At 43.8% G+C, this 144,179-nt stretch overlaps 5 protein-coding genes across 6 annotated transcripts in view; 1 reads left to right on the top strand and 4 right to left on the bottom strand.

Annotated features, from left to right (window-relative positions):
• Positions 1-47,607: 47,607 nt before the first annotated feature.
• Positions 47,608-57,604, top strand: gps1 (G protein pathway suppressor 1). Its single transcript, XM_080723749.1, has 14 exons — positions 47,608-47,657; positions 49,089-49,181; positions 49,847-50,028; positions 50,588-50,752; positions 51,326-51,461; positions 52,068-52,145; positions 53,033-53,093; positions 53,393-53,478; positions 54,193-54,287; positions 54,397-54,502; positions 55,046-55,126; positions 55,917-56,054; positions 56,271-56,405; positions 57,400-57,604. The coding sequence occupies exons 1-14, from the start codon at positions 47,625-47,627 to the stop codon at positions 57,475-57,477; spliced, it is 1,467 nt and encodes a 488-aa protein (XP_080579875.1). The 5' UTR covers positions 47,608-47,624; the 3' UTR covers positions 57,478-57,604.
• Positions 57,605-63,756: 6,152 nt separating this feature from the next.
• On the bottom strand, positions 63,757-71,936 carry lin7b (lin-7 homolog B (C. elegans)). 2 transcript variants are annotated; one of them, XM_080724576.1, is made up of 7 exons: positions 71,629-71,668; positions 69,106-69,251; positions 68,663-68,781; positions 66,413-66,484; positions 66,014-66,223; positions 65,301-65,464; positions 63,757-64,576 (listed from the first exon to the last, which is right to left on the bottom strand). In XM_080724576.1, the coding sequence occupies exons 2-7, from the start codon at positions 69,221-69,223 to the stop codon at positions 64,555-64,557; spliced, it is 705 nt and encodes a 234-aa protein (XP_080580702.1). In that variant the 5' UTR covers positions 69,224-69,251; positions 71,629-71,668; the 3' UTR covers positions 63,757-64,554. The 2 variants fall into 2 exon arrangements, with proteins under 2 accessions (XP_080580702.1, XP_080580703.1); XM_080724577.1 differs by lacking the exon at positions 69,106-69,251 and having other exon boundaries at positions 71,629-71,936.
• A 529-nt stretch (positions 71,937-72,465) lies between these two features.
• snrnp70 (small nuclear ribonucleoprotein 70 (U1)) lies at positions 72,466-86,476 on the bottom strand. The gene is made up of 10 exons (XM_080723878.1): positions 86,286-86,476; positions 85,091-85,244; positions 84,227-84,289; positions 83,982-84,036; positions 83,837-83,901; positions 83,659-83,721; positions 83,482-83,563; positions 79,099-79,200; positions 77,608-77,707; positions 72,466-74,067 (listed from the first exon to the last, which is right to left on the bottom strand). The coding sequence occupies exons 2-10, from the start codon at positions 85,235-85,237 to the stop codon at positions 73,173-73,175; spliced, it is 1,572 nt and encodes a 523-aa protein (XP_080580004.1). The 5' UTR covers positions 85,238-85,244; positions 86,286-86,476; the 3' UTR covers positions 72,466-73,172.
• Positions 86,477-138,875: 52,399 nt separating this feature from the next.
• Positions 138,876-142,001, bottom strand: LOC308283003 (eukaryotic translation initiation factor 3 subunit A-like; the record flags this gene model as incomplete). Its single annotated transcript, XM_080723390.1, has 1 exon — positions 138,876-142,001. The coding sequence occupies one exon, from the start codon at positions 141,999-142,001 to the stop codon at positions 138,876-138,878; it is 3,126 nt and encodes a 1,041-aa protein (XP_080579516.1).
• Positions 142,002-142,723: 722 nt separating this feature from the next.
• Positions 142,724-144,179, bottom strand: part of ftcd (formimidoyltransferase cyclodeaminase) — a 15,101-nt gene continuing 13,645 nt past the window's right edge. The window contains exon 15 of the mRNA XM_080723750.1: positions 142,724-142,957. Within this exon, the coding sequence (XP_080579876.1) occupies positions 142,874-142,957 (84 nt within the window). The 3' untranslated portion in view covers positions 142,724-142,873. The remainder of the gene's footprint in view (positions 142,958-144,179) is intronic.

Here is a 144,179-nt window from a genome sequence, read left to right on the forward strand (position 1 = left end):
TTGTTTATCTATTATCAGCTGCATGTGGAAGGTTGGGAAGAAAAGATCGAACAAACAACAAAAGCCTCCAGTGTCTATTGGATTGGAACCGTCCAGGTCGATGGGAAGAGGGAAACTGTCAAACCATATTGTCGGTACCAGAAGTTGCATACTGCCTGGGACTAACCGAATTCCAGACAGAATTGTTTATCTATTATCAGCTGTGGAAGGTTGGGAAGAAAAGATTGAACAAACAACAAAAGCCTCCAGTGTCTATTCTCGTCATAAACAACTTTAGAGCTGTTTTCATCATTTGTTCTCTGGTGACAAGGCTGTGGACATTTGTACGAGTTGTTTTCTTGGCGGTGAGATTTCAATTAATTTCACTGTTTGGCTTGTTTCCGGTCTGTGTGATCTATTTTTATTTCTTCTCCCATTTGCATTCCGTTTTTTTTTTTCCAGCCAACTTTTTTTTTGGCACTAAATTGACAATGATGGAGGCGTGCCACCTGAGGTGACTGTGCCACCTGAGGTGACTGTAAGCTGCGTGATATGACATGCTCTTTCGGGATTTCCCCTCCCCCCTAGGGAAGGCGCTTGCGCCGCACAAAATCACAGAAACGTCATCACGTATGCTCCCGTGGAACAACCTCGTTGGACGAAGGGCATGCCACTCATGTTACTGGCCCGGTAGGCCGGGGCCGTATAAAACCCCAGTCCCCCCCCACCCCCCTCTTTCTGCGTTCTGCTCTTCACCAAATCTCTAACTTGCATCGCTCCTTAAACGAAGCCTAAACGTCCGGGAGATAATCAGCTCCGACGCCTTCGGACTGTGCCCATCGATTCTGTAAGTCACTTCACCTACGTTCCTGTTTTTACCTTATTTAGCGGTAAGAATTTTTTCTCCACTCTGAGTGTAGCTGCCTAGCATAGCCTAGCCTAGGCCTCTGCTAAGCTGACTAGCGTGCAAACTTTAGCTAACTAGCTACGATGAATTCTGGAGCTGCGCACCAGTGTGTACTCACCTTTTGCTGCTTCGAGGACTGCCCACGTTGCCTCGCTCCGTACGACTCCCACAAAAAAAAGAATGAAAAAGAAAGAATAGCCCGATCTGCAAGCTCCCCCCTGCGTGTTGCTTTGAGTACATAACAGCTAAGGAAATGCGCTATTTTAGCCATTTTAAAAAAGGGGGGAAAAGTGCCCTATTTACACATTAAAAACAACAAGTGCATATGTGTTTCGGTGCCTCTGATGCGTCCCGTAGCTAAATGTTTTCCCCACACACATGAATTAAATATTAACAACATATAACAACATTATTTATTATACGTGAAATGGCGTTTGAATCCATTTCAGGCCGCTTTGAAATGAAGGGAGAGCAAGGCCAAACAACCAGCTAAATATTGCTGTTTCAGCAGTTATAAGCAGCTTGTGTGGAGGAGGAGGTGCTACTGTACGTTGCAAAACCTAGTCTGAGTCTCCAAAATGGTGTCAATGCTAGGTCTCAGCAATCATTCTCTTTAGTCAAACGGCCTGATAATTTGTCCATTTATTCCATCTTCTATTGAAGTCAAGCTCCTTATTTCTAATTCTGAAAGTTATTCTCTCCATTTCCAATATTTCCTGAACTGTTTTAACCCGTTCCAACTTCCTAGTGATTTGTTTTAGACCTGCAATTTGAATAATTCTATATAAGTATTTATCTATTTCTTGACTTAGGTCTGGCGGTGCTTTTCCCAGAACAATGTTTGCAGGACTTTTTTAATTAAAAAATGTTCATGATATCTTTCATAATTAACTGCCAAAATAAATGTAGAACAGGACAAAAGAAGAAAATGTGGGAGTGATTTGTTGTTATCTCACCACATTTTCTCCAACATTCTGATTTATTAATTTTGGAGAGCGCGTTTGGTGTAATAAAAAAATCTAGTATATATTTTCCAATACAAATTCTCACCACAATTTAGAATTTGTTGTTTTATGAATTTATTAACATTTGTTTCCAATCTTAGATTGTTTGATCTCCTATTTCAGTGTTCCATTTTAATTGTATATTGTCATCCACATTATTGTTGTTCTGAAGAATGTTATACATTTTTGACAGGTTATTTTTATATGTCTAATGCTGCATTCACACTGAGAGAAGCCAAGCTAATGGTTTGCTTGGTAATTCAATGTATTCTCTATGCAAACCAGCTTTAAACAATTCCAAGCTTTTTTTCCAGCTTGGACATTTTAAAAGCTGGTTTGCATAGAGAATACATTGAATTACCAAGCAAACCATTAGCTTGGCTTTTCTGTATGTGAATGAGGCATTATGGTTTTTAATCATAAGAAATTAATAATTATTTCTTTGCTTGCGTTTTTAAAAATGTCCTTGTAAATATTTGTAAAAATGTCTTTGTGATATGTTATATTGAGATATGATTGGAATGATATTTGCACATTTAATTTATAAAGAATCTTTTTTATCAATATAGGATAACGTCTTTACTCTATCGATATTGGTATAGATTCTTTCTCGATCTCTATCCATTTTGCTTCTGCTTTGTCGTTTGACATGTCATTATTGTTTATTTTTGTGGCATTGAAATAGTTCTGTAAGTTCGGAACATCTAATCCTCCACATTCCTTTGTTTCATTTCATTTAATATATTTTATTATTATTATCATTTTTTTTGTAATTCCATATAAAGTTTGTTATTAAGCCATTCCACCGTTTGAAAGAAGTAATAGGAATTGTAATTGGTAATGTCTTAAATAGGAAGTGGAATTGTGGGAGAATCATCATTTTAATTGTATCTATTCTACAGAAGAGAGATTCTGGTATTGTTTTCCAAATATTCAATTGATGCTTAATCTTGTCTTCCAATACTAGTTGGCCTTGTACGAGGGGCAGAGGATTAAGCCTGGCTATGCGAGGGGACAGATTTTAGCATACATTTCATTATGTATCTGCGACACAGAAAGCTGTCTGGAGTGGAAATTCCAAATTCAGGTGTCTCTCTAGGTGTCTACAGTGCTGATAGGTTGACTGTTCAGCATGACTTCTCTCCCTGCTCATACAAACACTGTGTGTGTGTGTGTGTGTGTGTGTGTGTGTGTGTGTGTGTGTGTGTGTGTGTGTGTGTGTGTGTGTGTGTGTGTGTGTGTGTGTGTGTGTGTGTGTGTTCAGAATTGGCTATAGTTTGTTTGTGACAACTGTGTGTGTGTAACTGGAATGCAGACTTGCAGAGGTGGCTTGTAAGTGTGTCTGTACTTGCAGGATCGAGGCACACCTAAAATTCCTCCAGGGCACAGTACAGCCACGAGGTGACAACAACAACGGAGAAAGGAGAGCAGAGGCTGTCATACCTGTGCCAGAATAAACAGTCTCATGCCATTAAAATCGTTTTAAACAACAGCGAATTCCCCGACCCCCCTCGTGTCCTGATAATTGTGAGGAAGTACAATTATACAGTATTATGCCGTGGGAGAGCACCAATATTACTGACCCACTTCCATCACTGCACTGGCTTTTTGATTTACCGCCCACAGAGCCAGTCAATCTCCATGACGTTACGCTTTTTACGCAGACTGAGGTGGGGACTGTACTGCGTTACCCAATAATAGTGCATGTGGCATGGACGGTGTGACATATGAGCATCTCAGGGCTTCGCAGTCAGAGGCTATAACATCTTTATTTAATGTCTGCTTGGAGAACAGGCGTGTCCCTGAATCATGGAAGGGCGCTCTCATTCACAGGATCTCAGACAATCTGTCAAGCTGGAGAGACATTTCAACATGGGTCTAGTGAATTCTTTGCAATTTTTGCACATACTTAATGTCATGGTAACAGCTCTTGAGGAATTCCATCTACCACAAGTTTATATTGACATTGTTAAAGATGTGTATACTACATGGTTCACACACAGTTATCTGTGTGTAAAAAGCTCACAGACCCCATCCCTCTCCAAGTAGGGGTTAAGACTGCCCATGATGGAGAGCTGTCAACTTTGTGTTGGCACTGAAACAGAGCCTAACGTGGCTCTATGCCCCCGCCGATGCTGTTTCCCCTAACCACGTTCAGGGGTATGCAGATGATGTTCAGGTAGACTCTCATCATGGAGCAGTAATAAAGAGCATGCTCTCCAAAACCGACTCCCTGGAGTGGTCAGGGTTAGGGGTGAAGGAATCAAAATGTGAACGGCATAGTGGGGGAAACTGCTGGTATCACTCTAGAACAGAAACAAAAACTGATTTCACGATCTGCAATAAACCCCTTAAAGTCTATTCACGCCACGAGACTTACACGTATTTGGGTCATAAGTTTAATGTGGCAGGAGAGTGGAAAGATCAGGTGGATGAATTAATGTCTGAGTACTCCAGCAGGCTTGATTTAATTCATACATCACCCTTGCCACTTTATCATGAAATTGGAGGCAGTCTGAGTAATAGCATTGGCCAAGGTACAAATCACATAGTGACAAAAAAAAGTCTAAAAGCTTATTTTACAAGATATGCTGTATTATGTCATGGGGACACAAATGTCACTGAATACTAGGACTGACCGAACACTAAAGACAAAAAAAAAATGAGCAAAGACTAGAACAATAACCTAAGTCTAAAAAGCAGAAAGGGAGATTTGATTTGAGTTAGGTGGGAAAGCGAGAAGTGAGGCGGGAGTGAGTGGGGTGGGGGCTGCAACTGAAAAAAGCCCTATCATCCCAGGTATTGAGGTATATGATTGTTTTGGTTGGAATTCCAATAGGTTGATACACCAGATCAACTCCAACTATCTCTCACATTCCCTCCCCAGTCAGAGTATGAATGAATGTAGAAGTATCAGCAGGATGTAATTTACAACTTAAAAAAATATTTCAAAGTTAAAATCTTCTCTCTCACACTGATCACACTGATCACCCTCCCCTGTGTCAATGTTGGCACTGTGTCTAAGGTTGCCTCTCCCTGTTCTATAGGGCTGATGGATTAATATTATTTAATATAATATTAATATAGTGTGTACCAATTTGTGTATAACGGTCAAATATCTTAATTCTTTGATTGTGCTGTTTGCCACCCTGTGTTCCAAAACAAACCCTGTTGTTTTAACTTTGTTGTTCCTACAGCCTTGACACTGTACAAGGGCCTGATACAGTATGTAACTGGCAAACCATCTTTAATCAACAATTCTGTTGTGTTCTGACCACTGATAAAGGTCAGGTCAGCCGATGAGGTGACCACGGTCACCTATTACATCATACTGTTAAAGTAACTATAAACCATGTCAACTGTCTATTAGGCAGAGATGCAACGATGAGTGTACTGTACTTGCTACAATTTGAACTCTGAACTATATTTTCAATATATCTAACAGAAAATTGGAATGACACTGGTGTGGACTCATTTTCTTGTGTGCGAGTACTTTACTATGGTCGGGGGAAAACTGTTTATCCATATGGAATATAATAACATTTCCATCAAGGGCTTCACTCGTCACTGCTACACACATGGCAGGTGCACCGTCATAAGCTTGTGCACTGCAACACACATTAGATCCCGAGTTGTGTGATCCCGAGTTGTGTGACAGCACCTGCAATGACAAAGCCCTGTATCTTCTATAGCGCAAGAAAAGACTCTCACACCCGTAACGTAGTGTTGATTTGCTAGATGATGCTTTTTTATACTTCTCATGAAAGGAAGGATGGTTATCATTTCATTCCGGGAGTAAAAATCAAATATAAATGACTGTTATGTCATGATGGCCACGTGGAGGGCAGTTTCCAATTTTTCTTTTTCTTTCTCTTATCCTCACTGTATTTTTTACTTCTTGTTTTATTGTATCCTAATGTTTTGTGTAAAGCACATTTAATTGCCTTCTTGTTCTCTCTATTGTTTACATGTCACATTCTCTCTCTAGGTCGTTAGATTATATCGCCAACTCCAACTCCATCCTCCACACGTATGGCTCGCCCCGCATCTCTCCTACACCTAGGGTAGGTGTTGGACAAGGACACACATCACCATCATCATCATCATAACCTTTATCTCAAGTACAATTGAGGGGCAAGCCTTCAATTATACTCAAAACTAAAATATTCAAAGAACTAAAACTATTTTCATGACATCTGTCTGCTATATGACTACTTACCCGTTTGAAGATATGTGTGTTAGTAAGGGAAAGTTAGCCGAGTATTAAACCAATCTGGGAACTAAATCTAAATCAATATCTTTCTTCACAAATGTGTTCATAAAGGTGTCTACTATCACCTCTGAACTTTCTCAATCACAACTCCCTTGGGGAACTTTGTGGGAACCAATCAAAGTCGGCTGTATCGGGATACCTGGGCCTGGGATTAAAGGGGATAAAATGAAAGAATTGCCAATATGAGCATATTATGGGGTGTGTAATTAGGGTATTTTTGGGCTGCTGAATCCATTCCAACCATTAGTTTTCAGTTTAAGTGGCTCCTTGGCCATAACATAGGCCTAATTGGCTAAGGCTTAGCCTAAAGCCTGGAGAGGATAATCCTCTCAGTATCTTAAAAGGGACGCAGAGCAGCGATATGGGTCTATAGGCCTTGGGGTCTTCAGCAGGTTTGTTAGGCTTCAGCAGGGCTATAACAGAAGCACAGCGCCAGATCTTAGGGAGCTTGGACCTCCAGAAGCAGGACGAGAGGAACGCACAGAGCCAGGCAGATGTATTTGCACTCTGGTGGATCATGAACTCTGGGTGGATGCTATCGAGTCCTGGTGCTTCAGCCTGCTAATCGCCTCTCTGAGCTCAGCTGTTGAGAAGTCTCCCGAAAGGTTGGCATTGGCACTAGCAGCCCTGGAGAGCGAAGAAACCTCTCACTATGTCAGGCGGGCAAAGCTCTTGTCTGCTCCAGGGAACTGGCCATTCTTGAGGAGCTGGGACGCTATGGCATCTGCTGTCACTGGACAGGAGGGTGGTGTTGTTTTTCTCCCAGTCAGCTGGTTGATGGTCTGCCATGCTTTGCGGCTGGAGTGGGTAAAATCGACTGACTCAACGATTTCAGTCCATCTAGCTTTACGGGTGGCATCCAGCTTCTGGATAAGTGCAGATTCCGTAACATCCACCTCTTCCCTCGAGTTGGCCTGCTGGTGGTCGTGCAGGAGGTAGCAGCATTCTTCATCCCAACCCGGGATATAGCTCTATTTGAAGCCTCGTGGGATGGATTTCTTTGCTGCCCTCAAGAGGACATTGCAGTAGGCAGTGTATGCACCATCAGACCTTTCTTTTTTCTGTCTCTGCTGTGAATGACTGCCAGTTGGCCTTGGTCAAAAATGAAAATTGGGCTTCGTCACCGTCTGAATAATGCTAATGGTCAATGCCATGTGAAAGTTGGGATCAGTTGCTGAAGCGAGTGGATACTGTAGATAAGCGTGGACATGCAGTATGACTGAATGAGAGTGTGACTGACTGAGTGACTCTCTAAACCTAGGATGTGGAGCAGAGTGTGCCAAGGTTGGTCACAGGTTAAATGCCAAGAAAACTGAGGTGATCACTTATAAGTTATAACTCATGGGCCCTACTGTACCTATAACACTGTTACACTGTAACAGGATGGCCTGCTCTGAAAGTAATAGTGTTATTATACTGTAGGTGATCACCTCAGTTTTCTTGGCATTTTGCCCAAGACCAACCTTGGCACACTGCTATTCTTCTTCTTCTTCTTTGCATGGTCATAGCAGGGAGATGTCATCTGAATAGAAAAACCCAAATAAATAAAGAACCCGAAAAGAGTTGTTTCACTCCAAGTCTAAAAGTATTTTCTCAAAAAGAACAAGACTCACACAGAGTGGTTCGAAGATGATTATGATGATGATGATGATAATCATAATTTATTCGATTCAGAGAGAAAAGACTGTATAAAGGCAAATATAACTATTTATCTTGGATGGTTAAAACAAGGTTTCTCTAACAAACAACAACAAAGGAATGGCAGGGCATAATATCTCAGCATGATATCAGATGTTACAACGCATCACGTAGGCAGGGCCAATACATTCACCGGCCTTGCCCAATGAAAAGACAAAATACATAGTCGTATACATAAACAGCTGAATAGATGGTCTCCTGCATGGGTCCAGTAGGTTGTCAGCTTTCAAAACATTATTCTGGCCACTGTCAGCAACCCTTCTGTGTAAAAGTTTGTTATTTGACATGGCAAATATAATCTTTTCAATATCTTAAGGGTACCGCAATATAAATGTGACACTATACAAAATGGTAGATCAGAATCTAACGTGTTAATGATTATAAAAATAGATCTAACAATAACTGACACATGTATGTATGTTTATTTCACAGGATTCTGACCTTCCTGCTGTTGGCATCAGGTAAACACCATAAACACTGCATCACCATAACACATACACCATAACAGTATCCTACAAAGTTCATACAGTTCATATTAAGATCATAACAGTCTACAGCAGGGTTTCCCAAAGTGGGTGCCGTGATGCCAGTCCAGGGGTGCCTCAGAATAATCTGATAATTCATCAAGATCGCTACATGAATATCATGTCCCTGTGCTTAGTAAAACAGACCTGATTTGCACTGTACTTGACGAGTTCTTTATTCCATATACAGCCAACTCTCTTGGAGCTTGTAGATCGGCTATTTTTGGTGAACCTTCCCCCCCAGAATAGGGATGCTGGGGTTAAAGTGGTTAAACGTAAAATATAAAGCTATTTTCAGTCAGTTCTGATGGAAGCAGATATTTCTCTGTGACATAACCTACTGTATCTCAGGTGGAAAAATGTCCATATTTACGTTGCGTAATATGATGTCAGATTCAAAAGATTAACTCAGTTAAAGATTAAAGGAGGACTTTGCCACTTTTCAACCTATCTTCATATAATAGGTCCTCACTAATGTTCATGATAAAATATCACAATTTTTTTTCTACTCAGTTTGGGTCTCATAGGAGAGCTGTGGGTGGGTCAAATCCTTCCACCGGTGACATCATCAATGGGAAATGCAAGCTAATAGAAACTGCAGGCTTTCTATTCCTGAAAAGTTGCAATGTTAAAGTTTTTTTTTTTTTTTTTTTTTTTTTATTGTTTAAAAAAAATCTGTCAAACGCTGATGTCACAGGTGGAAGGATTTGACAGCTCTCCTAGACTGAGTAGAAAAATGTTGCTATTTTATTATGAACATTAGTGAGGACCTATTATATGAAGACAGGTTGAAAAGTGGTGAAGTCCTCCTTTAAGTGTAATTCAGGGGTGTGGTGGATGAAAACGTTTTTTTTTACAGGGGTGCCCTGAAGTCAAAAAAGTTAGAAAATCCCTGGTCTACAGTACATAATTATAGTTCATATTAAAATTAACATAACAGTCTGCAGTAAATAATAGAAATAGCATATCAGTTTCCAGTAAAATGGTAAATGGTGCATTTATATGGTGCCTTTATTCAAGGTGCTTTACAGAGATTGTGCATTCCATTCACCCATTCACACACACATTCATACACCGATGGTGGAGGAAACCATGCAAGGCACAAACCTGGCTTTCCTTCCTCTTGAAGATCAGAAGTCATTACACCTATTGTGCAGTTCACTCATAACTCCTTATCTGACATATTGTGTCTCGGGGAATACGTATATAAAACAAGACTAGAGTAAAAGGACAATCAGACCTTAATTTTACATAATTATTTAATATGCTAGTAATACTGTTAATATTGTTATTACTAGAATTATGGATTTATGGAATTTGGGAGAAATATGTTTGTTTGTTTTAATTCTTTTTGAATTACCGGTATGTATTATCGAGTGGAAACATGTTACATGAATTGGTTGAATACTTGGACATACTAATGATGTTTTACATGTTTTAAAAACAACTAAAGGGTAGATGTAATTAGCTTAGGTTTCAGTCTTTACCTTTTTTTTTAAGTGTAGTCTATTGATAAAGCATGTGCATAATGAAAACCACAAGTTGCTGAGTTAGTTGCAGTGTTCATTTTGTTGACTGGGACTAAAGACTAAGTCGACTAAGATTTTGATATTTAGTTGACTAAGACTAGACTAGACTAAAACAATTTTAGAAGACTAAGACTAAATATCTGTTATTAAAAAGCACGACAGGTGCTCCTACTTTCAATTTCAGTTTTCAAAGCGATGGGTAACAGTTTCGCAAACAGGTAAATTTTCCATTTTGAATCCTACAGTAACGGGCTTCCTCCATGCGTACTTGGTGAGCCCATCCACGCCGGACCTGCGTATAGGACCCAGTTCAGGAGAGGAGATGGAGGACGTCTTCCTGGAGCCAGATAGAGTCAGGTCTGTTATGCTTTGGAGTCTCTCTGAATCGCCTTTGATTCATCTTATACAGGACTCTGATTCACGGTGTGTCAGCCATAAGATGGCCTCTATGGTTGATTTGACCGAGGGTCTCTGGGTTCATTCAAAGCATTGTTTCACTGCTTAACCTTATGTTTCATGCAGCCTAACTTTTTATTTTGTATTATTCTCTCAATCAAGTCTTATCTTTTTTTTTTGGTTGGTACCATCAATGTTTGTGTGTTCCAGGCCCAGTGCAGAGGCATCAGTGGATCCTGTGGTGTCCCAGAGGGACGTTGAGGAGACACGCCTCCCCTCCACCAGCCAGGAGCCTTCTTCCACCTTTGCACTTGGTACAGTGGAACCTCTCGTCCATTCAGCTCCAGTTATACGGCCCCTGGCTTTGTGATTTGATAGCATTAAGTATTACCACTCTACAACTACAGTAGAATCCCACCAAAGAGTTTGCATAGCTTTGAGAAAAAAATTGTGCTATTTTATTATGAACATTAGTGAGGACCTATTATATGAAGACAGGTTGAAAAGTGGTGAAGTCCTCCTTTAAGTGTAATTCAGGGGTGTGGTGGATGAAAACGTTTTTTTACAGGGGTGCCCTGAAGTCAAAAAAGTTAGAAAATCCCTGGTCTACAGTACATAATTATAGTTCATATTAAAATTAACATAACAGTCTGCAGTAAATAATAGAAATATCATATCAGTTTCCAGTAAAATGGTAAATGGTGCATTTATATGGTGCCTTTATTCAAGGTGCTTTACAGAGATTGTGCATTCCATTCACCCATTCACACGTACATTCATACACCGATGGTGGAGGAAACCATGCAAGGCACAAACCTGGCTTTCCTTCCTCTTGAGGATCAGAAGTCATTACACCTATTGTGCAGTTCACTCATAATCTGACATATTGTGTCGAAATTTGGGGGAATACGTATAAAACAAGACTAGAGTAAAACAATCAGACCTTAGTGAAGAGTCTTAATTTTACATAATTATTTAATATGCTAGTAATACTGTTAATATTGTTATTACTAGAATTATGGATTTATGGAATTTGGGAGAAATAAATGTTTGTTTTAATCTTTTTGAATTATGTATTATCGAGTGGAAACATGTTACATGAATTGGTTGAATACTTTGACATACTAATGATGTTTTACATGTTTTAAAAACAACTAAAGGGTAGTAACGAGAGCACAGCGCAAGAGAGTGACACAGCAGTTGCCCCAGCTACAGCCACGTCAACGGGCCACAAACAGCAAATATGTCCCTGTGGTTGGAGGAAGGTTACATCCTATCGGGGGTTGAGAATTCACCAGGGAAAGATGAAGTGTTTGACAGAAGAGAGACAGAGGCCTCGCGTTGATTACTTTCTGCGAAAGGAATCAAATCAGTCGAATGAAGTACAGCAACTGGACGCAAACCATAGCTTGCAGTACATCAATACCACTGTTGTGGAGGAAGCAAACACAGAGGTGATAACAACAGAGGCAGAACCGACCCAACCTCCTAGACCTGCAGTCGAAAGGAGACTAGCAGGGCATAGATTGCATGTGAAGTGGCCTGGTGCCGTGGATAAGAAGCTCTGGGAAACTATCAATACTGATCTGACCCTGTCTCTTGAGCAACTTCGAGGGACAGTGGAAAAGAAGCTGGAGAGAATGGGGGATATCATATCAACGGTGGAAAAAAGCCTCTGGAGTGGAAAGGGAAGGCATAAATGCACTTCAAGGTGACATTAAAACACGACTGGCATCCCTCCGCCGAGCAGAGAACCTCCGGAAACGTAGAAGGAAGAAAGAACAAACTAGAACACGGTTCTATAAAGATCCCTTCAAGTTCCTTAAAAGTATCTTCACAAAGGAAAAAAGTGGAGCTTTAAAAACAACAAAGATAGACCTGGAAGATCATCTGAAAGCAACACATTCTGACCCAAGGCGGCATGAACATCTGACCATTCCTTAGTTCAGATATCCCACCAATTGACCCCCCTGAACATCACATGCCTTGCAGTCCTCCAACATGGAAAGAGGTGGAAAACACAGTGCGTCGGGCAAGAACGGCATCATCCCCGGGGCCAAATGGAGTCCCATACAAGGTTTATAAGTACGCACCAGATGTCCTGAGGTTTCTCTGGAGGCTCATGAGAACAGCATGGCAAAAGAAGATAATACCTAAAGTGTGGCGTAGGGCAGGTGGAGTCCTTATCCCAAAGGAGAAGGATGCAGTGAACATCAGCCAATTCCGTCCAATCTCCCTACTAAACGTTGAGGGCAAAATCTTCTTTAGTGTCATTGCTCGGAGGATGTCCGAGTATCTGCGAAGAAACGAGTACATTGACACATCTGTACAGAAGGCAGGAATATCGGGATTCTCAGGGTGCTCAGAACATTCCAGCATGATCTGGCACCAGATCCAAACGGCAAAGGTGGAGAGAAGGGACCTCCATGTAGTCTTTCTGGACCTTGCCAATGCCTTTGGCTCGGTGCCCCATGAACTCCTGTGGTCTGCCTTTGATTTCTTCTACATACCGGACACCATCACAGCCCTGGTTAAATCCTACTTCCAAGACATGCAGTTCTGCTTTACCACCTCTGACTTTACCACCTCTTGGCAGTGCCTGAAAGTAGGCATCATGGCGGGATGCACTATCTCACCTCTGGCATTCACGATGGCAATGGAGATCATCATCCGAGCCTCAAAATGGGTTGTAGGCGGACAGCGGGTTGACTCTGGTCAGCGCCTCCCTCCGCTCAGAGCTTACATGGACGACATTACAACGTTGACCACCACCGTCCCATGCACCAGGAGGCTGCTCGGAAAACTGGAAGAGAACATCAGTTGGGCCCGCATGAAGATCAAACCATCCAAGTCACGAAGCATGTCAATTGTGAAGGGAGTGCTCTCCGACCTGAAATTCTTCATCGGCGATGACCCAATCCCAACAGTGTCTGAGCAGCCTGTAAAAAGCCTTGGCAGGTGGTATGATTCAAGCCTGAAGGACAAAGACCAGGTGCAACAACTGCGCAAAGACATCAGCAGTGGCCTGCAGTCCATCGACAACACACAACTACCTGGAAAGTTAAAGGCCTGGTGCCTTCAGTTTGGCCTCCTACCCCGGATGTTGTGGCCCCTTGCAGTTTATGAGGTCCCAATTTCAACGTTGGAGAAGTTGGAAAGAGGAGTCACAGGCTACATCAAGAAATGGCTCGGAGTTCCACGATGCCTGACCACCATAGGCCTCTATGGAGATGGCATCCTCAAGCTCCCCCTCACCAGTCTCACAGAGGAGTTCAAGTGTGCAAAAACAAGACTCCAGATGACACTGAATGAATCCAGAGATTTAGTGGTGAGCAACAACGCACCGACCTTGGCAACCGGGCGCAAATGGACACCAGCCAAAGCAGTGGAGGAAGCAACAGCAGCCCTCAAACATGCTGACATTGTGGGCTATGTTCAGCAGGGACGAGGAGGTTTTGGGTTAACAGCTACTCGCCCTGCTTGGAGTAAGGCAGCAGCACCAGAACGGAGAAAGATGGTGGTGGAGGAAGTACGCCACCAGGAGGAGGCTGGAAGATGGGCCAAGGCAGTCTCTCTTGCAAAACAGGGCCAGTGGACACGATGGGACAGTGTGGAGAGGAGGAAGATCAGCTGGAAGGATATGTGGGCCATGGAAGCGAGGCAGTTGAGCTTTATCATAAGAGCTACATATGACGTTCTTCCAACACCAGTCAACCTTCACCAGTGGTTTGGTGAAGACCCGGGGTGTGCCCTTTGTTCAACTCCAGCCACCCTAAGACACATTCTATCAGGGTGCAAAACCAGTCTCGCCCAGGGACGTTACACATGGCGCCACAACCAAGTCCTAAAGATCCTTGCCTCCACCTTGGAGGACAAACGAGCTGCCACCAACTCCCTACCGCCACCAGCATCCAACCACCAACAGGCAACCACCTTTGTCCGTGAGGGGTCAAAGGTAACGAGGAGTGGCTTGACACCATCTGAGCGAGGCCAACTACGTTTGGCTTGCGACTGGAAGATGCTGGCTGATATTGGCCGACAACTTGTGTTTCCTCCAGAGATCGCTACAACCACCCTGAGACCTGACTTGGTGCTCTGGTCCCCTTCTCTAAAAAAGGTGTACATCATTGAGCTCACTGTACCCTGGGAGGACTCAGTGGATGAGGCTTACGAGCGGAAACACCTACGCTATGCAGAGCTCGCGGCTGAAGCACAACAGCGCGGCTGGAACACTGAAGTCCGCCCAGTGGAGGTGGGATGCAGAGGGTTTGTGGCAAGATCTACAACCAGGCTCTTTGCAGACCTGGGAATTAGAGGCCAAAGCCAGCGTTCAGCCATCAAAGCTGCATTGGAGGCAGCCGAATGCTGTATAGTCAGAGTTGGCCATGAGCGCACACAGGCTGAGGTAAGTAGGCAGGGTTTGAACCACTAACCGACCCCGACTCTTAAGCTTCGTACACACCGCCGGCGAATTGGCGAATAGCGAATTAGCGTATAATTCGCCTTTTGTTTAAAACCTTATAAAGTCAATGGAAGCATCCACACCAAACGCGAATTTAAAAAAAGCGAAAAGGCGTCTGTTTTTTATTCGCCCTTGTGTCGAATTTAGCGAACGTTCAAAGGCGAATTCCTCTCTCTCTCTGTATCAAAGTAAGCTCACTCTACCCTATTTCAAGAGAGAGAGAGAGAGAATGGTGGAGGGACCTTCACGTTACATTGAGGCCGAGGGGAACAGAGTTTTTCTCCTTTTCCGTGTCTCTCTCTGTGTGGCAGCGTGGCTGCTTCGAAAAAGTACTCGAATGTATTACTGGTTAAAGCATGGTATGTTTTAGGCTAATTTATAACTGCAAAAAGACTAATGTTTTAAAATAAATCGCTGGGTATTAAATACAAATGGATCCGAAGTGTAGTGGAGTAGAAGTAAAGTACTGGAAATTGGACACATCTACAAGTACAGGCTACTCAAGTAAATGTACTTTTAGTTACTTTCCACGAGCTGTTGCGGGGATCTGCCAGTATGCAGGGACACGGGCGGAGGAGGAACGGTGAACGCTCTGCTCCCCTTCCCCTCTCTCTCTCTCTCTCTGGCCAAATGCACTGCATGCAGACTCAGAGAGATGCGATATAATATGAAGAGCGCACTGTCTCGCAAATAGGGAGCGTGTGTACTATTTGTTTCCCTGGACCCTGTCTCCGTTCTACTCCCTCCTCTCTTCTCTTCTCCTTTCTCCTGCGCCAGAGGCAGATAATCACCCCCTCGTTTTAGGCGAATTAAGCGAATATCATACGCATATTCGCGTCGCTTTTTGGTGTGTATGGAAAAAGGCGAATTGCGAATTCTTCGCCTTTTTGGTTCGCTTATTCACGTCGCTTTCGCTAATTCGCCGGTCTGTACAGAGCTTAACCCTCACCCTAACCTTAACCTCCGTGGAGTGAGTCGCTAACCCTCTGGTTGAAATGATGGGCGTTCGCAAAAAAGAGATTTCCATAGGGCAACCTAACGAAGGGTGAAGGGAAGCGTTCTACTTCTTTCATGGTGAGGGACTGATTCTTGGGAAAGATTTGTTTCACTATTATTTGCCCCTGTTGCAAGCAATGCGACGTGACAGACAGACTGACGGACTGACAGACTGACGGACTGACGGACAGACAGCCGGTGGAGGTTTTTGATAGTAGCTGCTACCTGGCGGTCGCAATCAGAAAACCATAAACATGTTTTACAAAATGTTGTAAGTGTAGTGTAGGCTATTGATAAAGCATGTGCATAATGAAAACCACAAGTTGCTGAGTTAGTTGCAGTGTTCATTTTGTTGACTGAGACTAAAGACTAAGTCGACTAAGATTTTGATATTTGGTCGACTGATGCTTCGTACGCACACCGCCGGCGAATTGGCGAATAGCGAATTAGCGTATAATTCGCCTTTTGTTTAAAACCTTATAAAGTCAATGGAAGCATCCACACCAAACACGAATTTTAAAAAAGCGAAAAGGCGTCTGTTTTTTATTCGCCCTTGTGTCGAATTTAGCGAACATTCGCTGTTGAACTCCTCTCTCTCTCTGTATTAAATCAAGCTCACTCTATCCTACTTAAAGAGAGAGAGAGAGCATGGTCGAGGGACCTTCTCTTTGCATTGCTTTTCCGTGTCTCTCGTCTGTGTGGCTGCTTGGAAAAAAGTACTCGAATGTCTACTGGTAAAAGCATGGTTTATGTATGTTTTATTGTTAATTTATATCTGCAAAAAGACTAATGTTTTAAAATAAATCGCTGGGTATTAAATACAATAGGATCCGAAATTTAGTGGAGTAGAAGGAAAGTACTGGGAATTGGACTCAAGTACAAATACCTACAAGTACAGTCTACTCAAGTAAATGTACTTTTAATTACTTTACACCACTGCTGCTGCGAGCTGCCTGTCTGCGGGGGAACGGAGCGGAGGGGGAACGGTGAAAGTGTCTCTTCTGTGATGTGATGGGTTGTGTGCGCCGATGAAGACTTCTATTCTTCTTTTTCTTTTTACCATTTAATAGGCTAACAACCACGGCCAGGTCATCATCACTTGAGGATGTAGTTTCCATTGTTTTATTTGTTTCCCCGTCCGTTCTCCTCTCTCTCCTTTCTTCTCCTCTCTCCTCCTGTGGCTACAGGCAGATATCACCCCCTCGTATTTAGGCGAATTAAGCGAATATTAGCCCTGAATACACATGACCGTCCTGGTGCCGCCTCAACTTGAGGAGTAGTGGGCAATCGAGCCCTTAACGGTTTGAGCTAGGAACATCAGATTTCAAAAATAAAGTGCTTACCTAAGCCAACTTTGATAACAATTTGACGCCGCACAACGTTCATTACACGCCGCTACCGGATTGTTGAATAAAAAGCATTTTTGTCCGAAATTATTTTGCTTAACATAGGACTTCTGCCTCAAGTGGACAGTCGCGTCATCTCCGGTTGATCATTGTAGTGAACGGAGATGATGCGATGACGCGACTGTCCACTAGAGGCGGAAGTCCTATGTTAAGCAAAATAATTTCGGACAAAAATGCTTTTTATTCAACAATCCGGTAGCGGCGTGTAATGAACGTTGTGCGGCGTCAAATTGTTATCAAAGTTGGCTTAGGTAAGCACTTTATTTTTGAAATCTGACGTTCCTAGCTCAAACCGTTAAGGGCTCGATTGCCCACTACTCCTCAAGTTGAGGCGGCACCAGGACGGTCATGTATATATATTTCGTCCGCGCAGCGAAGTTTAGAGGCGGCGAGGCGAGCGGGCGCAGTCCCGTGAAAATCCCCGCGAGCGTGCTCGTTTGTGCATGCGTACGCGGGCGGTGAGAGATGGATTGTGTTCATCTTTGTGAACTACCGCGCAGCGTTTACTCAAAGAGCGAGTGTGTTAGTGTATCACCGCGGCGCGGTCCTCGCAGATCCAAGCGGGAGCCCCGGCGGCAACCGCTGTCCGTCTGTAGAGCGCCAAACACACTCGCTCAGTGAGTAAACGCCGCGCGGTATTTCATAAAGATGAACACAATCCATCTCTCACCACCTGCGTACGCATGCACAAACGAGCACGCTCGTGGGGATTTCACGGGACCGCGCCCGCTCGCCTCGCCGCCCCAAAACTTCGCTGCGCGGCTGAGAAAGACGCCCGCCTCCCATTGAAAATGAATTGCTAGGAGGCGGTGACCGCGGCTAGTGTGGAACCCCCTTAAGACTAAATATCTGTTATTAAAAAGCACGACAGGTGCTCCTACTTTCAATTTCAGTTTTCAAAGCGATGGGTAACAGTTTCGCAAACAGGTAAATTTTCCATTTTGAATCCTACAGTAACGGGCTTCCTCCATGCGGTGCCCTTGGTGAGCCCATCCACGCCGGACCTGCGTATAGGACCCAGTTCAGGAGAGGAGATGGAGGACGTCTTCCTGGAGCCAGATAGAGTCAGGTCTGTTATGCTTTGGAGTCTCTCTGAATCGCCTTTGATTCATCTTATACAGGACTCTGATTCACGGTGTGTCAGCCATAAGATGGCCTCTATGGTTGATTTGACCGAGGGTCTCTGGGTTCATTCAAAGCATTGTTTCACTGCTTAACCTTATGTTTCATGCAGCCTAACTTTTTATTTTGTATTATTCTCTCAATCAAGTCTTATCTTTTTTTTTTGGTTGGTACCATCAATGTTTGTGTGTTCCAGGCCCAGTGCAGAGGCATCAGTGGATCCTGTGGTGTCCCAGAGGGACGTTGAGGAGACACGCCTCCCCTCCACCAGCCAGGAGCCTTCTTCCACCTTTGCACTTGGTACAGTGGAACCTCTTGTCCATTCAGCTCCAGTTATACGGCCCCTGGCTTTGTGATTTGATAGCATTAAGTATTACCACTCTACAACTACAGTAGAATCCCACCAAAGAGTTTGCATAGCTTTGAGAAAGAGATTTTTGCTACCAAAACCACATTTGTTATTATAAATAGTTATATATAGTTCAGTATGTCTCCAACCAACTCAACAACTTATGGTTTTCATTATGCACATGCTTTATCGATACACTACACTTACAACATTTTGTAAAACATGTTTATGGTCTTCTGATGATCATCTTGTCTTTGTCTAGATACCAGCAGTGTTCCCTCGAAACCGTCAAGGCCTACAGCCAGCAGGCCTGCAGCCGGCAGACGCCGTGGTGGCCGTAAGAAGAGAGAAGGTAACACGCACTTTAGTTCTCCCATTGATCGATACTAATCACAAGTTGTCTGTATATTATATGAGAACTATTGCTTCCCTGTTGATTATACACATTCCAACCTCCACAAACTGTGAGTCAGTCAGTCAGTCAGTCCGTCCGTCTGTCTGTCACACCGATTAGGGGGTCTTACTGGTTATACACATTACAATAATGAGAACTATTGCATATATTGATCACATATACAGTATTACATTATTACAAACAATAACTATAGCTTCCATATGGATCATATTCATTGAAATGTGAGATCTTTATATCCCATATTGATCATACTAGAGGTTTGCACCTGCATCTCCCGTTTTATAGTAGCCTAAGATATTATGATGTCACGTGAAACTTGACCAATCATGGAAATTGGCCCATTTATTGTCTGGTTGGCCAAAATGTCATGTGAATCTCTACATCAATCCTCAAGCTTATCAGACATACAGTATGTGCGTTTATGTCCATTTGATTGGCTACGGGCATAGACGGCCCCTCTCGTGGCCCTTATATATGCCTCTGATTGGCTATGGGCCCATGGCATGAATACAGATACACATACACTGACAGACATACATTTCAAGGGGCAAAATCATTAAGGTTGAATGGACTTTATTGACAAGAATGGAAGCATACAATATGACAAGCAGCATAAACATATAAGCAATGTAGATGTAAGCAATTTATCATGAAAGGGAGTGGGTTGTTGTCTGATTTACCCACTGTTTCAGGGTTGTGCCACGAGCCGCAGGCGAGTGGCTAACAACCCTGAAACAGTGGGTAAATCAGACAACAACCCACGACCTTGAATGGTAAATTGCTTTTCTACCACTTTTCCCATAGCCTATACATGAAAGAAAACACATAGTTGTAACTTGCAAGGATCTTAAGTTACAATCATTATTGCCTATAAAACTTCCGCCACAACAACAAATAGTTCCACAAACAACATTTTCTAGTCACCACCAGATGGCGCCAACTCCATACTGATCCATGCTGAGGCTGATGTCTAGCTTACAGCTAAGCTAACGTCAGTTAGAAGCACCGTTTCGGCCGTAAATAGAGGCTGTTCGCTTCCAGAAAGGCATAGGTTCAGAGAAAAGGGGCTTTAAAGTTGGCGGATTGCATTGGATCCAAATAAATCGGCGACGATAGTACGTTCGCTAGTAAACATAGGACCGCCGCGACCGTCATTTGTTGGTTGGGGGAAGGTGTTCCGACTCCCTCCTGAAGTCCCCGGATGCGTTACATCGCGTATTGATCTCGGAAATGTGCCTCATTACCATGTACATCCGGGCATTTCACACAGATGAGTATTGTTGCCTCATTTACTACTGTTTTAAGCCAATCACAATCCAGTATTTGAACACGTGACTAGAAAAAGTGGTAGAAAAGCAGTATAATGAGCATCCTATAGCCTAAGCAGCAGCATGAATATAACATAAACTAGACTACATGCAGAACATTAAGATGGCCATGGATTCGGCCCTCGGATCATAGCGTCCACGATAAATGATTAAGCTATTATCGTGACTGAAGCTCTCCGCGGTCACATGATCCGAGACCCCCAGCAAGGGATAGCCTAATCCTGAGGTGGAAGTTGGGGAAGGAGGTGGGGCGCTGAGTTTAGCAACTGACACTATACAGGTTGGTACCCCTGTTATACTCTGAGTAGGGGGCGGAATATTTCAAGGGGCAAAATCATTAAGGTTGAATGGACTTTATTGACAAGAATGGAAGCATACAATATGACAAGCAGCATAAACATATAAGCAATGTAGATAAGCAGTATAATGAGCATCCTATAGCCTAAGCAGCAGCATGAATATAGCATAAACTAGACTACATGCGGAACATTAAGATGGCCATGGATTCGGCCCTCGGATCATAGTGCCGCGTCCACGATAAATTATTAAGCTATTATCGTGACTGAAGCTCTCCGCGGTCACATGATTCGAGACCCCCAAAGGAAGGACACGCGTCCTACCCCCCCAAAACACGCAACGCTCAGAATTCATGACCAATCCTAACCATCGGTGAAGATGATTTAGTTTCCGCGGTCCTAACAGCCTGAACACAGCTTTGTGAACAGAAGCGCATATAACTAAACTGACGACTATAGCATACATTACTATACACCCCAGTACTCAGAATACGGCTCCTTTAATAACCTGACTTGTGCAGCATCCTATTAATTTCATTAAACTCTCCCCCTTCCCAACACACCTTGCTTTTGCAAAAGAGAACACAATTATACGAAGGGCTCCGTCCCTCCGCGTGACGTTCTTTCTTTTAGCGATTACTGCTGAGCTGAAGCAATTAAAATACTGACTAACTCTAGAACTCTAGAGCGCTATTGTATACTAGAACGAGCAAGCAAGGAATACTCAGTAGTACCAAAAGTATTAAATATTAGCAGCTTGCCTAAAGCCAACCAATGATAAGAAAGGTAGCTCTAGTGTACTTTTAGCGGTGCTATAGTGGGCATGAGCAACTAGATATAACACTAATTAAAGACCTGTGAAGCGCAGCAGAGCAGCACGTAAAACACACAAATATCAGGTATACGCCGAAACAGAACAGCAAACTATACTGGTATAACCTTAAAGACACCTTGCCTTGTGTATTAAAATACATGTGAGAGGCAGCAATAAAACACACGACCGAAACAGAACCGCATAATGTAACCTTCTGAACCTGAGCGTCCTCCACGGGACGCGTATCTGATTGAGTACCTCGGCCCCATCAGTCCATTAACCACGGGGCTGCTTCATATCGTTCCCACGCCGCTTGACTGCTCCTCCGCCGCTGCACACGGAGGCCCCAGCCTGCTGAACCCGATGCAGTGGATGCCTGCTGCTGACGACAAGCTGAGGCCCGAGGGCGCCCGGAGCGCTGCCGCTGCTCCACGCCAGGAGCGCCGCCGCCGAAGCTGCTCCGCGCCGGGGGCGCCGCCGGCGAAGGTGCTCCTCGCCAGAGCGCCGCCGCCGAAGCTGCTCCGCGCCAGGAGCGCCGCAGCCGAAGCTGCTCCGCGCCAGGAGCGCCGCTGCCGAAACTACTCCGCTCTGCAGGGAATGCGGCGTGTAGAGAGATGGCGCGACGCCTTCACTCTGGCCCTGCTCCCTCAGTCTCGCGGCGAACCAGCGTGCGACATGGAACAGAGGGTCGTTGGGGCAGACATCGGGCGGACAGCCAGGTGTTTCAGCATGGAAATACAGAACGGAAAAGTGAGTTAGTTCTGCTGCAGAGTCTACTGACGCACACATAAGAAACTCTACAACCCACCTCTTGACTTTTAAAGTCAATCCATGCCAAAACGTGGCCCAACCGATATGCGTAAATTCCCCAGCTTAGAGCGACTGCACCCTGACGGAACCTAACAAGCAAATGCGCTGCTATTTACCTGCTAGAGTCTGGCTCCGCCGTGCTTCCAGGGCAGCCGTCGCTGGCGAGAGAACTGGCTCCCGCCGCTGGCGCTAGAACTGGCGTTCCTTGGCTCCTTCGCGGCATGACGGCGGTGTTGGTGTGCCGCTCCCCCCGGAAGACGAGCCTGTGCCCTACGCGCCTCCGTCGTGGGCTCGCGGGCCGCCGGGAAGTCAGAAAGGCTGGCGGGCCGGCTGGCCCAAGGCAGGAGCGGAAGCAGCTGCGGCCGTCGCAGCAATACCCTCCGCGGTGCCGACCGACTCCCGACTGGACTCCCAGCCGCACACAGCAGTAGACGAAGCTAGAAACATAACCTACATGACATGATTAGTGGAACCTGCAGCCAAAGCTGCCATGATAACCTGCTGTCATAGCCGTGGGCCTGCAGCCGCTCCGGCCTGAAGCTGAAATAATAAACAGGATGAATAGCAACCAGCATGTATTAGCTTTAGCATGAGCTGAAGGAAAACAGTACTGTAGCCAAGTGCAGCGGCTACGGAAACACCACTAGAACATACGGTGTGCCATGTGACCCAGTACTATAACCTTAGTTCAGGAGACGATCACTTGGGTTTAGGTATACTTTATTGACAAGAATGAAGGCAGAAGCAAGCATCGCACAGCATGGCATATTGAGCACCCTACTATAGAGACAGCATAATATCTAAGGCCTATATAAGCGCATCATATTGGCAGCCTACCTTAAGCGCTACTATAAGACAGCATAGAATCTATATCCTAAGTGAAGCATTGTTTGGCATGGGTTCTGCCTCGGGCCATTACTCGCTGACCCACGATCCCCATGTTGCCATGAGTATCGAGGGCATAATCTTATTACAGCGAGCTCTGGCCCGAGACCCCCCAAAACTACAAAACCTCCAAAACACGCCAAAAGCTCAGAATCCCATGCCAGCGCTAGCCAACTGCGAGGAAGGCAGCTCTGCTGTGACTCTAGCGATTAAGAATTATCATTAGTCTGCGGGGGCAAACTATGAACTGCCTGTCCTATTGCTATAGATGGCTATTAATACTGCTAAAGCAAAATAAGTAAGAATGTAGCCGCCTGCATGGCTTGCTATAAATACTACTAAGCAAAATAAGTAAGAGAATTAACGGCTTGCCAGAAACGCTATTAATCCTGCTAAAGCAAAATAATAAGTAAGAATATTAGCAGCTGGCAGACCGAACCAACGGTGAGGAAGGCGGTTCTGCTGACTATAGCGAAACTGAAATCTAACTGGAAGCCATACTAAACAGCCTAGTGACAAGCGGGAGCAGCAACACTGAAATATATATACAGACAGCAGAACCAGAAGCAGCGATGAGACCTTTAATTCATATAACTTCAGCACCAGACAGCTTGATATATCCTACCTAACTGACACCCCAGCAACCACCTAGCTTTGCGTGATTGAAATATTAAAGCGTAATATTTATCGTGGCCCGCAACCTATCAGGGGCGCGTGCCCCGAGTAACGCAACAGAAGCAGCAAATAAAACACGCAACCTATCAGGGGCGCGTGCCCCGAGTAACGCAGCAGAAGCAGCAAAATGAAACCCTATGGAACAACCCTGCTAATAGTGCCTGCAGCACTATTAGCATCAGCAGCAGAAGCGTTAACTGAAACGCGTCCAACTCCAGCTTGGAACCATTACGCTTCGGTCAGTCCTGTGTTGTGTGTGCTTGATAGCTTGGCGTGCAGGATCTTGAGTTAGCTGAGGGCACCAGAAGTGCTGGTGGTGTGGCTGCTCCGATCCGGAGAGAATGCAGAGTGAAGAGGGGCGGGCCGCAAATCTGGCAGCTCTCTCCGGGGGTCGTGTGACGAGGACGTCGGGCAGACAGCCCGGTGTTCAGCATGGACATGAAAGGACAGAAGGGAGAGTTAGTTCTGCGACTGACACTGGTGTACCTTCCCTGCTTAAACTGCGAGCTGCAATCTTCAGAGGCCATGTGCTAGTCGCATCTTAAGCCTGGCCTTGGTGACCGCATGTGCTTGCCGCAGAAATTACAATCTTAGCTTTAGCTGACCATAACAATGAAACCACGCCTAAGGTCGCTGACTTTTGGATCACAGAGAAATTTTCGCAGCCCACGGAGCGCTCTGCTGCAGAGTCTGCTGCTGCACATATGAGAATCTCCACGAGATACCCGTCTTGACCTTTAAAGGCAAGCTATGCAAGCCTAGAGAGCGGCTAAAGCCCAACATTCAGTACAAGTAAGACGCTGCTATGTAACTAAGGTTGCCTATTATTAGCAAGCTTAGAGAGCGGCTGAACGCTCACAGAATCGAACAAGCAAATGCGTTGCTATTTACCTGCTAGAGTGTGGCTCCTCAGGGCATCTGGGAAAGCTGCAGCTGGCGAGAGGAATGGAGTTCCCACCGCTGGTGCTGGAACTGCAGCTTCCCATGTTCCCTTGCGACCTGGCGGTGGCGACGACGGTCGCAGCCTGACAGCGCCTCCGGAAGATGGGCCGGCACCACAGGCTTCCAGCACGGCGCAGCGCTGGTTCATGCTCATGGTAGCAGCAGTAATAGCATTAACTGATGCTGTAGCAGGCGGGCAGGCAGCCGGACGGGAGGACCGACAGGCAGGTGGGAAGGCAGGCGGGCGGGAAGGCAGGCGGGCGGGAAGGCAGGCGGCGGGCTGGCGGTAGGCCACTTCCGTCTGCTGAATATGGCGCGTGCAGGCGGGCAGGCAGGCGGGTGGGCAGGCTGGCAGCTCATGGTAGCGGCAGAAGTAGCGGAAGCTGTAGTAGCGATGCCCTCTCCAGTGCTCACCGACTCCTGACTGGTCTCATGGAATTATACAGTAGTGGACAAAACTATAAAAATAAACATGTTAGCAGAAAAACACTCAGCCCATGGCATGCTGTAGCAGCCGCTATGCAGCGGCTCCATCAAGAAGCTGAAAGGACAGACATGATGTTAGCAGCAACATGTAGCAGCCGTGGCCCGAAGCTATAAAGAAAAACGCGATTTAGTTGAACATGTAGCAGCTTTAGCATAAAGCTGCCATGCTAACCTGATGCCGTGGCGGGGGCATGCCGCAGCTCCGGCCTGGAGCTGTAATGATAAATCTGTTAGCAGAAAACCTCAGCAGCTGCAGCGCCATGCTGCTATGGCGACCTGCTGTAGTAGCAGCTATGCAGCAGCTCCAGCATGAGCTGAAAGGATAGAAATTATGTTAGCATTTAGACATGTAGCAGCCGCAGCAAGAAGCTAAAAAGTAAAACACGATTAGTGGAACATGTAGCCGCTTTAGCATAAAGCTGCCATGATAACCTGATGACGTAGCCGTGGGCCTGCAGCCACTCCGGCTTGGAGCTGAAATAATAAACAGAATGTTAGCAACCAACAAGTATTAGCTTTGGCGTGAGCTGCAGCAACAGACGTGTAGCACTTTAGCCTGAGCTGAAAAGAAAGCATGGCGTTAGCAGCCTTTATCCTGGAGCTGCAATGGTGAACATGATGCAACAGTCCTGTGGCCGCTTTAATGTGATTGTAAAGATAAACAACTCGTCATTTTTCACTAGCAGTAGCCTTAGCTGTAATTATTAGCTCGAGTGCCGCAGCTACGGAAACACCACAAGGACATACAGTGCGATACGCAGTGACCCAGAACTATAACCTTAGATTGAAACAAATACGGCAGCTCGATAGAGGATAGTATCCAATGACTTCAACTTCAACGCTGCCACACTCGACGCCGCCCTGATGCCAACAGACACGCGGCAGTTTCTGGCCCGAGCTGCAAACATAAACAGATGTTAGCGTTTTCACCAGAGTAGCATCGGCAACCATCATCAGCTGCTATGCCAGCAGGCAGCCGCAGCTTGGGCAAAGCTAGCATTAACCGAGACCAGGCAAAATCCTCATGAACAGCAACGAAGCCTGTATGCTAAGCTTGTACAGTGGGCACAAGCGAAGCATAGACATTGATAATACATGCGCATCCCTGCCCTATTGAACTGCGCGTGCACATAAAATAATATAATAACGAAAAAGAATCGTAACGGACCAGGTGACATGGAGGTTAAATGCTAGAGAGCCACATTACCCATGTGCTCAGAATGCGCAGACCGTGCGCCACCCTTCGCTTTGTGACGTTACCCTCTGCTAACCTGTATGCTAGGTAGCTGCTGACCACGGACACACGCAACCCCCATGGAATAGGCAGCTTGAAGAGTCATTACGGAACGTTAGCAAACCTCTTTAGCTACATGAGTTCTGAGTTGTAAGCTAGCCGACCATCAACAGACAGCTCGTGGCTGCCTGGCTGGAATGAACGATGGCTCCTACCGTAGCAGAAGAGAATATTTAGCTGGAGCTACCGAGCACTTAGAGAAGACTACGATTCCCTGCATGCACTAGCGAGTTCAACTGGTGACGTCAGGACAGACAGGCACGACTGCGTTATAGTGATGGGCAATCCCGTTCATTTCAGTGATCGGATCATTTCGTTCACGTTCACGGTAAAGATCCGTTCAAAAGATTCGTTCAAATGATTCGTTCATAGCGCGATCGTCACGTGAAAAACACAATCGCGGGAGCGTTTTTATTACATCGCGAGTACTGCCGGCCGGGGCTTTTAGGGGGAGGGGCGGGGGTGTGAACGAAAGTGTGAACGACCCATTTCAGGGATTTGAACGAATCGTTCACGAGTCATGCTAATGATTCGAATCTTATGAACGAATCACTCATGAACGACACATCACTACTGCGTTAGCGGAAGCAAAACATTGTTTGCACGTAAACTGTGGCACCTATGAGCTTGCGGGTTTCCTCCTCTCAGGAGCCCACGCAGACAGACATCCTTTATAGGCTTCTCAAAGAGAGGCGATTACTGTATTTAATAATTCATCCCACGAGGGCTTCTACGCCACGGTAACTGGCAGCAGCCCTACTGTGGTCCAAGAAGCGACAGAAACCATTTAGCTGCTATGGTATAGCAACTAGCACCTCATAAGCAGCAGCTGTTAAGACGGCCAGACAGAGCAAAAAGAGGAAAACATACACATAACCCGAGGCGAGGCAGAAGCAATATAGGCCCCATACTAACTAGATTAAGCATGCTGCGAGCGAAGCTTGAATCGAAAGCTTCCTCCTGGCCTGACGTGACTAGTAATTCATACGACTCCTGCTACTAGCACGACGCCGAGGCTTGGCATGATAGAGAACTGCATTTCCCACACGCAGCGCTTAGTATTCGCTGCCGAACGTCATGCCGTAAATCACCGCTTGACGTGACTCGGCTAGCTCAGAGCTAGGTGAACGCTGCCGTTTACAGCCACCTGCAACCTACAAACTGAATCCTCCTAGCGTGATTCATTACTTGCTACGGGGCCATGTTTTCACGCGGGCCGCCGCTCTATGCCTTGACATGGCTAGCACATTGATTTACCAGCTAACAGCATCCTTACCGAAATAGCCGACTAGCAATAGCCACCAGCTAGCTCCAAGCTGACTGTACATTAAACCTGTTGTTCCGCACTAGCCGATACGGCCCGCGCCGTTGCAAAGTACTGACATTGTTATCGACAAACCCAACAACTGAGATTACTTTAACTCATGGTTGCCCAGTAAAGGCCCACCAGGGCACGAAATAAGTTAGCATTTAGCCCGTAGCCACAGCCAACTTCTATGATACTTGAGTTTACCTTTAGCAACTTTAGCAAGCCTGTAGCACCTTTGAAATAGCTTTAGCAACAAACACTGAAAGTACAGAAATCAGCTAGGCACCAGCAACGATAGCAAGAAATCTGAACCTTGAAACAGCAGTTTAGAATTCAGCGATTACCAGAATAACAATCTCAAACTTCCCATACAACCTGGCCAAGATCACAGCTTCTTGGTTTGGCAGCTAAGAACATGAATTAGGCGATAGTAAATAGCAGAAACAGCCAGAAATACTCAGCCAGTTAGGCACCCTCTCCGAGCGGTGGGCAGCAGCACAGCTACCTGCAGCAACAAGTGAGGCACCTGTGTGCATCCTGCAGCGCTGAGTTTAGCAACTGACACTATACAGGTTGGTACCCCTGTTATACTCTGAGTAGGGGGCGGAATATAAGACTCCGCCCACCTGGGGCGCGCCGCCAACCTCTGAGATCTCACCCCTTGAACTGGCTACGTCATTCTTCCTGCGCAATATAGATTTGACTCATTTATGTATGGCCCGTTGACCTACTCATGTATCAGCAGAGAGCGCCTTGTTATTTATACCAGGCCGCACCTGTTGATGGTGACGTCACCAAGAATGCTGGTCCCTCAGTGGCTGTTAATGGTGATGATGGTGACATGACCCTAAAGCATAGCCGTTTCATCAATGCATTAGGTGTGAAAATTGTACAAAACGTTTATTACGATTATTCATCATGTAGGTCCATTGAAGGTAGCATATAACGTGGCCATGCCCTGGAGATATCACATGATGCATTCTCGCCATTAGGAGGTCTTACTGGTAATAAGGAGATATTAAGATGTCACGTGAAGCATGACGATATTGTGATGTCACATTCCATGCCTCTGGGGATAATGTGATAATGTGATCCAAAAATGTTGTGAATCATCATGTCTATTGAAGGTAGGAAAGATAGCCTATAACGTGGCTATGCCTCTGGAGAATATTGTAGGAGAAAACGCAGTTGATTTTGACTGTTCCTGCGCTTGCCATCCCGGCACATCGAATTGGGGGACGAGAGATGAAGCAGGGACCCCTTAGCTGAGACTGAGATGAAGCAGGGACCCCTTAGCTGAGACTGAGATGAAGCAGGGACCCCTTAGCTGAGAGAGAGATCAAGCAGGGACCCCTTAGCTGAGAGAGATGAAGCAGGGACCCCCACTACATATTGTATAAAACTGTGTTGCAGATTTTAACGTTCATCAGTGTTGTTGTGTAAATGTACTTTATGTACTGTATTCATTTCTCATATGGCCCTCTTCTAGCGCCGCCATAAGGCAGATTCTTGCAAAACACATTTTTGGACACTGCTCCCACAGATTTTGCCCTAAAATCACACAAATCTGTACATAGTATGTCTACAGTCGTGTCATCAACATGGATCTGTCACATTTAGCGCCACCATCAGGCCGATTCTTTCAAACACATTTTTGGACACTGCTCCTATAGATTTTGCCCTAAAATTACGCGAAGCGGTACACAGTATGTCTAGAGTCATGTCATCAACATGGATCTGTCCCATTTAGCGCTACCATCAGGCCGATTCTTACATGCTACCTGACGGTCGCTTATCTCCTGATTTAGGGAGTCTTACTGGTGTAAATGTATGTACTGTATTCATGTTCAACATTAAGCCATGAATGAACTTTCTGACATTTAACCACTTAAAGTTTAGATCTACAAGATCACAACGCCTTGCAGCGGGAGGTGTTGTGAACTTGAAGATCTGCTATTTTTGGATAATCCTCAGAAAAGGGATAACAGGGTTCAACAGGTTGATGAAAAAAAATCCTCCTATCACATAATGATTTGGTAGCCCCCCTGTAGTAACTCCAGGGGTCCCAGATCCCCTGTTGAAGACACCTGCTATAGAGACATTAGTGTGTGTGTGTGTGTGTGTGTGCGTGTGTGTGTGTGTGTGTGTGTGTGTGTGTGTAGTATTTTCTATTTTTCAGGAGCCGATCAGGGTGTCTGAAGGCGAAGACATCCATCTGCCCTGTCTCTGCCGTGTTCCTCCATTAAATGTCTTCTTGCGGTTAAATATGACCAAGAACGTCTATGACATTATCGCCAACCAGTCTGCTCTTGGAAATCAAGATGAGCGCTTCAGGGGCAGAACTCGGTCATTCCCTGAGCTCTACGGTGAGAGGAACTTCTCTGTCGTTCTGGAGAACGCCAGGCTGGGTGATGCTGGAACCTATACCTGTGACTGCATCTCCAAAAGAGGTGCCTATCCAGCACTGAAGGCCATCGTCACAGGTGTGTGTGTGTGTGTGTGTGTGTGTGTGTGTGGCGCTCCATCAATGCCGCTTCAACGTTTGACGCGTCGCATACTGTACCTGCGTAATCCTTTGATTGGGTTGTTTTGCACCGCGTAAACATGTCGTGTACTTTGCCATTGAACCACAGTAGGTACATGTGTGTGTGTGTGTGTGTGTGTGTGTGTGTGTGTGTGTGTGTGTGTGTGTGTGTGTGTGTGTGTGTGTGTGTGTGTGTGTGTGTGTGTGTGAGACAGGTGTTTATCAAATAAACATCCAGACATTCACACTCACATGTGTTCTTAACACTGTCTCACTCTGTGCCGGCTGCTTAAAGGGCTGACAACGCAAATTAGCTTGATATCTTTAAATTGGGGCACAATACAGCCCCTCAAGGACCACCAGTGGTCCTTGCTAAATGATGGAAAATTTTAACTTGTTGGATCTTTTAACTTGTTGTTTAACTGGTTTCATTTCATTACATGAAGTCTACACAATCATAGGGCTAAAGTGTATCAATGTAATCAATTATAATCATTTACCGTATATCTGCAGTAACAAACGGTAACAAAAGTGTTCAAATAATTGTAGTGGAGTAAAAGTAAAAGAATTGGAAATCCTCAAGTAAAGTAAAGTACAAATACCTCAACATTTTCCAGGGATATTTTACTTTTAAAAATACTTTTGGTCATCTTATCGTCTAATCAGGCTTTTATGAACACCCTGTACAGATTTTAATTTGCTTGATTCAATATTTAGATATGATGAAAATGAACTGAATCATAATATCCTCCTAATACGTGAGCTGGCTGTGTTTTTCCGATAACCCTTTTCATTTATTTTTTATATTCTTTTTATTGTATTCAATGTTTTCCATCTTCCCAAAGAATTATTAAAAATAACTGAAAAAAGTTATCGAAAAAACACGGCCAGCTCACGTATTAGTAGGGTATTATGAGTGCAGGAGGAGGTCCTGATAACATTTACATCAAATATCTAAATATTGAATCAAGCTAATTTAAATCTGTTCAGGGTGTTCATAAAAGCCTGATTAGATGATAAAATTACCAAAAGTTTTTTTGAAAGTGAAATGTCCCTTAAGTAAATGTACTTACCATAGTTACTTAACATCTATATTGGCCTCACCTGGGACATTGGTGCCGTGCGCAATAACGCACAACTGCAGTGTGACTGTAGTGCATTCATTCAAATGGCCTTGTTTGACATAATAAATGTGGCACAACACATAGACCACCCATTTTCAACATAAAACTAATTTATTTATACTGTACATGTCAGGGCTTATGTGATGACATTATAAAAGGTTCCACACGTTTTGTACATCCAAGAATGGCAGAAGATAGAGGTTTATATAATCACATATTTTAACCAAAGAAAATCACTTACCCTATAGTCAAGCTTCAGTTGAATATGTATTGTGAAATACATTTAAAAAGTTATGGATTGTTACTAACTTGGCAAAATGGCAATCATGCAATGGTTCTATTCAGTTCAGTTACATTTCCAAAATATTGGAATTTTATTTTGCTTATTAGCAATACAAAACGTTTTTATATTCAGAAAAATTTCAGTAATGGTATTGTCTGCCTCTTGTTATTGTCAAGGTCGAATTTACCATATGTCGCTGCCTTGCTTTCATCAAGGCAAAAAAATTGCAGCATGTGACACACGTGGGAGCTTATGTTGCTCGGAATCACTTTCATTTTCAGGTTTAGTTTACAACAAACAGCAGTTTTTAATCTATGCATAAGGATTTAAAGGACAACTTTGTTTTTTTTAACAACAACAGTTCATATTTTAGATAGTCATTATAGAAAAGGAAATATGCATGCAAATGGCTAAATATGTATTTTTAGACACAATAAGCCCATTCTCAAGATGCCGCAATCTTTCATAGGCAGATGTGACTTATGGGGGATGTGTAAATATTAAAAAAGAAATTGCCGGCTTATTGTGTCTAAAAATACATATTTGGCCACTTGCACGCATGCCCCCACCCACTGAAATCAAAATACTAAAATCACTAAAACAATAGAAAGCAGTAAATGAAAACATTTCAACACTCATATTTTCTTTTCTCTAATTACAATCTAAAATATGAACCCTTGTTGTAAAAAAAAACAAAGTTGTCCTTTAAGGACATTATGCTTCGATTACAAGGACATTCACCACCTGCAGACATGGAGTACTCTGTTGACTCTGGAAATACCTTTAATCACACTCCTGTTAAACAGCAGGAGAAGGACAACCACAACGCCATGTCAGCTAATCATTATGCTCATTCATTAATCCGTGGTGTCGCCCGCTGACATACTCACAGCCTTTGCGATTCGCATTAAAGGAGTAGTTCACCCCAAAAAGATTTTTTTCTATTACTCACGCCATGGAGACTTGAGTTCAATCTTTTTTCTTTTCCTAAATCTTTTTTCATTCCTAAAATAACATTTTGATTACAATAAATGTACCCCCATTGGTTCCGGATGGGGACCCAAATGCATGTGGGTACATTTACTATAATCAAATTATTGTCTTAGGAATGTGACAAATACAAAAGAATATCCATGAATTCAAGTCTCCATGGCGTGAGTAATCTATAGAAAAAAAGGAATTTTGAGGGTGAACTACTCCTTTAATCGTTCAGCCTTAGCACGGAGCATGGTGTGGGCGAAGCGCCTCTCCTCCGTGACTGTCTTCCATACAGTCAGCACATGTCTCCAGTGAGGCTCAAACATCACCGCGCTAATCGCACGTCATCATGGGCGTGTGTGTGTGTGTCTCTCTCTCTCTCTCTCTCTCTCTCTCTCTCTCTCTCTCTCTCTCTCTCTCTCTCTCTCTCTCTCTCTCTCTCTCTCTCTCAGCAAGAGCTTGTAGATCTGTAGCACTGACGCCATTGTATGATTAATGACGCTTTCAGGCAGTCACCCCCCCCCCCCCCCAGTTCAGCACTGACCTTGTGGACAGCTTCTGTTTAATTTTAAAGTCATTATACATGACGTTTGATGCAGCGTGCGACATATAATCACACAACGTGTTCAGGTTCACACACTTGATGCAGCACATCGCTCATGCTTTCTGCGCAGAACGCAGGCACATGTAAAAAAAAAGAAAAAGAAAAAAGAAACACGGGTATACAACGCAAGATCATTAAAGTGGTATCGATGGAGCTTAATTGTGTGTGTGTGTGTGTGTGTGTGTGTGTGTGTGTGTGTGTGTGTGTGTGTGTGTGTGGGTGCCATGATTTTTTTCCCCTCTAAAACATGATTATCTACTATTATGATTATACTAGGAGGAAGATTTTTTCCAAAAAAGTGTACAGAAAGAGTTAAAATTATGTTTTTATGTGGCCACACCCACCAGTTCATTGGTATGTGTGGTTGTCATGGTGGGTGGTGAACCAGCTGAAGTTAGCCACACCCACATATTTTGGGTGAATGGTAATTAGGGGAGGGGTTGATTCTGTGATGTATTTGACCCCACAAGGTGGCAGCCTCCAGCTAAAACCCAAATAGAAAGGCAATACATAATTGCTCATAACAACCACACCAGGGGGTCTAATGAAGTACAGTCAACCTCCTAGACACATGAAAACCAGAAAAAGTACAAAACTATGGCACCGCCTCTTTAAGATTAATAACAACATTGCTTGCCAGTCATTTTGAATGTTAACCAAACTGTTTTGTAACCTACAGTCAAAAAGAAGACAGCACTGTTGAAACCACCTACTAAAGCATCACCACGTGGAGGAAGTGCAATGCCTTACTGTAATTTGATGTTGATTTCATGTTCTCTATTGTTGTCAGGCATGTGTTAGTTACCCTCACAAAGTAACCTTTTATCCCTGGAAAAAGTATGGACCCTATTCACAGCCCGCCCACGCATGCGCACTCAGCGAATTTCTCAGCAACTTCCTGGTGCTGACGTCAGCTTTGGAGGGTAAAATAACAGAAATAGCTGGACTTAAAGCCAACAAATCATTATTTCGAACGGTAAAGTAAATTATACCGCTTTGTGCCTTTTACCATCTTGTGTTCTTGATCATGCTAGCTTTTATTTTTATTAGTTTTGAGGTTTTGTTTTCAATTACAGTTTCGTTTTAATTCGTTTTTAAAGTGAAGTTGCTAGTTTCGTTTTGTTTAAATTTTTTGAAAATGCTTAGTTTTAGTTTAGTTTTTATTAGTTTTAGTGTTAGTTTTAGTCTTTTACGTAATATTGGTTATTTGTCAGGGGTGAGATTAAAAAAGCTCCAGAAAAGGTATTGTCTAATAAAGAAAATCAAATAAACATCATATTGATGAGAGTGGCAGGAATGTTGAGACATACAACTTCTCTCTTTGACCTCACCAACAACTGGTGTTTTTTATTTTTTATTTCCACAAAAGACGAAAACTAAGGAGATTTTCTCTATAATTTTAGTTTATTTTAGTTAGTTTTGTAAACACACAATACAGTTTCAGTTAGTTTTTGTTTTTTTAAAAAGCGTAGTTTTTATTTTTATTTCAGTTAACTAAAATGTTTTTCCATTCTAGTTTTCGTTTTTTAGTTAGTTTTCGTTTACTATAATAACCTTGCTTCTCACACATTTCATAGTTTCACAACCAATAAAAAGTGTACTTCAGTACTAAATTCTCATTTTCAACGATAAAAGGTTGCAGTGATTCGGTCAATTCATCAATTCATCTTATTCAACAATAAAAGGCCAAATTATATTACAGTGATTCAATTATTAATTTACTTTAAATAGCAACCAATCAATAAATCAATTCATTCATTGCAAACAAACAGTACGCCAAATTAAACAAAAGAACAAAGTAAAACCCAAAACCCAAAACAAAATACCAAACAAATACAATTAACTAGAAATACTGTTCCTTCGAAACAGTGTGGGCTCGATTCCAACCCAACAAATAGGATACCTTACAGTATTGTACTGTACCTTACTATACTGTACTGCACCTTACTGTACTGTACTGTACTGTACTGTACTGTACTGTACTGTACTGTACTGTACTGTAACTTACTGTACTCTACTGTACTGTACCTTACTGTACTTTACTGTACTCTACTGTAACTTACTGTACTTTACTGTACTCTACTGTACCTTACTGTACTGTACCTTACTGTACTGTACTTTACTGTACTCTACTGTACCTTACTGTACTGTACTATACTGTACTCTACTGTACCGTACTGTACCTTACTGTGCTGTACTCTACTGTACCTTACTATACTGTACTTTACTGTACTCTACTGTACTTTACTGTACTCCACTGTACCTTACTGTACTTTATTGTACTTTACTGTACTTTATTGTACTTTACTGTACTCTACTGTAATTTACTGTACTCTACTGTACCTTACTGTATTGTTTTGTACTTTACTGTACCTTACTGTACTTTACTGTACTCTACTGTACCTTACTGTACTGTACCTTACTGTACTTTACTGTACTCTACTGTACCTTACTGTACTGTACTGTACCTTACTGTACTATACTGTACTCTACTGTACCGTACTGTACCTTACTGTACTGTACTCTACTGTACCTTACTATACTGTACTTTACTGTACTCTACTGTACTTTACTGTACTCTACTGTACTTTACTGTACTCCACTGTACCTTACTGTACTTTATTGTACTTTACTGTACTTTATTGTGCTGTACTGTACCTTACTGTACTTTACTGTACTCTACTGAACCTTACTGTAATTTTACTGTACTCTACTGAACCTTACTGTACATATTCTATGTGTTCTAGAGGTGTATATTGAGTGCATATACTGTAGGTTAACAATCCCAGATCACATCTGTCCTCCACTATGTCTACAACCAAGGCGTTCTTCTATGTGGCCACTCCAGACTGAGGAGTGGAGCATGACTTTTATTGTGTTTGTGGATCTGATTTGAAAATGCATTGGTTGTGATATCTCCCTGAAAACCAACAACAACCACTAATACGGCTGATTGTCCCTGCGGGTTCTAGGATATATACTGTAAATCCCATTGCCCGGGATCCTAAAACCTTATTCTTTTTAAGTAAAATTTCTAAAACACTACAAAACATGTCTCAAAGACAAATACAAGCAAACGTCTCCACAGTAACACAGTAACAGTTGTTTGTGTGTGTGTGTGTGTGTGTGTGTGTGTGTGCGTGCGGGCGCACATTGTAGATCAACTTCATAGCAGTATTAAGTGGTCCATCTATGTTTTTTATTAATAATAAAATCTGCAAAGTAACAAGTAACTGAGGCTGTCAAATGCTGTATTTATAGTAGAGTATATGTAACAAAAATGGAAAGTAGAGTAAAAGTACCTCAAAATTGTACTGTAGGTACAAGTACTTGTATATACTAGAGTAAATGTACTTGGTTACTTTGCAGCACCACAGAACAGCCAATGACAGACAGGCCTTTAATCACAGCTGTCTCAATCAGTAGAGTGGAGAGGGACATTTATAGATATTTGTAGTTTTAACTCAGAATATATACATCACAAAGCTTAGATATTTGGATCAAATCAGAGAGCAGACCTGTGTGAACGCAATGATATAGATAGCATATCTGAAGTGTGAACACTGCAGCCACAGCGCCTTAACATAAACATGGGTCTATTATCCTTCTCTCCACTCTGTCCCCACTCACTAAACCCATTGGAAATGCATTGGGTGCTTAAAGTTAAACATTTTTATTTTTTTATATTTATACTACAAAACATTTCAAAACCAAAAATACAAGCACACTTGTCCTCAGTAAGCTGAACACATAAAAATTTGAATGGTGTTGAAAGGTGTAAGCGTTTAAGAGATGAAGCGCACCAAAGTTTTGAGGAGATACTGACTAGTATATAAATATAGAAATAAACTAGAAATACTGTTCCTTCGAAACAGTGTGGGCTCGATTCCAACCCAACAAATAGGATACTTTAAGGTACTGTAAGGTACAGTACCTTACAGTATTGTACTGTACCTTACTATACTGTACTGCACCTTACTGTACTGTACTGTACTGTACTGTACTGTACTGTACTGTACTGTAACTTACTGTACTTTACTGTACTCTACTGTACTGTACTGTACTTTACTGTATTCTACTGTAACTTACTGTACTTTACTGTACTCTACTGTACCTTACTGTACTGTACTCTACTGTACCTTACTGTACTGTACCTTACTGTACTATACTATACTGTACTCTACTGTACCGTACCGTACTGTACCTTACTGTACTGTACTCTACTGTACCTTACCATACTGTACTTTACTGTACTCTACTGTACTTTACTGTACTCCACTGTACCTTACTGTACTTTATTCTACTTTACTGTACTTTATTGTACTTTACTGTACTCTACTGTACCTTACTGTACTGTATTGTACTTTACTGTACCTTACTGTACTGTACTCTACTGTACCTTTCTGTACTGTACCTTTCTGTACCTTACTGTACTTTACTGTACTCTACTGAACCTTACTGTACTTTTACTGTACTCTACTGAACCTTACTGTACTGTACATATTCTATGTGTTCTAGATCTACATTTTTGATTCTGTGTTTGGGAACCAGCAACTGTCAAATGGACTCCAACTGTAGTGGAGTATATTGAGTGCATATACTGTAGGCTAACAATCCCAGATCACATCTGTCCTCCACTATGTCTATAACCAAGGCGTTCTTCTATGTGGCCACTCCAGACTGAGGAGTGGAGCATGGCTTTTATTGTGTTTGTGGATCTGACTTGGAAATGCATTGGTTTTGATATCTCCCTGACAACCAACAACAACCACTAATATGGCTGACTGTCCCTGCGGGCTCTAGGATATATGGCTATGGGATTTACATCCCATCGCCCGGACTTGATTCTTGATCACAGCTGTGTAATCAGTAGAGTGGAGAGGGACATTTATTTATAGTTTTAACTATAACTATAGTTTTATACATCACACAGCTTAGACATTTGGATCAAATCAGAGAGCAGACCTGTGTGAACGCAATGATATAGATAGCATATCTGAAGTGTGAACACTGCAGCCACAGCGCCTTAACATAAACATGGGTCTATTATCCTTCTCTCCACTCTGTCCCCACTCACTAAACCCATTGGAAATGCATTGGGTGCTTAAAGTTAAACATTTTTATTTTTTTATATTTATACTACAAAACATTTCAAAACCAAAAATACACGCACATGTGTCCTCAGTAAGCTGAACACATAAAAATTTGAATGGTGTTGAAAGGTGTAAGCGTTTAAGAGATGAAGCGCGCCAAAGTTTTGAGGAGATACTGACTGACTGATAGATAAATAAATAAATAATGAAGATAACATACGTGTGCTCGCCTTCCAGGCGAGCCCACAATAATGAAGATAACATACGTGTGCTCGCCTTCCAGGCGAGCCCACAATTAACTCCAAAGTAAACCAAACAATCAAACCAACACAGAATGAACCTCAACTATAAGGGTTCTGGAGCGGCAACAGGAAGTTTCAAGTTCCACTGAAAAGGAAGTATCAAAATAAAGACCCAGAAATAACAAAATAAGGAGAACAAAATAATCAAAGAAAATAACAAATAACTTCAAAATAAAGAAATAATTGAAGTTAAAAGGCAAGTGTCGCAGACACTTACATATTGATATGTTTCTTTAGTATTATGTATTACCGGCATGTGAAGAGATGTATAAGATATGTATAGACAGGTTTCTTGTTTACAAACATTGAGACTAAATGCACAGGTGACTGTATCATGTAATCAATTCCGTCCAATCCCCAAACCTGTTGTTTTGGGGAGCGCTGGTTTCAATGGCTAATTCTGGTACCGACCTGCGCACGCAGCTAGTTCTTATCACTGTAACGTGGACCAGAAACCCGTCCATATGTTTCTTTATTTTCTATGTCTATATTTAAAAGCCTATATCTGGCTGATGTGAAGAAAATGTCTTAAAACAAAGTAATGCACTTACATATTGTTTATCTACTTTAATATATATGCTCTTGTACTTAAATGCCTAATTTAATGCAAATGACTGTAATGCAAATGCTTAAAATGTTTGTAAAACATGAAATGATTGTAAAACCTGCAAATCTCAATAAAGTTTACTTAAAAAAGAAGAGATATAGGCCTACCGAGTTCTAATGAAGGTTTGAAGGAGAGAAGTGCTGCTATTATAGAAAAAGATGCACTTACAGTATGTCTCTGTTTATTCCAGTAGTATTATTGAGTCCAGTATATTGTATTACTGGTATGAGAAGAGATGTACTGAGTTTTAATGAAGGTTTGAAGGAGAGAATATAATAATAATAATAGTCAGTATTGGAATGAGTTTAAGTTTGCAAATAAGTACTGAAATATGCTTGTTCTGTGGATCTGTTTGGTGAAGGCTATGATTTGAATTGAACAAGACAACTGTTATTTTATGGGTATGAAGAATAGGGCCTTTCGTCAATATATAACATACTGTATAGGCCTATACAAATAATATACAGATCCTTCTTGAAAATGTTGAATATTGTGTTAAACTACATTTTCTTGAAACTTTTATATTTCTTAACACCTTCATATATTCTAGATAATGTACATTGGACATTCAGTGAATTATTCCAAACCTTTTTTTTTTGTTAAAACTGTTTAAAAAAGTCCATATTTCAAAATATTACAACATTAAATGAGACCACTCAAAACAAGGATTTATAATAGAGAAATGTCAACCTTCTGAAGTCAGAGTTGCTTGAAGTCCAGTGGAAAGTTTCCACAGTCAGTGATGATTTGGGGTGCTATGGTATCTGCATTCTGCAATGCTTTTTTCCACAATATTCAAATTTTTCGAGAAGGATCTGTATACTGTGCATCTGTGGACTAATAAATGAAATTGTTGGGAACTCTTGACTTTAACATGTTTCATTCAGGGGATCCTTCTCAAACCGTACACCTAAGGGAAAATGCAGGAAAATATTAACATGTTAATATGTGATTATTATGTGTAAAATGTGATTATTATAATTATAAAAGGAACAATAGCTTGTTAGAGAACAGTTCTCATTTAGGCATATATACAATATGCTAGATATTTATTTTAATCATGTTTTTACACACAGTATTTGACCCTTTGCGTGTACATAATACACACCCTAGTTAAGCAGAACAGTGGTTCTCAATTAAGGTCCTCCAGACAGCGGGGGCCCTTGTGGTCCTCCGGGTCCTCCTGGTCATCTTCTCCGTCGTCATGGGGACCCTCTACAGCATCTTCTGGCAGCTCATCTCCATATCTCACTGAGAAACTTTTGAGCATGTAGATTTGCTGTTCTCACTAGCTTGGGTCCTGGGCAAATGCCTAATCTCTTTTTGGTCTTGACCTGCAATGCCAAAAAGAAAAGGTAATTTTCCTCCTTAAAACTGTTTCTAAATGTATGAGATATACAGAAATTCCAATAATTTTGTTCTCAAATAAGGCTTAAGTTATTTTCATTACACAAATTGGTACCCCTCTTAGAGTGCTAACCCACTGGAATCACTACAGTACACCAACTCTTTAGTTGGTAAGGATAAGTTGGTAATTAAGCAGTACTGACTGCAGAGTGTACAGAACCAAATAAGCCTTCCAATAGAACATTCACAGACAGCAGTTGGTGACTTCACAAAGTCCTACATTTTGTAAACTGCATAGTCACAACAAAACAGTTCAGTTCAGTTTTATGCTTTCACTCACATAAGATCTGCAAGCATTCTTATTTATTAGGCTATATATTTGTTGATTTCAATTTTCAACTCCAGAGAAAGGAACCATGCTGTGACTGCCCTCATCTGTTTCCCCAAGGACATTTTGCAGTTTAGATAGCAGCCTAAGTTCAATGTAACAATTCCTCAAAAAATGTAATACTCATTAACACAGGACAGGAGATTCCACACTCAACTCTGACTTAACAATGAAGATTTGTAGGTGAACAGTAACCGACTCAAAATTGGGGTTTAGGGTTTTTATTAAAGTTAAGGGGTGGAGAAATGAAGAGCATGGGTGTGCAAATCAAAATAAACCACTTTATGCTTTAGTAGTACAACACAGCAACACACATCTCCTCCACATGCAGCTTGCAGGACATCTTTATCTGGGTCAAGAAGAGGATGTGTTGCAGTGCCTGTCTCCTTATGCACACTTTCCCTTCCTTTGCGTCCACATGTTTGGCCGTACATGAGCGACTTTACTCGTACAGGGAAAATCTCGCTTTTGCGAACGCCCATCATTTTGACAGGAGGGACTCACTCCACGGAGGTTAAGGTTAGGGTGAGGGACGGGCTAGAGTCAGGTGTCGAAAAGATGACATGTAGTAACAGCGACACGCTCCCACCCGTACATTAGGGCTCTCCCCTGAGATCCACCTCCTAACATGTAGGGGTGGTAGAGAGGAAAGAATGTTTGAATGCATGATTAAATAACGTTCCATGTTACAGTTTTAAATATGCTATAGACGGGTTTCTGGTCCACGTTACACTGATAAAACTAGATGCGTGCGCAGGGTCCGTACCAAAATTAGCCAATGAAACCAGCACTCCCCAAAACAACAGGTTTGGGGATTGGACGGAATTGATTATATGATACGCGTCTAGCGGATACCCAAGCTTGTACAAGTTCCTGTCCCCCCCGAGCCCGCTGTGATTGGCTGAACCGGAGGTAGGGAGCGCTCCATTGTAGTCACTTGGACCGCGCAGAGGAGGTGAATAGAATGCGTTTATCGTGGGATTGCCCAGGCCTTACGGCCTGGGCATAAATATAATGATTGCATTCACCACGGCTTCGTAACTCGCGCGGCGCTCCGCCGGCCGCGCGGCCCTGGCAAGGTCCGCTGGCCTTCGCGCCGCTTGCAATGTCGTGGACAATAACTGAATGTCGTGGACAATAACTGTGACATCTAACCATAAAACAAGCGCTCCCTTCCTAAACACGCTTGGTAATCTGCTAGACGCATATGGTACAGTCAGCTGTGCATTTATTCTCAATGTTTGTAAACAAGAAACCCGTCTATTATACAAGTATATAGAATATATAGGTCTATATATATATATATATATATATATATATATATGTACGGACGGATGGACATTTGCTCGTTTATAGTATGATATCATCTATCTATAAATGCGAGAAGTCTCTGCGTGCGTGTGTGTGTGTTTGTAATCCGCGTATCTTCGAGAACCGTTCGTCCCACCGGCTTCAGATTCGGCACGCGCGTTCCCCGCCGCGGCACGGAGTGCAGTGCCGGGTCTCGACCCGACCCGACGCGCGGTTTTCCCGAACCGGCGCGAAACGTTCGGAATCTCCTTATGCGGGGTTGATTGTTGACATCAGGCTGTTTCTGAGGAAATCGGCGAAAGCTCTGACTCATTGTGACATCACTTCATAAAAGGCTCTGACATCACGTACGCCACATGAGTCAACAAAAAATCTCTGTGAGTGTGTATGTATGTAGGTAATCCGCGTATCTCGAGAACCGTTCGTCCCTCTATCTATAAATGCGAGAAGTCTCTGCGTGCGTGTGTGTGTGTTTGTAATCCGCGCATCTCGAGAACCGTTCGTCCCACCGGCTTCAGATTCGGCACGCGCGTTCCCCGCCGCGGCACGGAGTGCAGTGCCGGGTCTCGACCCGACCCGACGCGCGGTTTTCCCGAACCGGCGCGAAACGTTCGGAATCTCCTTATGCGGGGTTGATTGTTGACATCAGGCTGTTTCTGAGGAAATCGGCGAAAGCTCTGACTCATTGTGACATCACTTCATAAAAGGCTCTGACATCACGTACGCCACATGAGTCAACACAAAAAATCTCTGTGAGTGTGTATGTATGTAGGTAATCCGCGTATCTCGAGAACCGTTCGTCCCACGGGCACGCGCGTTCTCCATATATGGGCATAAAATGAATGCCCCCATATGAGAACCGTTCGTCCCACGGGCACGCGCGTTCTCCATATATGGGCATAAAATGAATGCCCCCATATATGGGCATAAAATGGATAAAGGGACACAGACAGACAGATTCAGAGATCTCCATATATGGGCGTGAAATGGACGCAAATAGACAGATATCTCCATATATGGGCATATATGGGCATAAAATGGACCCAGAACTATATCTCCATATATGGGCATATATGGGCATAAAATGGACCCAGAACTATATGGACGCAAATGGCATATATGGGCATAAAATTTACGCAGAATCACAAAGATCTCCATATACGGGCATAAAGGGACACAGACAGACACACAGACAGACGGATACAGAGATCTCCATAAATGGGCATAAAATGGACGCAAATGGCATATGGGCATAAAATTTACGCAGAATCACAAAGATCTCCATATATACGGGCATAAAGGGACACAGACAGACAGATTCAGAGATCTCCATATATGGGCGTGAAATGGACGCAAATAGACAGATATCTCCATATATGGGCATATATGGGCATAAAATGGACCCAGAACTATATCTGCAGTGATCTCCATATATGGACATAAAATGGACGCTGACAGACAGACAGATAACAGATATCTCCATATATGGGCATAAATGGACACAGGCAAACAGATGGTCAAAACGGGTCCTATGACAACAGGTATAATGGGGTTTGCATTAAAGGGCGGGGCATTCATTCCCTATTTACATTGTTCCGAGTTGGCCAGGTCGCCGACTAGACGCTGGGCCGCCCGAAGGGCGGCCCAGCTTCTAGTACTATAAACGAGCAAATGTCCATCCATCCGTCCGTCCGTCCGTCCGTCCGTCCCATCCAGTGATGTCATCGATGACGTCATCAGTGATGACCTCATCGATGACGTCATCAGTGATGTCATCGATGATGTCATCAGTGATGTCATATAATATCCAGTGATGTCATCAGTGATGTCATCAGTAATGCCATCGTCATATAATAGTTAGAAACCCAGTGATGTCATCAGTGATGCCAACAGTGATGTCATCAGTGATGTCATATAATAGATGGAAAACCAGTGATGCCATCAGTGATGTCATCGATGATGTCATATAATGGTTATAAACCCAATGATGTCATACTATAAACGAGCAAATGTCCATCCGTCCGTCCGTCCGTCTGTCCGTCCCATCCAGTGATGTCATCGATGACGTCATCAGTGATGACCTCATCGATGACGTCATCAGTGATGTCATCGATGATGTCATCAGTGATGTCATATAATATCCAGTGATGTCATCAGTGATGTCATCAGTAATGCCATCGTCATATAATAGTTAGAAACCCAGTGATGTCATCAGTGATGTCAACAGTGATGTCATCAGTGATGTCATATAATAGATGGAAAACCAGTGATGCCATCAGTGATGTCATCGATGATGTCATATACTGGTTATAAACCCAATGATGTCATCAGTGATGTCATCAATGATGTCATATAATAGTTAGAAACCCAGTGATGTCATCAGTGATGTCATATAATAGTTAGAAAACCAGTGATGTCACCAGTGATGTCATCGATGATGTCAATAATGGTTATAACCCAATGATGTCATCAGTGATGTCATCAATGATGTCATATAATAGTTAAAAACCCAGTGATGTCATCAGTATCAGTCATATAATAGTTAGAAATAGTGTACAGTCAGTGATGTGATCAATGATGTCATCAGTGATGTCATTGATGATAGTGATGTCATATAATATCCAGTGATGTCACCCAGTGATATCATTAGTGATGTCATACTATAAACGAGGGAGGTAACATGTCATTAGGTCGAACACCCTTTGGATCGATCACCAAACTCTAACCCAAACCCTAATCCTAACCTCAGTAAAACTATGCCTAACTCTAACCCTAACCCTAAACCTGACCTCAGTAACCGTGACGCGGGTGATTATCTAACCTGCCGACGCTCGCGGGTGTTTATCTAACCTGCCGACGCTGTTCGACCCAACGGGAGTTCGACCTATGGGGCAGTGATGTCATCGATGATGTCATATAATGGTTATAAACCCAATGATGTCATCAGTGATGTCATTAATGATGTCATATAATAGTTAGAAACCCAGTGATGTCATCAGTGATGTCATCAGTGATGTCATATACCGTAATAGTTAGAAAACCAGTGAGGAAATGTCTCCGTCCGTCCCATCCAGTGATGTCATTGATGATGTCATCAGTGATGTCATCGATGATGTCATCAGTGACGTCATAACCAGTGATGCCATCAGCGATGTCATCGATGATGTCACTAATGGTTATAACCCAATGATGTCATCAGTGTTGTCATCAATTGAGTCATATAATAGTTAGAAAGCCAGTGATGTCATCAGTGATGTCATCAGTAATGTCATATAATGACAGAAATAGTTTACAGTCAGTGATGTGATCAATGATGTCATCAGTGATGTCATCGATGATAGTGATGTCATCAATGATGTCATATAATACTTAGAAACCCAGTGATGTCATTAGTGATGTCATACTATAAACGAGGAAGGTAACATTAGGTTGAACACCCTTTGGATCAACCACCAAACTCTAACCCAAACCCTAATCCTAACCTCAGTAAAACTATGCCTAACTCTAACCCTAACCCTAAACCTAACCTCAGTAAAACTATGCCTAACTCTAACCCTAACCCTAAACCTGACCTCAGTAACCGTGACGCGGATGATTATCTAACCTGCCGACGCTCGCGGGTGTTTATCTAACCTGCCGACGCTGTTCGACCCAGCGGGAGTTCGACCTATGGGGCAGTCCCCACAAGGAAATGTCATCCAGTGATGTCATTGATGATGTCATCAGTGATGTCATCGATGATGTCATCAGTGATGTCATATAATAGTTAGAAATCCAGGGATGTCATCAATGATATCATCAGTGATGTCAACAGTGATGTCATATAATAGATGGAAAACCAGTGATGCCATCAGTGATGTCATGAATGATGTCATATAATGGTTATAACCCAATGATGTCATCAGTGATGTCATCAATGATGTCATAATAGTTAGAAACCCAGTGATGTCATATAATAGTTAGAAAACCAGTGATTTCATCAGTGATGTAATTAGTGAGGAGGGAAGAGAGGAGGAGGAGGAGGAGGAGGAGGAAAGGAAGAAGTAGAGGAGGGGACTGGGGACCCCCAGGACATCCGGTCTGTGGTGGTGTTCAGCATTAGGCCACTGGAGGATATGAATGAAATCACCTCACACATACTGGAGGTTATGCAAACACACATGGCTCTAAGCAAACTATAAAGATGGTGAAAAACTAAAGTCCAGGAGCATCTCCTGCTTCCAAGAAAGGGGAGATGATGATGTATCCGGTGATGGAAAAATATTAAACTTCAGGAGCATCTCCTCCTCCCAAGAAGGGGCACACCAAGGAAGAGATGGGGAAGAAGAGGGAGGTTGAAGAGAAGAAGGGGAAGAGCAGATAATTGATTAACCCTAACCCTTGATTGAACTCTTGATTGGTGAAACAATGCATGACATTTTAGCCAACCTATTTTTTTATTTTTTTATATTAACTATTTCAAAGGGTAATTATAATCTCAAAATGTTTTGAATCTGCGCAATAAGTGTCATTCGGATTCCAAACAATATGTGTCCCCATCAATTATGAATTAGTGTTATGAGGATTAATGTCTAAAAGCCTATGAGTAGCTACGTTATTCCTACGGTGCTTCCCTGTCATCTATGGCAGTGGTTCTCAACCTTTTCAGGCTGTGACCCCCAAAATAATCATATTTTAACTGGGGACCCCCACCCTGACGAGCACTAAGAGTTGAGGGATTACATTTGGCATAACACGGTTCTATTGTGAAAATAGCGTTGTGAGATCGGCTGCATTTTCAAGATTTCTGCCTCTAATATTTGACAATTTGGCCAGTGTTTAATTTTCCATTTTGAGGTATTAAAAAGTCCTTAAATTGTCACTTTAGAAATGTGCAGATACCCTCTATACACTTAAACTTGATGTTGGTTTGTTTACTGTTGTTGAGTGAGAAAACACTGTTGCACATTAAGTTAATCATCTGGGGACCCCCCTAAATAATTTGGGGACCCCCCTGGGGGTCCCGACCCACAGGTTGAGAACCACTGATCTATGGTGCTACAAAAAATCCCAACATTATTTTGTCAACCTGAAGATTTCATTTGAAATCGCCCACCGGAAGGTATCAGGTGTCTGTTTGACGCGCACCGGATGTTATCGTGGTTGAGAACAGAGAGCTGCAGAGATGCCTCTTCCCGTGCAAGTCTTCAACTTTCAGGTATTAAAGTTGACTTATTCACCGGGTTAAAATGTACACACGTCGGAATCACACAATGATCTAAAGTGGTCGTTGCTCAGTGTTCATGTAGATCGAATTTCAACCGCCCGATCCTTCATAATTCAACGGTTTCAAGTTCAACCTAGCCATGGTAAACTCAACTCAACTGGTAGCCAGTAGCTAGTTAAGCTAACTGTTAGCCAAAAATAAACACACCATGTCATGAACAGCTCCGGTTTGTTTCACACTATGGCTTTAAAATGAATCTTTAAGGTTGGCTTTTATGTGTCTGTCTGGCTGTCTGCTTACCTTGTATCTTGTATTACTGCTCATAATTAAGCAAGTCACTCTACGTGATTGGTTTGCTAGCGTAGCTAGCAGTAGTAGCTGCTGTCATTTAAGCTGGCTAGCGAGCATTGCCAACCTTTAATAGTTGTTTGGATTCACTCATTCTGCTCATTCAAAGTGAGCTGTCATTCATGATGTGCGTTTTTCGAGCCGCTAATCAAGAGATGCAGTACTATGAGAGGTGATGGAGTTGAATGGAGGTGGGTGGAGGAGATAGTTTCCCAGGCAGTGGGTCGGTACCCATTTGTGGGTCACTAACCATTTTTTTATGTGTCACGACCATAGAGTTAATAAATAAAGGTCACGACACAAGTAAAAATCCAATTTCCTTTTCTTAAAAAAATGTTAATATACATTTCATGAATGTTTCCCTCCCCAAAAAAACATTTTATTTTTAGGGAGAAAAGAATGTGGATTTTATACATTTTCGAACAAAGAAATAAACACATCTAAGAGTGAAAATAGCCCATCTACAAGCTCTCAGCGTGGCGTGAAGACTGCAGAGACGCGTTGTGAGCTTGTAGATCAGCTATTTTCATTCGTTTGGGTCCTGGGCGAATGTCTAATTGCTCTTTTGGGACACGGGCTAAAACACTGGTGTAGGAGATAATAAGGCACCTGCAGCTGATAATAATGGAGGAGTTCGGGAATCGGGATGATACAGTACCAGCAGATCTTATGAGAAACAACAGCATCATCACGTCTCAAAACAAGCCCAATACAGGGTGTACTGCTTGTGCTCCACTAGGTATTGCAAAAAAAAGATGACAGATTTACAAACGTGTCACCTCGCAAAGCCTTCCGTTTTTTTTGGGCACCACAGACAATCTGACAACCAGCTCTCTCTTATGCAGCAAGCAAAGATGTTGGTATGATTAGATAGATCGGACGGTTTGGCTGTTTAATTGTCACAGCACAATTACTGAATTCGGTGCACTGACTCTGAGCGAGGAATGTCAGCCCCAGGGCCGCCCCTAAGTAACAAGAAATCTTGTGAAATAAAATATCGCCAACCAATCATCAAGGACGATGATACACGAAAGAAGAAGAAGAGTTCATCTTTGCCTGTTTTCTTTTTTCCAGGGGGCCGTGGAGCCAATGCAGATTGATGTGGACCCTCATGATGACCAACAGAATGCTCCAGACACCAACTATGTCGTAGACAACCCAACGCTGGTATACAGTTTAATACATAAATCAATGCCACTTTTCACTGACAAAGGAATTATTGCAACCTATAATATAATGCATATCTAGACTCAGTATTGCAACTGAGAGAAAGGGAAATGTCAGAACCATAGTGGCCTCACTGTAAATTAGATTACATTTTAAAAGTATCAACTGATACAGTTGATAGTGAAATTCTTTTTTCCCCCCCTTTCCTTGTGTTTACCCATCCAAATGTCTGTTGTGAAGGGTTTTCAAGTAGAGGTGGATTAGAATCCATATATTTGTATGATTGTTCTACTGGCCTAATGGCAGTTATTTGAGATGATCACTGTTATTTTTGCATAATCGTTTCCATGTTCAAACATGTTCATACATGTTCAAACATTTTCCAAAAATAGCGGAAATAGCAGTGTTGTAAGCATGTATAAAAGCATAATATTTACTGTCAGTTATTTCTTTGTATATTTAAGTTATTTGTCATATGTACCCTGTGCGATTTGTGATTATGAAGCCTAAAATCCAAGCAGAAATTACATTTGTATTCATTATTTTCCCATGTTCAAAACCAAAAAAAAAAACAATTTAGTCTTTAGTTGCAATTATTTGTGTGACACTTAAACCATCAAATTAAATTTGTAATGGTGACAGCCCTACTCCCTCTTTGCATATAGGACCTGGAGCAGTATGCGTCCAGCTACAGCGGCCTGATGAGGATTGAGAGGCTCCAGTTCATAGCTCAACACTGTCCCCAGCTCCGCGTCGAGGCTCTCAAGATGGCGCTCACCTTCGTCCAGAGGACCTTCAACGTGGACGCGTATGAGGAGATTCATCGCAAGCTCTCAGAGGCCACACGGTACGTCCGTCCACACAGGCTGTGTGTGGCTGGGATCATGATGATAAAAACATTGTGAAAACATCAAATAGAGGTGACGTCTTTGAAGCAGGCTCTATTTTGGGCTTGGTGATCATGGTTAGGTACTGGCTGTATAATGAAACATGCTGTCCCTCCTGTCCCCACATGATTTTCAGCGGTCCCCAGATGACAATTTAAAGGCTTTTAAGAGCTTTTTTAATACCTAAAACAAACTAGTAATAGTATTGTATAGTATAGTATACCGGTAGTATAGTATAGTCAAACATTGTCCAATTTGTCAAATAATATCAGAATATATCAGGTTTTGAAAATAGCTGATCTGTGAGCTTGTAGATTGGCTATTTTCACAATATTTATCTGTGGAACTGAGTCAAATTAAATTGAATGCCTCAACTCTTACATTCCAACAAGAGCTTATCAGGGTGTGGGAGTCCCCAGTTAAAATATGCTTATTTTGGGGGGTCATGGCCTAAAGAAAGGTTGAGATATATGTAGTGTCAGAGTCCTGTAAAAACATCCAGTGTGTGTTGTCCTACAGTGAGGTCCAGGGTGTACCAGACGCAGTGCCCGAAGGAGCAGTGGACCCTCCGCCTCTGGACACAGCCTGGGCCGAGTCTACCCGGAAGAAAGCCCTGCTCAAACTGGAGAAACTAGACACCGACCTCAAGAACTACAAAGGAAACTCCATCAAGGAGAGCATCAGGTACACTTGACTCGGGCAGCGTTTCATTTTACAAACCTAAACTCCCTCTTTTGTCTCTTCCAAAAGAGAATTTTAATGGGGTAGGTTTCATGTTGTAATTGAATCTATTAAAAACAAGAAGGGTCGCTCACAACAACTCACTTTAAAGGCTCCAATTTTCTTCGCAGTTTAAGTTGCTTGAAAAAGACTGCGAGGTCGAGACGGTGTATATTGCTGCTGTGCTGGTGGCTGTGAATAAAAGTGGAGCTTTTAAAGTGATTTGCGCGCCCCCTTCTTGTTTTTCACGATTCTGTTGACCTACCTTCAAGTGGCGCTGTTGTGCAGCCTAAGGCACCGCTCTCTCCCACTGCGTGGGGTCTATTCCCATGGCGTATCCCACATGGCGTTGGCACGCAAAATTGCATGTGTAATTACAGTTTAAGGCACATTTACCTCCACATTTAAAAGGACGTTATTTACTGAACTAGTAGACTTGTATAATAAGTCAAAAAGAAGAGAAGAAAAAACATAATTTTATCAAATGTATTTTCCTTCCACTTGTAAAAGCATACTCTCTGTGCTCTTATTTCCCAGGCGAGGACATGACGACTTGGGGGATCATTATCTAGACTGCGGTGACCTCAGCAACGCTCTCAAGTGTTACTCCAGAGCCAGAGACTACTGTACCAGTGCCAAGCATGTCATTAACATGTGTCTTAATGTTATCAAGGTACGTGTATATATAGAACACCACATGACTGACACCGAGTTTCTCCTGTTTAGACCAAAACTGGGAGGGGATGGCAGCATGGTGATTGGGATCAGTGGTTCTCAACATTCTTTGGCTCAGGGCACCCCTGTAAATGGCCTTTTCATCCACAGCACCCCTGAATCACATTGTCACGTTACAGTACCATACATTTATGTCAAATATGTAAATCTTTACCCCTGAGATGCAGTATGTCACAAGGAAAACTTGAGAGAATATCTGATTCCATTCGGACAGATCGAAAATAACTTTTATACTTGCTGTTTAACTATCTAAACCCTAGCATCCCTATTCTGGGAGGAACATTCACCAAAAATAGCCGATCTACAAGCTCACAATGCATCACAGCACATGACGCGTTGTGAGACTGTAGATCTGCTATTTTTGGTGATGAAACTTGGTGTACTGTTGGCTGAAAACGATGGCACTAAGTGCAGTGCAACTCAAGTCCGTTTTTAAAAATGGTTCTGGAGTGATATCAATAAATTCCAAATACTATCAAAGTATTCTGAGATAACCCTGGACTGGCATCACGGCACCCACTGACTTGTGGTGTCTCTTCTCCAGGTCAGCGTTTACCTCCAGAACTGGTCCCATGTACTGAGCTACGTTAGCAAGGCTGAGTCTACCCCGGAAATAGCAGAGGTGAGCTAAGCACCATGGTGTGCCCTTTTTTGGTCGTCAGGATTTTAATGGACCACGTCAATTTTAACCATATTAAATCTAGCGTCCTTATTCTGGACATGTCGTAATAGGTGAAAATAGGTGAACAGAGTGTCTGACCTGAGACTGGGAGTTCGGGGGTTCAAACCCCTGCCAAGTCATACCCTGCTTGGCACTCAGCATCAAGGGTTGGATTGGGGGGTTGGTCCCTGTGACATGCTAGTGTCATGTCCAGGATGTGACTTTTAAATAAAGTTTATTTAGTTTTGTTGTTTTATTTACCCATTTTGTGCCAAGAGAAACAAATTAATATTCATTATAAATAACTGTTCATAATCTACAGCTTGGTAGGCTGCAGATAACCAACACACCAACATAGCCAACGCAAAATTGATGCTTATCAACAACTGATAAGTATCGGCTACTGCCATTGGCCAATATTTGCTTTATTTGCTGATAACGGCAAATCTCGTCCGATGCTGATATATCAGTGCATTCGTACTCATGACTTTTGGGCCACTTGGCTCGGGAGTAAGGCTATTTACTTACTTACAAGCTCACAGCGCACCACTTGTAGATCGTCTATTTTCCCTGCTGTGAACTTGTTAGATTGGCTATTTTCGCTATTTGATGTGCAAAGAAATATAGGGTTTAAGTTGACAGATTCTTCAATGTGTTAAATGATTTCCTCAGACATAAGCATAACTGGTGTCTATTCACACACATCTTTGACCTTTGTTTTTGTTAGCAAGACTGCATGTATTTGCAGATGTACAATAATGCAGTAAGGATTAATTTAGCTATGAAACACTTTGTCTCAATAGAGTAAATGTGTTTTGCTGAGTATGCTTTTTTGTGTTTTGTTCCAGCAAAGAGGAGAAAGAGATAGTCAAAACCAATCGGTTCTCACCAAATTAAAATGTGCTGCAGGTAAAGGAAAACTTAACTTTTAACAGCATTTGATAGTTTCTTGAGGTTCTAAAACCCTAAGACGTGCATGGTTCAATATAATTTCACTTATGGAACTAGCCTTTGGAATATTAACTTGTATTGAGTTTGTCCACGGTTCAGGTAAATGTTTGAGAAGGTAAACTCTGTGTATGTTAACTTTGTATAGTGATCACTTAATATGAATGTGAAAGTTATTGTAAATGTTCTGTTCATCTACAACGGATTGGTTTCAAGTGGATATTTGACCCTGTTGTCTTTGTGTGCACTGGATGCTATAGGCCTGGCAGAGCTAGCGTCTCAGAAGTACAAAGCAGCCGCCAAGTGCTTCCTACTAGCCTCTTTCGACCACTGTGATTTTCCAGAGGTTAGTTAACATGGAATATAACACAATACCTGATGAATTTAGTTTCTACAGGCCTACTGTATCTAGGGCTGTCACGATTATGACATTTTACATGACGATTATTTGTCACTCAAATAATTGCGATTAACGATTTAATTGTGTTTTTGTCAGTTTGGCTTTTAGGCTTTGAAGTTGCACATGGTAGATATGACACATAACCTAAATATACAAAGAAATTACTAACATATTTGACAACTTTATGCTTAAAAAATAACATTGATAGTGGAAATAGCCGATCTACAAGCTCACAACGTGTCGACACGTGAGCTTGTAGATCTGCTATTTCCACTATTTTTTACTTTTTTAAAATCTATGAACATTTTTCAACATGGAAACGATTATGAAAAATAATCACGATTTAAAAAAAAATCACGATTAGACGATTATGTAATAATTGTGACAGCCCTAACTGTATCAACATTGCTTATTTGATCAAGTTAGCAACTGCATTCTAGATCACTAAACGCTATTTGTGTCCATGTTGTAGAAACCTTTTTAGATTAAACTTTTACAATGGTATGCCAGTTTTAGCCAACACAAAGGGTGGCTAAGTCTTCAGGCTCAAGTATTGAGGTTAACATGATTGCCATCAACTACTTCCAGAGCAGGCCTGTCACAAGAATTGACTTTCTATTTGCTGGTAATGCATTTCGTTTATGTGCTTGTGCCTTCCAGCTTCTGTCTCCCAGTAACGTAGCCGTGTACGGAGGTTTCTGTGCACTGGCAACATTTGACAGACAGGAGCTCCAACGAAATGTCATTTCCAGCAGGTACTTGTGCACTTCATTCACTCGCAACCGATGTTGGCCGTCTCATGATTCTGCAACATTAATGTGTTTTTTGTTATGTTTTGTCTTTGCCTCGCTCTCTCCTATCCAGCACCTTTAAGTTATTTCTAGAGTTAGAGCCACAAGTGCGTGACATCATCTTTACGTTCTACGAATCCAAGTACGCCTCTTGTCTCAAACTACTGGATGAAATGAAGGTAAGAGCTGACGGATTAATTTCAAACTGTCAATACATACAGTCTGCGTAAACCGTGGTACTGTGTTAACTCTCAAATACCTGGAACGCGCCCGAGTCGCGTTAGATTTGAACCACTTTAACCATTAGTTTATGCTTTAACTATTGAAAAATAGCAGATATACAAGCTCACAGCGCGGCACCGAGTGCCGCGCTGCAAGCTTGTAGATCTGCTATTTTTGAAAAATCGTGAAAAAGTCTTTGAATATCTTTGACCCGACTTCTAAATCCTTCCTCTAAATCAGCTGTTCTCAAACTTTTTCATGTCAAGGACCCCCAAAATTACCCCCATCTCAAAATATGTTGTTCCAGGGACCCCCCAGAAGCAGAGATTTAAGTTACAAAAGTCTGCTTTGAAAAATATATATTGAAAAACGCGCACACATTTTCACGATTTTTCAAAAATAGCAGATCTACAAGCTCGCAGCGCGGCACTCGGTGCCGCGCTGCGAGCTTGTAGATCTGCTGTTTTTCAATAGCTAAAGCGTGCCTGTGTCTCCTCCAGGACAACCTTCTGCTGGACATGTATCTGGCTCCTCATGTCAGAACACTGTACACACAGATCAGGAACAGAGCTCTAATACAGGTGAGTTTTATTGACCCACTACCCAGACCTGATGCTTTTTAAGCCTTCTATTGATGTGTTATCCGTTTAGTTCACCCCCAAAATGCCTTTTTTTTCCTATCGATTACTCATGCCATGAAGACTAACCCTCAATAATATTTTTTGTTTTTTGTCGCATTCCTAAGACAAAAATGGTTTCCCGATCCACTGCCATTCATCCACTGCCATTCATTTGGGTCCCCAACCAGGGCCATGCATCCCCATCCGGAATCAATGGGGGAAAATTTACTATAATCACATTTTTGTCTTAGGAATGCGACAAATAGAAAAATATATTAATGAACTCAAGTCTCCATGGCATGAGTAATCAATAGAAAAAAAAAGTCATTTTGGGGTTGAACTACTGTTTTAAGTGTCATCTGGTTTCTCCATATTGCAACATTCTTCAGATCAGTTATTTAAATATAACATCTTGACATGTGCAGATCCACGTAAAATCGTGTGTGTGTGCGTGTGCGTGGGGGCGGCTGTGGGGGCGGCTGTAGCTCAGGACGTAGAGTGGGTTGGCCAATGATCCATGGGTCGGCGGTTCAAATCCCAGCTTCTCCTGTCTACATGTCGAAGTGTCCTTGGGCAAGACACTGAACCCCAAGTTGCTCCCGGTGAGCTGGTTGGTGCCTTGCATGGTTTCCATCGCCACCGGTGTATGAATGTGTGTGTGAACGGGTGAATGTAATGCACATTGTAAAGCGCTTTGGATAAAAGCGCTATATAAATGCACCATTTACCATTTTGCGTGTGTGTGTGTCAGTATTTCAGCCCCTACGTGTCGGCAGACATGACTAACATGGCTCAGGCCTTCAACACCACAGTACCAGCTCTGGAGGATGAACTCACACAGCTTATTCTAGAAGGACTCATCAATGGACGCATCGACTCCCACAGCAAGGTAACACACACTCACACACGCACACACACACACACACACACACACACACACACAACTTCCTTGTTTACTTCAATGCAGCATAGTATAAGACATTTGTGTCTGGTCAGCCGTACAAATGCCTCCCATATGGGGAACTTTTCAGTTCAGTTTTATTGACACGATGTTCTGTTGTGCTGCTGATAGATTCTGTATCCCTAACTGTTGTGCTGCCTATAGATTCTGTATGCCCGTGACGTGGATCAGAGAAGCACCACCTTTGAGAAGTCTGTCCACATGGGCAAGGAGTTCCAGAGACGAGCCAAAGCCATGATCCTAAGAGCAGCTGTGCTACGCAACCAGATCCACGTCAAGGTAAAAGAATATTACATATCTGCGATGCGAGTGTGGTCTAGCCAACACCACCTCCGGACTCTTGGATCGCTGCCCTCCACACTCTCCTATCAAACATCAGGGTCTTGAGTTCTACAGTGTCGATAGCTAAGCTGTCACGCTGCAGTGTTTCCACGTAGGTGGTGCTTCTTGCCTTTCCTGGCTTTGCCCGGCCCCTGGGTTGGCTCTCATAGTGTCAGTTTGCGTGCCTCTAGTTCTAGGTGCCTGATACAGTGTCCTGTCAGCCTCATCCTTCTCTCTCTGACTTTGTCTGTTACCCGTCGTAGGTTCCCATAAAGGTCCACATTTCTGATGTGGTCTGTCCCATGTGTAAGCTTTTGGTCATGATTCCACTGGGAATTGACGCAAGTCGTGTCAGTGCAACCACACTTGTGATTTCCCAGAATTGCACCTTTTTGAGTTTTATTTTAAAAAAAATCTATTTTTGGTATCCAGTATTATGTATCTAAATTACATACATAATTCATATCTATATAAAAACACAGTATATTCACATTGCACTCCCTGCAGACTGCACAACATTACATCATAAATGTTACTTTTTTTAAATTATTTTTATCCCACGATTTTGTTACGCATTTTTTTTTTCACCCAGTGCCAATTGCCTAAGCTGTAATCCTGGGCTCTGCTTCCCTCTGCCGCGCCTGGGGAGACAACGGACTGACCTCATGCTTCCTTCAATGCATGAATAGTCCAAGTTGTTTCTTTTCACCTGACGGGGGATTTTCCCTGGTTTGGACGTAGCGCGTGGAAGGAACACGTTATTCCAACCAGTTCCTTTCCCCTCCATCAGGCGCCCTGGCTGTGTTTGTGAGGGTGACACCTAGGAGACACGGGGAGAACATCATAAATGTTACTTTTAAGAGAAACGCTTACTACCACAGAAAACCTTTTGTGTCTCCACTTTATTGTCCAGAAGGTCATGTGTTGTCTTTTTATTTTCTGTGTTTTCCAGTCACCACCAAGGGAGGGTGGCCAAGGAGAGCTCACACCTGCCAACACTAGCCAAACCCGGATGAGCACCAACATGTGAGGATGCTAGCGGTGCTTCAGCTAGTGGCCCAGAGCATTAACCACAAAACTCTGTTTGCCTGTTTGGGATGTGGGGCTCATAACTTTATATAAAGTTGTGTTAAAGGACAGCAAATAAAATTACAGGACTTAAAGTTGTTGTGTTGTTGTTTTCTTTTTTTTTTCTATTCTTTTTATACTGGATACTCTTTATCTTTTTTTAAAATGAAATTAAATAAATATACGCTGTACGCTCTCTGGATTCTGGTAGACCAGCTTCACTGTTCACTATCACCAATGCATGGATCAGTGGTCATCTTTCCAAATTAAATGTTTAAGGCTTGTTATGAATATTCCACAAAGGTTAATATGGTTGTGCCTCAATTAATATTGTTTATTGTTTCGACTGCTTAATGAACAACACTTAGATGTCTTTTTGGGGGTCAATCTCAGGGGGGAAATTACCTTTAAACATGCTTTAATTCCAGTACAGAAGTCAGGCAGGGGTGTGAGTTTATGAATCAAACCAGTCAAGACCCATGATGTGTCTCTTTCTGATGAGTGGGAGCCAAAGTCCTAAAATCTTTTACCATTCCAGGATTGGTTAGACCTGTGTGTGGCACTGTCTATTCTAGTTGGTGTTGTAATGTGAACCATATTGTTGTTATGAAATCAATTAACTGTCGTGAGTGCGGTTGAATGAATGTTTAGGTACGCCATTTCACACATGTAGTTACGATTATTCTCCACCAGGCGGTGCAAAAGCATTGTTGCCCAAATGTGTTGGAAATAGATCACAACACACAAAGGCTTATGCCTCATTCACACTACAGATATATAGTTGAACGTTTAGCTTGGTAATTCAATGTAATCTCAATGGAAACCAGCTTTAAAGCTTTCAAAGCTTTGCCTGGAGCGTCTCCTGTATCTTTAAAGCTGGTTTCCATTGAGATTACATTGAATTACCAAGCTAAACGTTCAACTATATATCTGTAGTGTGAATGAGGCATTAGAGTTATTTTATTATAGCTAGCCTAATGTGTGAATTAATCCCTTCTCGTTTTGTATAATAGAGAATAAATACAACTTTATTCAGTTGCTTTAAACGGTATTTTGATCGTCCGGATCTATCCAAAGTTGTTATTGGTTTCTGGTGAACCACGTGACCAGGAAGTGGCGTGTTGGAAAAACAAAAGCAGACCTACAAGCCCACAAGGCGTAGCCTTCGCTACCGTGGTTCTGCGTGGTGGGCTTGTAGATCAGCTATTGTTTTCGACGAGCGACACCGTCGCGCGAAGAAGTATGCATCGGACTAAACCGTTTTAACTCGTTCTTATTTTCTTTTTTAATATTCGACTCCACGACGTCAGTATGCCTCCTTATTATTGCAGAGCGTTGCTCACATTTGAGTATGTGGCGTGACACTTAAAATATATACACATAGTCATAGAAAGGTATAGACGCCTTCGTCTGTAAAAAAGTCAGGAATCTTTTAAGGAAAACTTCCGGAATTCCGAAGCACACTTCCCGCGTGCGTCACAGAAGGGGGCGTTCGGCAGGCCAATCAGAGGCACGTCCCGGAAAAGACACGCTGTGATTGGGCAGTAGTCACAACTGGCCAATCACAAAGCAACGTCCCTTCCGCACTTCCGCCTGTCCTTTTCTACAGTTCGTCCCAATGAACTGCAGAGGCGAATGAGATTATGTATCTAGCTTTTTATAAAGCCACCATAGTAGTTGTTATTGCTGGGAATCACTAACCCTTCTCGAGGGCCACGCCGGCATCGCTTCTCGGCCTTTTGGCTAAGATCAAGTGTAGTATCTGTTCTTATCAGTTTAGAGGATGAGGAGTTAGTAAACCAGTACCGGGAGCAGTACAGTCAATGGCAGACCCTTCAGGACTGTTATGACTCACGTGCACTTTGGTGGGAGATGGTGAAGGGAAGGACACAGACTTTCTTCAGAGAGGCAGGTAAGGGAAAGAAAGCTAGGGAAGATAGACGCATGTTGGGGCTGCAAAAAAGACTCCAGCGTTATTTTGACTATAACCAGCAGGGTTTTGATTTTAATGACTTGATTAAAGAAGTAAAACAAGAAATGTCAGATTTGGCAGAAATCAAGAGTCGTGGAATTATTTTAAGAAGTAGAGAAAGAGAAATAGAAGAAGGAGAAAAGTGTACAAGGTAGGCTACTTTTTTAAAAAGATTGTTAACAGAGGGGAGGGAATGGTAAAGTTAAAGAAGGAGGATGGGGAGGTGGTGGAAGACATAGAAGAGATGAAAGAAGTAGTAGAAGGCTTTTATGGGGACTTGTACTCTGAAAAAGAAATTGACTTAAATACCATGACAGAGGTTCTAGGTTTTTTAGACAAAACAGTCTCAGACAGTGAGTTTTTATCCCAGGATTTTACACTTTTAGAGTTGGATAAATGTTTGAGAGGTTTTAAGAAAGGGAAGTCCCCAGGAAATGACGGACTTCCTTTAAACTTTTATCTGACTTTCTGGGACATTTTAGCACCTGACTTATTGACTGTTTTTAAAGACCTAGAGCGACTAGATCGACTACCTGACAGTTTTAGGTTAGGGATAGTAACTCTACTCCACAAGAAAGATGACAAGACTGACCTGAAGAACTGGCGACCGATTACACTGTTAAATTTTGACTGTAAACTTTTTAGTAAACTTTTAGCGTCACGGATGTCCATGGCTTTGGGGGAAGTGATCCACCCGGATCAAGCCTGTGCCTTACCGGGGAGGAGGATCACAGACAACCTAGTGCTGATCCGAGACACCATCTGTTATGCGAGAGACAGAAACATGCGGCTTATAGTCCTAAATCTAGATTTTGAGAAAGCTTTTGATCGGGTCTCGCACCAGTACCTTTTTAAGGTACTGCAAAAACTGGGGTTTCCAGGGAGGTTCATAGCGTGGGTGGGTTTGCTGTATAGAGATATCAGCAGCAGATTTGTTGTAAATGGGCATCTTACAAATGCAGTTGACTTACACTGCGGCGTCCGTCAGGGATGTCCGTTATCCGCCCTCCTTTACATCGCCGCGGTTGAACCATTGGCACAAATCTTGAGAAGGGACCAATGGATCAAAGGGGTAAGTATTCCAGGGAGTGGGGGGGAAACAGCCAATTGTTTTTTATACATGGATGATGTGAACATTTTATGCACTGACCTTTCATCCGTTAACAGGACACTTGACTTGACTGATTTTTATGGACGGGCCTCTGGTGCTAAACTTAATAGACACAAAACCCAAGCCCAGTTTTATGGACCATGGAGAGCAACTGACATGACTGGACTTCCCCTGACTGTGACCCAGACTGACTTAAAGATACTGGGGGTCAAATTTGACAGACAGGGGGAGGGCAAAACCAATTGGCCAGACCTGGTAGGGAGAGTTAGGCAGCGACTGGGGTACTGGGGACTTAGAAGACTGACAATAGAAGGTAAGGTTTTAATCATCAAAGCTGTGATTTTACCCTTGCTTTTATCTGTCTCCTCAGTTTTTATGCCTCCTAAACGAGTGATTTTAGACCTGGAACGAGCCATCTTTTATTTCATATGGGGATCCAAGTGGGAGAGACTGAGACGTGACGTAATGAAGAAGCCAAAGGAGAAGGGGGGGAAAGGAGTCCCCGACCTGTATTTATTTTTTGGCAGCCTTTACACCGCACTACACATCACACACGCTACAGCCCCATCCAGAGAACACAAGACAGCTGCTATGGCCAGATACTGCATGGGGTCTTATCTCAGACACTTGCACCTTTTACCAGTTGATCTTAGAGTTCCAGTGTCTTTTAACCTGCCACCTGCCTATGCTTTTATCAAGAAGTTTGTTCTGCACTTTGACCTTGAGCAGGATGTGGATGTTTTAAGTGACCACCGCTCTCTTCTCTCTCTTATGCAGGAGCGGGAAACAGTGAGTCCAGTGCGCCTGCTTGCAGTAGGCGAGCCCCAGGCGGTGTGGCGCAATGTGAACCATCCTGCCCTCCCCAACAGACTCCGGGACCTGTCCTGGATGGTAGCTCACGACATCCTCCCAGTCAGGGCTGTTATGCACTCCCGGGGCATGGCAGCGCACTCAACATGCCCCCGTCCTGGTTGTGGCGCACCTGAGACGGTGAGGCACTTGCTCTGGGAGTGCCGCGGTGCCGTAGACCAGTGGGCGACAGCCGGCTCCCTGATCAATTCCCGTACTCAACCGGTAGGGGGCGTCCTCACAGCACAGCTAGTGCTGTATGGGGTGGGCCAGGATCGCTTGACAAAAGCTCAGTACACAAATCTCTGGCTCACCCTTGCCGCCATCAAAGACGCCATATGGACTACCCGCAACCTGCTGGTGAGCAAGCGCATGCACATCCCCCCCGTGGCTGCGATCCGTATGGCCGCAGCAACGGTCCAAGCGGCCGAAGCTGCAGGCGGCAGGCCCTAGGAACGCAGCTGCAAAGAAGCATGGCCTCTGCGCTCATTCGGACGAGGGAGACCGAAGCCCACAACAAAGGTCAGGGCCGCAGGCAGACTGACTGGTGATGTTCACTGACAGGTCCCGAGAGACCTGACCGTTTGGAGGAGGCAGGATGGGGATCTAACCGTTAGTGACTCACCCCGCTCCTGCACATAGAAACAAGTTGAACTGTGAATAAATTAAGAGAGTTTTTAACATCATCCACTTTTTAGTCTCTTGGTGAAAGAGCAACAGAACGTTTCCCTGATGATGGCTAGCCAGATTGCTTTTTAACTGACACTTTCTATGAACTCAACACACTTACACTGACATACATAATGGTCTTCAAACAGCACTTTCAACACTGTTTTTTAACCTGCTTTTTTAGTCATGATGCTCTGTTGTTTTTTACAAACTATGTTTTTAACTATGAAACAGTTCTTTAATAGCATGTGACACATCTTTTATTTATTTAAAATGCAGGTTATTTATTATTTTTTGAGTAGAAGAGAACAAAAAAACAGTGTAGAAGAGAAAAAAAAATGGTGTAGAAGAGAAAATGTGCTGTGTAGAAGAGAAAAAATACAATGAAATGTTATATATTTGTTTTTATTGATGAAATGAATGTATGTAAAGGACAAGTGTTAATAAACATTTACGAAACAAAAAAAAATCTGTTCTTATCAGTTTAATATCTGATACGTCCCCTACCCGGGGACCATATATTAAATTGATTTTTGGAACTGGGAGATGGAATAGGGGCTTGCTCCGTCCACTCCACGCATCGACCTGGTATTGCAGTACCTCCAGGAACGGTGCACCCCCCTCTTGATGTGAAAAGAAAACTAAAACTAGTAGGCTAGTTGTAATTTAAGCATTGCTCTTACGATGGCATTGTTTGTTTAACATCTAAATGCTGCATAATAAGTATGTTATTCAATAACTGCTACTTTTTGTGTTCATCAAATAGTAACTTTAAGTAATACATTTAGTTAATGCTTAACTAACACTTTATTCCCGATTAACTAATACATCAGTTAATCATCAATTCATCATGAAAATGTTAGTTAATAGTTAGTTAACATCAACCATATTATGGATGGTTTGTAGATCTGGTGATCCAGTCCAATATGGGAGAGCCCTGGAAGTTTTAGACCAACCAGTATCACCGGGTCAACGCACTAATCCTACCCGCCTATGAAGCACTCATCCTGGGCATAGAAATGAAGCACTCATCCTGGGCATAGAATTGACCAGAAAAAACAGATCTACAAACCATCCATAATATGGTTGATGTTAACTAACTATTAACTAACATAGTCTTAACTACTGATAGATTAAGTTACCGTAATTAAGTAATAGCTATTCCAACATTACTTGATGATTTTTCATGATGAATTCATGATTAACTGATGTATTAGTCAATCAGGAATAAAGTGTTAGTTAAGCATTAACTAAGTGTATTACTTTGTACCTTATAGTAAAGTGTTACCAACTTTTCAAATAGTAATGTTCACATTCATATAAAAGAATATAGTAAATCACATCCTAACTGCAATGATTCAAATATGAATACCATTTTTTTTAAGTCACGTAAATGTGTTGAGTTAATATACAAGCTAGGCCTATGTTTACTATTGCTGTAAAGTTAACAAACAAGGTTTTTTTGACCTGAGGTAGATGCATGTTTTGTAATAATAATGAAAATCTACAAAGTAACTTGGAACTAGTTTTAAAATAATTGTAGTGTGGTAAAAGTACAATATTTGTCTCTCAGATGTAGTGGAGTAGAAGTAAAATTATTGCAAGTTCCTCAAACAGTGTTTAAACCACTTGAGGCTTTTAATTCATGAATACATTGCATAAATAAATACATACATACATAAATAAATACATGAATAAATTAATGCAAATTAACATCTTGGAATGCTCATTGTAGACTAAGTTACCCATTGCTTGCCACTGATTTCAGATTAGGTGTTGCGCTCACCCCATAATGCTTGTGGTTTGTTAGCCCTCTGGGTGGCGCTATAACCTAATGAGAGAACAGTGGACATGGAGACAAAACTCTGCCATAGCTACTATGTGTTCATACTCTAATATGGCCTATCAAAGTCTAGCACTGCACGCTACACATGCGTTCAGTACACACTAGTAATCTCATATAAGAATACAAAAGTAAACATACTTCTAAAATGCTATATTTGCTAATTCAGCCATACACTATGGTACTGCCCTTATACGCTAGGATGCAGACACACTGATGGGACAAAGATTAAGCCAGTGTTATATTTGCTTGCGCGTGGGCATGGTGCACAGAAAATATCCAATCTACGCTGCATTGTGAGCTTGTAGATTGGATATTTTCGGTGCACAACCAAATACAACTCGGCCATTATTAGAGTTACAAGGCTACATAATGATATAGATATAGGCATTTCCCTGCTAAAAGGCTAAATAGGGGGAGAGGGGGAGTGGTATTCCAATGGCTAATTTGTAACATCTTCACAAACATACAGATATACAACAGGTCTCGTTTGGCTACTTTGGTTTCTTCTTTCTTGTCTAAGGTTCTTGACTCCTGGTTGGAGGAGCGTACTAAGGTGGGCGGGTCAATGAGGTCAGTGAAGGTGTGGGATTGGCTAGCCTCGGGACTCCAGAGATCTGTGTTGGGAGAGAGGGGGAGAGGGGGGGAGAGAGAGGGAGAGAGAGAGAGAGAGAAAATAGTTGCAAAGTGAATATGTTTCTATACAGGTACCTGTCTAGCTGTGCTTATAGGCGACGCATAAACAGCTTTATAAATGTGTATCTTTATAAATGTGTGAGTGAGTGTGTTTGTGTGTGCGTGAGCACATGAATTTCAGCAAGGTTATTCTAGTTAGCTAAAACTGATGTCCCATACAACAAACTGAGCGCTTTCCGCCAAGATGTAGGCCACGCTTCAAAGCCCTTACATTTAGTGGGTGTAGAACAAACTTTGAGCGCTTTGTGCCAAGATATAAGCCACGCTTCACGTGGCTTATATCTGGAAGGAGCACGCTTCAGAAAAATAAATAATAATAAAAAATAAATAAACCTTGGACAGTATCATGTGATACTGACCATGATGCTGACCATAATACTGACATGATACTGACCATAATACTGACATGATACAGACATACTGACCATGATACTGACCATGATACTGATCACGATACTGCCATCATAGCAATATAAAAAATGACACACGCTGTCCCGGATTGAGAGGTAAAAAGACATGTTAAACAGGTCTAAATGGGTGACGGAGTCGCTTGGTTACAGGTTAGTGGCATTTTGGATTGGAACTTGTTGAAGTCCAATAGAAGCTTTTGTGGACATGGAGGGTTAAAAGGAGGAGTTCTCTCACGAGTAGCTGGTGTGCTGCTGGCGTCTCCTGGCACTCCTCATCTTCTCAAAGCGGGCCTCCATCTCCTCCAGAACCTTGGGGGTGTACCTGACCACCAGCTTCACAGAACCCTGGGCAGCCTTCAACAGCTCCACAGCCTTCTCGTGGTGCTCCCCCTCCACACTCTGCAATGCACGGCCAGGACACACATACACGTGAGCAGCGTGCACTGATGACACTTCACAAATGGTAAGGTGTGGTATGATTGGCATTTGTACAGCTCTGGAAAATATATTAAAGACAACTTCAAAATTGGTAGGGTTCTATAAACCTGACAACATTTCTCCCAAATTCCAAATACAAATGTGATTCAGAGGGTTTCTTAGCAGAAATTGGTCAGAAATACATTGAATAATGTAAAGGAAATAAGTTTATATACCGTTTTGATTTAGGAAGTGATTTAGTTCAGAATTATATGGCTGAATAACACAGATTTCTTTCACTAAGGTAGGCTACAACTAGAACAGTTTTTCTTACCATCCAGCTGGTCCTATTGCAAGAGGATATACTTTTCCTCATTAAATAAGATTCAAGACAAGTAATAATCAAATACGTGACATTTGGCAATTTTATCAGACAATATTTGGGAGCTTATCACCACTCTCCCAACCTCCTCCAGTGTCTGTCTATCAATCTACCCGTCTAGCCACACACTCTCTCTCTCTCTCTCTCACCACTCCATTGACAGAAAGCAACTGGTCTCCTCTCTTCAGACCACCCTGTCGGTCTGCGACCCCTCCGGGGATCACCCTGGAGATGTAGATGGGGGAGTTCTGCTCTTTACCGCCCATGATGTTGAAACCCAGCCCCTCGTCCGTCTTGGGCAGCTCAACGACCCGCGGGTGTGCGTGGCCCTCACTGGCCGCAAAGGCTGCCACTGTGGCCTGGCAGGGGCCAAGGACCAGAGAAATATAACCAATATAGAGAATATATTCGTTTACATTTGAGATAGAAAAGTCACTTGAATATTGACCTGTAGAAAAAGCACTTGAATATATTGACCTTCCACAAATTGCAAAGCCAAATAATTCTTTAACATTCTTCTCCAAGCGTTCTATTTGATGACTTCTTACCTTGGCAGTTGCCTGGGCGCGCACCTCGGGTCCTCCTACAATGTCTAGCGTGTCGTAGAGCTGCTCGTACACCTGGTGAGCAACAGGTTAGGGATGAGAGCAATTCTCTCTGACCATATGAAACTGATACACAAGGTCAGGTTGAATACACACAAAAAACAAAAGAAAGAAAAGAAAAAAACTGTTGAGACACCAACACTGATGCAGCAGTTGTGTCATTACATTCCACGATAATTATGCACGTGGCAAAAGTGTGTTTAATTGTTTTTTAAATAAAAAAGAGAAAGGTTTAGTTCACACTACAGCACAGGTCAAGTGGCAGGGCATGCTAACACTGACATGCAGCAAACAAGCCTGTGTTCACACACTTTTAGGCCATAAGGACGAGTGTGTCAAAATTTAGTTCATCTTTATAGGTGCATTCAAGTGTGTTTGAAGCACCAACAAATGTAGTGCTGATTTTACGTTGGTTTAACATCCCCTGTAAAAACACCTCAATTGAATTTCAAGTTAGAACAAACATTTCTGAAGATATTAAGGAATTCTGGGAGCATTCCAAAAGCTTTAAGTTAGTGACATAAGTTAGTGACATTATTAGTCTAGTAATAATACACAGTATAATATGCCTGTTAGAATGCTACTTTTAGTCAAGAGTAGGGTTGGATCATCTCTCCATTGGTTTGGTGATATTCAAAGAAGGAGAAGGAGGAGAAGAAAAAAAAAAGTTAATGTATGAACTCAAATCATTCAAATGTGATTTATTTTATACCCTCCACACAGTGAGGGGCTTTGATGAACTCCAATCCCTATTCTGGACGAGAGGACAGACAGGTGATAGTGCTGCTACACACAAGTTATCAAGGTGATCTAATAGTAGGCAACCTACCTAGACATGGGCCAACTGGTTGTAACCACTGGAAACTGTTGATATACAGTATATGGTTTACAATGACATCGCTATTGCAGCATAATGTGTGAGACATACAACCACGTGCAACAGGACTTACTGCAGCAGGTCAGAATGTTTGAACTGCAAAAGACAGGAGCCTTGTGGCATGTGGCTGTCTATTTTGTGTCCAGCAAACATTTAGGTGTGCGAGAAAGGTTTGTTAACAGCCCTGAAAAGCTAATCACACGAGGAATAGAATGTTGTCACACAGCTATAAAAACATATTGAACACACCACACATTCAAATGAAGAAAAAAGAATCACATAAGCCAATACCACAGAGGTGAAGACATTCTACAGTAATAGAAGTAAAGAAATATGAATCGTTCTCAGAAATGTGTAAACGTAAACCGACTCCCACATGCGTTGCAATTTGATGCACAAATCCATAAGCCTGACACGCAGCCTGCATTTCCATTTCCTTTCAGTCCGAGGCTAGCGATTCAGGGGCTGGAGCCAGGCTACAAACAAAACAAGGATTAAAATGCTACTGGAAACCAAACTCACCCCAAAAATGTTAGAATGTCACAGATTTGATATAGTAGTGTAACAACTAATCTAGTAGGCTAAGCAACTTATTTTAATGAATGAATTATTTTTATGTATGAGTATGTTAGTACAATATTATTGGCACATCTGCAGTGGTCTTCCTTCCTACTCTTCCATTGAGAAATCTAGACCCTGGTGCACTGGAAGAAAGTTCCACCTTTTTATACTTTTACTCCACTACATCTCAGATTTGATCATTATTACAAAACATAACTTCAGCCCAATTTAAACTTTGTCTGTTTGAAAATAGACGATCTACAAGCCCACAACATCGTGAGCTAGTTTTTAAAGGATTTTATATAGGACATTATTGCTCAAGTTAAATATAATGCATTGATGCTGTAAAATGCTAACAAATGTACAGCTGCCTTACAAGTCAGGGCTCAGAGTCACATTGCATTTACAAATTAAAACTGTTGTCAAATGAGGCCCGGACGGCTAGGGTAGCAGTCCGGACACCTAGGCTGCTGAGGTTCGACTCCCGATCCCGACCGCCATTGCTGCGCGTCAATCCCCTTTCTCTCTCTCCCCATTTCAGACTACTGTAATCAATCAATCATGTCAAAAAGCCCCACCAAAAATCTATATTTCTATAATATATATTTTTAGTCTTCGTTTTTTTTAGTCAGCATAGCTTAAAATGAATTTAGTTTTTGTCTGTAAAAAAAAAGGTAGTCGCCAAACATGTCATAGTTTTTTTTTTTAGTTTAGTTTCATTTAATAAATGAACACTGCACTGAGGGCCCACCCACCTCTCTGATGGCAGCGCAGAACTTGCTCTGCAGGACCCTCTGCAGGGCCTGGAGTTTAGGAGGGGGCAGCTCACCGCTGCGCTGCAGCCTGTCCAGCAGTTCAATCACCCTGCACACATCTGACACACACACACACACACACACACACACACACACACACACACACACACACACACACACACACACACACACACACACACACACACACACACACACACACACACACACACACACACACACACACACACACACACACACACACACACACACGTTACATTACAAGAGTACAAATATTTGTCAGTTGCTTCTAATGCCCCACACTCAAAACAACATGTGTCTCTGTGCTTGAATCCAAGCAAGTCCAGAATGTACAGAATATAAACACTTGCACATGAACTTATTCACAGTCAACATTGATCACACACTTCAGTCTGCCATATTACCTCCGGAGAAAGAATATGGGCACAGAAAGCACCTTCTCCTCCAAATAGATTGCCTGTCTATAATGGAGGAGATTGAGCAATATGTTGCAAGCTGCTTGGCCTTACACTTGGACAGCATCGTAATCCTCAAGCCCCTGACCACCAGCCTGTGGACACAGATGTTGTCCAAAAATCATGCAGATCGGTACACAGTATCTCTGTAGCCATTAAACGAAACGGGTATTTCTTGATGCTCCTACATATTATCATGCAAGCACCAGTTAAAGTTACTTTCCATCCCTCATATACTGTGTGCACAGTGCACATCCCATAACCCACACACTGCACATCATTTCGGAGCTCATATCTTTGAACGGGTAAGGGCTAGTATAGTTAAAACAACAAAACAAAAATCCACTAGTCTACACCAGTACGTAGGACTGAAGCGAGGTCACGCACAAACACATGGGCGCGTGCACATGGCTGCTTTGGCAAACTATACCCTTCTGCTGAGCTGGTCGAGTCATCAGTCATCACTGTGATGTTAGAACAGGTCAGCTATATCCATATATGGAGTCTGTGAGGTCAGATGTAGAGGTATTGACAAGCTCTGTATATGGATATCTAGATAATGATCCAGTCGTCTCCATGTATGGATATCCAGGGTTTGATGAGGTCAGTGTCATGATCTTCATTATGGAGATCCAGGTGAAGAAAGTCAGCAGTCTTGATTTGCAAATAAATTCTGTCTTGGCCATATATGGAGCGTTCATATATGGGCATTCCCAGATATGCGCTTAATATTGATGACATCAGGACAGGGATCTCCATATGGGCATAAAAGGGGCAACGACGGAATTAATTTGCAAGTGTGACTCGTTCTATGGGTTTGTCTGTGGTTCTATGGGTTTGTCATCCGACATCATACTCTGGCTTGATGTCCCTTTTATGCCCATATATGGAGATCACTGATGTCATCACGAGTTACACTTGCAAATGAATCACGCCCTTGTCCATTTTATGCCCATATATGGCTATGGAGAATTGGAGATCCCTGTCCCGATGTCATCAATATTAAGCACATATCTGGGAATGCCCATATTTAGTAATGCCCATATATGGGTATGTTCTGACATCATATTGTTGACCATCATGTAGGGGTCTCCATATATGGGTAACTAACTGGTCTGATATACATCACAGGCCAGATAATGGACAAATTTAAGAAATTATATTCATCCACGTCTGTGGATCTCCAGCCTTGAGGGGGTTCTAGACCAGGGTATTCCCCAGCTGAAAGCTTACAGCCAGGTCTGTAACTCTGAGAGGGTACAAATTGAACCAAGGGTCCATTTGATTCCCTTTGGGTTATGCATAGCCTAATGCATATAGCCTACCAAATTGGGATTGAAATTAAAAACGTTGAGAACCACTACACAAATGAAATAAACTATAACAGGTGTATGAGCAATGAGCATTCCTGGCATGGTTTAGACAGACAGACAGACAGACAGACAGACAGACAGACAGACAGACAGACAGACAGACAGACAGACAGACACACACACACACACACACGAATAGACTAGCTTTGCTCAATGATTGAATACACACTTTCTCGGACAGTTGTTCTGAACAGCATTTGAATAGCCTATAAAAAGTAGTGTAGGTGTACAATGTAGGCTATGCTGTAGGCACGGCAGGGGTGCCAACACTGGCACAGGGAAGGGTGATCACTGGCACACAGTCGTAGAAGTGTGAGAGTGATGATTTATATTTTAAAATCGAACATTGTTTTAAACGTAGCCAATTAAATTAAGTCACATAATATGCAGCTAATTACATCCTGCACACAAGTCCACATTCATTAAAATTCTGAACTGTGACTGGGGAGGGAGTTTGGGGGATAGGTGGGTTATTGCTAAAGATGATTAATGATCGTTAAGAATGTCCTCTCTGTCAATCAAAATATGTCGATTTTGATGGGGTGTCACACTGACTACCTAGACAAAAACATGGCACTTCATTTCAAAAAGGGTGATTTGCTGACCCTTGGTGTAGCTGCGTAGTACTAGTAACCTACATAATGTGGTGGTTATACGACCTATAATCGTCACTACTAGGCTACCGCTTCGGCTGCGACCAGCAGGTCATGCTTTGTTTATGTTGGGAGAAGCACCAGACGTCGTTTACTTTCAACCCGCCGATTTCACGTCATAGTACGGCGGTGTCGCTTGCCGAAAAGAACCAATAGCACAGACAGACACACCGATGATGTGACACGTACGTTACTTCCAAGATATCGTTCGGCAGGCGACACCACCGCACGGACTACACATTAAGCTTATACGTCCTAATCCGCTGGTTAGGTGGGGGGGCTAACAAAACCAACACCTATTTCATTTGTTGTGATTTCCCCCAGGCGACATCGACGGCGAGTGCGCAGCAGTTTAAACGAAGCATGCGAGCTTCACACTCTCATTCGATCTCGTTTATTAATTAAAACCCAAATGGATGTTAGTCCATGCTCCACACACAGGTTACCTCTTTCCAAGCAGAGCGGCTCTGCCATGGTCGCCATGTCCGATTCCTTTCCAGAGTGATAATAGGATGACATCATGGTGAAGCTGCTCGTTCGGTGTGTCGCGGCGGTGGAGGAGACTGGAGGGGGTGGAGAGGCTCCAGCTGACTGGAACGACCGGATTACCTACCTAGTAGTAGACCTACCTACCGAGGATCTGTAATGCCTTCAGTCACACCAACCACCAGACATCTAATTATATATAGGCGCAAGCAATCAAAGGATGATTATAATAATGGTCACAGAATTAGCTCCTGGCTGATCAACCCGGCTGGTGGGAACCTAGGTCTCTTTCTGCTTGAGAATGCCAGCTTTGAGATTTTTACGCAATCCAAAACGTAAGAACACGGTGGTGCGATTTCATTCGTCCATGAATCAAGTCACACGCGCGTCAAAGCAAGGCTGTGGGTTAACCAAGGATCAATTGTTTTTACTACATCAATATTAACCAAACGATCAATTGTTTTTTTTTACTACATCAATGATATTAACCAAACGATCAATTATTTTTTACTACGATATTAACCAAACGATCAATTGTTTTTTACTACATCAATGATATTAACCAAACGATCAATAGTTTTTTACTACATCAATGATATTAACCAAACGATCAATTATTTTTTACTACGATATTAACCAAACGATCAATTGTTTTACTACATCAATGATATTAACCAAGCGATCAATACGTTTTATACATCAATGATATTAAGTGCGATATACTGTATCAAAGTCAAGTCCTAAATAAAACACACAGGGATACATTAAAAAAAGAATTGCAAACCACCATGCTTAAATACAAAAAGAAATCATTTTTATTCCAAGAGTAAAGATGCTTAACATAACTCTTACAGTGGAAAATTTGCAATTAGTCCAATCATGGTCATGCTGTCTTGTGTTTTATGTTAAATTATTTTTAATTGGGTCCAACTCAAAACGAGATTCCAATGGCTCCTCTCTGGGCTGAGATTTCAAGGCAAATAACAAGCTAAAAATCAAACAATACGACCAAACATAGCTACTGTTTCACAACACCGACTTCTACAATCTGAAGATGCCTAACAATTGCTTTCTTTTCAAAAAAGTCCCCCCCAAAAATATGAAAATACAATTAAAGCAACCCAGCTTTAAATTCTAAAATACATTATTAACATTTGGTGGCACGGATTAGTTGGGCAAAGTGGTAAACCATCACTGTCCTGTTGGATGAGCACGTCATGTGTAAAAGAAAAAGAAATACAAAGGGGAGTAATTTATCATTTATGCCTTTCAATTAATCTGAAAGAGTTAAGGAATGATGCTGAGCTGTACAGATGTTGAGAAAGCCCATTAAGCAATTATGTTCCTTATGCATAACCTGTTCTGTGGCAGCCAGAGTAAACATGACAGTCAGTTATACAGTATCATTGTCAAACAGGGATGGGTGGGGTGCTGCTGCAGGTTCAAGCTAGCAACGTGTGTGAGTGAGTCTGTTGAATCGGAAAAAAAGAACAAACAAGTAATCTCAGTACCCTTCAACCGGCGGCTCAGTCTTAAAGCCATTTTCATTGGATCCGAATCCTTCACCAGACTGCATGGACTCCTGGTCCATGGGCATTCCATCCTGGCTGAGCTCTTCGATTGGTCGGGGTGCGTCTCCCTCGCCTCCGTTGCCCATGTCATCCTGGGGGCCCATGTCGTCCCGCACGGAGCTGTGCCTGTCATCCCTGCCGCGGTCCCCACTTCCCCTCTCCCTGTCCCCGCGGTCTCTCTTGTGCTCCCTGTCTCCCCTGTCCCTGTCCCCCCTACGCCTCTCTCTGTCTCGGTCGCGGTCCTTGTCCCTGTGGCTGCGCCTGCGGTCGCGGTCTCTGTCGCGCTCCCTGTCTCTCTCCCTGCTGCGTTCCTCCACCACTCCCCCCTCCCCCAACTCGACTACCTCCTCACCGTCTTGCTCCTCTGGCATCCTGTCGCCACCCTCCCCCATCATGCCGTCCCCGACGCCCATGACGCCCTCCTCACCGTCCATGCCCTTGCCCCTGTCCCCCCTGTCTCTCTTGCGATCGCGGCTACGGCTGCGCCGCTTCCTGTCTCGGTCGCGACTCCTCTCCCTGCTTTGGCTTTCAGGCCCCTCGGCTCGCTCCCGGTCCCTGTCCCTGTCCCTGCGTCTACTGCCACCCCCACCCCCACCCCCGCTGCTCTCCTCGCCAGGCGTGCCCATGGGCATGCCAGGGGCACCCCGCGGCTCTCTCTCCCTGTCCCTTGAAGCGGTATCGCGGCGACGGCGATCGCGAGAGCGGGACCGGCGTCGCTCACTGCGCTCTTTATCCCGGCTCCGCTCCCTTCGCTCTCCGCGCTCAACACCGCGTTCTGGACGCTCTGGACGGTCTGGACGCTCTCCGCGGTCTCCACGATCACGGTCCCTGGGGAGGGGATAAAGAACACTCAGTACAGTATTCTGGTGGCAAGCTAAATTATCTCTCTGGTAGGGATGTAATGATACCAAAATCTCCATTATGATAATGTCATGTCCATGATATGACTATATATTTTTGGTGGGGGCTTTTCTGCCTTTAAGTGATAGTTTACAATGAAGAATGGACAGAGAGATAGGGTTGGGGGCGGTAACCGCCGTACCGCCGTACCGCGGTATACCGAGGCCTACCGCGGTGCCAGGGTCCTTACCGCGGTCAAAATAGTCTATTTTTTATTGAAAACAAGCGAGTTTTAAAACGGGGGAGAGGCGAGGACCGCATGCGCTCCATGCCGCTCTGCTCTGGGCCGCGTACCACAGGTTTGGAACGTCTATGGTTTGGAAGCCACATACGTCACTCGAGTCTACACAGACAGACACAGCAGCAGCGTAGTAGGGAGCACGGAGAAGCGTATTTCTCTGACTGTAATCCACACAACACAAGTATGTTAATACATACCTTGTGTTGTGGCAGTAGTACCTTGTGGCATTTTGTTTTTTATTCATACGGATTACAGGCGGAGCGCGGACCGCGTGGACTAAAAGCGAAAATGAAACTATCTTTTACTTTTCCCATCGCGTCGCGCCGACTCGCCCGTTGTGCCCCGTCGCCGATTTTATAACCTTTTCTGTCAAGTCTTGTCACTAAAACCTGTATATATCAGCACTCAATCGCTGCGATTTCAGACGTGCACGTGAGTTTAATCACTGTACACGATCTGATTACCCGTCTCCGTCTCTCTTCTGGTTTGTTCACACAGCAGTCTGTGTCTTAAAAGCCCAAGTAGCTACCGTTACTATGGTAACCCGACACTGGCCGACAGTGCAGATCAAAAAGCTCAGAACGCCTCGCGGATGCGACGTGTTGTGAGCTTGTAGATCTGCTCCTTTCAAAGCCAAACCTGCTGTGCTGTACGGGGAAGTATAACTCGGGCAGTCAGGCTGTGGAGAGGCGACTTTTGGGAAGACGATTGCAATATTTTGGCTTATCGCCGAACCTTTTATTAATAGATACGGGGGTGCGGTAATTACCGCAATACCGACGGTAAATGGGAAGACGGTAATCGCGGTAACAAAATGTCGATACCGCCCCACGCCTACAGAGAGATGGGGAGAGTCATGCAGTAAAGAAAATTGGGAACGGCACTCGAACCAGCGATGCACTGCCTGGCTACATTAGAGCCTAGGTGCCTGGACCGCAAGGCCAGCGGTCCAGGGCCCCACGATACATAGTTTTTTTCACAATATTTAAAATGATATGAATAGGTAACAACTATGCATTTATTCTTCTTCTCAGTCATATTATGAGCTGTGGCTCTTATGTAGTGCATGGTGTCCACCTGTCACTTAAATTGAATGGGGTCCACAAGGGGTCTAAACTTCGTTTTCTTTTTGACCTCTGGTCATTCAGAACATGCTATGCATCTACACATAATGCTGTGAAGCAGAGGTCCGTCCTCTAATAGCCAGGCTGTTTCATTGTCATTACTCTGCTGGCGTTCAAATTTTCTGCCCGTTTGTCTAGTGTCGATATTGCCACCAAAAAAAGGTCCAAAATACGATAATATTGCGATAACGACAATGTTATTGCATCCCCACCTACTATCGTAGCATAGAGCTAGAAAGATGTAATTGGAAATTGTAAGTGTTAGGGCTGTCACAATTATTACATAATCGTCTAATCGTGATTATTTGACATTATCGCAATTATTTTGTCATAATCGTCATAATCGTGAATGTTGAAAAATGTCAGAAATAGTGGAAATGGCAGATCTACAAGCTGACAACGCGTTGCGACGCGTTGTGAGCTTGTAGATCGGCTATTTCCACTATCAATGTTATTTTTTTAAGTACTAAGTTGTCAAATATGTCAGTAATGTATTTGAATATTTAGGTCATGTTATCTACCATATGCAACTTCAAAGCCTAAAAGCCAAACAGAAATGTAATTATCAACGACGAAGAGACAATTAAATCGTTAATCGGCAATTATTTGAGTGACAATTAATCGTCATGTAAAATGTCATATCGTGACAGCCCTAGCAAGTGTTGTTGCCTATTTATTGTCTGGGTAGCCAAATTGTCATTTTAAGCGTGACCAATCCTCAACCACTCCACCATTGAACTCAATTAAGGCTGGGCGATATTAGGAAAACCTTCAATATTCGATAACGTTGAATACCTCGATATCGATATTACTCACGATATTAGTAAAAACAATTGCATTATATAATGAATAGCATATCCATGCATGCACACTGCACAGTACACATAGAAGGGTTAGGTAGGCTTTATTGAAATAACCACACCTGGTTACAGATGGGACTAGCCTAGTGCAGCTAGACAATCCACCCATGTTAAAACAAGGAGGGGATATGTACTGCAGTTAGTTAGCTGCATTAGTATATAGTCTGCCAAGCTAAGATGGGACTGCTTTTTGCATGTGCTATGTGCATGCATAGTGTGTCTGTCAATTAATTTGACACATAGCCGGGGATCCAGTCCCTCAAAATGGGAGGGGACCTGTGATGTTCTGCCGCACTTTTTATTTCTGTTTTATCTATTAGTTTGGTCACTAAGGTCCACAGAATGAGAGGCCTGCTCTGCCGGAAACATCGCGAAAAAAAGTTATGGCCATTTGTATATTCACTGTCCCATTGACTCCACTACACAGGAAAGGAAATATATTATAAACAAGAAAAAATCTGCTTTAAGTAGCACGTGAGGGGTCAAAATGGAGGGTTTTCATGATTCTGAATCCATTGCAAGCATTTGTTTTGCACAAAAAACATTCCTTGGGCTAGAAAACAAACCAACAAAAGTGTCAAAAGTGATGACTCATCACTGTGATGACTGTGAAAAGTGATGACTCATCACTTTTCACACTTGTGTTGGTTAGTTTTCTTGCCCAAGGAATGTTTTTTGTGCAAAACAAATGCTTGCAATGGATTCACAATCATGAAAACTCTCCATTTTGACCCCTCACATGCTACTTAAAGCAGAATCTTTCTTTTTTATAATATATTTCCTTTCCTGTGTAGTGGAGTCAATGGGACAGTGAATATACAAATGGCCATAACTTTTTTTCGCGATGTTTCCGGCAGAGCAGGCCTCTCAGTCTGTGGACCTTAATGACCAAACTAATAGATAAAACAGAAATAAAAAGTGCGGCAGAACATCACAGGTTCAACCCTATTCCTTGAGCTTTAGGGCATGTGGATCCCCGACTAATACACCAATACCTAATTTCAAGCCATCTTCGTCGATATGCATCCTCGATATCGATACATTTTTGATGTATTTCCCAGCCTTAAAACTCAATGGACTTTCTATAATGGTGACGTCACCGAGAATGCTGCTTCCTGATTGGCTAAAAGTTGACCATAATAAAATAATGGCCGGACTAGAACAATAGTGTGGTGCCCTACTGGCAACCACACTAATTAACAGCACAAAACATTGAGTTGAACCTTCAGAGGAAGTTACTCACCCTCCTATGGCGCGATCATCATAACGCGACGCATCATCTCTACCAGAATGCTTGATGTTAACGTCAGCTCCACCTCTCCTGGTGCCACCAAGTCCACCACCTAGTTGAATGAAGATGATCCGCATGAATGGGATAGCCAACTCGGATGTTCTACAACTAACATATTACAACAGGGTTCCCACACATTTTTACCAATGAATTTCCCAAACCTTTCCAGAATATTTAACACGTAATACAGTGCAATAACGAATCGCTTACTCCTATGCCCAAAGACAGGCAGTATAGCAAAAATAAAGTGTGCACGCTGCGAACGGACCGTGGCATGCTTGCGGAGCGTGCACGATGGACACGCACATGCCCACGTCAAAAGGTATGAAAAGCATGGCAGGGAACCCTCAAAGTTGATTTATGGTGGCAGTAAATGAATTAACAAAATCAATAACCAAAATGTATTATATTATTATTATTTTGTTTACAACAAGGGTTCATATTTTAGATAGTCATTAGAGAAAAGAAAAGATGGGTGTTAAAATGTTTTCATTTACTTACTTCTATCGTTTTAGTGATGATTTTAACGATTTTGATTTGCATGCATGCCCCCAGGTTGAAGGCATGCATGCAAGTGGCCTAATATGTATTAGACACAATAAGCCCATTCCCAAGATGCACCGCAATCTTTCATGGGCAGATGTGACTTATTGTGTTAATAGTAACAAAGAAATTGTCAGCTTATCGTGTCTAAAAAGACATATTTAGCCACTTGTACGCATGACCCCAACCACCGAAATCAAAATACAAAAATGGCTAAAACAATAGAAAGCATTAACTCTCCTACTGCCATATTATTTATTTATTTATTGGGTCTGGTGCCATCAAAAAGCGGCTTACCTTTGCGACGTTATAGTAGATAGACAGACAGACATTTTTTTATTTTTTTTGATTGTGCAATAGTGCACTTTGGTCTGCCAGGCAGCAGAGGGCGGCCTCATGCGAGAATGAATGTGAATTGTCCTGCTATGTGTTGCCGTACATTCAGAGCAGTCACTGGCTACAGAGCCTCCGGGCCAGAGGAAATCAACAAGGAAGTGAATTGTTCTCCGTTGATGTAACGCATAATGGATTTTTTACACCATCACCGCGGAAAATGTGTTTACAATACACGGCCGCGCGACCCCTCATCAGCTTACAGTCATCAGACGAACGAACCGAACGAGCGCCGTATTGGCATCGAGGTTCTGTAAAAAATGGGGCGAACGTTAACGTTCAAAGCGTGGGGAGAGTTAATTGAAAACAATTTAATACTCATCTTTTCTTTTCTCCAATTACAATCTAAAATATGAACCCTTGTTGTAAAAAACTAAAGTTGTCCTTTAATCAATTCTAAAACCTTTCCAGTACTGGAAAAATATTTTTCTAATTTCAAAATATTTCCAGTAATTTCATGACCGTGGTAACCCTGTTACAATGCTCAGAGAAACTTGAGTAACTCACCCAGCCTGCGAGGGTGCCAGCCTTTGACCGTACGTCCTCGCTCCACGTCCACCAGCACTCGCCTGCCATCAATCTTCTTCCCGTCAGCATGTTTATAGGCGGCTGGAGGGAGGGGTGGGGGGGTGCGAGGGCAGGGAAAACAAAGGGTGTGTCACTGGAGAGCATGGTGGCATCATTGTGGTTAAGGAAACAAAGTGCATGGTTATACTGACCAGGAGCAGGTGAAGCCGAGAGGGCTGCTCTCTGGGTTAAAGCTGAAGGGGATTGGAGCTGAACTCCTTCCACCACACCTCAGGAGTGTCCCGACACATTACAGCTTTACCTGATTACCCAGCCTTAACTGTGAGTTCTCTGCAACTCTGCATAGATCTACAGCAACAGTGTATAGTACTTGGCTTTTACTCAACTTACCGATCTCTGCACAACGGCAAATGTAAGAGGAAATAAATCTTTTTTCTCTCCCCCAAACCAAGTACGTCCCCCAGTACAAACGCCAAAGTGAGTATTTTTCAAACCAAGTACGTCCCCCAGTACAAACGTGAGTAACTTTAATAGCATCGAAAATTTAGGTCAATGATTGTCTTTGCTTTGTACTTATTCATTCGCCGGTTGTCTGAAGAGTTATGGTGATGAAGAAAACGGCCATGGTATGGTTCAGCTTCCTGTAGAGAGCGGTACGGTTGGCCTCAAGTTGACATGATATCCAAGACACTCAAACCCAGTTATTTTTTAGAACTATGACCCCACCACAGGGTTTACCTGGTAACCTGATGTGTCTAGTAGCGATAGGATTGTGACATCAAATGCACAAGTACACTTTGAAACTACACAATTTTTACTTCAATTCGAAATGGTACATTGCAATAATTACATTTACAATTTTTACTTAAATTTGAAATGGTACATTGCAATAATTACATTTACAAAGTAGAGTAGTTTTGAGGCTTATGTTAACATTCTAGTCCACTTAAACATTGAGGTTAACACGTTGTGGTTAGCCAAAGCATTACTGTCGTCTAACAGTAGGCAATCAAAAGTTACGGTATAACTAGACAATCCAATTTGCTCACAGGCAGCGTGAGCCAACTGGATATCTCTTTGCAATAGGACTAAATATACTTTGCTGTAGTGCCCAGTCTGCCCACTGCCCAACACATGATCCTACTACAACACTGTACAAATTGATCCAAATGGACTTTTGAACAATATTTACTTTTGAATGAATTTTTTGATTTTGCAGTGACAAAGTCCTCAGATGAGTTTGGGCAGTAATAAATCAAATATTAAGTGTGTATGCATAGCATTAGTATTTCACTGGGACAAAATAACGTCTTACCAGTAGGAATCACAAGCCAGATAACTGAAATCTACTCACTGGCGGTCACAAAGTGTTAATCTAAAAATTGATCTGCCCATCCAAATGCCTTTCACCCCAAGTAGTGACCCACCCCACCCAATAAAAATAAAGGATATCCTATGGTGTTCAAGTGCAATTTATATCGCAGCATGTTTTGTTAGTTAGGAAGCTGTACACCATGTAGGTATATTGAGTGTGGCGTCATAGCAGTAGTTTTAATGGTTTGGCCTTGTGAGCTGTTGAACCACCAACAAATGCAAGAAATGTTTACCTGTCCTGCACTTACACGGTTCAAACTATCAACAAGTCGTTCCATTTGCCAGTCAACATCGGGATGTCCCACCATTGGGACATCATGGCTTAGTCGCTTACATTGTCCCAAAGTTATGCACACGCCATTATCACACATGATCCATCTTTTACGACTGAAGAATTGGGTGAGATCCAGATGACCCATCCTGGCTGCTACACTGGTCTGCTGAGGTGACGATTCCCTTGGCAAGGCCTAGTGTGCTCATCTTTTATGTCCGCGGGAAGGCCATATTTACCCCAAACCCCCTTAAACATACACACAGGGCCTTACCAAAGCCCTTCACCCAATTTGAGGGTCTTACCAAAATCCCTCATTTGTACACCCAGAGGGCCTTACCGGAACCCCCTCAAAAGCACAGCAAAGACACTATGTGCAATACTACACGGCACCTAAGAATAGTACCAGGGGCCTTACCACAACCCCTCCATGTCCTGCACATACTAAAGGTGACTACTCTCTTCAATAATAGGGCCTTACCACAACCCCTCCATGTCTTGGACATACTAATTATGACTTCTCTCTTCAATAATAGGGCCTTACCAAATTCTCCATAGTCCTACACAATCTGCCCCATCTGAGAATTGTATCTAATCTAAAAAGGAAACTAATGTCTTGAGGTGTTGTTTTACCACAAACCCTCACAGATAAGGCCAAAACATACATTGTTCTTGCTTACCTGAACTTGAATGTAAAATAAATAAAACACACAAAAAGAAACACCGTATTTCAAAAAGGGGAGCTGATTCTTAAGTATTCACATGCTGAAATAAATGTGATCGTGGATCAATTTCTAAAACTCGGATTTCCAATATCTACACTGTCATACGATTATGTGTGTGATGATTCACGTTATGCATAGCTTTATCTCACTATTCTATCTACAATAATCTGTAATCCAATTACCCTGACTAAAATCTTTCACTTATATAGTGGATGTGACAGTGTATGAGAAGCCTATATTTAACTTTATCAAATAGTACCCTCGTCAGCCTATTCTATTAAAGCCAGCTCTATGCGCATTAAGTACAATCAGTCTGATTTGTTGAGATCCCTCTTGAGATACCAGATGGGGACTAGCCTGAGACATTACTACCCCCTTTACTATTACCCTCTTCAGTACCTGCTCACATCCTGATTACCACTTAGCTAAACAGGTTCCAATTTGGTCCAAGCTGTTGGCCTCCTAAGATTTAACTAGTGGTGACGTGGCTGTCCAAATCTTCTCCCTTACCGCATAAGGTACACTTACTGACAATGTGCATTGCAAAAAGCAACGGAAAAATCTGAAAGGTTCTGTAACACTGTAGCGAGACTACAGTCCTCATTGATATGAGGTGGCTTTAACACAAAGGGCAGATTCATTGGGCACCCATCAATACACTAATGGCCTGGGGTGCGTTCAATGGTCAAAGCTCAAGTTCAACATGCCATCAGCTAGCTAAGGCTCCTTGGCCTTGCTTCATAGGAAAAAGAGCTTTTACCATTGAACGTAGCTCCTCTTCCCTAATTTGGAGATGGAGGGTGGAAAGAAATCTTACCCATCATACAAACCCATTATACCAACCATATACTGAGCTGTGGTAGTAGGGTGTAGATGTATCATAACCATCATCATCATCTGCAAGCCAGTTCTGGCCAATAGCCATCACAGATTGGCGGCTGCAGTGGCAATGAGAACAACACACAGTTAATACACTGCAGGAGCCCCCCCACATATCCCCTCCATATCAGTCCCTCACTGTGACAATAAACCAGGGGTAGGTCAACTCTGGTCCTGGAGAGCCCATCTACTATGAATTGTGTACACCTGGTACAAAAGAGGATCAAGCCCACTACAACACTCTCTGGCTTTGAAGTCTAAATAGTCGTACCAAGTGTGAAGTAGAATCAAGCTCCCCATAACCAGGGTTGAGGACCACTCGTAAGAGCCTTGAGAAAGAGGCTGAACATCAATATCATCAGCACATAGTTGAGGGGCTTTCCCAAAACTATCCTTACACATTCCTTGTAACTAAAAGCAATTCTTGGTGACCAATCCGTGACCTTGTGCTTACCATTGCAGTCCGACCAGGAGACATGCTCTTCCAGAGAGCTACAACGCCTAACAATTAAAAAATATGCCCTATGACGGGCAAATATGTTCAGATTTACAGAGGAAAAGTCAGACATTTCTACCTCCAGTCCATTCCCCCACCTCCCCATCAACCCCAGTGGGGCAGACACTGAAAAGCCCTTCACAGCCACACTAGTATTAGTCAACCAACATGCGCACCAGACAGACAGACAGACATGTCACACAATCCTCCAACTCATGTCACACTTTAGCCATGCACAAATGGATGAATCTACTTGCCTTCACTTACTTGCACACATTTCCAAAACATTTAAATAGTTAGTTCCCAGAGGCATAGGAAAGTAGCTACTTGAGAATGCCATTACTCCACTATTTAAGAAAACTGATAGGAGTACGGAAAATGGAGAGCTTTGGACCCCACCCCACTATATCCTTGCTCCAATAAAACGGGAAATCAGTCCTCAGTTAAGAGGTGTGATCGTATGAGAATTGAGAACATTGCTGGGTCGATAAATTATTTATGCCCAATAATAATAATAATAATAATATTATTTTTGGTTTTTGGGAGTCTCAATTCATAGTCCCTTCCATGACTCACACCGATTTGCCAGCTTTAACAGCTTCTCTGTTGATACTCACAGTGCATGTCCCTCTCGTGTTCGTATTCAATGAACGCATAGCCTCGCGGCTTCCCGGTCCTCTTGTTGTAGACTATGTAGATCTGGAAGAAAGAAATGGTGATCAGACACGTACACTTCCGTCAACACAGTGGCACTGCAAGCAGGCAAAGATGTCGGACACAGTCAAAACACTTACCCGTTTGATGGGGCCATAAACCTCAAATTCACGTCGAAGCTTGGACTCTGTGGTGTCATAGTTCTGGAGCGATGATAATAGATGATTAGACTTTATACTACGGCCAGCTCACTGGAAGACATATTTACGTGTTCCACATACTGCAATTCAAAGCTGATTTGTAGTGAAAAATACTTACCACTCGTGCAACAAACAATGTCTTGAAAGCGTCCCCTTGTGCATTAGGGTCGTTATGGGGATCCCCTGAAAAGAGAGCATGACAATTTAATAACCGGTCACCCAAAATAATACCTGTTGACACATTTCACCATGTGTAAACTTACAAAGCTTGAGTTCTGTCTCCACCACCGTCTGTCTCCTCTCGATCTTTTCTCTCCTCTGTAACACAAGATGAGCATGTGATAAACGTAGTCGTTTGGGATCTTTGGCTAGCCGGTAAAACCAGAGTTGTCGACCAGATAACTTCACATATAATAATGAATTGCATTTAATGAATTGCATTTATTTATTTTTATAATGAGTTTGTTGTAATGAGTCAGCCAGGTTCTTAAATCTCCATTCATCTTACCTTTCTCTCTAACCTCTCATCTCGTGTCTCGGCCCTTGTTGGTGGCGGGGCGTCTCTAGGATCCTGAATATATAAAAAAAAGGAAATAATTAGTCAAGTCATGTACTGTATACAGTTTTCCATCTTCTGAGCAGAGTGCACACATTGTTTATGTAGTAAGGCATGGAAGTTTTATTGTGACCATCATTTCTCACATGGCCCTCTTCAGCGCCACCATCAGGCCGATTTTTTCTAAACACATTTTTGAACACTGCTCCTACAGATTTTGGCCTAAAATCACACAAAGCGGTACACAGTATCTCTAAAGTCAAGTCATCAACATAGATCCGTCCCATTTCCCATATTCCCTCCTGATGAGCTTCCATTGCCGCTGCAAACAGAAAGTCTTTAGTTGCGTTTTAAAATAAGAGTGGCAGGCAGCAGACTTGCAGTTTTCTGGGAGATTGTTCGAGATATGAGATATGATGTAATTTATATAGCGCTTTTCTTAGTACTCAGTCACTTTACAAGACTACGTGTTTGTGTGTGCGTGTGTGTACGGCAGAAGGCCATGTATGGCCAACTTGTGCAAGTATTACGTTCGGTGCTGCTGTCTGTATGTTTGTGGGCAGGCAAGTTGGCACTCTGCCGAGTTGCACCTTGTTATTTATATCGAGTCACACTTGTAGTTGGTGAGGTCACCAAGTTGGTGATTACACCTTGTATTTTTTCAAGGGTTTTTCCACTGGAAGGCGGGTTTTCCCACTGGAAGACAGACACGCCACATACAAAATCATCGAACGCAGTACTTAATAAATATAAAGGGGGAACCAATAAAGTGTTGACTCACAGGTCCACCTTGTTCCAGCAGTTAAAAGCACATACCTCAAAGTGCCTGATGAACGGGGCGATGCCACAGTAAGGCTGGTTGTGATGCTTCTCGTGGGGAAGCTTCTCTAGCTGTGACAGGAAGGGGATGGGGTCCCGCGGGGCGAATAGGGCCAAGAGATTGGGGGGCAAAAACTGAGTCATGTTTCACCTATAAAGAAGGAAAAAAACAGAAAGAGAAACAAGATTAATTGAGAGGGCTATGCCAGCGGTTCTCAAAGTGGGGTCCAGCCCAGGCACCCTCCGGGTTCCTTGAGGGGGTTGTAAATGAACCCAGGTGTGGAACTCGAGTTATGGGGCTTCTTGAACCACGACAATCTGTCTTCATGTGCATGCCATGAAGACAAATTGCCACTTCCTGAAAACAGACACAAGCCATTGTGTGCTTGGCTTGTAGATCGGATCATATTACGAAGTATTTGTCTTAAAGTTATTGACACACTTCGCCCCAACAACACATCAACAGCTTCAAAACACACGCCGTGTGCCGGGAAAATAAGACTCATGCATCGTCTTGTGTATTACTACTATTGTACTAGCAGTTACTAAGTACATTTACTTAAATACAGTACTTAGGTATGCTACACTTTTGAGGTAGGCCTATTTGTACATTATTTGAGCATTTCCAATTTCAATACTTCTACTTCTCCATGGCGCTAGTACTTCTCGAATCCAAATATTGCACCTTTACTCCACTACAATCATTCAAAAGCTTATGTTACGAGTTAAAACATACATTAACCGCTTGTCTTTAGTCACATTTTATACATATTTGAAGATCTACGAGCTCACAACGAGTCGCATCGCTTACTTGTAACAGAGTATTTCTGCATGGCAGTATTGATACTTTAAAACGTAAAACGTTTGAGTACGTTTCCCCCCACCACTGCCTGTTTGTCGGTAAGTGTTGACTTGTGGACTGAAGCTCAGCTAGCTAGCCAGTTAGCTGCTAGCTAGCGCCACAAGTCAACACTCCAGAGTCCAGACAAAGGACGTGTTTCTGTTGAAAGGTAGAACTGCTCTAGGTCGTCTCCAGCGTTAACTCGTACACATTAGCTGTATGAAATACAACCTCTGTGGTTCCCCGGCTGGGTTTCATCACAACATAAAGGTACATTGTGTCCGTCTACGAGCTAACCGTGCTAACAACGCTAGCGCTAGGCCTCGTGCTGCTCCTCGCATAGTTTCTTACCTCGGGTCAGTTTGTTTGGGCGGCTCTGCAGCCTCAACCAGACAGGATGTAATCCCTCCTTTGTTGTATCGCAGGTACACTTTACAGTTAAATGAGAAATAGTGAGACTAAATGAGAAGTGGGACCAGCAGCCAGACAACAACGCCGTCGTATGAACACAGACAGAAGTGTGCTGTCGTGCCGAATCGACGCCCGTCTCCTTATCATTAAAATGGCGGGGACTGCCGCCAAGCGATTACGACAGACGCAAATCAGAGTCCTGCCCCTAACGCGTGATTATGGATAGGCGTCACGCTTGAGGCGTGATTATGGGCCCAACCATAGAGCTGGGCCCAACTCTCAACTGGGAAAGATGGATAACCACGCCCCGGACTCATTTTTGAAGCTTGTGATTGGCTGAACCGGACGTAGGGAGCGCTCCGTTGTAGTCACTTGGACCGCGCGAGGTGCACCAAAACCCAATTATCATGGCGTTTATCGTGCGCTTGCCCAGGCCGTAAATATAACGATTGCATTCACCACGGCTTCGTAACTCGCGCGGCGCCGCTTGCAATGTCGTGGACAATAACTGAAAACGAGCGCTCTTTGCCGTTTCCATCCATCTTTCCCAGTTGGATCCATAATCAGAGTGGAGTAGAGCACAAATAAAGTTGTACTTTGTACTGTTGTAAATGTACTACATGTGTTACAAATTCCATCATTGGGTAAAAGGGCCAATCTGTTTTAGTTATTAACATACATTATGAATGAACTATGAGCCTATCATAAAATCTAAATATACAGGGGAAAGTCAAATGTAGGCCTACTTTCAATATTTTCGCCCCTAGTGGCGAAAACAAAGAATTACATCTGGAAACTCAATCTTTCAAAGTGTTTCAGAGTTGCCTGGTTAAATAAACCAGACTGCACTCAACACCACCCCCTGGTGGTAGTGTCTGGCACCGCCAGGCAATTTCAGAGGCCTTTGCTGGTGGTTGCTATGGTGGTTGTTATGGTGGTTGCTATGGTGGTTGCTATGTAGAAATTGAAGATCGCAGCGGGATATCGTCACTCGCAGAGCACGCACCAGTTTGGAGCGGACCATATATGTAGCGGACCAATGAGTGCGACGCGCGTGCCAGCCACGCGCTGCGCGCACGCTGATTGGCTCTGCGCGGCGCCGCTACGGGGGGCGGGGCGTACATAAACGCCGCTCAGAACCAGAACCGCGCACTCGAGCAGTTGTCCAGCTGACAGGCGGCCACGCGCAGACACGCTCCGACCTTCAACTTGAACTGTCTGTCTGGAAGGGATGATGCAACGACTCTCTGACACTGACTGTCGCCAGCAGAGGGCCCTCCAAGCTAGGAATCAATCGACGTTCACTGGACCCGTGTGAAATTCACAACTTGAAGGTAAATACATAGTTTTTGTTTGTTTTTTTGGTTAGGATTGGCACATTGATAACGTTTATGGTTTCTGTGTGTGTGTGTGGCGTTTGTGTGTTTAGTGTTTACATTTCATACAAGTAATTTAGCCTCGGAGGCCACACAGCACCGTCGATGTTTCAGTTGATATTTCATTTGCAATCATCTGGGAGACGGTTTTGACCGTGTCATATTTAGCTGTAAGTTAGCTAGCAGTTGCTGCCTTTGTTTTTTGTTGCTAACGTCAGGACACGCTGCTGTAAACAATCACGTTATCATCATGTTGGTGTTAATTAATTTAGTACAACGTCCGTGACCGTCCCCATTCCCAAATCCTATTTAAAACGACGGTGCGCCTCCGTCATCTCCACCGAAAACAAGCGCTCCTTTACAAGAACCTAACGGGTCGGGATTCACGCGTTTAGAAATGACAAGTTAACTGAAAAACGTTATTATTTTAATCAACATTTGATTTAACTAGGCTAATTAATGTTAAGTTCAGTTGTAATAATGTCCACATAAACGTAAATATTTCAAAACGTCGTGCAGAGGCCGTTGTTCGTTGTATATTTTTAAACTTGGCACTGTCAGTTCGGACCAATGAGAGCGACGCATGCCGCGGTGACGTCACAGTGGTGGAGGTTCGGGAAACTTCGGCCTTTAACGGTCAGGTTCGGCCGGGTTTAAACTTTAAACCTCTTTCTCGGTGTTGCCATGTCCGCTTATTATAAGCTACTTGTTTTTCTGTAAAGTTTGTAAAGTATTGGTCTGTCTTGTGTCGTGAGCTTGACTAGGTTTTTAGGCTATTTATCTTCAAAGCGTTAGCGTTTTAGCGGGCCGTTGCGCGGTTGCTATGGTGGTTGGTTGCTATGTACAGTGACAGTATGTCACTTCATGTGGCCTGTAGTCGCTTGTTTTCGTGGACTCGGTTGCTTATTTCACCAGCTAAATCTGGCAAACAACACTGAGAACACTCGAAGCAACGTAAATGAATGAAGGGAAAATATTAAGGATCTACTCGTTTAATCCACTGGTTCTCAAACTGTTTCATGTCAAGGACCCCCACATTGACTATTACTAGTCCGCGGACCCCCATTTGAAAATATAACTTCCATTTGTACACTCAAGCGTTACAGACCCATAAGGGTCAATGTTGTTCCTAACTCATTTAGCCGGGGACCCCCCCAGGTCACCCTCAAAGACCCATGGCGGTCCCCGGACCCAACTTTGAGAACCAGTGATGTAAGGAATAAAGGGAAAAGTTTAAGGATCTGCTCGTTTGACCGGTGGAGGACGCTAAAGTTCTGTACAAAAAAAAAGAAAGTAGCATATTACAAAATGTAGGTCTATCGTTTTCAGTTCAGTTTATTTGTATTTTTATGTCACGTTAGAACAATGCTAAAAACAGTTGTGCAGTAAAACTTTTAGGTGGTTAAGATCTAATGGTTGGTTGTTGGACATGCATGGTTAAATACGTTTGGAATGGTTGAGATCTTATTAACTGTTGGTTGTTTGTTTGACATAGTTAATGGGTTGTTGAGGCTAGATAAATGGGTCGTATTTATTTTTTTGATTGATTGATTGATTGATTGATTGATTGATTGATTGACTGAAGACTTTATTAGGAGTTTGCATAGGAAAGGTACAGTTTCATGACGGTACAGTTCACTGGTACAAGGTCTACTAAAAGGAGATCCTGAAAAGACTAAGCTTATTTCCACAGGAAACCATTTAAGTATCTCATATAACATTGAATGACAGACAAATAGAACACAGTACTATGATATAATGATAATTACTTTTTTTTACGGTTTTCATGTTGTAAGTGTTATTTTTTTATCTTTGTCTTATAATCTGTACCTAATTAATGTTTCACTTTTATCTGTATTGTGCTGGTGTGTTATACTGTCATTATAGATTATGTTTGTATTTATATTAAGGTTGTAACTGGTTTTATGAGATGATGGAGAGAAGTTGGGGTATTAGTTCTATCTGAAGGCATTGAGATCATTTCAATCCCTCAGTACAAGGTAAGATAGAACCTGGTGGCTGACATGTTCCCATAAGGCCAAAGTTAATTTCAGATGAACATTTTATAATGCCACCTTCTAGCTTGAAAACTAGTGGGAAACAATACTAGTGGGAAACAATATCTGCTTAACTCTAACTGTATTGTTTTTAGACAACAATAAGTTGGACACATTTTTATAACGAGTTCTAGCTTGTTAACTGGTAATTATGAAAACGTTTCCTTTCAATACAGTGCTACTTTATTTTTATGCAGGTGTGATCTAGCCTTCAGTCGTCAGACGATGTCCTATGTATGTAGTCTCCTTTTGTCTCAGTTTGAACTTGTCTCCGTTCAGTTTTATGCCTTTTTGTCTGCATCGGGCCAGGAACAGTCTGAGCTTTTCATCGTGGTCACGCTCAGCTGCCTCCTGTGTTTCACCTTGACATGTAATCAGCACATCATCTGCTATTATGTAGAGACCAGGCAGGTCCTCTAATCCTTGTGTCAGCTTTCGTTGAAAGATCTCTGGTGCCGGGCTTATACCCATTGGCATCCTCAGCCATCGGTACCGTCCAAATGGGCTCGAAGATTTTGTCAAGTGACTCGACTCAGTTTCCAGCGTGACGTGCCAGAAACCGCTCTTGACATCACACACAGTGAAGACCCTGGCTTTGGCCAGGTCAGGGAGTATGTCCTCGATGGTCTGTAGTGGGAAGTGACTGCGCTTGAGTGCCTTGTTTAAGGGCCTTGGATCGATCGATACACACTCTCAGCTTCCCATTTGGTTTCTGTACGACTACCATCCCGCTGATCCAATCTGTACTGCACTCAACTGGCGCGATAATTCCTTTGCGTTGCAGGTCCTGCAGTTCTGCTTTCAGGGGTTTCATCATAGCGACTGGAACACCTCTTTTTGGCAACTGTACAGGGTTCACTGTGTCATCAATCTCTATTTTATATTCCCCCTCCAGACAGCCGTCCCCAGTGAACACGTCTGCAAACTCTGCTTTGATCTGTCCCAGTGTCTGTCCACTGTCCACTAGTGGGCTTGTCTGAGGTCACAATACTGCCTATTGCCATTATGTTCTCATAATGCACCTTTATCAGTTTGATAGCCCCACTGGCTCTTTTTCCCAGCAGTGGTACACTGCAGTCATTATCCACAACTTAAAACTGCACCACCTGGTAGAGTTTCTGGTTTCTTGGGTTTCTCAATTCATTTTGATTGAATTTCCCCAGTGGCCTCAGTTTGCTCTTATTGTACATCACTAGAACTGTCTTGGTCTCCTAAAGTTTAGTGTCGGGGTTTAGCAGGTAGAGTGGAATTATATTTGGTCACTTTTTTTTCAGGCCCTGCACTATTGGGTTGTGTTGGTTGTACTGTGTACTATAATTGCTTGTAATTGTTATGTGCACTTTTTAGTTTGGCACTGTCTGTTAAGTTGTACTTTGAGTATAGCTTTTTTGTGTGTGTCACTTTATGTGCGTTGAATGTTTCGTGGTCACTACAGTACTCTTTTTCTTCTATGTAACTTGTAACCTTAAACTGCTGTGCTGCCTCTGGGTCACTGAATTTCCCCCATGGGATAATAAAGGTATCTATCTATCTATCTATCTATCTATCTATCTATCTATCTATCTATCTATCTATCTATCTATCTATCTATATTGCAACTAGCTGTTGAAAGATGTCCCCTTTACTGGTCATTTACAGTTGCAGTGCATCCAGGAGATGATTCCTACATAATATTGTAAATGTTTATTTATTTTAAAAAATTGGTTCTTGGTTTACCTACGTTTTTAGGTTACTACTTCTAGGCATGTGATATGGGGCCGCCCTAGTGTTACTGTTAGAGCACACGCCTTTCCCGTCGTGGGTTCAAACGCAGCTGGGGTCGACGTCAGCGTGGAATCGCGGTCGCAACGGGCCCCATATTGTAAATCGGTCTGGATCAAGACCTGCTTGATTTTCAAGTACGTATTTTAATGTGTTCGTTTGATAGGCATCCTATCTTCTAGGCATGTGATATGGGGTAACTGGTTTTATGAGATGATGGAGAGAAGTTGGGGTATTAGTTCTATCTGAAGGCATTGAGATCATTTCAATCCCTCAGTACAAGGTAAGATAGAACCTGGTGGCTGACATGTTCCCAAGGCCAAAGTTAATTTCAGATGAACATTTTATAATGCCACCTTCTAGCTTGAAAACTAGTGGGAAACAATACTAGTGGGAAACAATATCTGCTTAACTCTAACTGTATTGTTTTTAGACAACAATAAGTTGGACACATTTTTATAACGAGTTCTAGCTTGTTAACTGGTAATTATGAAAACGTTTCCTTTCAATACAGTGCTACACATGCTTTATTTTTATGCAGGTGTGATCTAGCCTTCAGCCGTCAGACGATGTCCTATGTATGTAGTCTCCTTTTGTCTCAGTTTGAACTTGTCTCCGTTCAGTTTTATGCCTTTTTGTCTGCATCGGGCCAGGAACAGTCTCAGCTTTTCATCGTGGTCACGCTCAGCTGCCTCCTGTGTTTCACCTTGACATGTAATCAGCACATAATCTGCTATTATGTAGAGACCAGGCAGGTCCTCTAATCCTTGTGTCAGCTTTCGTTGAAAGATCTCTGGTGCCGGGCTTATACCCATTGGCATCCTCAGCCATCGGTACCGTCCAAATGGGCTCGAAAATTTTGTCAAGTGACTCGACTCAGTTTCCAGCGTGACGTGCCAGAAACCGCTCTTGACATCACACACAGTGAAGACCCTGGCTTTGGCCAGGTCAGGGAGTATGTCCTCGATGGTCTGTAGTGGGAAGTGACTGCGCTTGAGTGCCTTGTTTAAGGGCCTTGGATCGATCGATACACACTCTCAGCTTCCCATTTGGTTTCTGTAGGACTACCATCCCGCTGATCCAATCTATACTGCACTCAACTGGCGCGATAATTCCTCTGCGTTGCAGGTCCTGCAGTTCTGCTTTCAGGGGTTTCATCATAGCGATTGGAACACCTCTTTTTGGCAACTGTACAGGTTTCACTGTGTCATCAATCTCTATTTTATATTCCCCCTCCAGACAGCCGTCCCCAGTGAACACGTCTGCAAACTCTGCTTTGATCTGTCCCAGTGTCCACTGTCCACTAGTGGGCTTGTCTGAGGTCACAATACTGCCTATTGCCATTATGTTCTCATAATGCACCTTTATCAGTTTGATAGCCCCACTGGCTCTTTTTCCCAGCAGTGGTACACTGCAGTCATTATCCACAACTTAAAACTGCACCACCTGGTAGAGTTTCTGGTTTCTTGGGTTTCTCAATTCATTTTGATTGAATTTTCCCAGTGGCCTCAGTTTGCTCTTATTGTACATCACTAGAACTGTCTTGGTCTCCTCAAGTTTAGTGTCGGGGTTTAGCAGGTAGAGTGGAATTATATTTGGTCACTTTTTTTTCAGGCCCTGCACTATTGGGTTGTGTTGGTTGTACTGTGTACTATAATTGCTTGTAATTGTTATGTGCACTTTTTAGTTTGGCACTGTCTGTTAAGTTGTACTTTGAGTATAGCTTTTTTGTGTGTGTCACTTTATGTGCGTTGAATGTTTCGTGGTCACTACAGTACTCTTTTTCTTCTATGTAACTTGTAACCTTAAACTGCTGTGCTGCCTCTGGGTCACTGAATTTCCCCCATGGGATAATAAAGGTATCTATCTATCTATCTATCTATCTATCTATCTATCTATCTATATTGCAACTAGCTGTTGAAAGATGTCCCCTTTACTGGTCATTTACAGTTGCAGTGCATCCAGGAGATGATTCCTACATAATATTGTAAATGTTTATTTATTTAAAAAAATTGGTTCTTGGTTTACCTACGTTTTTAGGTTACTACTTCTAGGCATGTGATATGGGGCCGCCCTAGTGTTACTGTTAGAGCACACGCCTTTCCCGTCGTGGGTTCAAACGCAGCCGGGGTCGACGTCAGCAAGGAAATACGGTCGCAATGGGCCCCTTGTTCTGAATAGGGGCCGCCCTAGTGTAGCTGTTAGAGCGCACGCCTTCCCCGACGTGGGTTCAAACGCAGCTGGGGTCGACGTCAGCGTGGAATCGCGGTCGCAACGGGCCATATTGTAAATCGGTCTGGATCAAGACCTGCTTGATTTTCAAGTACGTATTTTAATGTGTTCGTTTGATAGGCATCCTATCTTCTAGGCATGTGATATGGGGCCGCCCTAGTGTTGCTGTTAGAACACACGCCTTTCCCGTCGTAGGTTCAAACGCAGCCGGGGTCGACATCAGCAAGGAAACGCGGTCGCAATGGGCCCCTTGTTCTGAATAGGGGCCGCCCTAGTGTAGCTGTTAGAGCACACGCCTTTCCCGTCATGGGTTCAAACGCAGCTGGGGTCGACGTCAGCGTGGAATTGCGGTCGCAACGGGCCCCATATTGTAAATCGCTCTGGATCAAGACCTGCTTGATTTTCACGTAAGTATTTTAATGTGTTCGTTTGATAGGCATCCTATCTTCTAGGCGTGTGATATGGGGCTGCCCTAGTGTTGCTGTTAGAGCACACGCCTTTCCCGTTGTAGGTTCAAACGCAGCCGGGGTCGACGTCAGCAAGGAAACGCGGTCGAAATGGGCCCCTTGTTCTGAATAGGGGCCGCCCTAGTGTAGCTGTTAGAGCACACGCCTTTCTCGTCATGGGTTCAAACGCAGCTGGGGTCGACGTCAGCGTGGAATTGCGGTCGCAACGGGCCCCATATTGTAAATCGCTCTGGATCAAGACCTGCTTGATTTTCACGTAAGTATTTTAATGTGTTCGTTTGATAGGCATCCTATCTTCTAGGCATGTGATATGGGGCCGCCCTAGTGTTGCTGTTAGAGCACACGCCTTTCCCGTCGTAGGTTCAAACGAAGCCGGGGTCGACGTCAGCAAGGAAACGCGGTCGCAATGGGCCCCTTGTTCTGAATAGGGGCCGCCCTAGTGTAGCTGTTAGAGCACACGCCTTTCCCGTCGTGGGTTCAAACGCAGCTGGGGTCGACGTCAGCGTGGAATTGCGGTCGCAACGGGCCCCATATTGTAAATCGCTCTGGATCAAGACCTGCTTGATTTTCACGTAAGTATTTTAATGTGTTTGTTTGATAGGCATCCTATCGTCAGACGAACATTTTATAATGCTTCCTTCTAGCTCCATATCAAGGTAAGTGGGAAATAATATGTCCTTAGCTGTATTGTTTTAATTATTTTTAGACAACAATACATTTATTTTTTAATGCCTCCTACTGTAGCTTGTTAACTGGTAATCATGAAAATGTTTCCCTTCATTACAGTACAACACAGGCTTTATTTTTATCTAAGTATAATCTAGGTAAGGTATGAAACAATGTTTACTTAACTCTACTGTTCTAAATTTCATTTCTGACTGTCTGATTCTTGTTGTTTGTAATATACTGTATATCTAATCTACTTTTCTTTTTTGTACAGGTTCCTCTCCGAAGGAACCATCACCTTATCGTGGTGGAGAGGTTTGCGTGCCCCAATGAACCTGGGAGCTATGTTGTCTGGTGCCTTGTGCTCCTGGAAGGGTCTCCCATGGCAAATTGGTCTCTGGGGAGGGGCCTGACTAAGAATGGTTCAAGAAGACCCAAAGAGGATGATGAAGAGTATTAGTTCGATCTGAAGGCATTGAGGTCATTTCACTTCATCAGACAAGGTAAGCTAAAAGCTGATCTCTGACAAGGCCAGATGATTTAAGGCGAACATTTTTATAATGCCTCCTTCTAGCTTGATAACAAGGTAAGTGGGAACTAATCTCTCCTGATGTAGGTGTGATCTAGGTAAGGTATGTCCACTTAACTGTATTGTTTTCAAATGCATATTTGATTGTGTTTTGTGCGTTTTTAATGTGTTTTCTCATAAACATTTCATTTTGTGTCATTTTACAGGCAGATGCTGAAATAGAGAAGAAGGGAAGCTGATTGATGGAAGAGGAGAATTGAAATTGTGACGAGAACTTGAAGATGGAGAGAAGTTCAGTATAAGTTCCATCAGAAGGCATTTGAGATCATTTCACTCCATCAGACAAGGTAAGCTTGATTTTCACTTAAGTATTAACTGAGTAAGTATGGCAAGATGTCCCCTTTACCTACAGGCCATATACAGTTGCAGTGCATCCAGGAGATGATTCCTACTTAATATTGTAAATGTTTGTTATTTATTTAAAAAAAATTGGTTCTTGGTTTACCTAAGTTTTTAGGTTACTGCATGTGATATGGGGCCGCCCTAGTGTTGCTGTTAGAGCACACGCCTTTGCCGTCGTGGGTTCAAACGCAGCCGGGGTCGACGTCAGCAAGGAAACGCGGTCGCAATGGGCCCCTTGTTCTGAATAGGGGCCGCCCTAGTGTAGCTGTTAGAGCACACGCCTTTCGCTCTGGATCAAGACTTGCTTGATTTTCACGTAAGTATTTTAATGTGTTCGTTTGATAGGCATCCTATCTTCTAGGCATGTGATATGGGGCCGCCCTAGTGTTGCTGTTAGAGCACACGCCTTTCCCGTCGTAGGTTCAAACGCAGCCGGGGTCGACGTCAGCAAGGAAACGCGGTCGCAATGGGCCCCTTGTTCTGAATAGGGGCCGACCTAGTGTAGCTGTTAGAGCACACGCCTTCCCCGTCGTGGGTTCAAACGCAGCTGGGGTCGACGTCAGCGTGGAATTGCGGTCGCAACGGGCCCCATATTGTAAATAGCTCTGGATCAAGACATGCTTGATTTTCACGTAAGTATTTTAATGTGTTCGTTTGATAGGCATCCTATCTTCTAGGCATGTGATATGGGGCCGCCCTAGTGTTGCTGTTAGAGCACACGCCTTTCCCGTCGTAGGTTCAAACGCAACCGGGGTCGACATCAGCAAGGAAACGCGGTCGCAATGGGCCCCTTGTTCTGAATAGGGGCCGCCCTAGTGTAGCTGTTAGAGCACACGCCTTTCCCGTCGTGGGTTCAAACGCAGCTGGGGTCGACGTCAGCGTGGAATTGCGGTCGCAACGGGCCCCATATTGTAAATCGCTCTGGATCAAGACCTGCTTGATTTTCACGTAAGTATTTTAATTTGTTCGTTTGATAGGCATCCTATCTTCTAGGCATGTGATATGGGGCCGCCCTAGTGTTGCTGTTAGAGCACACGCCTTTCCCGTCGTAGGTTCAAACGCAGCCGGGGTCGACGTCAGCAAGGAAACGCGGTCGCAATGGGCCCCTTGTTCTGAATAGGGGCCGCCCTAGTGTAGCTGTTAGAGCACACGCCTTTCTCGTCGTGGGTTCAAACGCAGCTGGGGTCGACGTCAGCGTGGAATTGCGGTCGCAACGGGCCCCATATTGTAAATCGCTCTGGATCAAGACCTGCTTGATTTTCACATAAGTATTTTAATGTGTTCGTTTGATAGGCATCCTATCTTCTAGGAATTTGATATGGGGCCGCCCAAGTGTTGCTGTTAGAGCACACGCCTTTCCCGTCGTAGGTTCAAACGCAGCCGGGGTCGACGTCAGCAAGGAAACGCGGTCGCAATGGGCCCCTTGTTCTGAATAGGGGCCGCCCTAGTGTAGCTGTTAGAGCACACGCCTTTCCCGTCGTAGGTTCAAACGCAGCCAGGGTCGACGTCAGCAAGGAAACGCGGTCGCAATGGGCCCCTTGTTCTGAATAGGGGCCGCCCTAGTGTAGCTGTTAGAGCACACGCCTTTCCCGTCGTGGGTTCAAACGCAGCTGGGGTCGACGTCAGCGTGGAATTGCGGTCGCAACGGGCCCCATATTGTAAATCGCTCTGGATCAAGACCTGCTTGATTTTCACGTAAGTATTTTAATGTGTTCGTTTGATAGGCATCCTATCTTCTAGGCATGTGATATGGGGTCGCCCTAGTGTTGCTGTTAGAGCACACGCCTTTCCCGTCGTAGGTTCAAACGCAGCCGGGGTCGACGTCAGCAAGGAAACGCGGTCGCAATGGGCCCCTTGTTCTGAATAGGGGCCGCCCTAGTGTAGCTGTTAGAGCACACGCCTTTCCCGTCGTGGGTTCAAACGCAGCTGGGGTCGACGTCAGCGTGGAATTGCGGTCGCAACGGGCCCCATATTGTAAATCGCTCTGGATCAAGACCTGCTTGATTTTCACGTAAGTATTTTAATGTGTTCGTTTGATAGGCATCCTATCTTCTAGGCATGTGATATGGGGCCGCCCTAGTGTTGCTGTTAGAGCACACGCCTTTCCCGTCGTGGGTTCAAACGCAGCTGGGGTCGACGTCAGCGTGGAATTGCGGTCGCAACGGGCCCCATATTGTAAATCGCTCTGGATCAAGACCTGCTTGATTTTGAAAATAAAAACAAAATATTCAAAAAAAAAAAAGACCTGCTTGATTTTCACGTAAGTATTTTAATGTGTTTGTTTGATAGGCATCCTATCGTCAGACGAACATTTTATAATGCTTCCTTCTAGCTCCATATCAAGGTAAGTGGGAAATAATATGTCCTTAGCTGTATTGTTTTAATTATTTTTAGACAACAATACATTTATTTTTTAATGCCTCCTACTGTAGCTTGTTAACTGGTAATCATGAAAATGTTTCCCTTCATTACAGTACAAAACAGGCTTTATTTTTATCTAAGTATAATCTAGGTAAGGTATGAAACAATGTTTACTTAACTGTACTGTTCTAAATTTCATTTCTGACTGTCTGATTCTTGTTGTTTGTAATATACTGTATATCTAATCTACTTTTCTTTTTTTTACAGGTTCCTCTCCGAAGGAACCATCACCTTATCGTGGTGGAGAGGTTTGCGTGCCCCAATGAACCTGGGAGCTATGTTGTCTGGTGCCTTGTGCTCCTGGAAGGGTCTCCCATGGCAAATTGGTCTCTGGGGAGGGGCCTGACTAAGAATGGTTCAAGAAGACCCAAAGAGGATGATGAAGAGTATTAGTTCGATCTGAAGGCATTGAGGTCATTTCACTTCATCAGACAAGGTAAGCTAAAAGCTGATCTCTGACAAGGCCAGATGATTTAAGGCGAACATTTTTTATAATGCCTCCTTCTAGCTTGATAACAAGGTAAGTGGGAACTAATCTCTCCTGATGTAGGTGTGATCTAGGTAAGGTATGTCCACTTAACGGTATTGTTTTCAAATGCATATTTGATTTTGTTTTGTGCGTTTTTAATGTGTTTTCTCACAAACATTTCATTTTGTGTCATTTTACAGGCAGATGCTGAAATAGAGAAGAAGGGAAGCTGATTGATGGAAGAGGAGAATTGAAATTGTGACGAGAACTTGAAGATGGAGAGAAGTTCAGTATAAGTTCCATCAGAAGGCATTTGAGATCATTTCACTCCATCAGACAAGGTAAGCTTGATTTTCACTTAAGTATTAACTGAGTAAGTATGGCAAGATGTCCCCTTTACCTACAGGCCATATACAGTTGCAGTGCATCCAGGAGATGATTCCTACTTAATATTGTAAATGTTTGTTATTTATTTAAAAAAAATGGTTCTTGGTTTACCTAAGTTTTTAGGTTACTGCATGTGATATGAGGCCGCCCTAGTGTTGCTGTTAGAGCACACGCCTTTCCCGTCGTAGGTTCAAACGCAGCCAGGGTCGACGTCAGCAAGGAAACGCGGTCGCAATGGGCCCCTTGTTCTGAATAGGGGCCGCCCTAGTGTAGCTGTTAGAGCACACGCCTTTCCCGTCGTAGGTTCAAACGCAGCCAGGGTCGACGTCAGCAAGGAAACGCGGTCGCAATGGGCCCCTTGTTCTGAATAGGGGCCGCCCTAGTGTAGCTGTTAGAGCACACGCCTTTCCCGTCGTGGGTTCAAACGCAGCTGGGGTCGACGTCAGCGTGGAATTGCGGTCGCAACGGGCCCCATATTGTAAATCACTCTGGATCAAGACCTGCTTGATTTTCACGTAAGTATTTTAATGTGTTCGTTTGATAGGCATCCTATCTTCTAGGCATGTGATATGGGGCCGCCCTGGTGTTGCTGTTAGAGCACACGCCTTTCCCGTCGTAGGTTCAAACGCAGCCGGGGTCGACGTCAGCAAGGAAACGCGGTCGCAATGGGCCCCTTGTTCTGAATAGGGGCCGCCCTAGTGTAGCTGTTAGAGCACACGCCTTTCCCGTCGTGGGTTCAAACGCAGCTGGGGTCGACGTCAGCGTGGAATTGCGGTCGCAACGGGCCCCATATTGTAAATCGCTCTGGATCAAGACCTGCTTGATTTTCACGTAAGTATTTTAATGTGTTCGTTTGATAGGCATCCTATCTTCTAGGCATGTGATATGGGGCCGCCCTAGTGTTGCTGTTAGAGCACACGCCTTTCCCGTCGTAGGTTCAAACGCAGCCGGGGTCGACGTCAGCAAGGAAACGCGGTCGCAATGGGCCCCTTGTTCTGAATAGGGGCCGCCCTAGTGTAGCTGTTAGAGCACACGCCTTTCTCGTCGTGGGTTCAAACGCAGCTGGGGTCGACGTCAGCGTGGAATTGCGGTCGCAACGGGCCCCATATTGTAAATCGCTCTGGATCAAGACCTGCTTGATTTTCACGTAAGTATTTTAATGTGTTCGTTTGATAGGCATCCTATCTTCTAGGAATTTGATATGGGGCCGCCCTAGTGTTGCTGTTAGAGCACACGCCTTTCCCGTCGTAGGTTCAAACGCAGCCGGGGTCGACGTCAGCAAGGAAACGCGGTCGCAATGGGCCCCTTGTTCTGAATAGGGGCCGCCCTAGTGTAGCTGTTAGAGCACACGCCTTTCCCGTCGTAGGTTCAAACGCAGCCAGGGTCGACGTCAGCAAGGAAACGCGGTCGCAATGGGCCCCTTGTTCTGAATAGGGGCCGCCCTAGTGTAGCTGTTAGAGCACACGCCTTTCCCGTCGTGGGTTCAAACGCAGCTGGGGTCGACGTCAGCGTGGAATTGCGGTCGCAACGGGCCCCATATTGTAAATCGCTCTGGATCAAGACCTGCTTGATTTTCACGTAAGTATTTTAATGTGTTCGTTTGATAGGCATCCTATCTTCTAGGCATGTGATATGGGGCCGCCCTAGTGTTGCTGTTAGAGCACACGCCTTTCCCGTCGTAGGTTCAAACGCAGCCGGGGTCGACGTCAGCAAGGAAACGCGGTCGCAATGGGCCCCTTGTTCTGAATAGGGGCCGCCCTAGTGTAGCTGTTAGAGCACACGCCTTTCCCGTCGTGGGTTCAAACGCAGCTGGGGTCGACGTCAGCGTGGAATTGCGGTCGCAACGGGCCCCATATTGCAAATCGCTCTGGATCAAGACCTGCTTGATTTTCACGTAAGTATTTTAATGTGTTCGTTTGATAGGCATCCTATCTTCTAGGCATGTGATATGGGGCCGCCCTAGTGTTGCTGTTAGAGCACACGCCTTTCCCGTCGTGGGTTCAAACGCAGCTGGGGTCGACGTCAGCGTGGAATTGCGGTCGCAACGGGCCCCATATTGTAAATCGCTCTGGATCAAGACCTGCTTGATTTTGAAAATAAAAACAAAATATTCAAAAAAAAAGACCTGCTTGATTTTCACGTAAGTATTTTAATGTGTTTGTTTGATAGGCATCCTATCGTCAGACGAACATTTTATAATGCTTCCTTCTAGCTCCATATCAAGGTAAGCGGGAAATAATATGTCCTTAGCTGTATTGTTTTAATTATTTTTAGACAACAATACATTTATTTTTTAATGCCTCCTACTGTAGCTTGTTAACTGGTAATCATGAAAATGTTTCCCTTCATTACAGTACAAAACAGGCTTTATTTTTATCTAAGTATAATCTAGGTAAGGTATGAAACAATGTTTACTTAACTGTACTGTTCTAAATTTCATTTCTGACTGTCTGATTCTTGTTGTTTGTAATATACTGTATATCTAATCTACTTTTCTTTTTTTTACAGGTTCCTCTCCGAAGGAACCATCACCTTATCGTGGTGGAGAGGTTTGCGTGCCCCAATGAACCTGGGAGCTATGTTGTCTGGTGCCTTGTGCTCCTGGAAGGGTCTCCCATGGCAAATTGGTCTCTGGGGAGGGGCCTGACTAAGAATGGTTCAAGAAGACCCAAAGAGGATGATGAAGAGTATTAGTTCGATCTGAAGGCATTGAGGTCATTTCACTTCATCAGACAAGGTAAGCTAAAAGCTGATCTCTGACAAGGCCAGATGATTTAAGGCGAACATTTTTTATAATGCCTCCTTCTAGCTTGATAACAAGGTAAGTGGGAACTAATCTCTCCTGATGTAGGTGTGATCTAGGTAAGGTATGTCCACTTAACTGTATTGTTTTCAAATGCATATTTGATTTTGTTTTGTGCGTTTTTAATGTGTTTTCTCACAAACATTTCATTTTGTGTCATTTTACAGGCAGATGCTGAAATAGAGAAGAAGGGAAGCTGATTGATGGAAGAGGAGAATTGAAATTGTGACGAGAACTTGAAGATGGAGAGAAGTTCAGTATAAGTTCCATCAGAAGGCATTTGAGATCATTTCACTCCATCAGACAAGGTAAGCTTGATTTTCACTTAAGTATTAACTGAGTAAGTATGGCAAGATGTCCCCTTTACCTACAGGCCATATACAGTTGCAGTGCATCCAGGAGATGATTCCTACTTAATATTGTAAATGTTTGTTATTTATTTAAAAAAATTGGTTCTTGGTTTACCTAAGTTTTTAGGTTACTGCATGTGATATGAGGCCGCCCTAGTGTTGCTGTTAGAGCACACGCCTTTCCCGTCGTAGGTTCAAACGCAGCCAGGGTCGACGTCAGCAAGGAAACGCGGTCGCAATGGGCCCCTTGTTCTGAATAGGGGCCGCCCTAGTGTAGCTGTTAGAGCACACGCCTTTCCCGTCGTAGGTTCAAACGCAGCCAGGGTCGACGTCAGCAAGGAAACGCGGTCGCAATGGGCCCCTTGTTCTGAATAGGGGCCGCCCTAGTGTAGCTGTTAGAGCACACGCCTTTCCCGTCGTGGGTTCAAACGCAGCTGGGGTCGACGTCAGCGTGGAATTGCGGTCGCAACGGGCCCCATATTGTAAATCACTCTGGATCAAGACCTGCTTGATTTTCACGTAAGTATTTTAATGTGTTCGTTTGATAGGCATCCTATCTTCTAGGCATGTGATATGGGGCCGCCCTAGTGTTGCTGTTAGAGCACACGCCTTTCCCGTCGTAGGTTCAAACGCAGCCGGGGTCGACGTCAGCAAGGAAACGCGGTCGCAATGGGCCCCTTGTTCTGAATAGGGGCCGCCCTAGTGTAGCTGTTAGAGCACACGCCTTTCTCGTCGTGGGTTCAAACGCAGCTGGGGTCGACGTCAGCGTGGAATTGCGGTCGCAACGGGCCCCATATTGTAAATCGCTCTGGATCAAGACCTGCTTGATTTTCACGTAAGTATTTTAATGTGTTCGTTTGATAGGCATCCTATCTTCTAGGAATGTGATATGGGGCCGCCCTAGTGTTGCTGTTAGAGCACACGCCTTTCCCGTCGTAGGTTCAAACGCAGCCGGGGTCGACGTCAGCAAGGAAACGCGGTCGCAATGGGCCCCTTGTTCTGAATAGGGGCCGCCCTAGTGTAGCTGTTAGAGCACACGCCTTTCCCGTCGTAGGTTCAAACGCAGCCAGGGTCGACGTCAGCAAGGAAACGCGGTCGCAATGGGCCCCTTGTTCTGAATAGGGGCCGCCCTAGTGTAGCTGTTAGAGCACACGCCTTTCCCGTCGTGGGTTCAAACGCAGCTGGGGTCGACGTCAGCGTGGAATTGCGGTCGCAACGGGCCCCATATTGTAAATCGCTCTGGATCAAGACCTGCTTGATTTTCACGTAAGTATTTTAATGTGTTCGTTTGATAGGCATCCTATCTTCTAGGCATGTGATATGGGGCCGCCCTAGTGTTGCTGTTAGAGCACACGCCTTTCCCGTCGTAGGTTCAAACGCAGCCGGGGTCGACGTCAGCAAGGAAACGCGGTCGCAATGGGCCCCTTGTTCTGAATAGGGGCCGCCCTAGTGTAGCTGTTAGAGCACACGCCTTTCCCGTCGTGGGTTCAAACGCAGCTGGGGTCGACGTCAGCGTGGAATTGCGGTCGCAACGGGCCCCATATTGTAAATCGCTCTGGATCAAGACCTGCTTGATTTTCACGTAAGTATTTTAATGTGTTCGTTTGATAGGCATCCTATCTTCTAGGCATGTGATATGGGGCCGCCCTAGTGTTGCTGTTAGAGCACACGCCTTTCCCGTCGTAGGTTCAAACGCAGCCGGGGTCGACGTCAGCAAGGAAACGCGGTCGCAATGGGCCCCTTGTTCTGAATAGGGGCCGCCCTAGTGTAGCTGTTAGAGCACACGCCTTTCTCGTCGTGGGTTCAAACGCAGCTGGGGTCGACGTCAGCGTGGAATTGCGGTCGCAACGGGCCCCATATTGTAAATCGCTCTGGATCAAGACCTGCTTGATTTTCACGTAAGTATTTTAATGTGTTCGTTTGATAGGCATCCTATCTTCTAGGAATTTGATATGGGGCCGCCCTAGTGTTGCTGTTAGAGCACACGCCTTTCCCGTCGTAGGTTCAAACGCAGCCGGGGTCGACGTCAGCAAGGAAACGCGGTCGCAATGGGCCCCTTGTTCTGAATAGGGGCCGCCCTAGTGTAGCTGTTAGAGCACACGCCTTTCCCGTCATAGGTTCAAACGCAGCCAGGGTCGACGTCAGCAAGGAAACGCGGTCGCAATGGGCCCCTTGTTCTGAATAGGGGCCGCCCTAGTGTAGCTGTTAGAGCACACGCCTTTCCCGTCGTGGGTTCAAACGCAGCTGGGGTCGACGTCAGCGTGGAATTGCGGTCGCAACGGGCCCCATATTGTAAATCGCTCTGGATCAAGACCTGCTTGATTTTCACGTAAGTATTTTAATGTGTTCGTTTGATAGGCATCCTATCTTCTAGGCATGTGATATGGGGCTGCCCTAGTGTTGCTGTTAGAGCACACGCCTTTCCCGTCGTAGGTTCAAACGCAGCCGGGGTCGACGTCAGCAAGGAAACGCGGTCGCAATGGGCCCCTTGTTCTGAATAGGGGCCGCCCTAGTGTAGCTGTTAGAGCACACGCCTTTCCCGTCGTGGGTTCAAACGCAGCTGGGGTCGACGTCAGCGTGGAATTGCGGTCGCAACGGGCCCCATATTGTAAATCGCTCTGGATCAAGACCTGCTTGATTTTCACGTAAGTATTTTAATGTGTTCGTTTGATAGGCATCCTATCTTCTAGGCATGTGATATGGGGCCGCCCTTGTGTTGCTGTTAGAGCACACGCCTTTCCCGTCGTGGGTTCAAACGCAGCTGGGGTCGACGTCAGCGTGGAATTGCGGTCGCAACGGGCCCCATATTGTAAATCGCTCTGGATCAAGACCTGCTTGATTTTGAAAATAAAAACAAAATATTCAAAAAAAAAAAAAGATCTGCTTGATTTTCACGTAAGTATTTTAATGTGTTTGTCTGATAGGCATCCTATCGTCAGACGAACATTTTATAATGCTTCCTTCTAGCTCCATATCAAGGTAAGTGGGAAATAATATGTCCTTAGCTGTATTGTTTTAATTATTTTTAGACAACAATACATTTATTTTTTAATGCCTCCTACTGTAGCTTGTTAACTGGTAATCATGAAAATGTTTCCCTTCATTACAGTACAAAACAGGCTTTATTTTTATCTAAGTATAATCTAGGTAAGGTATGAAACAATGTTTACTTAACTGTACTGTTCTAAATTTCATTTCTGACTGTCTGATTCTTGTTGTTTGTAATATACTGTATATCTAATCTACTTTTCTTTTTTTTACAGGTTCCTCTCCGAAGGAACCATCACCTTATCGTGGTGGAGAGGTTTGCGTGCCCCAATGAACCTGGGAGCTATGTTGTCTGGTGCCTTGTGCTCCTGGAAGGGTCTCCCATGGCAAATTGGTCTCTGGGGAGGGGCCTGACTAAGAATGGTTCAAGAAGACCCAAAGAGGATGATGAAGAGTATTAGTTCGATCTGAAGGCATTGAGGTCATTTCACTTCATCAGACAAGGTAAGCTAAAAGCTGATCTCTGACAAGGCCAGATGATTTAAGGCGAACATTTTTTATAATGCCTCCTTCTAGCTTGATAACAAGGTAAGTGGGAACTAATCTCTCCTGATGTAGGTGTGATCTAGGTAAGGTATGTCCACTTAACTGTATTGTTTTCAAATGCATATTTGATTTTGTTTTGTGCGTTTTTAATGTGTTTTCTCACAAACATTTCATTTTGTGTCATTTTACAGGCAGATGCTGAAATAGAGAAGAAGGGAAGCTGATTGATGGAAGAGGAGAATTGAAATTGTGACGAGAACTTGAAGATGGAGAGAAGTTCAGGATAAGTTCCATCAGAAGGCATTTGAGATCATTTCACTCCATCAGACAAGGTAAGCTTGATTTTCACTTAAGTATTAACTGAGTAAGTATGGCAAGATGTCCCCTTTACCTACAGGCCATATACAGTTGCAGTGCATCCAGGAGATGATTCCTACTTAATATTGTAAATGTTTGTTATTTATTTAAAAGAATTGGTTCTTGGTTTACCTAAGTTTTTAGGTTACTGCATGTGATATGGGGCCGCCCTAGTGTTGCTGTTAGAGCACACGCCTTTCCCGTCGTAGGTTCAAACGCAGCCAGGGTCGACGTCAGCAAGGAAACGCGGTCGCAATGGGCCCCTTGTTCTGAATAGGGGCCGCCCTAGTGTAGCTGTTAGAGCACACGCCTTTCCCGTCGTAGGTTCAAACGCAGCCAGGGTCGACGTCAGCAAGGAAACGCGGTCGCAATGGGCCCCTTGTTCTGAATAGGGGCCGCCCTAGTGTAGCTGTTAGAGCACACGCCTTTCCCGTCGTGGGTTCAAACGCAGCTGGGGTCGACGTCAGCGTGGAATTGCGGTCGCAACGGGCCCCATATTGTAAATCACTCTGGATCAAGACCTGCTTGATTTTCACGTAAGTATTTTAATGTGTTCGTTTGATAGGCATCCTATCTTCTAGGCATGTGATATGGGGCCGCCCTAGTGTTGCTGTTAGAGCACACGCCTTTCCCGTCGTAGGTTCAAACGCAGCCGGGGTCGACGTCAGCAAGGAAACGCGGTCGCAATGGGCCCCTTGTTCTGAATAGGGGCCGCCCTAGTGTAGCTGTTAGAGCACACGCCTTTCTCGTCGTGGGTTCAAACGCAGCTGGGGTCGACGTCAGCGTGGAATTGCGGTCGCAACGGGCCCCATATTGTAAATCGCTCTGGATCAAGACCTGCTTGATTTTCACGTAAGTATTTTAATGTGTTCGTTTGATAGGCATCCTATCTTCTAGGAATGTGATATGGGGCCGCCCTAGTGTTGCTGTTAGAGCACACGCCTTTCCCGTCGTAGGTTCAAACGCAGCCGGGGTCGACGTCAGCAAGGAAACGCGGTCGCAATGGGCCCCTTGTTCTGAATAGGGGCCGCCCTAGTGTAGCTGTTAGAGCACACGCCTTTCCCGTCGTAGGTTCAAACGCAGCCAGGGTCGACGTCAGCAAGGAAACGCGGTCGCAATGGGCCCCTTGTTCTGAATAGGGGCCGCCCTAGTGTAGCTGTTAGAGCACACGCCTTTCCCGTCGTGGGTTCAAACGCAGCTGGGGTCGACATCAGCGTGGAATTGCGGTCGCAACGGGCCCCATATTGTAAATCGCTCTGGATCAAGACCTGCTTGATTTTCACGTAAGTATTTTAATGTGTTCGTTTGATAGGCATCCTATCTTCTAGGCATGTGATATGGGGCCGCCCTAGTGTTGCTGTTAGAGCACACGCCTTTCCCGTCGTAGGTTCAAACGCAGCCGGGGTCGACGTCAGCAAGGAAACGCGGTCGCAATGGGCCCCTTGTTCTGAATAGGGGCCGCCCTAGTGTAGCTGTTAGAGCACACGCCTTTCCCGTCGTGGGTTCAAACGCAGCTGGGGTCGACGTCAGCGTGGAATTGCGGTCGCAACGGGCCCCATATTGTAAATCGCTCTGGATCAAGACCTGCTTGATTTTCACGTAAGTATTTTAATGTGTTCGTTTGATAGGCATCCTATCTTCTAGGCATGTGATATGGGGCCGCCCTAGTGTTGCTGTTAGAGCACACGCCTTTCCCGTCGTAGGTTCAAACGCAGCCGGGGTCGTCGTCAGCAAGGAAACGCGGTCGCAATGGGCCCCTTGTTCTGAATAGGGGCCGCCCTAGTGTAGCTGTTAGAGCACACGCCTTTCTCGTCGTGGGTTCAAACGCAGCTGGGGTCGACGTCAGCGTGGAATTGCGGTCGCAACGGGCCCCATATTGTAAATCGCTCTGGATCAAGACCTGCTTGATTTTCACGTAAGTATTTTAATGTGTTCGTTTGATAGGCATCCTATCTTCTAGGAATTTGATATGGGGCCGCCCTAGTGTTGCTGTTAGAGCACACGCCTTTCCCGTCGTAGGTTCAAACGCAGCCGGGGTCGACGTCAGCAAGGAAACGCGGTCGCAATGGGCCCCTTGTTCTGAATAGGGGCCGCCCTAGTGTAGCTGTTAGAGCACACGCCTTTCCCGTCATAGGTTCAAACGCAGCCAGGGTCGACGTCAGCAAGGAAACGCGGTCGCAATGGGCCCCTTGTTCTGAATAGGGGCCGCCCTAGTGTAGCTGTTAGAGCACACGCCTTTCCCGTCGTGGGTTCAAACGCAGCTGGGGTCGACGTCAGCGTGGAATTGCGGTCGCAACGGGCCCCATATTGTAAATCGCTCTGGATCAAGACCTGCTTGATTTTCACGTAAGTATTTTAATGTGTTCGTTTGATAGGCATCCTATCTTCTAGGCATGTGATATGGGGCTGCCCTAGTGTTGCTGTTAGAGCACACGCCTTTCCCGTCGTAGGTTCAAACGCAGCCGGGGTCGACGTCAGCAAGGAAACGCGGTCGCAATGGGCCCCTTGTTCTGAATAGGGGCCGCCCTAGTGTAGCTGTTAGAGCACACGCCTTTCCCGTCGTGGGTTCAAACGCAGCTGGGGTCGACGTCAGCGTGGAATTGCGGTCGCAACGGGCCCCATATTGTAAATCGCTCTGGATCAAGACCTGCTTGATTTTCACGTAAGTATTTTAATGTGTTCGTTTGATAGGCATCCTATCTTCTAGGCATGTGATATGGGGCCGCCCTTGTGTTGCTGTTAGAGCACACGCCTTTCCCGTCGTGGGTTCAAACGCAGCTGGGGTCGACGTCAGCGTGGAATTGCGGTCGCAACGGGCCCCATATTGTAAATCGCTCTGGATCAAGACCTGCTTGATTTTGAAAATAAAAACAAAATATTAAAAAAAAAAAAAAGATCTGCTTGATTTTCACGTAAGTATTTTAATGTGTTTGTCTGATAGGCATCCTATCGTCAGACGAACATTTTATAATGCTTCCTTCTAGCTCCATATCAAGGTAAGTGGGAAATAATATGTCCTTAGCTGTATTGTTTTAATTATTTTTAGACAACAATACATTTATTTTTTAATGCCTCCTACTGTAGCTTGTTAACTGGTAATCATGAAAATGTTTCCCTTCATTACAGTACAAAACAGGCTTTATTTTTATCTAAGTATAATCTAGGTAAGGTATGAAACAATGTTTACTTAACTGTACTGTTCTAAATTTCATTTCTGACTGTCTGATTCTTGTTGTTTGTAATATACTGTATATCTAATCTACTTTTCTTTTTTTTACAGGTTCCTCTCCGAAGGAACCATCACCTTATCGTGGTGGAGAGGTTTGCGTGCCCCAATGAACCTGGGAGCTATGTTGTCTGGTGCCTTGTGCTCCTGGAAGGGTCTCCCATGGCAAATTGGTCTCTGGGGAGGGGCCTGACTAAGAATGGTTCAAGAAGACCCAAAGAGGATGATGAAGAGTATTAGTTCGATCTGAAGGCATTGAGGTCATTTCACTTCATCAGACAAGGTAAGCTAAAAGCTGATCTCTGACAAGGCCAGATGATTTAAGGCGAACATTTTTTATAATGCCTCCTTCTAGCTTGATAACAAGGTAAGTGGGAACTAATCTCTCCTGATGTAGGTGTGATCTAGGTAAGGTATGTCCACTTAACTGTATTGTTTTCAAATGCATATTTGATTTTGTTTTGTGCGTTTTTAATGTGTTTTCTCACAAACATTTCATTTTGTGTCATTTTACAGGCAGATGCTGAAATAGAGAAGAAGGGAAGCTGATTGATGGAAGAGGAGAATTGAAATTGTGACGAGAACTTGAAGATGGAGAGAAGTTCAGGATAAGTTCCATCAGAAGGCATTTGAGATCATTTCACTCCATCAGACAAGGTAAGCTTGATTTTCACTTAAGTATTAACTGAGTAAGTATGGCAAGATGTCCCCTTTACCTACAGGCCATATACAGTTGCAGTGCATCCAGGAGATGATTCCTACTTAATATTGTAAATGTTTGTTATTTATTTAAAAGAATTGGTTCTTGGTTTACCTAAGTTTTTAGGTTACTGCATGTGATATGGGGCCGCCCTAGTGTTGCTGTTAGAGCACACGCCTTTCCCGTCGTAGGTTCAAACGCAGCCAGGGTCGACGTCAGCAAGGAAACGCGGTCGCAATGGGCCCCTTGTTCTGAATAGGGGCCGCCCTAGTGTAGCTGTTAGAGCACACGCCTTTCCCGTCGTAGGTTCAAACGCAGCCAGGGTCGACGTCAGCAAGGAAACGCGGTCGCAATGGGCCCCTTGTTCTGAATAGGGGCCGCCCTAGTGTAGCTGTTAGAGCACACGCCTTTCCCGACGTGGGTTCAAACGCAGCTGGGGTCGACGTCAGCGTGGAATTGCGGTCGCAACGGGCCCCATATTGTAAATCACTCTGGATCAAGACCTGCTTGATTTTCACGTAAGTATTTTAATGTGTTCGTTTGATAGGCATCCTATCTTCTAGGCATGTGATATGGGGCCGCCCTAGTGTTGCTGTTAGAGCACACGCCTTTCCCGTCGTAGGTTCAAACGCAGCCGGGGTCGACGTCAGCAAGGAAACGCGGTCGCAATGGGCCCCTTGTTCTGAATAGGGGCCGCCCTAGTGTAGCTGTTAGAGCACACGCCTTTCTCGTCGTGGGTTCAAACGCAGCTGGGGTCGACGTCAGCGTGGAATTGCGGTCGCAACGGGCCCCATATTGTAAATCGCTCTGGATCAAGACCTGCTTGATTTTCACGTAAGTATTTTAATGTGTTCGTTTGATAGGCATCCTATCTTCTAGGAATGTGATATGGGGCCGCCCTAGTGTTGCTGTTAGAGCACACGCCTTTCCCGTCGTAGGTTCAAACGCAGCCGGGGTCGACGTCAGCAAGGAAACGCGGTCGCAATGGGCCCCTTGTTCTGAATAGGGGCCGCCCTAGTGTAGCTGTTAGAGCACACGCCTTTCCCGTCGTAGGTTCAAACGCAGCCAGGGTCGACGTCAGCAAGGAAACGCGGTCGCAATGGGCCCCTTGTTCTGAATAGGGGCCGCCCTAGTGTAGCTGTTAGAGCACACGCCTTTCCCGTCGTGGGTTCAAACGCAGCTGGGGTCGACATCAGCGTGGAATTGCGGTCGCAACGGGCCCCATATTGTAAATCGCTCTGGATCAAGACCTGCTTGATTTTCACGTAAGTATTTTAATGTGTTCGTTTGATAGGCATCCTATCTTCTAGGCATGTGATATGGGGCCGCCCTAGTGTTGCTGTTAGAGCACACGCCTTTCCCGTCGTAGGTTCAAACGCAGCCGGGGTCGACGTCAGCAAGGAAACGCGGTCGCAATGGGCCCCTTGTTCTGAATAGGGGCCGCCCTAGTGTAGCTGTTAGAGCACACGCCTTTCCCGTCGTGGGTTCAAACGCAGCTGGGGTCGACGTCAGCGTGGAATTGCGGTCGCAACGGGCCCCATATTGTAAATCGCTCTGGATCAAGACCTGCTTGATTTTCACGTAAGTATTTTAATGTGTTCGTTTGATAGGCATCCTATCTTCTAGGCATGTGATATGGGGCCGCCCTAGTGTTGCTGTTAGAGCACACGCCTTTCCCGTCGTAGGTTCAAACGCAGCCGGGGTCGTCGTCAGCAAGGAAACGCGGTCGCAATGGGCCCCTTGTTCTGAATAGGGGCCGCCCTAGTGTAGCTGTTAGAGCACACGCCTTTCTCGTCGTGGGTTCAAACGCAGCTGGGGTCGACGTCAGCGTGGAATTGCGGTCGCAACGGGCCCCATATTGTAAATCGCTCTGGATCAAGACCTGCTTGATTTTCACGTAAGTATTTTAATGTGTTCGTTTGATAGGCATCCTATCTTCTAGGAATTTGATATGGGGCCGCCCTAGTGTTGCTGTTAGAGCACACGCCTTTCCCGTCGTAGGTTCAAACACAGCCGGGGTCGACGTCAGCAAGGAAACGCGGTCGCAATGGGCCCCTTGTTCTGAATAGGGGCCGCCCTAGTGTAGCTGTTAGAGCACACGCCTTTCCCGTCGTAGGTTCAAACGCAGCCAGGGTCGACGTCAGCAAGGAAACGCGGTCGCAATGGGCCCCTTGTTCTGAATAGGGGCCGCCCTAGTGTAGCTGTTAGAGCACACGCCTTTCCCGTCGTGGGTTCAAACGCAGCTGGGGTCGACGTCAGCGTGGAATTGCGGTCGCAACGGGCCCCATATTGTAAATCACTCTGGATCAAGACCTGCTTGATTTTCACGTAAGTATTTTAATGTGTTCGTTTGATAGGCATCCTATCTTCTAGGCATGTGATATGGGGCCGCCCTAGTGTTGCTGTTAGAGCACACGCCTTTCCCGTCGTAGGTTCAAACGCAGCCGGGGTCGACGTCAGCAAGGAAACGCGGTCGCAATGGGCCCCTTGTTCTGAATAGGGGCCGCCCTAGTGTAGCTGTTAGAGCACACGCCTTTCCCGTCGTGGGTTCAAACGCAGCTGGGGTCGACGTCAGCGTGGAATTGCGGTCGCAACGGGCCCCATATTGTAAATCGCTCTGGATCAAGACCTGCTTGATTTTCACGTAAGTATTTTAATGTGTTCGTTTGATAGGCATCCTATCTTCTAGGCATGTGATATGGGGCCGCCCTAGTGTTGCTGTTAGAGCACACGCCTTTCCCGTCGTGGGTTCAAACGCAGCTGGGGTCGACGTCAGCGTGGAATTGCGGTCGCAACGGGCCCCATATTGTAAATCGCTCTGGATCAAGACCTGCTTGATTTTGAAAATAAAAACAAAATATAAAAAAAAAAAAAAAGACCTGCTTGATTTTCACGTAAGTATTTTAATGTGTTTGTTTGATAGGCATCCTATCGTCAGACGAACATTTTATAATGCTTCCTTCTAGCTCCATATCAAGGTAAGTGGGAAATAATATGTCCTTAGCTGTATTGTTTTAATTATTTTTAGACAACAATAAATGTATTTTTAATGCCTCCTACTGTAGCTTGTTAACTGGTAATCATGAAAATGTTTCCCTTCACTACAGTACAACACAGGCTTTATTGAGCGGTGGTCACAACGCTCCTATACGTGGCCGTGTGTGTGGGTATGTCTGTCTGCGTGTCTGTCTGTCTGTCTGTCTGTCTGTCTGTCTGTCTGTCTGTCTGTAGCCTGCAGTAACCTTTTCTGACCACACATGTTAAGGGAGGGGCGCTGTTGTTCAGGCCAGGCCAGACCAGGCACACACACACACACACACACGCACACACACACACACACACACACACACAGGGGGGAGGGGGGGGGGGGGGGGGAACCACCGCTCAGTTCACACGGGTGTGATTTTTTTTATCTAAGTATAATCTAGGTAAGGTATGAAACAATGTTTACTTAACTGTACTGTTCTAAATTTCATTTCTGACTGTCTGATTCTTGTTGTTTGTAATATACTGTATATCTAATCTACTTTTCTTTTTTTTACAGGTTCCTCTCCGAAGGAACCATCACCTTATCGTGGTGGAGAGGTTTGCGTGCCCCAATGAACCTGGGAGCTATGTTGTCTGGTGCCTTGTGCTCCTGGAAGGGTCTCCCATGGCAAATTGGTCTCTGGGGAGGGGCCTGACTAAGAATGGTTCAAGAAGACCCAAAGAGGATGATGAAGAGTATTAGTTCGATCTGAAGGCATTGAGGTCATTTCACTTCATCAGACAAGGTAAGCTAAAAGCTGATCTCTGACAAGGCCAGATGATTTAAGGCGAACATTTTTATAATGCCTCCTTCTAGCTTGATAACAAGGTAAGTGGGAACTAATCTCTCCTGATGTAGGTGTGATCTAGGTAAGGTATGTCCACTTATCTGTATTGTTTTCAAATGCATATTTGATTGTGTTTTGTGCGTTTTTAATGTGTTTTCTCATAATCATTTAATTTTGTGTCATTTTACAGGCAGATGCTGAAATAGAGAAGAAGGGAAGCTGATTGATGGAAGAGGAGAATTGAAATTGTGACGAGAACTTGAAGATGGAGAGAAGTTCAGTATAAGTTCCATCAGAAGGCATTTGAGATCATTTCACTCCATCAGACAAGGTAAGCTTGATTTTCACTTAAGTATTAACTGAGTAAGTATGGAAAGATGTCCCCTTTACCTACAGGCAAGATACAGTTGCAGTGCATCCAGGAGATGATTCCTACTTAATATTGTAAATGTTTGTTATTTATTTTAAAAAATTGGTTCTTGGTTTACCTACGTTTTTAGGTTACTACTTCTAGGCATGTGATATGGGGCCGCCCTAGTGTAGCTGTTAGAGCACACGCCTTTCCCGTCGTGGGTTCAAACGCAGCTGGGGACGACGTCAGCGTGGAATCGCGGTCGCAATGGGCCCCATATTGTAAATCGCTCTGGATCAAGACCTGCTTGATTTTCACGTAAGTATTTTAATGTGTTCGTTTGATAGGCATCATATCTTCTAGGCATGTGATATGGGGCCGCCCTAGTGTAGCTGTTAGAGCACACGCCTTTCCCGTCGTAGGTTCAAACGCAGCCGGGGTCGACGTCAGCAAGGAAACGCGGTCGCAATGGGCCCCTTGTTCTGAATAGGGGCCGCCCTAGTGTAGCTGTTAGAGCACACGCCTTTCCCGTCGTGGGTTCAAACACAGCTGGGGTCGACGTCAGCGTGGAATTGCGGTCGCAACGGGCCCCATATTGTAAATCGCTCTGGATCAAGACATGCTTGATTTTCACGTAAGTATTTTAATGTGTTCGTTTGATAGGCATCCTATCTTCTAGGCATGTGATATGGGGCCGCCCTAGTGTTGCTGTTAGAGCACACGCCTTTCCCGTCGTAAGTTCAAATGCAGCCGGGGTCGACGTCAGCAAGGAAACGCGGTCGCAATGGGCCCCTTGTTCTGAATAGGGGCCGCCCTAGTGTAGCTGTTAGAGCACACGCCTTTCCCGTCGTGGGTTCAAACGCAGCTGGGGTCGACGTCAGCGTGGAATTGCGGTCGCAACGGGCCCCATATTGTAAATCGCTCTGGATCAAGACCTGCTTGATTTTCACGTAAGTATTTTAATGTGTTCGTTTGATAGGCATCCTATCTTCTAGGCATGTGATATGGGGCCACCCTAGTGTTGCTGTTAGAGCACACGCCTTTCCCGTCGTGGGTTCAAACGCAGCTGGGGTCGACGTCAGCGTGGAATTGCGGTCGCAACGGGCCCCATATTGTAAATCGCTCTGGATCAAGACCTGCTTGATTTTGAAAATAAAAACAAAATATTCAAAAAAAAAAAAGACCTGCTTGATTTTCACGTAAGTATTTTAATGTGTTTGTTTGATAGGCATCCTATCGTCAGACGAACATTTTATAATGCTTCCTTCTAGCTCCATATCAAGGTAAGTGGGAAATAATATGTCCTTAGCTGTATTGTTTTAATTATTTTTAGACAACAATACATTTATTTTTTAATGCCTCCTACTGTAGCTTGTTAACTGGTAATCATGAAAATGTTTCCCTTCATTACAGTACAAAACAGGCTTTATTTTTATCTAAGTATAATCTAGGTAAGGTATGAAACAATGTTTACTTAACTGTACTGTTCTAAATTTCATTTCTGACTGTCTGATTCTTGTTGTTTGTAATATACTGTATATCTAATCTACTTTTTTTTTTTTTACAGGTTCCTCTCCGAAGGAACCATCACCTTATCGTGGTGGAGAGGTTTGCGTGCCCCAATGAACCTGGGAGCTATGTTGTCTGGTGCCTTGTGCTCCTGGAAGGGTCTCCCATGGCAAATTGGTCTCTGGGGAGGGGCCTGACTAAGAATGGTTCAAGAAGACCCAAAGAGGATGATGAAGAGTATTAGTTCGATCTGAAGGCATTGAGGTCATTTCACTTCATCAGACAAGGTAAGCTAAAAGCTGATCTCTGACAAGGCCAGATGATTTAAGGCGAACATTTTTTATAATGCCTCCTTCTAGCTTGATAACAAGGTAAGTGGGAACTAATCTCTCCTGATGTAGGTGTGATCTAGGTAAGGTATGTCCACTTAACTGTATTGTTTTCAAATGCATATTTGATTTTGTTTTGTGCGTTTTTAATGTGTTTTCTCACAAACATTTCATTTTGTGTCATTTTACAGGCAGATGCTGAAATAGAGAAGAAGGGAAGCTGATTGATGGAAGAGGAGAATTGAAATTGTGACGAGAACTTGAAGATGGAGAGAAGTTCAGTATAAGTTCCATCAGAAGGCATTTGAGATCATTTCACTCCATCAGACAAGGTAAGCTTGATTTTCACTTAAGTATTAACTGAGTAAGTATGGCAAGATGTCCCCTTTACCTACAGGCCATATACAGTTGCAGTGCATCCAGGAGATGATTCCTACTTAATATTGTACATTTTTGTTATTTATTTAAAAAATTTGGTTCTTGGTTTACCTAAGTTTTTAGGTTACTGCATGTGATATGGGGCTGCCCTAGTGTTGCTGTTAGAGCACACGCCTTTGCCGTCGTGGGTTCAAACGCAGCCGGGGTCGACGTCAGCAAGGAAACGCGGTCGCAATGGGCCCCTTGTTCTGAATAGGGGCCGCCCTAGTGTAGCTGTTAGAGCACACGCCTTTCCCGTCGTGGGTTCAAACGCAGCTGGGGTCGACGTCAGCGTGGAATTGCGGTCGCAACGGGCCCCATATTGTAAATCGCTCTGGATCAAGACCTGCTTGATTTTCACGTAAGTATTTTAATGTGTTCGTTTGATAGGCATCCTATCTTTTAGGCATGTGATATGGGGCCACCCTAGTGTTGCTGTTAGAGCACACGCCTTTCCCGTCGTAGGTTCAAACGCAGCCGGGGTCGACGTCAGCAAGGAAACGCGGTCGCAATGGGCCCCTTGTTCTGAATAGGGGCCGCCCTAGTGTAGCTGTTAGAGCACACGCCTTTCCCGTCGTGGGTTCAAACGCAGCTGGGGTCGACGCAGCTGGGGTCGACGTCAGCGCGGAATTGCGGTCGCAACGGGCCCCATATTGTAAATCGCTCTGGATCAAGACCTGCTTGATTTTCATGTAAGTATTTTAATGTGTTCGTTTGATAGGCATCCTATCGTCAGACGAACATTTTATAATGCTTCCTTCTAGCTCCATATCAAGGTAAGTGGGAAATAATATGTCCTTAGCTGTATTGTTTTAATTATTTTTAGACAACAATAAATGTATTTTTAATGCCTCCTACTGTAGCTTGTTAACTGGTAATCATGAAAATGTTTCCCTTCACTACACTACAACACAGGCTTTATTGAGCGGTGGTCACAACGCTCCTATACGTGGCCGTGTGTGTGGGTATGTCTGTCTGCGTGTCTGTCTGTCTGTCTGTCTGTCTGTCTGTCTGTAGCCTGCAGTAACCTTTTCTGACCACACATGTTAAGGGAGGGGCGCTGTTGTTCAGGCCAGACCAGGCACACACACACACACACACACACACGCGCACACACACACACACACACACACACACACAGGGGGGAAGGGGGGGGGGGGGAACCACCGCTCAGTTCACACGGGTGTGATTTTTTTTATCTAAGTATAATCTAGGTAAGGTATGAAACAATGTTTACTTAACTGTACTGTTCTAAATTTCATTACTGACTGTCTGATTCTTGTTGTTTGTAATATACTGTATATCTAATCTACTTTTCTTTTTTTTACAGGTTCCTCTCCGAAGGAACCATCACCTTATCGTGGTGGAGAGGTTTGCGTGCCCCAATGAACCTGGGAGCTATGTTGTCTGGTGCCTTGTGCTCCTGGAAGGGTCTCCCATGGCAAATTGGTCTCTGGGGAGGGGCCTGACTAAGAATGGTTCAAGAAGACCCAAAGAGGATGATGAAGAGTATTAGTTCGATCTGAAGGCATTGAGGTCATTTCACTTCATCAGACAAGGTAAGCTAAAAGCTGATCTCTGACAAGGCCAGATGATTTAAGGCGAACATTTTTATAATGCCTCCTTCTAGCTTGATAACAAGGTAAGTGGGAACTAATCTCTCCTGATGTAGGTGTGATCTAGGTAAGGTATGTCCACTTATCTGTATTGTTTTCAAATGCATATTTGATTGTGTTTTGTGCGTTTTTAATGTGTTTTCTCATAATCATTTAATTTTGTGTCATTTTACAGGCAGATGCTGAAATAGAGAAGAAGGGAAGCTGATTGATGGAAGAGGAGAATTGAAATTGTGACGAGAACTTGAAGATGGAGAGAAGTTCAGTATAAGTTCCATCAGAAGGCATTTGAGATCATTTCACTCCATCAGACAAGGTAAGCTTGATTTTCACTTAAGTATTAACTGAGTAAGTATGGAAAGATGTCCCCTTTACCTACAGGCAAGATACAGTTGCAGTGCATCCAGGAGATGATTCCTACTTAATATTGTAAATGTTTGTTATTTATTTTTAAAAATTGGTTCTTGGTTTACCTACGTTTTTAGGTTACTACTTCTAGGCATGTGATATGGGGCCGCCCTAGTGTATCTGTTAGAGCACACGCCTTTCCCGTCGTGGGTTCAAACGCAGCTGGGGTCGACGTCAGCGTGGAATCGCGGTCGCAATGGGCCCCATATTGTAAATCGCTCTGGATCAAGACCTGCTTGATTTTCACGTAAGTATTTTAATGTGTTCGTTTGATAGGCATCATATCTTCTAGGCATGTGATATGGGGCCGCCCTAGTGTAGCTGTTAGAGCACACGCCTTTCCCGTCGTAGGTTCAAACGCAGCCGGGGTCGACGTCAGCAAGGAAACGCGGTCGCAATGGGCCCCTTGTTCTGAATAGGGGCCGCCCTAGTGTAGCTGTTAGAGCACACGCCTTTCCCGTCGTGGGTTCAAACACAGCTGGGGTCGACGTCAGCGTGGAATTGCGGTCGCAACGGGCCCCATATTGTAAATCGCTCTGGATCAAGACATGCTTGATTTTCACGTAAGTATTTTAATGTGTTCGTTTGATAGGCATCCTATCTTCTAGGCATGTGATATGGGGCCGCCCTAGTGTTGCTGTTAGAGCACACGCCTTTCCCGTCGTAAGTATTTTAATGTGTTCGTTTGATAGGCATCCTATCGTCAGACGAACATTTTATAATGCTTCCTCCTAGCTCCATATCAAGGTAAGTGGGAAATAATATGTCCTTAGCTGTATTGTTTTAATTATTTTTAGACAACAATAAATGTATTTTTTAATGCCTCCTACTGTAGCTTGTTAACTGGTAATCATGAAAATGTTTCCCTTCACTACAGTACAACACAGGCTTTATTTTTATCTAAGTATAATCTAGGTAAGGTATGAAACAATGTTTACTTAACTGTACTGTTCTAAATTTCATTTCTGACTGTCTGATTCTTGTTGTTTGTAATATACTGTATATCTAATCTACTTTTCTTTTTTTTACAGGTTCCTCTCCGAAGGAACCATCACCTTATCGTGGTGGAGAGGTTTGCGTGCCCCAATGAACCTGGGAGCTATGTTGTCTGGTGCCTTGTGCTCCTGGAAGGGTCTCCCATGGCAAATTGGTCTCTGGGGAGGGGCCTGACTAAGAATGGTTCAAGAAGACCCAATGAGGATGATGAAGAGTATTAGTTCGATCTGAAGGCATTGAGGTCATTTCACTTCATCAGACAAGGTAAGCTAAAAGCTGATCTCTGACAAGGCCAGATGATTTAAGGCGAACATTTTTATAATGCCTCCTTCTAGCTTGATAACAAGGTAAGTGGGAACTAATCTCTCCTGATGTAGGTGTGATCTAGGTAAGGTATGTCCACTTAACTGTATTGTTTTCAAATGCATATTTGATTGTGTTTTGTGCGTTTTTAATGTGTTTTCTCATAATCATTTCATTTTGTGTCATTTTACAGGCAGATGCTGAAATAGAGAAGAAGGGAAGCTGATTGATGGAAGAGGAGAATTGAAATTGTGACGAGAACTTGAAGATGGAGAGAAGTTCAGTATAAGTTCCATCAGAAGGCATTTGAGATCATTTCACTCCATCAGACAAGGTAAGCTTGATTTTCACTTAAGTATTAACTGAGTAAGTATGGCAAGATGTCCCCTTTACCTACAGGCCATATACAGTCGCAGTGCATCCAGGAGATGATTCCTATTTAATATTGTAAATGTTTGTTATTTATTTAAAAAAATTGGTTCTTGGTTTACCTACGTTTTTAGGTTACTACTTCTAGGCATGTGATATGGGGCCGCCCTAGTGTATCTGTTAGAGCACACGCCTTTCCCGTCGTGGGTTCAAACTCAGCTGGGGTCGACGTCAGCGTGGAATCGCGGTCGCAACGGGCCCCATATTGTAAATCGCTCTGGATCAAGACCTGCTTGATTTTCACGTAAGTATTTTAATGTGTTCGTTTGATAGGCATCCTATCTTCTAGGCATGTGATATGGGGCCGCCCTAGTGTTGCTGTTAGAGCACACGCCTTTCCCGTCGTAAGTTCAAACGCAGCCGGGGTCGACGTCAGCAAGGAAACGCGGTCGCAATGGGCCCCTTGTTCTGAATAGGGGCCGCCCTAGTGTAGCTGTTAGAGCACACGCCTTTCCCGTCGTGGGTTCAAACGCAGCTGGGGTCGACGTCAGCGTGGAATTGCGGTCGCAACGGGCCCCATATTGTAAATCGCTCTGGATCAAGACCTGCTTGATTTTCACGTAAGTATTTTAATGTGTTCGTTTGATAGGCATCCTATCTTCTAGGCATGTGATATGGGGCCGCCCTAGTGTTGCTGTTAGAGCACACGCCTTTCCCGTCGTAAGTTCAAACGCAGCCGGGGTCGACGTCAGCAAGGAAACGCGGTCGCAATGGGCCCCTTGTTCTGAATAGGGGCCGCCCTAGTGTAGCTGTTAGAGCACACGCCTTTCCCGTCGTGGGTTCAAACGCAGCTGGGGTCGACGTCAGCGTGGAATTGCGGTCGCAACGGGCCCCATATTGTAAATCGCTCTGGATCAAGACCTGCTTGATTTTCACGTAAGTATTTTAATGTGTTCGTTTGATAGGCATCCTATCGTCAGACGAACATTTTATAATGCTTCCTTCTAGCTCCATATCAAGGTAAGTGGGAAATAATATGTCCTTAGCTGTATTGTTTTAATTATTTTTAGACAACAATAAATGTATTTTTTAATGCATCCTACTGTAGCTTGTTAACTGGTAATCATGAAAATGTTTCCCTTCACTACAGTACAACACAGGCTTTATTTTTATCTAAGTATAATCTAGGTAAGGTATGAAACAATGTTTACTTAACTGTACTGTTCTAAATTTCATTTCTGACTGTCTGATTCTTGTTGTTTGTAATATACTGTATATCTAATCTACTTTTCTTTTTTTTACAGGTTCCTCTCCGAAGGAACCATCACCTTATCGTGGTGGAGAGGTTTGCGTGCCCCAATGAACCTGGGAGCTATGTTGTCTGGTGCCTTGTGCTCCTGGAAGGGTCTTCCATGGCAAATTGGTCTCTGGGGAGGGGCCTGACTAAGAATGGTTCAAGAAGACCCAAAGAGGATGATGAAGAGTATTAGTTCGATCTGAAGGCATTGAGGTCATTTCACTTCATCAGACAAGGTAAGCTAAAAGCTGATCTCTGACAAGGCCAGATGATTTAAGGCGAACATTTTTATAATGCCTCCTTCTAGCTTGATAACAAGGTAAGTGGGAACTAATCTCTCCTGATGTAGGTGTGATCTAGGTAAGGTATGTCCACTTAACTGTATTGTTTTCAAATGCATATTTGATTGTGTTTTGTGCGTTTTTAATGTGTTTTCTCATAATCATTTCATTTTGTGTAATTTTACAGGCAGATGCTTAAATAGAGAAGAAGGGAAGCTGATTGATGGAAGAGGAGAATTGAAATTGTGACGAGAACTTGAAGATGGAGAGAAGTTCAGTATAAGTTCCATCAGAAGGCATTTGAGATCATTTCACTCCATCAGACAAGGTAAGCTTGATTTTCACTTAAGTATTAACTGAGTAAGTATGGAAAGATGTCCCCTTTACCTACAGGCCATATACAGATGCAGTGCATCCAGGAGATGATTCCTACTTAATATTGTAAATGTTTGTTATTTATTTTAAAAAATTGGTTCTTGGTTTACCTACGTTTTTAGGTTACTACTGTACTTCTAGGCATGTGATATGGGGCCGCCCTAGTGTAGCTGTTAGAGCACACGCCTTTGCCGTCGTGGGTTCAAACGCAGCCGGGGTCGACGTCAGCAAGGAAACGCGGTCGCAATGGGCCCCTTGTTCTGAATAGGGTCCGCCCTAGTGTAGCTGTTAGAGCACACGCCTTTCCCGTCGTGGGTTCAAACGCAGCTGGGGTCGACGTCAGCGTGGAATCGCGGTCGCAACGGGTCCCATATTGTAAATCGCTCTGGATCAAGACCTGCTTGATTTTCACGTAAGTATTTTAATGTGTTCGTTTGATAGGCATCCTATCTTCTAGGCATGTGATATGGGGCCGCCCTAGTGTTGCTGTTAGAGCACACGCCATTCCCGTTGTAGGTTCAAACGCAACCGGGGTCGACGTCAGCAAGGAAACGTGGTCGCAATCGGCCCCTTGTTCTGAATAGGGGCCGCCCTAGTGTAGCTGTTAGAGCACACGCCTTTCCCGTCGTGGGTTCAAACGCAGCTGGGGTCGACGTCAGCGTGGAATTGCGGTCGCAACGGGCCCCATATTGTAAATCGCTCTGGATCAAGACCTGCTTGATTTTCACGTAAGTATTTTAATGTGTTTGTTTGATAGGCATCCTATCGTCAGACGAACATTTTATAATGCTTCCTTCTAGCTCCATATCAAGGTAAGTGGGAAATAATATGTCCTTAGCTGTATTGTTTTAATTATTTTTAGACAACAATACATTTATTTTTTAATGCCTCCTACTGTAGCTTGTTAACTGGTAATCAAAACACAGGCTTTATTTTTTATCTAAGTATAATCTAGGTAAGGTATGCAACAATGTTTACTTAACTGTACTGTTCTAAATTTCATTTCTGACTGTCTGATTCTTGTTGTTTGTAATATACTGTATATCTAATCTACTTTTCTTTTTTTTACAGGTTCCTCTCCGAAGGAACCATCACCTTATCGTGGTGGAGAGGTTTGCGTGCCCCAATGAACCTGAGAGCTGTGTTGTCTGGTGCCTTGTGCTCCTGGAAGGGTCTCCCATGGCAAATTGGTCTCTGGGGAGGGGCCTGACTAAGAATGGGAGAGAGGGCGAGATCATTTAGCGACCTACAACTGGGTTGCAACCCGGTCGTTAGATTTATCGAGCCAGTCGGTAGATTTAGCGAGCCAGTCGGTAGATTTAGTGACCCAGTCGGTAGATTTAGCGACCCAGTTGGTAGATTTAGCGACCCGGTCGGTAGATTTAGCGACCCGGTCGGTAGATTTTGCAACCTGGTCGGTGAAAACTATCGACCAGGTTGCAACCCAGTCGTAGGTCGCTAAATGATCTCGCCCCTACTGAGGCCCACTTCTCTTGCATGCCTGATAGCTGTGTATATTTGAATGGTGCTGGCCATTTCGACAAACTAGCACCATCTAGTGGTAAATAAAGATAATAACTTTGGTAGGTTCCTTATACAGTATATTGTGTTAACTGTACCTGTATTGTTTGGGGAGTTCTTATCAAAATCCTTTTTCCTCTACAGTGTTGCTGTGTCTGCTGAAAATAGTGTTGCTGTGTCTGCTGGAAATAGCCAATCTACAAGCTCACATCATGTCTGGGTAACTTCTGGGTGACTTAAAGGTGTATTCAGTGATAATGAAAGTGGCGATTTTTTGCACCATTATAATGTTCTCGTTTTGATCATTCGGAGCAGTGTTCAAAAATGTGTTTTAGAAAATCGTCCTGAAGGTGGCGCTATATGGGACAGATCCATGTTGAAGACATGAGTGTAGACATACCGTGTACCTATTTGCGTGATTTTTGGGCACAATAGGAGCTGTGTCCGTAAATGTGTTTTGCAAGAACAGGCCTCATGGTGGCGCTAGAAGAGGGGCATCTGAGAAAAGAGGAGATCCATGTTGATGAGATGTGTTTAGACATCTCTTTGTCTGTGGCAGAGCAACGCAATGAGCAGCCGATTTGGGGGCGTCATTTGGTTGTTTTTTAGCTTTTTGGAGGAGGTCTCTGGGGGTCCCTGGAGCTGCGGGGATCCCTGGAAGGGTGGAGGATGTGGATTGGCAGAATATTTCACATGGATTACTCTACCATGATTGGTCGAGGACTGGCTGGCCACCTCTGAAAACCGAATCTAGCTATGCTCGCAACACGGGCCATGGTGGAAGTTCTTATATGGTCAGCACACATTCTAGTGAGGAGAATGAATGTAAAATGTACCAATTATATTTTTAATCGAATGAAATACAATCACTGTATACCTTTAATTTCCCCCTTGGGATAATAAAGGTCTATCATCTATCTATGTCATGTTGAGACACATTGTGAGCTGGTAGATCACATTTTTAGGGATATGGTCCAATAACGAGAAGGTCACCCGCTTGGCTGTCAGAAAAAAGATAAATTAGCAAATTGCAGCCTCAATCTAACATAGTCAGAGTGGTGGAAGAATTAGTCAGATTTTTAGAACCACTGTGATATGAAACATATTTTTGCAGAGTAAACATGTTTGCAGAAACATACATAGGTCCTACAATGCCAACGTTTTTCTCTAGCGTCCTTAAAGCTAAAACAGTACAAGGAGAAATATAAATGCATCTTCATAAATCAACAATCACATAACATTCTAAATAATAAAGTTTGAAGTGAGGTCTCCTGTAAATTTAACGTAGAACAAGGGCGCCTGCACTCACTTTAGAATGAATTCTCCTTGTTTATTTAAAGTATTCCCCCCAGCAGCCGTCAGAACATGTGACAGGTGCTAATACAACAATAATGACATAAACACTCACTTTCACTCAAAGAAATGTCTTGTGACATCAAATTACTGTTTAGGGCGATTCCTTCAGTTTTTCTGTTATTGACATAAATGACTGAGCCCTTTGGCTATGTGTCAAAAAGGCAACGTTTAACATTGAGTGACTTCACACAGAGGCTCTGTAGTACTCTGAGCTCTTGCGCAACTGGGCCTGGGTCCATTGACACTCCACATTGGGCCAGTGGGCCATGTCAAACTACCTTCTGGATTCTAAAAGGACAAAATAATACAATAAAAAGTGCAAAACGGAACCCTTCTTCTGCAAGACAACTGAGTCAGCAGTGAATAATGAAGTAATTTACCCTGCATGGTGGTCAGTTTGTAAATAGTTGGACACCATGCTTTATTATTTGGACCTCCAGTTCTCACCTCTAGAGTTTGAGGTAAAAGCTGAAGTTAACTAAACCACTATGATCTTATAGAAAACTGTTGTTGATAACTTAAAGATATTTTCAGTTAAGAAAACTAGGCAAAACTAAGGAAAACTAGAGAGCCTCAAGCGCTTAGTTCTGTTTACTAAACTGCTGACAACTATTTGAGGAGGGTCAATGTGAGATTATGTATTTAGCATCCTGGAGGGCTATTCCTTATGCAAATGGCTGCCTGAGATAACATGAAACTCGACAGTGCTGCTGCTACACTTATGTTTCAACAAGAAACAGGCATCATATGGATAAAAGTGCATGCTTCAACTGTAGGAACATCCGGAATTATGTCTAGTAAGATTTTAAACATTGAATTTTAATTTTTGAACCATTTATATGTATCATTGATCTCTCGGCAACACAAGCAAAGTGAAATATTACTTAAAGGGGAAGACCACCCATTTTCAATATTGAATTATGTCATTAATATACCTTAGAGGAGTTGTGTGGAAATAGAAAAAAAGTTCCCCCCCTTCTGTGTTGCCTACAACTGGAAGATTGATTTTGGGGTTTGTATTGTAAAGTCCAGAGTGTGATGTCATCATTCTGGACTTTACAATACAAACCCCAAAATCAATCCTCCAGTTGTAGGCAACACAGAAGAGGGGGAACTTTTTTTCTATTTCCACACAACTTCTTTAAGGTATATCAATGACATATTTCAAAATTGAAAATGGGTGGTCTTCCCCTTTAAGTATTGCAGAATTATTAGCATTGGTTATGATGCCAATGGGGGGAGATTTTCAAAATGCCTACACTTTTGTGTACTATAATGGGCTGGTGGAGTGAATAGTATTTGATTAGTAGTTCTCCAATAATCAGTTAATAACATTTCCCATTCTTAGTGCATCATTTTAATTTTGATTCGTTTTAGATGATTGTATTTATTAAGATGATGATAATGATGATCATTACTACTACTACTACTACATATTCGAGTCTGGATAGACACTTTTTCTTTTGTTGTTTTGGATTGGATTGCATTTTGATGTATGAAAAGGGTTGACTAATGAATTTATTGACACATCTGTCTTGTTGCGACTTTCTTACAGCAAATAATCAACAGAATGTGTTGCAGCCTGTCCCACTGCAACCCACAAAAGCAAGGAAATATGAAGAACCCTCAGGTGGTTGCATATTTCCCTTGTGTTTTCGACCATAATCAATTCATATTTTTTCCCACTTTTATCATATTATTATAGTAGATGTATTGTTATTGTTATTATTATTGTTATTCATACATACAAGGGTGTAAAGAGAAATAAAGAGACTGGCCATGGTCATTACAGCCAAGAATCTCTTTGTTGATCTAAAGCTCTTTACATACTCTGTCTCTGATCTCTTACATAGGCCTACAGTAGCTACTGTACATATTGCATTTTAATTACCAATGACTTCAGTCAACCCAATGTCAATTCAATTTGATGTTTCACAGTGCCTGTTCCATCTCATCGAAAAACGGTGTCAGGAACTATTATTGGGCTGGCAAGACAACCAATCCAAACTGTGTCAGGGACTATTAGTGGGCCAGCACGACAACCGATCCCTCCAGGTATGAATCTGTTTCCACATCTTCTGTACTACAACCTTGTCAAATCCTACATAGCATTATTTTAACTCTTTAAATTAATTTGATCAAACATTATAAAACGCAGTGTCAGGAACATGGCATGTGCATTTAATGGCTATAAGGCACAGAGCCCATGTGAAAATAATTTATGTTTATTAAAATATTACATAAATCTACTATATGAACAGTCATCAATTTCATGAATATGGAAATGCTAAAACCATGGACATGTTTTATATTTATTTCGGGCTGGAGAGTTTTGCCTATATGGAAGTGGCTATTATCACACTAGACCTGTGTTAAGGGTTTAGTTTTTTTTTGCTTTTTAATGAAAAGCAAATATGTTTTACAACTAGGAGTAGAAAAGGAATTATCCATATGTACCCTGACCGCTAAGACACTAGGTACGTCACATTTAGCAAATACAAAGCACTTAAAAACTTTGGTCATTTTATCGCGAGCTGGCCATGTTCTTTTGATAACTTTTTTCATTTATTTTTTATATTCTTTTGGGGAAATGAGAAGAATTAAATACAATAAAAAATGAATACAAATAAATGAAAGATATTATCAAAAGAACACGGCCAGCTCACGTATTAGGAGGGCGTACAATGGTTTTGTATAGGAAGGTGGCGTGTCTGACAAAAGGTCTCCTCACTGAACACTGGATACATTCTAAATTTGGTTGTGGTGCTTTCAGTCACTATGGCCCAGCTCTGTGGAATTCTATACCAGCTGATCTAAAGTGTTTTCTGTTAAAAGCAAACTAAAGACCCACCTATTCTCACAAGCTTATAGGTTTGGAATGTATTGTATAAACTGTTATTTAATCATATGTAATTGTGTTCACTTTGTGTCATTATTATATCTGTTTTTATTCGTTTTTATTTTTAGTCTTTATTGGCATTTTCTTTTAAGCACATTGAGTCTGCGCTTGTCGTATGAAATGTGCTATATAAATAAATGTGACTTGACTTGATAAAATGAATATCAAATATCTAAATGTAAATACTGAATGATGTAACTGGGTGGGTGTTCTCAAAAGCCTGATTAGACGATAAAATGTCAAAACTCCATAGGAGTGGCTTTGTCTGTCCCGTACTTGACTTTTTGAGGATTCCCATAGATTCCCAAGGAGTGGCTTTTTCTGTCCCGTACATGTCCCGTGCATGCAGAATTGAGGATTGGTCAAGCTTCACATGACAATATGGCCCTCCAGACAAAATCATTCATTCATTCAGAATTCATAAAAATATAGAACTAAAGCACACAGAAAGTATAGATCTAGAACACAGAATGTATAGATCTAGAACACAGATTTCATAGCTCTAGAATACATAGAATAAAAATTCACCGCTTCACTTCGAACCGAGGTTTGATTATTTTAAAGTGAAATATCCCTTTAAGTCAATGTGTAAATTGTCTTGCTGAAATGTTTTTCTTTTTGTTTATTTCTTTCTGTCTTTATTTATTTTTCCCCTTAATACATTTCATGAGCTGCTTTCTGGAAGGTACAACAGAATGTTCATACCCAAAGTATGAAGTAGCATATTTTGTATAGATAAAAGCATTGTTGTATTCCTCATATCTTGTGCTGCCATGCAGTTGCTGCAATTTAGTAACTTGTTAAAGACACAATAGACACAGAGTTTTTAAATTGTTTTTATGAGAGGTTGAAAAGTGTACAGACAGTACATACAGCCTTACCTCAGTGTACTGTATGTACTCTGATGATGGCCACAGGCTGAAACATTTGAACACTTTTCAATCCTTCATGAAAATGATTTATAATGCCTTTGGGCATCTTTTCAGAGAGATGACATGTTTCTTAGACATACACACATTCTCAAACAAAGGCACTACGTTAAAGATGATTCCAGGTTTACATAGTGTAGATGCAAGTGTGCCTGAATTACAGTAGCCTGAGGGCTTTTCCGTTCTGAAAGAAAATTACTGGAATAAGGGCTGATTGAAAAACAATGTCAACCACAGAATTAGCCTATTGTATGTTCTCAAATTCCATCTGAATGCCACAACCTACTAATGAAATACTGCAACTGCAAGAGGACAGTTAAACAGGACAATCTTTGAGGGTTGCATGCCCGATTTATTTACTCCTTGCCTTTCCCTGGGTGTTTTACTGTCAATATATATGACTGTGCTGTTCATTTTCATGCCTCCACCAATGACAGCTGTGAGCCTGTGGCCGCAGGTATGTTTCTGGGTTGTCCCTCCGTCTGTCCAGCCATACGTGATGTCCATATGTCCGTCAGTCTGCCCGTCTGGCAATGGTCAAAGGTCAAGGTCACTTTTTTTTTTTATTCCATAATTTTGTAACCCATTTTTTCACCCAGTGCTAATTGGGCTCTGCTCTCCCTCTGCCGCGCCTGGGGAGACAATGGACTGACCTCATGCTTCCTTCTATGCATGAGAAGTCCAAGTTGCTTCTTTTCACCTGACAGTGGAGATTTCCCTGGTTTGGACGTAGCACGTGGAAGGAACACGTTATTCCAACCAGTTCCTTTCCCCCCATCAGGCGCCCCGGCTGGCCAGGGGGAGGCATTATTGAGACCAGGATTACGTGCATGTTTTTGTGAGGGTATCAACCCTAGGAGACACAGGGAGAACATGCAAAGGTCAAGGTCACTGTGACGTCAAGAACACTTTCATAAAATTCCTTGTGTCTCATGTTTTTTTAATGTATTTGAATGCATTTGAATGTATGAAATGTTAAAGGCTATACGAGGCTTTGAATAATTAATGTATTCACACATCTGTCTCGGTGTGATACTTTGTTTTCCTACAGAATATAATCAACATGTGTTGAAGCATGGCCCCCCGAAACCCACACAAGCAGAGGTGGAGGAAATATCACAGGCCTCAGGTGATTGCATGTATTTGTATTATTTCCCACATCAATGTCTTCATCCTTTACCATCTTTCTCTGAGCAAGCTGAAGGGATTTATTCAGTTTTCATGACAAAACGCAAGAAACAAGGCAAGTGTTCTTCTCTGCCAGGGGCACCAGTGGCTCAGGAACCAGAAGGTTTCCAGTTCGATCCCGGGCTCCCCTAGAGTTAGTGTTGAAGTGTCCTTGAGCAAGATACTGAACCCCTACTTGCTCCTGATGAGCAGGTTTGTGTTTGTATATGAGACGTATTGTGTGCAAAATGACATTTTGGCACGAGGGTGGTGCAAGGAGAACGATCATGGGATCAGCATACAAATGCCAAGGGTTCATCCTTTGAGGTGAGAGCAATCTACCCTCAGAATTGTTTTTATATCTTGTGTGCAAGTGGACAAGTGGCCCGAGGGGAGCACCATTTGACTAAACTACTAACAGCCCTACTCAAAGGTAGCCTAGTAAACTAGACTCCTCCTGCCTTCTGATTCGAATTCAAGGAGTAGAGAGTCTGGTTTATGAGGCTGGCTCAAAGGGGCCTGTGCTGTTTTTTTGAGCGGTGGTCCCGCCGCTCCTGTGATTCGCTTTCAAGATGTTACTGGCTGGCTGGCTGGCTGGCTGGCCGGCCGTGTATGTCTGTCGCCTGCCATACCTCTCCTGACCACACACACAGACCACACACACACACACGTTAAAGGAGGGGCGCTATTGAGCAGGGCAGGCAGACAACACACTCCCTCTCTCTCTCTCTCGTGCACGCACGCACACACGCACGCACGCACGCACACACGCACACACACACACACACACACACACACACACACACACACACACACACTCAGTCAAGAGATATAGAGCAGCAGCAGCAGCTCCACACAGACACACTCAGTGAAGGGCGAACGTGAACTGAACGTCCTTTGTTTTCGCTTGATGAACGAATTGTCGAACACGATCATTCTGACGCCCGTGGCCGTGAACGGCGTTCGGCGGCGTTCGGCGGCCGTTCATGCGGCGGTCCGCGCCTCCGTGCGGTCGTCTGTCCTCTCGTCTCTCTTTTCATTCACATGCTCCAATAGTACGCACTTCAAGCAGCTCCTCGTGAACGTTGATTATGCGGTGCTGTCTGCAGCTGCACTGTGAATCTCCTCCTCTCGCAAGTAAAGCCTGACTACTTTGTCATGTGTGTTGCACGGCGAAAATAGCTGATCTGCAAGCTCACACACACACGCTCCACTTCAAACGAGGTTTGATTTTTTTTACTCATAACGTAACCACTTAACCACTGTTTTTTTTATTGTTTTTGAGCGGTGGTCACACCGTCTCCTATACGTGGCCGTGTGTGTGTCCGGCCGGGAGGGGCGCTGTTCTCACACACACAAACACATACACACACACACACACACGCACACGCACACACACACACACACACACACACACACACACACACACACACACACACACACACACACACAGGGGGGAAGGGTGGGTCAGCATGTGTGGTCAAGTATTATTATTATTATTAACAAACTGAATGTTTTAGGGTCAAATAAATTAGAGTGTGTGAAGAAACTACAGCATTGTAAAGCACACTAACCCCGCTGCACCCACCCAGTAGTGCTGTTGCACAGCCTCCACGACCACCGCTCAGTTCACACGGGTGTGATTTTTTTTTCTTCTTTTGACAACAAAGATGAGGAGAAAGTGACATTTGTGCTACCTTTTTTAACAATACAAATCTCTTTTGGGGGTCCTGGCACAAACACATTTAGGGGTCTACTCCAAGAAACACATTTTCATATATTGTGATTCAACATTCGTTTCAACTTTACTCTTTAAATCATGAACCACATAAGTCCTATTTTGAATGTTGTCACACAATGGCAATGGCAGAGATAGCAAGAATAGTGACATTGTCATGCGTGGTGTCATGCGCTTGCTATTTTCACAATTTTATAATAATTTTGAGAATTCTCACCTAAAGGTGACATGCCCAAAATAGGGACACCAAGTTGAAAATGGTAGAGTGATTGGCCAATGATCCATGGGTCGGCGGTTCAAATCCCGGCTCCTCCTGTCCACATGTCGAAGTGTCCTTGGGCAACACTGAACCCCACATTGCCTCCAATGAGTCGTCGGTGTCAGCTTGTCACCATTGGTGTGTGAATGTGGCAAGTGAGGACGCTGGCGTCAACTGTTCGCCGCTTCACCTCCCAATGAATGAACCATTGTAAAGTGATTTGAGCACTTGGAAAAGCGCTATAAAAATGCAATTCATTATTATAATGTTGTTTTAGGATAAGTAGAATAAAAATGTTTCACACTTGGTTGTTGTTCTCCTACAGAGCCACAGTCCTCCCCACAAGCAACACCTAAGGAACCAAGTAGGTTATCCAATCTATTAACACAAATAGACTTTAATACTGAACTTTAATGTGTTTAAATTGTATGCAATTTGTCTTAACAGCAGACTTAAGCAGAAAAGCAAGAAAAGAGGAGAGAAGAGGCAAGTGTATAGTAGTATATTGTCTGTATACTGTAGATATTCAGATATCCAATTCATATGATACACAAGAATATGAATCAATATGATTTTAGTCAATACTGTAATAACAATTCTAACAATTTAACAGCGGTGTGGGGACAAATGATGAGTTTCAAATAAATCAAACTAATCTTTCTAGCATCCAGAGACCGTAGGATCCTTCTCCTGGGCTGCCCTGCGTCAGGGAAGAGCACTGTTGGGAATGCCGTCTTGGGAAAGAAGCTTTTCCCTGTGCGACCACCTTCTTCAACTGCCGTTGACGAGGGCCTGGACTCACTCTTGAAGAAGACACAGAAGGTGGACGGCAGGAGAGTCACTGTGGTGGACACACAAGGGCTGAGGGACCCTGGACAAACTGATCAGGAGAGGTACAACCGTGAGCTGTCAAGGTGGCTGGCAGAGAGCTACCCTGGCCCCCACGCCTTTGTCTTTGTGATGGACCTGCATTCTTACCAACAAACATCATCACAAGGCGCGGACAAGGTGAACTGGGTTACCGAGGGAGAGGCAGAGGAGAGCAGGGCCACACAAGAGACGGAGGAAAAAGCACAGACGCAGACAAGCGAGCCGCTCAGCAAGGGGACCGAACATGACAGCGACGTGGAAAAGGGAGGAAAGAAAAACGAGGAAGAAGGAACAGAGCAGAAGGCGAGGGCACCGTCAGTGGTGGAAGAGCGTCATGAAGAGCAAATCCCTAAGACCGGTACGGCTGTGGGTTTGCTGAGCATCCAACAGTATTTCGGGACAGAGGCTTTAAAGTACACCATCTTGGTGTTTACTTGCGGAGACAAGTTGAGTCACAAGCATCGCAGGGACCTGCTAAAAGATGACCAACATTTAAAGCAGCTCATTGAGATGCTTGGAGATAATCAGCATCTTATCAGCAGCAAGAGCTGGGAAAAGAAAGGGCAGGGAAAGACACTGATGAGACTTATAGATGCCATGGTAGTCAAAAATGGTGGGAAATACTTCACTGATAACAGCCTCATGGCTATGGCCACAACAGGACAGAGGGAACGAAGGGTCACATTAGCTCAGAAATTGCCAATACCCTTCTTTATACCGATTCCCCCTGTCCTTGCAACACTAGATTTGTCACCAGCGGGAATAGAGAGGTTGCAAAAATTACTGCGGAAGATGGCTCTTGGGGCAGCTGCAGGAGCCGTAGTAGGGGGAGCACTTGGAGTTTCCATGAAGATGGTTACATTTGTCCTGGAGCGAATGGGTCCAAGTATGATAGGTTATGCTTCATTGCTGATCATGCCTCTAATACTAGGGAGTTCCTCCGGTTCTTCTGCTGGGCCTATAGATCTCAGTTCTCTTTCTGGCGGGGTCATCGGTGGTTTCTTTTTAATCATGAGCATGGTAGGCGCTGTATTGGGTAGCATTATCGGTAGCCAAGCAGCACTCCCAGCACCGGCATGGAAAGAGGCTGTTAAGATGGGCGCGATGGCTGTCTATAATAAGGAGAAGGCTGCTTTTTTGTTGGCAGTGAAATCGGTTGCCCGCAAAGTACGCGGTGCAACTGCGAATCAGGAATCTCAACAGGCTGGGGAAGGAGAAGTGGGAGGGAATGGCACACAGGAAAATGGACAGATTGAAGATACTCCCACAGAACCGGATGCTGAGGCTAAGAGCAAGGACCAGGAAGCAGACAATCTACAAGCGCCTGCAACATCTGTCACAAGTGGAAAATCTGATCAGGGAAAAGCAACGCCTGAATCAGCATCAGGTACCAGCAAATTTGATCAAGGAAAAACTACCCCTGAATCGGGATCAAACGCCCACAAATCAGATCAGGGAAAAACTTCCCCAGAACAGGCATCAAGCACCAGCAAGTCTGATCAAAGAAAAACTACCCCTCAATCTACATCGCACTCTGGCAAAACTGATCAGAGTGATACTGTGGTCAAATCTGCATCAGAGAAAAACGCTCAAGACGAAAATGGGCAGACAAACACAAACAACGGCTCTGAAACCGTTGCGAAAATGAAGGCGCAGTCTAAAACCCATCACAATGAAGACGCAGACGAATCTAGCCTGAAATCTGGTTCAGAAAAACGTGTCAGTTTCAAACAGCCTCTGCCATTAGAGAATGGCAAACCTTCTGAGGAGCGCATCAGTAAGGGAATAGATGCAGAGGTCAGTGTTAGAGACCCCAGCTCAGTGTTGAAAAAGCCCAGAGCAATGACACAGGTTTAAATGGACCATTTCCCTTACTGAGTTGACTCATGGCCCAGTGCTATTATTTGCATCATATTAGTCTCTCAAGGTCAGACTCTGATGCTACAGAGAGAGAGGGCACCGTTTTTCCCTTTTATTTCGAGGATGGTTAGCCAGATTGGCATCATATTGACCTCCCAATTGTCCATGAAGCTTAAAGCAGAGACAGCATAAGATCTTGCTGGTCTTATACCCATTGCTTGCCAAGAGCAGATGTGACAGATTTCCAGTGGTTACATTCATTCAGTTATTGCCAGACCCATGAAATGGGTAGGCCTACATAAGCAAATGTCGGTCCGGGTTTTCTATATAAAGGGTATATATGATGATGACATGATGATGACATGCCTACAAAAGGCATGATGTCATAAATGATGATGACAGACAGGGGGTCTGGCACAACCAGGTTGACCTGGTCTAGTTACTTATTACTTGCGCCAGCAGATCCCAAGTACGGGGATGTATGTGGCTGACTGAGTACAAAGGCAGGGCCTTTAGCCAATGAGGGAGCATCGTTCTCTGTGACGTCACCACCAAAAGAAAAGGTCTCACATACCCACATACCCGCAGACAGCTGAGCCACATACTGTACATACAGACAGCACTGATCACCCTACTTGCATGCTCTTCTGGCACACAAGTAGGCCATATTTGGCTATGAGTGCACGACACAAGTTGGCACCTCAACAGAGTGAGGTCTAGTTAGCTTGTGTTGCAGGTTGTAGGTCATTTTTATTTAAAGATTATTTTAGATTACCACTATTTATTTAAATCCAACTGTGTTTGTACCAGATGCTTTGTTCATAATATTGTAGAAAAGGTCTCTGAAAACATTTGTGCTGCCTCTACTGAGTGATTTAGTTGTACAGTCGGTCAATGTACAGTTTATATATTTAGTCTTGACTTCTATGACTTTTATGTAACACAGATCTGTGTCAAATATAAAGCACGTTAAAAATAAGACCTATTATTATTATTACCGTATGTAGTTGATGTATTCTGGTGACATTCTTTTTTTTCTTCTTTTTTCTTCCCTTGCTATAAATTAAAATAAATTAAATTTATACTTTAAACTGTACAGAGCTGTCTTGGATCCTTTCTAAGTTCACCATCTTATTTTTTCACTTTTTTGATACCCACTACAATGGGAATGAACTTAAAACATTTGTCCTGTAAGTAACCAAACCCTCTCCAAAGAGCAGCTGTTATCAGTTTGCCAAACTCACAGACTCACACAGTGCTTCATGTTTTATCTAATACACTAGACCTTACCCGTTTGAAGATATGTGCTCCAATATATGTGCAGAGTGTGGGTTATGGAGAAATTAACTGTAACTGGTGCGTGTGTGAGAAAATGTGGGAGCATCATAATGTAAGGAGCAACCCATGGAGGAGTGTATATTTTTTGATGGATACAAATAATTTAACAGCTAAATTAGGTGAATAGAAGTATGGGGATGTATGCGCCATACCCGTCGGAAGATAAGACACACATCAAATGCACCCGGTGCATTAGTGACCCGTGCATGCAGGCAAACCACATATATGAGAGAGAGACAGAGAGAGAGAGAGAGAGAGACTGCAACATTCCTAACTGTGAGATTGGTGTGTGTTAGACTTCAGTCCGCACGTCACCACCCCCTGTCGGTGGGTGGTTTGTTGTGGAAAAGCATTTACTGACTGACTGAGTGACTGACCTCCTACTGACTGACCCGCAAAATTATAGTATAGATAGTACATAAAGATTTTGATTTTGAAATCCTCTTATGTGAAAACTACAATCCTTCCTGGTTTCATCTAAACCCGTACTAGCTTGAGAACACTATGAGGATTCCGTGAACATTGCATTTGTTTTATCACCCAAAATGCACATCAACAGCATGATAGTGTTCCCTTAAGACCTCCTGTGTCTGTCCGACACTGCATCCTTCTGTCATAAAAGAAAGAAAGAAAGGAAAAGGAAAAAAACACAAAAAGAAAAGAACAAGAAATAACATGACGCAATTTCTGGACTATATTCAATTTGAGTCCGTTTTCAACCATAGTGTGGTATGCTATGTATTCCTGTGGGATCTTTTTGCTAAAATGGATATTTTTTTCTTTTTCTTTTTTGTATTTTTGGCTTTTATAGGGACCAGAAAATGATGGGGTGAACCCCAGAAAGAGAGGGAGAGGTCAGAAAACTTTCTGGGGGTTCACTTCAGTTTTTACCCTCTCAAAACTATTCTTGCATCTATTTCTGTTAACCTATTGTTATAATATTAGAAACTTGTATATGGATGTTTTTGGAGCTGTGTGCAGCTCCCTATACATGGCTGTGTGGGTCTGTGTGTGTGTGTCTGTCTGTCTGTGTGTATGTAGCCTGACTTCGGCGCGTAACTAGTGCCGCACCATTTACGCCACTCGCGCAATATATACATCAAAATGTGCGGCTCGGCCGGGAATGGTGTTCTATTACCTTTCGTTCCGATCCGCCTTACCATGCCGACGTAATCGGCAAAAAACGACGCTTAATTGTCCCCATTGACTTATAATGGGACAATGCAAGAAATCACTTTCAAGTATTCTTCTCTCGTAAACCATAGGAGCTACAGTTTCAAACCTCGGAGAGGAGATTCATAATGATTTTAAGAATGAATAGAAAAATAATTACATCACTCGGCCTCATGGTGGCGCTATAACGGCCCACTTTACGTTTTGCCCCGTAACTCTTGAACCGTAGATCGGAAAATTAAAATTCTTTTTTCCCTGGATTCCTTGGGTCAAGACGCATCTCCCCATATAGGCCACGCCCATTTGCGCCAGGATAGATTTTCCGCCATCTTGAATTTTCTCCAAAACACACTTTTTGCTCCTTTTCCTACATATTTTCTTCAAATGTCACAAAAATCGGTACACATGATCTACACACACACACACACACACACACACACACACACACACACACACACACAGCTCCACTTCACACGGGTGTGATTTTTAAGTATATTGCATAGCACTACTCCCTGTATAGACACTGGTCATTTGGGCCAGAATTTCCACAATATCTTCAAAACACAGTTTTGCCACTAGTCCTACGCATTTTGTCCAAAACTCACATAAATCGGTCCAGATTATCTCAGGTATTAATTGTGATCAAGATGTATCAACTAGATTTGTCTGATGCAATTTCATGAACGGGGATCCACCTGAGGTCGTCGGTCAGTAACAGGTTAAAAAAAAATCTTTTCCAAACTCTCAGCCGTCACTCTCAGACTCTGAGACCCTCATCCACGCTTTTATCTCCTCCCGCCTGGATTACTGTAACAGTGTCTTGTTCGGGCTCCCCAACAAAGCCCTGGACAGACTGCAGTTTATGCAGAACTGAGCTGCCAGAGAGTGCTCACCCGTACCAAACCCTTGCAGCATATCACCCCCACCCTCAAACGCCTCCACTGGCTTCCGGTTAAGTGCATCTGCATCACCTTAAAACTGCCTATCTATTGCCCCTTCAGACCTCCTTGAGGATTCATCCCCAACCTGAGATCTTCTGACTTGGGGATAGAGCTTTCAGTGTGGCAGCCCCTGCCCTCTGGAACTCTCTCAACATGGCGACTCGCCAGATGCCAACATTGGACTCTTTAAGTCTGCACTGAAGAGACATTTTTTGTTCAGGCTTTTGGAAAATAGTGTTTATTTTTGGTATTGTTAAGCGTCCTTGGGTTTTTGAAAGGCGCTATATATAAATTCAAGTCCTTATTGAGTGGTGCCTCCTGTAAGGAGCTAACCGCACCTACATCTGGCTTTGTCCGTTTGTCCTGAGAAAAGGGTCGCCAAGGGTCACATTGGCCAAGCTTTGTGGGACACTTAATGAAATTAACTCATTAATAGCACTGCTCACCCCACACTGGGTGTGATTATTATTATTTAATTTTTTTTTTAACTTAATATTATTCGTATAGAATTTTCCCCATTTTAAAATACAGGCAGGACATACAGGGGTACTGTACATAAAACAATACAAACCAAGGAACAAAACACAGCGTACAACAAAATACAGTAAGACATTTTTATTATTATTAACTGTCTGGACAACTGTAGGAGACCGATTGCTCAGCAATCCATTGCAGCTAACTGGCAGTCTTACTGACGGTGATCTCACGGGCAGGGTCTTCACGGCGCGAGTGTCTCCAGCTGGCTGGCTGGTTGGTGTCGTCTGTGCCACCTCTCCTCCAGAAACTGCCCTCCTCTCTCTGCGGGCGATGCTCTCTGAAGCTTCCGCTGGGTCTGTCCTCTCCCTCGTCCTCACCACGGAAGCAGAGCTGGCCCCAACTGTCCTCTTTAGCCTTGTCTCTGTCACGCCAACCACCAGGTCTATCATCAACCCCGCTGTGTCTAAGGCCCCTGGAGATGTCTATGCCTCTACGGGGCATTTTGTCAAACCTGCGTCGGGAGCCTTGGTTATCACTGAAGGTGCGCCTGGGGTGCTCTTCCTCACCTCCACGCCACGAGACTCGCTCCTCTTCAAAGTCCCTCTTCAAAGTGCCTCGTCTTAAGGCCGGCTCTCTCTCTTCTTTGTCGTCCTTACGGCCCTCCTGTCTCCATGTCTGACCCGTCACCCCTAAGGGAGCCCTCATCTCCTCTTCGCACAGGCGTTCACGGTCCTCAATCTCCTGCTGACGGGCACGCTGTATGCGCTCCTGCTCCTTCAACTTACGCTGTTTCTCTTCTTCCTTCCTTGCCTCCTCCTCGCGCCGCTCCTGCTCAATGCGCTCCCGTTCCACAAGCTCTTCCCTGAGTTGTTCCTTGCGGATACGCTCGGCCTCTTCCGATTTTTGCTGGTAGAAGGCATTCCTCCTGTCCTCTTTGCGTTGCCTCTTCTTTTCCTCCAGACGCTTCTTCCTCTCCTCCATCAAGCGTTCGTTGAATGCCTTCAGCTTTCCCTCATAAATTAAGCTGCGGGATGCTGTTATTTTGGACACAAAGTTTTCTTTTTCCTCCATCATCCTGGACATGAGCTTCTTTTGCTCCAAGGCTTTCTCATGCTCCACTTTCATTTCGCGGATCCTCTCTTCCTTCTGAAGCTCCCACAGCTCCATGTCCTTGACGCGCTGCTCCTCATAAGTCTTTTTGATGAGGGGAATCTCCTCTATTCTTTTTGCTCGCTCAAAATAGTCAATCTTCTTCTCTTGGTTCTTTAGACGGTCTTGAAGTTTCTTCTTGTCCTTCTCCAACTGCTCCACCTGTTTGGTCATGATGAAGTTTGTGTCCAGCTCCTTAATGTCCTCAAAATCAATATCTTTGAGGGCTCTGGCTCCCAGTTCGGTCTTCTTTATCTGCTCCAGCTGCTCGCGCACCGTCTTTTTCTTTATCATGTCATGCTCCTGAGTAATGCGCTCCATCTCGCGTACCTTGGCCTCCTGGCGCAGGTACTCCTCCTCTGCCTTACGGACTTTCTGCATCTTGGCATCGTGTTGCTCCTGTTTCTCCTTCCCTCGCTGGATGGTCAGGCTATCCAGATGCTCCTTACGCTCCTCAATGGTCTGTCTGCGGGCCAGGATGCGCTGGTGCTCCTTGTGGCTGTTCTTCAGGTAGGCAGCGATGGCTTGCTGCCCCTGCAACTGGCACTCTTGCAGGATGGAGTCAGGCTTGATGATTTGGATGGCAATAGCCAGAGAAGAGTCGATGACCATCAGCTGGTTCCTCATCTGCTCTGAGGGCATGTTCTGCAAGAACGGACCAATTGGGGAGTCCTCTTTGGTTGAGTGGTTCAGGCACGAACCAAAACTCAAGGTACGAGAGGCATGGTCAATTTTAACCTGCAAATCACAGTGTCGGGCAGCATCCACAATGGAGCGCTCCAGCTGGAAGGCATTCATGAATGGAACCATGGAGGCCAGATGGTTGAACTCAATGCTCTGATAGATCTGAGCAACCTGTTGCAAGAGCCGAATGACAGTGTTACTCTGCAGGTGAGGGACATACTGCTGGAGGTCAGTCTCCTTCTCTGCTTGGTCTCTAACCCAGTTTAACACCGTGGTCACTCTCCCACTCAGGTTAAGTGGGTGGAAGTCTACCTCCAGCCAGCTGTAAAGTTCCTTCACTTCCAGTACAACGTACTGCTGCATGTTTAAACTCAGCATGTCATTGATGAGGCTCTGGCGTGTTGGTGGGGACTGCAGGAACCCTAAAAGGTTGGCCAGTCTGTGGTGTTTCTCCGCAATAACGCCATCCATATCCAGGAAACGAGCAATGTCTGTGCGCTCAGGGGTTATGGGGATGGAAAGTGTGGCCAGAAGCACCCTGGTGGACATCCTCTGCATCTCCTCCTGGTTGAGGTTCTTGCCCATCTCCACAGAGAGATGGTAGAGTCGGTGGAGGGTGCAAGCATGGAAGAGATTATTCCCACACTTCCAGAACACAGTAGACAGCTTGTTGTAGTAGTTGGCCATCAGTTTGGGTTTGGGAGGCTTCTTGAAGAGGGAAAATAAGTTGTGGATGTCCTCAGCAGACTTGAAGGCTTCTTGCCAGAGCTCCATGCTTATGGCAGTGTCTAGCTTCACCAGTCGTGTCTCCAAGAGCATAGACTGGGTATCTAAGTTGTCCAGTTTGAGAGCATGGTGGCGCTGGATCAGACTCAGATGCGTGCGCAAGTTGTCACAGAGCTTTCGGAACTCATTCTTGCGGGTGTACTGAAGGCAGAACTTGAAAGCCAGCAGGGCAATGTCATGGTAAAGGCGCTCCACCTTGCAGCTGTTGCCCAGCAAGTCCAGGCAATGGCGGTAGGCCTCCCATAGGAACTTCACCCGGGGGGTGAGCAGAAGGTGGTCAGTACGATCATGAGTGTCCTCTCCACTCACAGCACTCAGGAGCACACTCTCTGGTGTCTGGATGTTATCCAGATCATCTATATCCAGGACCATCTGCTGAGACTTTTCTTTGGCAGCCTCTGCCTTCGCCTCAGCCATCGCCAGGTAAGCCCTGATCACATCCTCAAGGGATTTGACGTTCACCTGTTGGCAAATGGTCTTGTACTGGTAGAGCCCCTCTTTGGCCAGGTGGCTTTGCCACAGATCCACACAGAGCTCCAGGTACTTCAGCATAATGCGCTCGTGGTCCTTCTTCCATGTTGTCCTATGCTTCTTGCTCTTTATAACAGTGTAAAGAACATCCAAAGCGTGCCTCTTCCTGCCCACCTCCAGGTACTCGTTTGCTCGTTTGAGAGCATTCTCTAGATCTCGAAAATCTGTCGGCATTCTGCTTTCTTGTGTAGATGCGGCGTTTCAGGGCTCCTTTATATGGTTCCCACCGTGGGTCACACGTGATGATGTCACAGTGACATCACGCTTCATAACACTTATTTCTCCCATATTAGGAAAAAAAGTACACAAAACATAGCGTTGCCATGGTAACAATGCCCAACTGACATCATGTAAATAGGTAATGAATGCCCCACCCTTTAATGCAAACCCCATTATACATAGGACCTATTTTGACCATCTGTTTGCCTGTGTCCCTTTTATGCCCATATTAAGTGCTTTCACCGACGTCACGAAATGGGCGTTACCGCGAGCCGCAGCAGTACTCTCTTTTGTAAACAAACCAACGTGGGATTAATACTAGCATTGGAATGCGGCGATAACGTTTAATTTACGACTTTGAGACAATGCCATTATGTCAAACCCACGGGAAAGCTCCAAAAATTGTGTGGAAGATGCTACCAGCTACAAAGAAGGACTTGGTCCGCAGGAAAGGGCGGCACGCTATTTAGAGAAATTAAGCTTTATATGTGGCAAAGATCCATATGAGCTGGCCCCATTGTCTTGGATCAATGATGACCCAAATATTCTACCTTCTATCAAATATCCAGACATTGTTAACTACCTTATTTTTTCGCCAAGCCCATACTGTACTGTAGCCCACAGGGACAGGCTATACGATTGTGACAGGCCCTGTTTGAAAAGGACACGTGTCATGATATGGTTGCAAAAAGGCATTTAATTTCGACTTTGAAGACAACCATTCACAAAATGCATTTTACAGTATTATTGACCAGTTTATGACTATGTTTATGACTGTGTAATGTTTGTGTCCAAGTCTTTGAATGATAACTTTTCAACACGTCATTCTAGTTCCTCTTGTCGGCAGACTCCAGGACAGCAGCAGCACAGTCCTTGGCCTCCTGGAGCAGCGCCCATATGCGCTCCTGTGTCTGCAGAACATAGAACAGTACAGGAGGTTGTTGAGTTCAGGGGTGTCGCACCAAATTCTGGGCCCTGGGTACTTTAACCTTTGAAAAATAGCAGATATACAAGCTCACAGCATGGCGCCGAGTGCCGCGCTGCGAGCTTGTAGATCTGCTATTTTTGAAAAATGTGAACATTTGTGCAAGTTTTTGAATATTTCATAGGTTTTTGAAAAACCTGTGTTTCTATGTCATGTCAGTAGGTGCTCAAACTTTTTCATGTGAAGGACCCCCGTAGCAGATCTACAAGCTTGCAGTGCGGCACTCAGTGCCACGCTGTGAGCTTGTATATCTGCTACTCAGTCCCACTCCCCCCCCCCCCCCCCCCCCTTATGACGCCCCTGATTGGATTTAAGTGGTTATTCATTCATATGATACCCTGTGTTTATAGAACACTAGAAGCTCTAGACTAGAGTCCCATTTTGATGCCATGCAATCAATACCTTGGTACTTTTACTCAAGTACATTTTGAATTCCGGTCTCTTACTTGTAGCAGATTGTTTCTACATTTTAAGTATTGATACTTTTACCTAAGTAAAACATTTGAGTACTTTATTCCACCACTGCCCACCATGCATGACGTTTTAACAACTACAGTAGCTCCAGTATGTGAGCAATTCAGTGGTGTAAAGTAACTAAGTACATTTACTTAAGTACTGTACTTAAGTACAATTTTGAGGTATACAGTACTATACAATACTTGAGTATTTCCAATTTTCTTATACTCCACTACATCTCGGATCCAAATATTGTACTTTTACTCCACTGCAATTATTTGAAAACTTTAGTTATTAGTTACTTTGTAGATTTTGATCATTATTACAAAACATACATTAACCACTCATTGAGAGCTTGTAGATCTGCTATTTTCAAAAAGATTGTACATTTGAAAACTTGAAATGGGACGTTCTGCATAATGAGTACTTTTACTTTTGGTACTTTTATCACATTTTGATATCAATACTTTTGTACTTTTACTCAGGACAGGTACATTTTGATTTCCGGACTTTTACTTGTAACTGAGTATTTCTGTGTTGCAGCATTGATACTTTTACTTAAAGGAGTAGTTCACCCCCGAAATGACTTTTTTTTTTCTATTGATTACTCATGCCATGGAGACTTGAGTTCAATAATATTTTTTGTTTTTTGTCACATTCCATCCACTGCCATTCATTTGTGTACCCAACCT

Source organism: Nannobrachium achirus (genome assembly GCF_963921795.1).
Source record: "Nannobrachium achirus genome assembly, chromosome: 4".
Taxonomy (NCBI): Eukaryota; Metazoa; Chordata; class Actinopteri; order Myctophiformes; family Myctophidae; genus Nannobrachium; species Nannobrachium achirus.

What these genes read in the sequence shown, in the direction of transcription:
- lin7b (XM_080724576.1), bottom strand. Translation starts at nt 69,223, where the DNA reads ATGCTGTCCAAGTGTAAGGCCAAGCAGCTTGCAACATATTGCTCAATC. An exon ending in TGCTTTCTGTCAATGGAGTG is followed by an intron (nt 65,465 to 66,013) that starts GTGAGAGAGAGA and finishes CGTGCATTGCAG; the next exon opens with AGTGTGGAGGGGGAGCACCA. An exon ending in CAGCAGCACACCAGCTACTC is followed by an intron (nt 64,577 to 65,300) that starts GTGAGAGAACTC and finishes CTCCCAACACAG; the next exon opens with ATCTCTGGAGTCCCGAGGCT.
- snrnp70 (XM_080723878.1), bottom strand. Translation starts at nt 85,237, where the DNA reads ATGACTCAGTTTTTGCCCCCCAATCTCTTGGCCCTATTCGCCCCGCGG. An exon ending in CGTTCATCAGGCACTTTGAG is followed by an intron (nt 84,290 to 85,090) that starts GTATGTGCTTTT and finishes TTATATATTCAG; the next exon opens with GATCCTAGAGACGCCCCGCC. An exon ending in GGAGACAGAACTCAAGCTTT is followed by an intron (nt 83,902 to 83,981) that starts GTAAGTTTACAC and finishes CTCTCTTTTCAG; the next exon opens with GGGATCCCCATAACGACCCT.
- gps1 (XM_080723749.1), top strand. Translation starts at nt 47,625, where the DNA reads ATGCCTCTTCCCGTGCAAGTCTTCAACTTTCAG. An exon ending in AAGCTCTCAGAGGCCACACG is followed by an intron (nt 50,029 to 50,587) that starts GTACGTCCGTCC and finishes GTTGTCCTACAG; the next exon opens with TGAGGTCCAGGGTGTACCAG. An exon ending in AACTACTGGATGAAATGAAG is followed by an intron (nt 54,503 to 55,045) that starts GTAAGAGCTGAC and finishes TGTCTCCTCCAG; the next exon opens with GACAACCTTCTGCTGGACAT.